At 35.6% G+C, this 136,586-nt stretch overlaps 8 protein-coding genes and 4 long non-coding RNA genes across 19 annotated transcripts; 8 read left to right on the top strand and 4 right to left on the bottom strand.

Moving 5' to 3' along the window:
* Positions 1-2,280: 2,280 nt before the first annotated feature.
* LOC140013860 (probable methyltransferase PMT18) lies at positions 2,281-5,833 on the top strand. Its single transcript, XM_072064059.1, has 6 exons — positions 2,281-2,533; positions 2,635-3,590; positions 3,837-4,047; positions 4,202-4,499; positions 4,601-5,068; positions 5,170-5,833. The coding sequence occupies exons 2-6, from the start codon at positions 2,856-2,858 to the stop codon at positions 5,387-5,389; spliced, it is 1,932 nt and encodes a 643-aa protein (XP_071920160.1). The 5' UTR covers positions 2,281-2,533; positions 2,635-2,855; the 3' UTR covers positions 5,390-5,833.
* Positions 5,834-22,572: 16,739 nt separating this feature from the next.
* LOC113705654 (RING-H2 finger protein ATL20-like) lies at positions 22,573-26,790 on the top strand. Its single transcript, XM_027227573.2, has 2 exons — positions 22,573-23,860; positions 26,029-26,790. Exons 1-2 carry the CDS (start codon positions 23,128-23,130, stop codon positions 26,499-26,501), a joined length of 1,206 nt encoding a protein of 401 aa, XP_027083374.1. The 5' UTR covers positions 22,573-23,127; the 3' UTR covers positions 26,502-26,790.
* A 1,691-nt stretch (positions 26,791-28,481) lies between these two features.
* LOC140013192 (uncharacterized) lies at positions 28,482-29,669 on the top strand. Its single transcript, XR_011820255.1, has 2 exons — positions 28,482-28,981; positions 29,172-29,669. It is a non-coding gene; the product is annotated as an uncharacterized lncRNA (long non-coding RNA).
* A 1,012-nt stretch (positions 29,670-30,681) lies between these two features.
* On the top strand, positions 30,682-34,651 carry LOC113705428 (uncharacterized). 3 transcript variants are annotated; one of them, XR_003451876.2, is made up of 4 exons: positions 30,683-31,274; positions 31,365-31,734; positions 31,834-31,885; positions 33,999-34,651. It is a non-coding gene; the product is annotated as an uncharacterized lncRNA (long non-coding RNA). The 3 variants fall into 3 exon arrangements; XR_011820765.1 differs by having other exon boundaries at positions 30,682-31,278; positions 31,834-34,651; XR_011820764.1 differs by having other exon boundaries at positions 31,834-34,651.
* Positions 34,652-35,295: 644 nt separating this feature from the next.
* LOC140013713 (mitochondrial inner membrane protein OXA1-like) lies at positions 35,296-42,958 on the top strand. Its single transcript, XM_072063663.1, has 9 exons — positions 35,296-36,150; positions 36,695-36,785; positions 37,701-37,748; positions 38,981-39,039; positions 39,554-39,629; positions 39,722-39,853; positions 40,157-40,264; positions 41,801-41,855; positions 42,356-42,958. Exons 1-9 carry the CDS (start codon positions 35,636-35,638, stop codon positions 42,673-42,675), a joined length of 1,404 nt encoding a protein of 467 aa, XP_071919764.1. The 5' UTR covers positions 35,296-35,635; the 3' UTR covers positions 42,676-42,958.
* An 8,960-nt stretch (positions 42,959-51,918) lies between these two features.
* On the bottom strand, positions 51,919-55,475 carry LOC140013165 (uncharacterized). 3 transcript variants are annotated; one of them, XR_011820228.1, is made up of 3 exons: positions 54,881-55,475; positions 54,421-54,790; positions 51,919-54,321 (listed from the first exon to the last, which is right to left on the bottom strand). It is a non-coding gene; the product is annotated as an uncharacterized lncRNA (long non-coding RNA). The 3 variants fall into 3 exon arrangements; XR_011820229.1 differs by having other exon boundaries at positions 51,919-52,156; positions 54,270-54,321; positions 54,421-55,475; XR_011820227.1 differs by having other exon boundaries at positions 54,421-55,475.
* A 1,010-nt stretch (positions 55,476-56,485) lies between these two features.
* Positions 56,486-57,673, bottom strand: LOC140013167 (uncharacterized). Its single transcript, XR_011820231.1, has 2 exons — positions 57,174-57,673; positions 56,486-56,983 (listed from the first exon to the last, which is right to left on the bottom strand). It is a non-coding gene; the product is annotated as an uncharacterized lncRNA (long non-coding RNA).
* A 1,691-nt stretch (positions 57,674-59,364) lies between these two features.
* Positions 59,365-63,187, bottom strand: LOC140013806 (RING-H2 finger protein ATL20-like). The gene is made up of 2 exons (XM_072063933.1): positions 62,295-63,187; positions 59,365-60,126 (listed from the first exon to the last, which is right to left on the bottom strand). Exons 1-2 carry the CDS (start codon positions 63,025-63,027, stop codon positions 59,654-59,656), a joined length of 1,206 nt encoding a protein of 401 aa, XP_071920034.1. The 5' UTR covers positions 63,028-63,187; the 3' UTR covers positions 59,365-59,653.
* Positions 63,188-69,809: 6,622 nt separating this feature from the next.
* On the bottom strand, positions 69,810-76,224 carry LOC113707343 (RNA polymerase sigma factor sigC-like). 4 transcript variants are annotated; one of them, XM_027229621.2, is made up of 7 exons: positions 75,835-76,224; positions 73,910-74,070; positions 73,214-73,786; positions 72,901-73,131; positions 71,294-71,434; positions 70,991-71,191; positions 69,810-70,277 (listed from the first exon to the last, which is right to left on the bottom strand). In XM_027229621.2, exons 1-7 carry the CDS (start codon positions 75,920-75,922, stop codon positions 69,996-69,998), a joined length of 1,677 nt encoding a protein of 558 aa, XP_027085422.2. In that variant the 5' UTR covers positions 75,923-76,224; the 3' UTR covers positions 69,810-69,995. The 4 variants fall into 4 exon arrangements, with proteins under 4 accessions (XP_027085422.2, XP_027085421.2, XP_027085423.2 ...); XM_027229620.2 differs by having other exon boundaries at positions 75,519-75,909; XM_027229622.2 differs by lacking the exon at positions 75,835-76,224 and adding an exon at positions 75,020-75,483.
* A 7,046-nt stretch (positions 76,225-83,270) lies between these two features.
* LOC140013667 (zinc finger CCCH domain-containing protein 23-like) lies at positions 83,271-85,252 on the top strand. Its single transcript, XM_072063314.1, has one exon. It carries the CDS (start codon positions 83,804-83,806, stop codon positions 84,938-84,940), a length of 1,137 nt encoding a protein of 378 aa, XP_071919415.1. The 5' UTR covers positions 83,271-83,803; the 3' UTR covers positions 84,941-85,252.
* Positions 85,253-108,813: 23,561 nt separating this feature from the next.
* Positions 108,814-110,795, top strand: LOC113707015 (zinc finger CCCH domain-containing protein 23). Its single transcript, XM_027229170.2, has one exon. It carries the CDS (start codon positions 109,347-109,349, stop codon positions 110,481-110,483), a length of 1,137 nt encoding a protein of 378 aa, XP_027084971.1. The 5' UTR covers positions 108,814-109,346; the 3' UTR covers positions 110,484-110,795.
* An 18,997-nt stretch (positions 110,796-129,792) lies between these two features.
* On the top strand, positions 129,793-131,516 carry LOC140013751 (uncharacterized). Its single transcript, XM_072063838.1, has 3 exons — positions 129,793-130,135; positions 130,509-130,638; positions 130,731-131,516. The coding sequence occupies exons 1-3, from the start codon at positions 130,000-130,002 to the stop codon at positions 131,284-131,286; spliced, it is 822 nt and encodes a 273-aa protein (XP_071919939.1). The 5' UTR covers positions 129,793-129,999; the 3' UTR covers positions 131,287-131,516.
* The last annotated feature ends 5,070 nt before the right edge of the window (positions 131,517-136,586 follow it).

Consider the following 136,586-nt stretch of genomic DNA (forward strand, 5'->3'; position numbering starts at 1 on the left):
CAAACGGCAGAGTTATTTGGAAAGGATCTTTCCCCCTAAGAGTTAAGGGATGGCAACCCAAGACTCCAGGGAGCCCAAGCCTTGTTTTCAGCAGAGACTGCGGGCATGTGGCCACTTTAGTGTTCCACTCACTGACAAGCCCATTTTGCCCGGCTTGAAGAGATCCTTCAAATAATCAGATTTGAGCTGAATTTTGGGAAAATGGTCAATTTCATTCCAAAATTTTTTTATTAGTGTCAATTTAGTATCTATTTTTTTTTATTTCTAGCCAATTTGATATGTGAATTTATTTTTTGCAGGTCCAATTAGAAACTTCCGTGATAGCTCCACCACCTAAAGATGATTTGGCTCTTAATTGGCCAACTAAATAGGGATATTTTTACAACGTCATTCATGACATTGTAATAAATCAAGTTTAGTTAATCAATTGGGAGTCATATTGGTCTTAGGCAGTGGTTCCACCTCGAATGTCCTTAATTAGAACTACAAAATATGTTCAAGTATCAAATTGGTTAGAAATAAAAGTTAGGAACTAAATTGACACTAATAAAAAAAATTTAGAGATGAAATTGGTCATTTTCCCCTGAATTTTTAAAATCCAAGCTTGAACTCTGACTTTTTCAAAAGTCACTTCCTCTAAATTTTTGTGTCCACTAAAGTCAAATATTTCAACAAATCAACACGAGTTGATCTTCGTAGCGATAAAACTCAAAAGAGGCTTCTGTTAATTTCATTGCCTCTTTTGAAGTTTTGAAAATATCACGTACTTTCCCAAACATCAATTTGAGGCCCAATGCTCACATCATTAGTGGCGAAATGGCTCTACTACCCTTACAACTTTAAGATATTTATTTGAGGCCCAATGCTCACATCATTAGTGGCGAAATGGCTCTACTACCCTTACAACTTTAAGATATTTTATACATATTTGTGGAGAGAAACAATGAAAACATTTACTAATTAAATTAACCATAATATGGAATTTAAAAAACAACAAATTTGCTTCATAAAAAGGGAACTGATACTAGGTGTACTTTTTCTATTAATGTGCTCGACAGATAAGAAGAGTTATACATGATGTACCTGATAAACAAAAAGATTCAAGCATGAAAAAATAATTGAAAAATACTCCAGTACTAGGCTAGCTTTTTTCATGTACTTGACAATTAAAAGAAGTTGGATGTGAGGAGACTTTGATTCCGTTGTTTCATCTTATTACTGTGGTGATAATAAGAATGTTAAGGTTAGAAAAAAAAAATTGTTTTGCTAAATTTTGAAAATTGTTACTTTTTGGTCGTAAATGATGAAAAATTTCTCTATTAATCATGTGTAATAATGACCGCATAAGTGAAATAATAGTAAGTTAGACCGAATAATTAAATTAACTATTGTTATAGGTGAGGGGCACTTTTGAAATCGAATGATCTTCTCGCACCTAAAATCAAAAATTTTTTTTGGTTGAATTGGGTTTAAGTGGTAGGTTTTAAAACCTCAGGGGATGACAGTGAAACTAGTAGAAAGCTGAGGGGAGGTTTATGAAATTATCCCATCATCCGATTCCCCTGAAGGATTCCAGTTTGCAGAGTTTAAAACCAGCTCTAGTTGTACAGTTTAAAGTTGACACCTAAACTTCATGTAAAGCAAGGAATATTGATTAGATTTGGACTAGAAAGCAACCAAAAGTGCCCCCGGGATCCCCCTAACTGCGACACTACGTTAATGGTTGTTTACGCATAAAATGAGCGTTGAACGAGAGAGAGGGAGAACGGTAAGAGGCAGGGAGGTAACAGAGGCTGGTCTGTCGGGGATGGGTTGTTGAGGGAAGGGGCGGGGGGGGGGGGTTGCTAAGCAAAAGTCTGTGGATGGAAACAGTCTCTCCTCCTCGATGGCTCAAAATTTTGAGGGCGCATTATGGCCAACTTCCTTTCCCAAATTTTCTCCTCCGTTTGCGGCTATTAGTGTCACAAAAGATTAAAGCAGCTACGACTTTTTTTATTTTTCTGAATTTCTGGGATAAAAAATTAAAGGTACTACCAGTATAGCGGGGCAGTTATTTCCTTTGCTTTTGAGTGGTTTTCAAGTGTTATGAAAGTCAAAACACAAAAGATAATAAGATAGAATAGTAGCAGTAGCGGTGGTGTATTACAGCGCACCATTTACTTGGTATTGAATGATGGCTAACATGTAAAAGCGGCTTTGTTCTGTTCCTGCTTAATTTGCTGTCGATGACTTTTTGTTACCCCTAACACAAGCACTGCTAGCACTAGCAGTAATATTTTATCCATCTATTTCTTCATTTTTTCGTTCTCTGGGGTACTGAGATATATAGTCCGAATCAGAAAGAAAAGAATCTTTTGTTAGCCTTTCCTTTTTCTGCTCTTTGGTTGGCTTTTCTCATCTTTTCCTTATCCCTTTTTTCCCATCTCAGCTGCCCGGCCCATTTGTTTATTTATTTCGAGCAATGGTGGGATTGGGATCTTCATCCACAGTAATTTCTTCAACGGAGCAAGACAGACGAAGGGAACGCCTTTAGGTATTACTGTTGTGTCGTCCTGTCTAATAAGCAATAATTACTCACTTCTGAATTACCTTTTCTAACTTTCCTCCCCTCATCTCATCTCCTCTCACGTGCAGTTTATACTACTACCTCGTATTGCCTCATTGGTGAAGCATTCAAAATCTTTAATGTGTCCAGTGCAACACTACCCTTCCTTGTTGGGAGTAATCTTGCGTACAAGCGTAGTGTAATTATATATACTACTACTACTACTACTAGTACTGTACATGATAGATAGATATATCCTCCCTCAGCCAGACAAGACACCAGAAGGAGGAGGAAAGTTTCTCAGGTTTAAATGGCTAAAGACTACAATGGATCCCCTAAACCTCACCATTTGGAAACGAAACGAAAACGTCTCATTTGGATCCTGGCTGTGAGTGGTCTCTGCATTTTGTTTTATGTTCTAGGTGCTTGGCAAAGTACAAATTCCGCCCCATCCACCCAATCGGGGGTCTGGGAAAGAGTTGGCTGTCAGGATGGATCTCCTGATCATGATCATCGGAAAGAGGAGGAAAATCCCGACCTCTCCGCATCCTCACCCTCATCAGCTACGTCTTCAGTAATGCCCAGTACCCCACTGGACTTTGAGAGCCATCACCAACTGGAGGTTAATAGTTCTGAGGAGTCGCAAACATTTCCGCCCTGCGATAAGTCCTACACCGAATACACTCCTTGCCAGGACCCCAGCAGGGGAAGGAAATTTGACCGCAAGTTTTTGAAGTACAGAGAGAGGCACTGCCCTGACAAGGAAGAGCTCCTTCGCTGCCTCATTCCTGCTCCCCCAAACTACAAGACACCTTTCAAATGGCCTCAAAGCAGAGATTATGCTTGGTATGCCAACATCCCCCACGAACATTTGAGTGTTGAGAAGGCAAATCAAAACTGGATCCAGCTTGAAGGTGATCGCTTTAAATTTCCCGGAGGGGGCACCATGTTTCCGAACGGCGCTGACGCTTATATAGACGACATCAATGAGCTCATCCCTCTCAGTAACGGCGACATCCGGACTGCACTTGATACCGGCTGTGGGGTAAGTAGAGTGGGCTCATCCTGAACTCATACCTCTTCCTTGCTTAATGCTTATAATTGGAACTGTATGTTAGTTCGATTAATCCTCTTTCTTAATGGCTGTTTGCACCTTCCTGCATTTCTTTTAGGTATGAATGGCCAGAAGAAAAAAAAAAAAAATACAACTTTTCACTTTTTTCCTAGCCCTCTTCGAGTGTGTGTGTGTCTATATATATATGGCTGACTTTAGTTGTGTCTTTAAAAAAAGGTTGCGAGTTGGGGTGCTTACCTATTGAAAAGGAACATCATTGCAATGTCTTTTGCTCCAAGAGATACACATGAAGCACAGGTATGGTTTGCACTGGAGCGTGGTGTTCCAGCTATGATCGGTGTCATGGGTTCACAACGACTACCCTATCCTGCAAGGGCATTTGATATGGCACACTGCTCGCGTTGTCTGATCCCTTGGTACGACTATGGTAAGGTCTCTGCACACGCTCCCAATATGTATTTGAGCATTGTAAGTATTGATTGTTTCTATTGAACGGGAGGCTTTTAGGTCTTGAACGCGAAATAATATGCCTTTTTTTGAGCAACATTTAACCCCCTGATCCTTTCTATAATTGTTTGTAGGCGGACTCTATCTAATTGAAGTTGACAGAGTTCTGAGGCCTGGCGGTTATTGGATACTCTCTGGCCCTCCTATTCGCTGGAAAAAGTACTGGAGGGGTTGGGAAAGATCCCAAGAGGATTTGAAGCAGGAGCAGGATTCCATCGAGGATGTTGCAAAGCACCTATGCTGGAAGAAAGTGATCGAGAAGGAAGATCTTGCTGTGTGGCAAAAGCCTATCAACCACGTTGAGTGCATCAAGAGCAGGGCGATTTACCATACACCCCCCATGTGCAAATCTGACAATGCTGAGGCTGCTTGGTATCTTCTCAATTTCTTATGAAAACTGTGGACTAAAATATCACTCAAAACACCCTAAGTAATTTGCATCTCTTTATGACCTTTATGTTCATCTGTTCAAGGTACAAAGACATGGAAGCTTGCATCAGCCCGTTACCAGAGGTAAGCAACAAAGACGAAGTCGCAGGTGGTGCCTTGGAAAAGTGGCCAGAGCGTGCGTTTGCTACTCCCCCTAGAATCAGTGTTGGCTCAGTTCCAGGAATCGCCTCGGAGAAATTCAGAGAAGATAATGAAGTGTGGAAGGTGCGGGTGGCAAACTACAGACAAGTTGTTGCTCCCTTGGGCCAAGGGCAATACCGAAACGTAATGGACATGAATGCTTTCCTGGGAGGTTTTGCAGCAGCATTGGCAAAGTATCCAGTATGGGTGATGAATGTTGTCCCTGCCAAATTAGATCCTGATACTCTGGGAATCGTATATGAACGAGGATTCATTGGCACATATCATGACTGGTGTGAAGCATTCTCAACCTATCCACGAACATATGACCTCATTCATGCTGACGGTGTTTTCAGCATATATCAGGACCGGTAACCTCGTAATCCTTTTGCAGTGTTTTCAGGGAAGTGATTTTGTTGATTTTTGAGCGTAGCTGATATAAGTGTGTATTTTTTTGGGAATGTCTTTATAGGTGTGACATTACCGACATTCTCCTTGAGATGGACAGAATCCTAAGGCCTGAAGGGACTGTCATATTCAGGGATGCTGTGGAAGTCCTGGTGAAAATCAAAAGTATAAGTGATGGAATGAGGTGGGAGAGTCGCATCTTGGATCACGAGAGTGGACCCTTTAACCCCCAGAAAATTCTTGTTGCTGTAAAAAACTATTGGACAGCTGAAGCTAAGGAGTGAAGGGGAAAGACTAACAGCTTTAGTGTCAGGTTGCTGAAGGTCGTTTGAGGTGATTTGGGGATTGATGCTCACATGAAATTTGGATCAAGCAACCTTATTTCGGTGACTGGAAGTCCAGTGCAAAACTTTCTTTAAACAAAGACACAAGCGCACAGAAGAGGGGAAAACAGGAAAGGAACTATGCTACTGCATACATTCCATGACTTCTCAATATCTGTGCGTCAGTGTTGCCTTTCGCTGGGTTGGGTAAGGTTGGTGCTTACTGTAGTCTGCAGGTAGGACTGTTGAGTTCGGTTTTTTTCCATACAAATTTAACTTGTACACATTTATTTGTAATACAGTACTCCAACTTATGGGCACAAACACTTGTTCCACTTTAACGATTGCAAGATTCTGGCTTCATTCTTGGCTGATTCTTTCTTAATGAAGTGGAATTGTTGTTTACGTTATGTTTGTTTTTTTTTTGTTGGGTCTTTACTTTTGTGAAAAGAGAAGAAATAACTTGCTTTGGGATTGAAATTAATTACTTTTGTGTTTTGTTTACCCTTATTTTTATTTTTAAAAATTTTTGTTCCTTCTCCCATGTGATTAATTATTTTTTTTCTCTTTGCTTTTATCACCCATATATTAATTTAAATCTTCTTAAACTTATTCCTTACTTCATTCTTTCTTTCAACTTTTTTTTTTTATTGAAAGTAATAATTATCATAAAGCTTATGCTATAACAAAGTATAATTTATCTATTCACACCTATTATTTCATATATTACTTATATCAATGCATCTAGAATTTAGAATATATTAATTTTTAATAACAACAGTAACAAATTCAAAACAAAATAACATAATGATTAATCAATTGTACATACGAAAAGTAAATAAAAATACTAGTTATTTTATTTTTTAGGATATACTTTTGTATATTAAGTATTTTAAAGTTCTAGTTTGTTAATATTTTTTTAAATAGTCAAATTACTAGTAATACATACTTCTGTCAATCTTGATACAATGATCAACCCACCGATGATTAACTACCACAGTTTCAGACTGTCCATCAATCTTGATACAATCTTCAATCTACCTATGATTAACTACCACAGTTTCAAACTATCTGTTTAGTCTGATATACTAGTCCATCAATCTTGTATCCTTCCTTGACACAATCCTCAACATTAACTACCACAGACTCAAAATGCTTATCAATATTCGTATGTCGTTTCGTCATATTTCCCACAATTGAAGAGAGATAGTGAATACATTGTATAATTGAATGATTTGAGCAACTTTGCACAATGTCAAGTCAATCAAGTTAATGATAGGAGATATTCTGAGTAAGATTTCAACATACTCACCGATGATTAGGTACCACAGTCTCAGACTATTTATTAATCTTGTATATTCTGCTATATTTCTAACTGCCGAAGGGTCGATACATGGTGTTATTGAATGATTTGAGCAACTTTGCACAACATAAAGTCAATCAAGTTAGTGATATGAGATAGTTTGAACAACATTTTTGATGAAACTAACAATATGGTAAAATTAACATTTCAATTACAACTAACATTACGTTGAAGGTATTCATTTCACGTAATATAACATTTCGATTAATATTATCAAGGAGAAAAAAATATTACAAAGAATGGCATCCAAAAAATAACTATAAGCTTCGTGTACGATGATATAAAGAAAAGATGTAATGAAATATCAAAATTATTGAGTTAGCAAAGAATAAGAGTTAAATTGTAAATTCATACAAGTTTATGGGTTAATTCAGAAATTCAAAAAATATTGGGGCAAATTAGAATTTTGTAAAAGAAAAGGGGTCAATTTATAAATTATAAAAATATTAGGATAAATGTATAATTTCAAAAATTTTTGGGGTTGATTAATAAATTTGTTAAAATATAAGGGTAAAAGTATAATTTTATGAAAATATGGGGGTTAAAATAAAATTTATAAAAATTTAGGGTTTAGGGTTTAGGGTTTAGGGTTTAGGGTTTAGGGTTTAGGGTTTAGGGTTTAGGGTTTAGGGTTTAGGGTTTAGGGTTTAGGGTTTAGGGTTTAGGGTTTAGGGTTTAGGGTTTAGGGTTTAGGGTTTAGGGTTTAGGGTTTAGGGTTTAGGGTTTAGGGTTTAGGGTTTAGGGTTTAGGGTTTAGGGTTTAGGGTTTAGGGTTTAGGGTTTAGGGTTTTAGGGTTTAGGGTTTAGGGTTTAGGGTTTAGGGTTTAGGGTTTAGGGTTTAGGGTTTAGGGTTTAGGGTTTAGGGTTTAGGGTTTAGGGTTTAGGGTTTAGGGTTTAGGGTTTAGGGTTTAGGGTTTAGGGTTTAGGGTTTAGGGTTTAGGGTTTAGGGTTTAGGGTTTAGGGTTTAGGGTTTAGGGTTTAGGGTTTAGGGTTTAGGGTTTAGGGTTTAGGGTTTAGGGTTTAGGGTTTAGGGTTTAGGGTTTAGGGTTTAGGGTTTAGGGTTTAGGGTTTAGGGTTTAGGGTTTAGGGTTTAGGGTTTAGGGTTTAGGGTTTAGGGTTTAGGGTTTAGGGTTTAGGGTTTAGGGTTTAGGGTTTAGGGTTTAGGGTTTAGGGTTTAGGGTTTAGGGTTTAGGGTTTAGGGTTTAGGGTTTAGGGTTTAGGGTTTAGGGTTTAGGGTTTAGGGTTTAGGGTTTAGGGTTTAGGGTTTAGGGTTTAGGGTTTAGGGTTTAGGGTTTAGGGTTTAGGGTTTAGGGTTTAGGGTTTAGGGTTTAGGGTTTAGGGTTTAGGGTTTAGGGTTTAGGGTTTAGGGTTTAGGGTTTAGGGTTTAGGGTTTAGGGTTTAGGGTTTAGGGTTTAGGGTTTAGGGTTTAGGGTTTAGGGTTTAGGGTTTAGGGTTTAGGGTTTAGGGTTTAGGGTTTAGGGTTTAGGGTTTAGGGTTTAGGGTTTAGGGTTTAGGGTTTAGGGTTTAGGGTTTAGGGTTTAGGGTTTAGGGTTTAGGGTTTAGGGTTTAGGGTTTAGGGTTTAGGGTTTAGGGTTTAGGGTTTAGGGTTTAGGGTTTAGGGTTTAGGGTTTAGGGTTTAGGGTTTAGGGTTTAGGGTTTAGGGTTTAGGGTTTAGGGTTTAGGGTTTAGGGTTTAGGGTTTAGGGTTTAGGGTTTAGGGTTTAGGGTTTAGGGTTTAGGGTTTAGGGTTTAGGGTTTAGGGTTTAGGGTTTAGGGTTTAGGGTTTAGGGTTTAGGGTTTAGGGTTTAGGGTTTAGGGTTTAGGGTTTAGGGTTTAGGGTTTAGGGTTTAGGGTTTAGGGTTTAGGGTTTAGGGTTTAGGGTTTAGGGTTTAGGGTTTAGGGTTTAGGGTTTAGGGTTTAGGGTTTAGGGTTTAGGGTTTAGGGTTTAGGGTTTAGGGTTTAGGGTTTAGGGTTTAGGGTTTAGGGTTTAGGGTTTAGGGTTTAGGGTTTAGGGTTTAGGGTTTAGGGTTTAGGGTTTAGGGTTTAGGGTTTAGGGTTTAGGGTTTAGGGTTTAGGGTTTAGGGTTTAGGGTTTAGGGTTTAGGGTTTAGGGTTTAGGGTTTAGGGTTTAGGGTTTAGGGTTTAGGGTTTAGGGTTTAGGGTTTAGGGTTTAGGGTTTAGGGTTTAGGGTTTAGGGTTTAGGGTTTAGGGTTTAGGGTTTAGGGTTTAGGGTTTAGGGTTTAGGGTTTAGGGTTTAGGGTTTAGGGTTTAGGGTTTAGGGTTTAGGGTTTAGGGTTTAGGGTTTAGGGTTTAGGGTTTAGGGTTTAGGGTTTAGGGTTTAGGGTTTAGGGTTTAGGGTTTAGGGTTTAGGGTTTAGGGTTTAGGGTTTAGGGTTTAGGGTTTAGGGTTTAGGGTTTAGGGTTTAGGGTTTAGGGTTTAGGGTTTAGGGTTTAGGGTTTAGGGTTTAGGGTTTAGGGTTTAGGGTTTAGGGTTTAGGGTTTAGGGTTTAGGGTTTAGGGTTTAGGGTTTAGGGTTTAGGGTTTAGGGTTTAGGGTTTAGGGTTTAGGGTTTAGGGTTTAGGGTTTAGGGTTTAGGGTTTAGGGTTTAGGGTTTAGGGTTTAGGGTTTAGGGTTTAGGGTTTAGGGTTTAGGGTTTAGGGTTTAGGGTTTAGGGTTTAGGGTTTAGGGTTTAGGGTTTAGGGTTTAGGGTTTAGGGTTTAGGGTTTAGGGTTTAGGGTTTAGGGTTTAGGGTTTAGGGTTTAGGGTTTAGGGTTTAGGGTTTAGGGTTTAGGGTTTAGGGTTTAGGGTTTAGGGTTTAGGGTTTAGGGTTTAGGGTTTAGGGTTTAGGGTTTAGGGTTTAGGGTTTAGGGTTTAGGGTTTAGGGTTTAGGGTTTAGGGTTTAGGGTTTAGGGTTTAGGGTTTAGGGTTTAGGGTTTAGGGTTTAGGGTTTAGGGTTTAGGGTTTAGGGTTTAGGGTTTAGGGTTTAGGGTTTAGGGTTTAGGGTTTAGGGTTTAGGGTTTAGGGTTTAGGGTTTAGGGTTTAGGGTTTAGGGTTTAGGGTTTAGGGTTTAGGGTTTAGGGTTTAGGGTTTAGGGTTTAGGGTTTAGGGTTTAGGGTTTAGGGTTTAGGGTTTAGGGTTTAGGGTTTAGGGTTTAGGGTTTAGGGTTTAGGGTTTAGGGTTTAGGGTTTAGGGTTTAGGGTTTAGGGTTTAGGGTTTAGGGTTTAGGGTTTAGGGTTTAGGGTTTAGGGTTTAGGGTTTAGGGTTTAGGGTTTAGGGTTTAGGGTTTAGGGTTTAGGGTTTAGGGTTTAGGGTTTAGGGTTTAGGGTTTAGGGTTTAGGGTTTAGGGTTTAGGGTTTAGGGTTTAGGGTTTAGGGTTTAGGGTTTAGGGTTTAGGGTTTAGGGTTTAGGGTTTAGGGTTTAGGGTTTAGGGTTTAGGGTTTAGGGTTTAGGGTTTAGGGTTTAGGGTTTAGGGTTTAGGGTTTAGGGTTTAGGGTTTAGGGTTTAGGGTTTAGGGTTTAGGGTTTAGGGTTTAGGGTTTAGGGTTTAGGGTTTAGGGTTTAGGGTTTAGGGTTTAGGGTTTAGGGTTTAGGGTTTAGGGTTTAGGGTTTAGGGTTTAGGGTTTAGGGTTTAGGGTTTAGGGTTTAGGGTTTAGGGTTTAGGGTTTAGGGTTTAGGGTTTAGGGTTTAGGGTTTAGGGTTTAGGGTTTAGGGTTTAGGGTTTAGGGTTTAGGGTTTAGGGTTTAGGGTTTAGGGTTTAGGGTTTAGGGTTTAGGGTTTAGGGTTTAGGGTTTAGGGTTTAGGGTTTAGGGTTTAGGGTTTAGGGTTTAGGGTTTAGGGTTTAGGGTTTAGGGTTTAGGGTTTAGGGTTTAGGGTTTAGGGTTTAGGGTTTAGGGTTTAGGGTTTAGGGTTTAGGGTTTAGGGTTTAGGGTTTAGGGTTTAGGGTTTAGGGTTTAGGGTTTAGGGTTTAGGGTTTAGGGTTTAGGGTTTAGGGTTTAGGGTTTAGGGTTTAGGGTTTAGGGTTTAGGGTTTAGGGTTTAGGGTTTAGGGTTTAGGGTTTAGGGTTTAGGGTTTAGGGTTTAGGGTTTAGGGTTTAGGGTTTAGGGTTTAGGGTTTAGGGTTTAGGGTTTAGGGTTTAGGGTTTAGGGTTTAGGGTTTAGGGTTTAGGGTTTAGGGTTTAGGGTTTAGGGTTTAGGGTTTAGGGTTTAGGGTTTAGGGTTTAGGGTTTAGGGTTTAGGGTTTAGGGTTTAGGGTTTAGGGTTTAGGGTTTAGGGTTTAGGGTTTAGGGTTTAGGGTTTAGGGTTTAGGGTTTAGGGTTTAGGGTTTAGGGTTTAGGGTTTAGGGTTTAGGGTTTAGGGTTTAGGGTTTAGGGTTTAGGGTTTAGGGTTTAGGGTTTAGGGTTTAGGGTTTAGGGTTTAGGGTTTAGGGTTTAGGGTTTAGGGTTTAGGGTTTAGGGTTTAGGGTTTAGGGTTTAGGGTTTAGGGTTTAGGGTTTAGGGTTTAGGGTTTAGGGTTTAGGGTTTAGGGTTTAGGGTTTAGGGTTTAGGGTTTAGGGTTTAGGGTTTAGGGTTTAGGGTTTAGGGTTTAGGGTTTAGGGTTTAGGGTTTAGGGTTTAGGGTTTAGGGTTTAGGGTTTAGGGTTTAGGGTTTAGGGTTTAGGGTTTAGGGTTTAGGGTTTAGGGTTTAGGGTTTAGGGTTTAGGGTTTAGGGTTTAGGGTTTAGGGTTTAGGGTTTAGGGTTTAGGGTTTAGGGTTTAGGGTTTAGGGTTTAGGGTTTAGGGTTTAGGGTTTAGGGTTTAGGGTTTAGGGTTTAGGGTTTAGGGTTTAGGGTTTAGGGTTTAGGGTTTAGGGTTTAGGGTTTAGGGTTTAGGGTTTAGGGTTTAGGGTTTAGGGTTTAGGGTTTAGGGTTTAGGGTTTAGGGTTTAGGGTTTAGGGTTTAGGGTTTAGGGTTTAGGGTTTAGGGTTTAGGGTTTAGGGTTTAGGGTTTAGGGTTTAGGGTTTAGGGTTTAGGGTTTAGGGTTTAGGGTTTAGGGTTTAGGGTTTAGGGTTTAGGGTTTAGGGTTTAGGGTTTAGGGTTTAGGGTTTTTTTCCTTTCAGTAAATGACCTTCTAACGCAGACATCAACTGAAGATAATACCAAGACGATAAAATGCTCCCTCATACTGAATTGCTTGCGCACGTATTTCACTTGCTAGCAAGCTTAGCATCTTGTTTCCTGATCTGAAAACTAGATGCCACTCCTCTCCCTTTCTCTCACGTCTAAAATGTGTGGGAAAAAAAGTTAAAAATATAAAAGCTTAATTTTGTATAGGGCAAGTTTTAACTTGACTTAACATCCCTTATAAAGAAAAAAGTTTGCCTCTAACCCAACCAGTTATACACTAGGATACTATTGGAATTAATTTTCTACTTCATCTAAGAATGAATTGATTTATCATGATCAATACTACAAGAACCCTAATTCATGGTACAAATTCGCGTTAACCCCATCCCTAACAAAGGAAATGCTTGACATGAAGCATAATCATTGGAAAATCAACAAGCTCTAAGCTCAAAAAAAAAAAAGAAAATAAAAAGAGAAAGTTCGTAACTTCTATTGAAAAAATGCCGAATTTAACAACTATAGTTAACAAACGAAAATAATGAATAAAAATTCAAAATTTTCGACGACGAAAGAAGCTTACTAGCTCCTGTTCCTCGACGCCCTCGAGGTACTCGCCGATTGAAATCGTTGGCTCAACTTCATCTTCGAACCCGTCAGCCATTATTCAGGAGCCTCGGGAAAAAAATTTGAAAAAGATTTTAAATAAAAAGAGCTGAAGAAACCCTAGATTATTCTCAAAAGCAAAAATTAAATCACATGGCTGAAATCGAAGGGGTAATCAATTTGACTGTCATTTACTGCCTTGAAGAAGATTTTAGAGAGTGAAGATTGGAAAGAGAGGAAGTTATGGGAGGTGCTGAGGAGAGTGAGTTAGGGTTGTATATATTGCTGAAGCATTGGGCTGTATGGACATTTTCCCGCCAATTTGAGGCCCCAAAGTTTTGATAGTCTTGGTTCCTTATTCACTTCTATATATTTTGTATTTGAATGGTGATTTCACATGGTCATATGCATTGTCCAAATTTTTTAGTAACTGAATGTATTACTTAAAATTCAGAATTTTTGCATTTGAAAAAAAAACAATTAATATCATATCATTTTCTTTGTTTTTTCTTACCCCCAAATCATCAAAATTGAGAAGATTGGCATTTGGGACTTGGAATGTCACGTGTTCCATAAAATTTTGACCTCTTTTTCAGGGATTACTGGTTGAAATTTCTTGTGATTAGTACTTTTTTCAATTGTTTCTGTGAAAATTATCTTAGATTACGTATTGCTCGAAAAATTCTCTTATAGTATATGTTTAATACACTCAAGTAGAATTGATAGATGTATTTGTTCTTGACAGCAGGCAAATTTCTAGGTACCAAAAAACTGTTTACTGCCTTTGTAACTTAATTGAAAGTGATTTTACATTTTTGTGACTCCTATTGGCTATCGTTTATCCACTACTGCTCAAATAACTACTGGCGCCAGCATTTCTACAAATTACTAGTACTAGCAACCAAAATAATAAGAGTAAATCTATATACTATCATTGTTGGATTCACGATACATATGCAAGAGTTGGAGTTTAAATTCAAATTTTATATAACTGCTATTCATTTAAATCCAACAATGTGTATACTGTCAGTGTATGAAAAATTAATCCAAATAATAATGGAAAACCATTTGAAATGTTATTCGAAATAATTATAATAGCATTTTTTGTGAATAAAAATAGTACTAGTAATAATTAGTTATTTGGTACATTTTGAAATTACTAGTAAATTCAATTTCATTTCTATAAGTACTAATAATCAGTTATTTGGCATTTTTTTTGAAATTTATTAAATCATATTATTGTTTAGTATTTTTTTTTTCAAAATACTACTACTTTAATTTGGTTGCTATGTCCAACTAGTAACTAACTACGGCTCCGTTTGATAAAATTGAATCTGAATTTTGAATTTTGAATTCTGAATTCTAAATAATGAAACAATTAATTTGCTGAATATTAAGCACTAAAAGAGATATATGAATATCTGAATCTTAATGCTGAACATATTTATACTGTTTGATAAATATTTATAACTTAATGCTTAATAAGCTAAATTGTACAATTTTGTCCTTCTATCTTTTAATCCAAAAAGGAAATAGAACCTATGATTTAATTAATTTAAAATTTTTAAGTATGAAAATGATAATATTTATTTTTAAATCAAAGTAATATAAAAGAAGAAATATATTATGGAAAAGTCCAAATATCGGTGCAAATATATTTTTAAATCAGAGTTTGATAAGAAAAGTTCAAATATAAGCAAAAGGAAGCTGCAATAAACAAGTTTTAAATTCACACCAAATTATATAGAAATTTAATTACTTCAATGGAAAAATGTTGACGCTACCTTTGAAATAATGAATTTGAGATCGGAGAGTACGGTAGCAATAAAAAATTTTGGGAGGAAAAAAATGACAAAATTATGAAAGAGTAGAAAGATGTAAAAAGATAAGGAGTAGACAGATGTGAGTAGCATGGAGAAATTGTAACAAAGTCATTCAATAGGGAGAAAATAGAAATAGAAAGCCATTAGACAGAGAATGTGAGGTTGTTTAATTAGATAAGGATTTTGGATAGAGAATATTAGGTTGTTTAATTAGATAAGGATTTTGAATGTAATTAACAAACAATGATAGATTTGGTTGATAAGATAAAATAGTTGAAGTAAATCTCTTGATTCTTATCAAATTAAGCATTCAGTTACGATTATTGTGCTGAAAAAAATACATACAAATTCAGCACCACTTAATAAGTTCAACAGAAAAATTTTTATTTATCAAACACCAAAAACATCTAAATGTTTGAATGAATTCAGTTTCAGCACTTTTTTATATTATCAAACAGACACTAACTATTACACAGGGCTCGGGTATGAGCAAGTTGATTTTGGTTAGAATGCCCAAATAAAGTGTAATTACATGTTGCATAGTTAACAAGTAACTTAAACTTGTTATAATGGATTAATCTTTCTTAAACTAATCAGTTTGAATACATATTGAATCATTTGAATTTGAACTCTTAATTTTCTCATACACGTGGCACGCAATTGTTAGTGTATGTAGTGTCAAAGTAAGAAACATTGAGCTTAACAAAATGAAATAAATTATGGTTCATGATCTTCTGCCATTGTTTATCTTTTAAGTTGATCAGTGAAAATGATTCACAACATGCGAAAATGCTTGAAACTGAAACTCCTTAAAGAAGCCGCTAACAAAATGAATAGTATAACGCTGTTCATTTGGCAATTAGATTTCTTTGCCAATTGCAATTAGATGACATTTAGTGGATCCCAAACAAGGCGAAGGCGTGACAATGCCGCGGCATGAGATGTGATGATCGGCAGCTATTCATAATTTGCGGAAAACGAAAGCAATTATGAACGACAAAAAATCTTCCGATGGCCTCAACTTTATGCGGGATGAGCCATTTCCAAATCAAGTCTCTCTCTGTTCAGTAATTTTAGCTGGAGCTTTGAGGGTCGGCCACGCGGCATATTTTCAGGCCACCACCATCGCTCTAGAACATTGCTATCCTTTCGAAAACTATGCGGCCAAATTCGCAAACAAGTCCGATTAAATATATCTCCCGTGTTAAGGCGAAGTGATTTTGCGGACCGTTTGCACTGGTGGTGGTTGATTGAATTCTTTTGGATTTCTTTTTCCCTAATCTATATTTATATAAATTTAAGAATGGATTTTTAGGAAGAAGCCTTCGCATATCTTTCCACTACTAATTCTAATTTTTTAGCATTTCATATTTAATTTAATTTATAAAATATATTCCTCTTAACTTCCCATATCTACTCTTCACATTTGAAATTGTTAGTTACTTTTTAAAATTATTTCATTTCAAATTATTAGTTAATGTGCATGTTATCCTATTTGAATTTCAACCCATCACATTTCCGATTGCTTTGCGTTATTTATGATTCTACAACAATTAAAACTTCTATAAGACCATAAGAAGAGATAACAAATATAACATCCTTTCATGCTTTCTTATTAATTTAAATAAGTAAGATTATTTACACTCCATTTTTGTTATTCATACTTCAATAATCATTTTGATCGTATAATTTTCATTAATTAGACTAAATGATAAAACAAATGGTGGAATTGCAAATAATAAAAAATGGAGTGCAAATAACATTTTCTTGAGTAATATGTGGCTTCCATGCCTTCCTAATTTAAAAGAGTAGGGTTCTGCTTATATAAGAATTTGGTTTGAAATTTATTAGTGGGAAGGTAAATAAAAAGAAAATATTGCCAACTTAGTAAAAGTAAAAAAGTAAATGATAATATTTTATCTTTTAACTTAGTAATCCTAAGTAAAAGGGCAAAATTAAATAGAAAGCAAAAAGGAAATAATGTCATGGATTTAAAAAATAAAAAATGGTACCATTCATGAAATCTAAATTATGAAATCACTAAATAAAAAACAAAATACTACTAGCTTTTAACATGAATTTTTTTTTTGAAATATTCATTTTGAAAAAAAAATAATGATAATAACAACACCAATCTATCAAAATTTTTTTTAAAAAAAGTAACATTATAGTTTAGAAGAAAAATATAGAACATTCAACCCTAAAATACTACTTAATTTGTATATATTTGACCCAAATTTGACATTAGATTTGAATAAGAGTGCAAAATCCAAACACTGAGAATAACTTTTGATATCATCAATTATTTTATGTATTCTTATTGCTGTCTTCATATGTAATATATGTATTTGCTATGTTATATATATATATATATATATATATTAATTGTAGTATTTGAGAATATTATAGATATTATCAATTTTTCATTCCCATTTTTAGATACTAAAAATTACAACCATTGTAATCAATTTTCATTATGATAGGTAAAGTTAAATATATTGGGTTGCAGGAATATGAATTTAGAGGTTAGGTACAGGGGGAGGAAGGAGGGAAGAAAATGGTAAGGAGTTGAAAAGTGGCAGGAAAGGTTGAAGAATAAATATAGGGCCTGTTTGGAACCTGAGGGTGTGTTTGGATCCCTTGTTTTTGGGCCTGTTTTTGAAAAACTGTTTTTCACATTCTAAATGCTACAGTAAATGTATATTTCCAAAACAACTCAAAAAACACCATATCCAAACATTATATCAAAAACAACTACATATGTATATTTCAATTATGTATATTATATATATTATATTAATATAAATTGAAATATACAAATTGAAAATTATATATATTATATATTATATAAATATTTATATACATTAATATTATACATAATATTGTATATTAACCATAATATAATATAATATACATAATATGTAATATTGTATACATAAATGTGCAAATATTTATACATAATACATTATGTACATTATATTATAATATATATACATTATTAATGTAGAATATTATTATGTACATTATTGTGTATAATAATGTATAATAATGTTATGTATAATATATAATATACATAATATGTAATAATGTATATTATGTATATTATATTATATATATACAATATTATGTATATTATACAAATTAAAAATTAAAAATTAAAAATTATATATTTATATATTATATATTATATGAATATTTATATAATGAAATATACAATAAATATTACAAATTGAAATATTATATAAACACCATATTTATAATATTATAATATTTATAATTAATATTAATGTATATTACATATATTAAATATTTATACATATTATAAATACTTTATATTATTTAAAAAATATTTTTATATATTTATAATATATTTATATGAATATTATATATTATATAATTTATATATAATATAATATATATTATATAATTTATATATAATATAATATATAATATATATTATATATATTATACATTTATATAAATATACATTTATACATAATATATATTAATGTATATTTATAATATACATAATATTGTATATTATACATAATATAATACATTTATACATTTATATTAACATACATAATATTAATTTTATATTTATACATAATATTAATACATTTGTACATTTATATTAATTATATTAACACATTTATACTTAATATTAACATATATTAATAAAATTATAAGTTATACATTTATATAATATTCATTTGTAATTTATCCATTTATAATAATATAGACTTATACGTTTATAAATATATTTATATTATGTATTATATATAATATAATACATTTATATATTTTTTATAAATGCAAAAATATATTTATTTATAAATATTTATAAATGTATTATAAATGCATAAATGTATATTTATATAAAAATATAAAATTGTAAATTTAAATTTATAATTTATACATTTATATAATATTCATTTATAATATATACATTTACAATAATATACACTTATACATTTATAAATATATTTATATTATGTATTATATATAATATAATAAATTTATAATAAATTTTTATATTTTTATATAAATATATAAATGTATTTATTTATAAATGTATTATAAATGCATAAATGCATATTTATATAAAAATATAAAAGTTATAAATTATAAATTGTAATTTATACATTTATATAACATTCCTTTATAATTTATACATTTATAATAATATACACTTATACATTTATAATACATTTATATATTTTTTAGCGAATATATAAATATATTTATTTATAAATATTTATAAATGTATTATAAATGCATAAATGTATAAAAAATAAAAAAAATAAAAATTATAAATTATAAAATTACCCAAAAATATGTTTTAAAAATAACTCTAAAACTAATCCGAAAAACATTTACAGTAAAAGTTTTTCATATAGTTTTTGAAAAACAACTAATCCAAACGGACTTGTATTTCAAAAACGAAATGTTACGGTGCTGTTTTTGAAAAACAACCCCAAAAACAGCTAATCCAAACGGAGCCTGAGTTTTTTGGGAGTTTGTCTAAAATTTTACTGTAGTGCACTGTAGAAGTTTTTGAAAAAATTTTGTAGAAGTTTTTGTAAGGTGAAAAATTTTTTTGTAGAAGTTTTTGAAATGTTACTGTAGACGTTTTTTGGATTATTTTTAGAGGTATTTTTAAAACATATTTTTGAGTATTTTGTAATTTATAATTTATATATTTTTAAACATTTATGCATTTATAATACATTTATAAATATTTAGAAATAAATATATTTATATATTTATATAAAAATATATAAATGTATTATATTATATATGATACGTAATATACATATATTTATAAATGTAAAAATGTATAATTAATATAAATATATAAATTATAAATGAATATTATATAAATGTATAAATTATAATTTATAAATGTATATGATGATTATGTATAAATGTACTAATATAATTAATATAAATGTATAAATGTATTAATATTATGTATAAATGTATAATTAATATTGTTTATAATTTATAATTTTTATTGTTTAAATATTTATATATATATTTATGCATTTATAATACATTTATAAATAAATATATTTATATAGTTATATAAAAATATATAAATGAATTATATTATATATAATACATAATATAAATATATTTACAAATGTAATAATTGTATATTATTATAAATGAATATTATATAAATATATAAATTAATATATTATAAATATATAAATATATAATATTATGTATAAATGTATTAATATAATTAATATAAATGTATAAATGTATTAGTATTATGTATAAATGTAATATGTTATACATAATACATAATATAATTGTATATAAATATACATAAATATATATACATAAATGTGTAATATATATAATATGTATTATATATATTAAATATATAATATGTAATATTTATATAAATTTATAATTACATATTTATATTAATATTAATTTATATGGCTTATAATATTTATATAAATATATAAAAATATATTTTAAATAAAATAAAATATTTATAATATGTTTAAATAAATATATAATATTATAAATATATAATATATATAATAAATTTTTGAGGGTGAGGGACTAAAAAATTCAAAAAAAAATTTTGAGGTTACCGGCGGCGCCGGAATCAGTGTTTTAAAAACCGGACCGGACCGGCCGGTTCGACCGGTTCAACCGCGAACCGGCCATGGCTCCGGTCCGGTTCACTGCCAGGTTTGACTTTGTCAAGAAACCGGTCAAAAACCGGTCGGACCGCAAAACCGCTGAACCGGTTATTTCCGGTTTTTGAGTTTCCCTTTTTTTTTTTTTTTTTGCAAAATATAGTTATTAAGATTCGAACTCAAGACCTTTGTAATAGAAGACCAATGTAGTAACCGTTGCACTATCACATCTTATTAGTTTTTTTTGATAACTTATTTATATAAAACAAACACTCATATTTCTTTTGTTCCATTTTTTTTACAAAATATTATCCTTTCATGACTCTTTCTTTTTAATCTTCAACACACACACACACACACACACACACTCTCTCTATCATCTTTTCTTTTGCCACTCATTTTTTAATCAAATCTCTTTATTTTTAATTTATTGATGTTTTCTTCCATATTTTAATTTTTTTTTGTCCATTAAATTTAAAAAAGTTAAAAAAGAATTATTTTTCTTTAACCCAATTTATTTAATACCACAACCACTCACTTTTATCTCATCTTTTGTTTCTTATCAAATTTGCATTTCCATTTTTAATTCTGTTGATTTTCTTCGAACTCCAAACTTCCTTTTTTAAATTATAAATTTAAATTCCAAAATGTAAATTAAAATTTAAATTCACAATGTCTAAATTCTCATAGACGTGAATTTTGTATAATTTCAAATATTGTGATATTTTAGGATTATATTTAAGATTTTTTTGGTAGATATAATTGAAATTGAGATGAAATTTATTTGTTTTAACTTATAATTTAAAAATTTTATTTTTAAAAATCCAAGTTATTCAAAAATAGTAAACTTTTCATCATATAAAGTATTAAATTATCCATTACATGTCTTATTTTGTGCACATATATATTTATATAAATTATTTTTTAAAAAATTCCTTGAACCGAGGTTGAACCGGTCCGACCGGTTGAATCTCGACCCTTTCACTTCACCGGTTCGATTAACGGTCCGGTTTTTAAAACATTGGCCGGAATAGGTGATTGGTGCCGGGAGAGGTGGTGGAGGCGGTGTCTGGTGTGGTGGGTTGGGTTGGGTGAGGGAGGAAGAAAAGTTTTTGAGAAATTTTTTGTGTATAGATTTTTGAAGTGTGTAAGTAAAAAACTTTAAAAAAATTTTTGGGGTTCCTGTAGCAAAAGTTGTTAAAAAACTAGTAGCTAAAAAACTTGGTAAAAAACTAGGGTGCCAAACAGGGCCATAGGTTACAAGGATGGGTGGAGAAGAGAGAGAAGAAGAAAGGAGATTGCAGGGATATGACAGAGATGACAAAAAAATAATAATAGAGAGAGTGGTACTATGATAGAAGATATGAAAGTCGTATGAGACATCTGATGACTAGCTGGCAGATAAGAGAAGAGGGAAATGATGGTGATTTTTAATAATTTTGAGAACTCTAAAAATACATATTACAGAGATTTTTTTTTAAATATACATCAAAGTTTATGAAAAATGCTAATCTAAATGCAATCAACAATTTTAGGGGCATAAGATAGAATAAAGATTTTTTTTTCTAAAAATGGAAGAAAATAAATTGGCTATAATTTATTTTTTATATTATAAATTTTGATAAATAGGTGTAACATAATATGTTTTGTCGGATATTGATAAATTGATTTAAAAAAAAAAAAAAACTCTTCTCACCTTACCACTCAACCTAAACCTCTCCTTAAATGCATTAACAATTCTTTTATCATGTAAATCATTTTAGATTATTTTTTTTTCAAAATATTAAGCATACACTTCTTTAAAATTTTTAGTGTATATATATATATTTATTATTTTGTACCAAAATATATAAATATATATAATATTATTTTGATTTGAAATATAACCCATGCATAGCACGGGTCAAAATACTAGCGTAAGAGTACATGTAGCATAAAATTTACCTCATTAATTAAAAAAAGGTAAAATAATAATTCACAGTGTATGATAAATCTCCAAAACACAACTTAGAGAGAGAGATTAGTGAATGAGGGTGATTCAAAGAGCCATTCTTGCTCATAAATGCAGCTGATTAGGCGAACTATTTAGTGGAGACTATTTTTATTTAAATTTTTTTAAATGTAAGTTAAAGGATTTAAACTTGAAATCTCATATTTACACTCCCTATTTCGAACCATTCAACTTATTTCTTCCCTTAGTATGAACTATGTATATTATTGGTCTGAATGAATCAATTTTGGCAACGGTGCTCCGTTGAGTTTCATGTCCCAACAAAAGATGTGCTCCGTTCCTGACCTACCACGTTTATGGAACCCCCTCGCCAAGAAAAGGCCCCAGCAACTCCTGGATTATTCTGATATTCTCTCAACGTGGAGGCGGCAGAGAGAGTATTATTCTCTCAAGTGCGAAGGCAACCAAACGAGCTTTCTTAAAGAATTGAAAGAGTCTCAATTGAGGCTGGGAAAGGATTTTATATTTCATGGCACAGAAATTGCCGCTCATTTTAAATCAACACGACATTACGATTTAGTTCCCTATACTATAGGCGACTCTGTCAAGCATTAGTTGGCCGATTGTTTAACTAAACGCCTTTCTATTTCAATTTGGGCACGAGAGTTTGGATTTCAACACATTTAAGTCCCCACTTTAACGTTACTTGCAATTTTGACAATTGGTTGGTCCCAGGTCTCAACTCTCAACCAGTATATCTTTATACACCAGCTTCCACAGCATGCAATGAAGCATGAGGAAGGCTACATAACATCTCCCTGCTATTACTAGCAATTTTTTTTTTTTCTTGGTTAGCTGCAGAAAGTCAAAAGTTGCAACATATGGCTGCGCAGGTAAACATTATACTTCCACCTTAATTCTTGTCCTGATCTCTGAGGCGTCGGCCATTAGACACTTGACACAAAGTCCTTTTGATAGAGCAGTCACCCGGTCAGCCTTTGCAATTGTATTATAGTATAGGACAATCCACTGAATAGACTTCTTTGTTTTCGTTGGTAAAATATTCAGATTTTAGAAGTGTCTTCATTTCGTTATTCCACAAAACTTTCATCGTTTTTAGGCCTGTTAAGATGGAAACCGAAGAGGTAGCATGAGTTTTACTAGAAGTATATTTCTTTTTTTCCTTTTTATGCAATTTTCCAAATGGGCTCCTCAGGCTCAGGAGTGGGTCTCTCCTCCTTCTCCTCCTCCTCCTCTTCCTTCTGCTTATTGATTTTCTTCTTCCTACCACATCTATCCCTGTCTGTTAGAATATGCAAGCCTGCTTCGTGCAGTGAAATGGGATTGGGACCTCAAGTCAGGTTCCCTTTTCGGCTAAAAGGGATACAGGACCAAAGCTGTGGCTACCCAGGTTTTGATCTTTCTTGCAATAATCATAGCCAAACAATCCTCAGCCTTCCCCGCTCCGGCGAATTCAGAGTCAACCGGATTAATTACTCTGAACAAACCATATATATCAATGATCCGGGCGACTGCCTTCCCAGAAGAGTTTCAAACTTCAGTGCTGTAGATTCTTCATTTAGAGCAGCTCCATACAGCTACACGTATTTCAACTGTTCCTTAGAATTGTCAGCATACAGGACGATGGATAATCTTATGCCGCTGTTTTGTTATGGTGATTATAATTCCACGATCATGGCTACTCCTAGTCGTTATTCGTCCGAAATCCCACCCTCGTGTCGCTTAATACGAAATGCTTCGATTGCCCTTCGCTTATCATACGCGGAGTTTTGGTCGGAGACAATTGTTGAAGAAGATCTTGAGTTGGTATGGGACCAGCCTGCAGGATGCCGAAGCTGCGAAAAACGGGGTCTGTATTGTGGGTTCAAGAGCAATTCCGGGTTGGAAATTGGTTGCGGCCGTCTTCCTAGAAAAGGTAATTATTTTTACGCCGTCGTTTGGTTCCCATGAGAATTACCATCGGATTAGAATTTAAATTGCTTCCTGTTGAGCTGCACTTTTATATGATATAATTTCAAATTTCAATCCAACTTCTGACAGCATCCAAAAACTGTCTTTTACTTCTCTGGAAAAATGCGAAGTACCGAATTAGATTGGTTTAATGAGTCGATCACTGGAAGGTTTAATGTTCCCGTAGTTTCACCTAATAAAAACCAAGTTGAGAGAAGCAAAACAAAAAGGGAAAGAAGTTGGATAGATGCAGAGCACCTAACAGAATTACTTCAATTATAAGGAAAAATGTTACCCTCATATGTGATAGCCTCACTGGAAGTTGAAAATTTGATTTGAGTTATTGTGCATAGACTCTGAAATTTGAGACAGAGAGCTAGATTCTTGATCAGAAGTTGTTGATTAAGTTTAGGATTCAAGATGACAAAGCTGTAGACAGACGGTCATGAGATACCTATTCCTATGAGACAGTACCAAGAGATGAAAACGGGCCTGGTAGAGGTGATCCGGCAGCACTCTGGGTTTCGCAGTGTGTGGATATTTTGGGACGTTCCATAGTCAATATCCACACACACACATATTCTTACAATGTGTATATTTTATTGAAAAAAGGGAAAATAATCGAGAATTAGGTGACACAGGTGGCGTCACTTAACAACCCTGAGTAGTACATTCAACTGCTGTGCTGTATAGAAAACAATGGTTGAATGGGACCTGCTGATTCATATGCACTGATTATGCAGGAGCGATCACCATCAACGTACAATGTGGTGAATGTAATTTTCTGTAAGTCTAGTTCTATGCGCCAGCATTTAATAGTAATGGTCTGCTCCAAGAAGAGATCAGGTAAATAGATGAATGATTGCAATTAGGATACGATTTTCTGTTGTTGGTAATTGTACTTCTTCACTAGCGTTTCTCGGAGAGGTACATAACAGGGATAAAGAAGACTGATAATCTGATGGTTTTACTTTTACAAATTTATACCGTGTAGCTTAATTCATGTATATATATATATATATATATATATATATATATATATATATATATATATATATATATATATCTAATAAAGAAAGGTGGATGCAAAAGACTAACGAAAGATGAGATTACCATAAATTTTAGTGATCAATTGGTGGTTACTCGTTCTTAACTTTTGTCTTTCTTTCTGTTTTCTCATTTTTGAGTCATTACTCCTCTTTACTTGGTACATGGTAGGATCTCTTTTGGTTCCAATCCAATTAGCCATGAGTTTTCAGGCTGTAGAATACCAGGCCTTTTTCCTCTGCCCCCTAAGCCATGATTCTTTGTATTTTTTTTCCCTTTTTTTTTTTTTGTTTTTTGTTTTGGGTGCTGAAGTGATGATTCTTTGTAGTTTGTACTACCAGAAGTCAGCCCTCATCTGGAGCCTCCAAAAAGCGTGAGGATCTCATAACTAGAACAAAACCTTATGAGCGTGCCCCATAGAAAGCGTGAACTCCGAAAAGCAGTTTAATTGAGAACCACGCCTTCAGCCTTTCTCTCGTGTCCCCTCCCCTGGAATTTCTTCACCTGATGATGAGGACGAACTTTGAGTATGCGACTCTCAAAACTTGATCATGATGATTGTCCTTAGTTGGTTGGTCTGAACTTTGAAGAGTAAGACCGACATTTTGACCTCGTCAAAACTGAGGGACTTGTAGTCGAAGTATCCCGCCAAAAATAAGAAGTTGCTGTCAATGGACAATGGATGACCATTTGCAGAAAATCTTAGAACTGGCCACTGGGACCCGAGTTTACGCTTTCAAACTGTTGCCAGTTGATTTAGCTGTCGTTTTTGTGATTCTATTATGGGATTAAAGGCAGCGTTCTTAATTGACTAACTGTTGATGTCCGTGAGAATGACTAATTTACGTTGTACTACTTGATTGCAGTTTCAAAATTTATCAAAATTAGGTGCTTATTTGCATAATTGAAGAATACAAAAATGGCCTATACAGCAACAAAAAGTTGTTTTCTGAGGATAATATATTACATCAAGAATTGTCTGGTGATACAGTTATATGTAAGCTTTTAGAGATTGCATCTGTAGAATTTTGTACCCCAAGTCTTGGCGTAAAATGTTAATATCTTGGAATTCTCCCTTGATTATAGGCCTTCGAAGAGGTGCCATGTATGGCATTATCATTGGTGTCGGCATACCGGTGCTTGTGTGCCTCGTGGGGCTCGCATGTTACACCTGCAACAAAGTCAGAGACTTCGGCCAACGTCGCAGTCTAAACACTGAGCTATCCACCGCTGGGACGAGTCTTCGGCCACCGGCGTCTGTGACGGTAACAGGCCTTGATGCACCGACAATTGAATCTTACCCGAAGACGGTGGTCGGAGAAAGTCGCCGGCTTCCTAATCCTAGCGATGGCACTTGTCCAATATGCTTGGCTGAGTACCAGCCTAAAGAAACCTTGAGGAGTATACCAGAATGCAACCATTACTTTCACGCCAGCTGCGTCGATGAATGGCTTAAGCTCAATGGGACGTGCCCTTTGTGCAGGAATTCACCAGAAAGCGCATCGACCACTCCCTGTTCATCCACGCCTTCAGCATTTTCAGCATCATCTTCAGCGTAGATATACATCATCAGGGTGGAGGGGGTAACCTTCCTGGCTTTTTTTTGATAAAGCAAATCAGACGTAGATTTTACTGTATATAATACTGAGTGCAATTTTTCCATATACTTTCCACTTTAAGAGATTGCATAAAGAGCAATTAAAGGGACATTTGCTAGCTAGATTTTGGGTGGCGCATTTAGGGGAAGCAAGCAAAATAAGATGGGAGAGCAGAAGGTTGCAAAATACTACTCTAATACAGCTCAAATTGGAGATGTACTGGGCACTTCAGTGGCCCTGTTTTGAGTTCTTCTTTTTTCGTACCTCATACGTTCTGTTTGCTGAGTAGCCACATTTTCCTCGATCGATGACCAATTTATCAATTAGTCTCAATCTAGTCAGGCATGAAAATCCCTAAAGGCACCGTGCCTTGAACCAAGTTCTTGCTTCTTGTACCTTCTTACGAGGCCACTTTAAAGCTCTGTTTTCAAACTCGGACCGGACCGGCCGGTCCGACCGGTCAAATTGGGAACCGGCCAATTGTCCGGTCCGAGCTAACTTTAAAAATTGGGAAATTAAAAGTTCGGTCAAACCAGGTCAAAATCCGGGTTTGATCCGGTTTGACCGGGAAAATTAAGAACCGGGTTCCACCATGCATCTCAAATCTCACGCAAGGAAAGGAAAGAGAGGGACCCGCATCTCCTTGGCTCCATGTGCCCAGCCCAAAATCCCAAAACGCAACCATTTTTGTAATGGGACATGCATGCACAGTTGATTACTACAGCAGTGCTGCTACATCCTGGCCACAACTCGCTCGCACGTGTTCATACAACATCCATATCTTCTTGTTGCCCTCTCTCCATGCATGTATGTAGATTCTTTTTTTTCTTGAAGGTCAAAATATTTTTAATATTATATTTTGATCCCTAGGTTATTAAAAATTATTAATATATCTCAAATATTTTATACTTTATAAATATTATCTTAAAATTTGGTATTATTTTTTAATTAAATCCATAATTTTAATTCTAAACTTGTTAATACTCATTAAATAATATAAATTGCTATTTGACTGTTCTAATTTCTTTGTATTTTCTTGTTAAATATATTTGAAACATCAAATATATATGAATATACCTTTATTAATATCAATATATTATTATATATTATATATATAATATTTTAATTTTTAAATAATTTTTATTTATGACGTCATCTGGTTCGACCCCTATCGACCCCAGGTCGAACCCATTGACCCTTGACCCCTGATATCGGCCGAGTCGCTATCCGGTCCGGTTCTGAAAATATAGCTTTAAAGTGTATGGTTGAGAACCGTCGTATTCTTCTGTTCCAAAGCCCAACCATGTTCGAAGTGGGTTTTCACTCACAGCAGCTTAAGCAATCAAAAGTTTTGGACATTGGGTTTACGGCTTTTAAGATGCATATGGATTGATGCAAACGGACAAGGGCAAATCGAATATATATATGTATCTACCAACTAGATAAGAGAACAACTCAAGTTTTCCATTGATGCCAAGTGTCAAGGTCTCATTTGAGGAAATAAATTTCATTTCTTTATTTTGGACATTAAAGAGAGGGAAATGTCTATTTGAGCCTTGGTATCCAAATTCAAAGGCTTAATAGTTCCTTACTATTTAGGGGCTAATTGGTAACAATGGTTTAATTATTTTCATTTGTTCCTTTTGTTTGGTTTTTAATTGGTCAGAAAGGTCAATTGAATCCTTTTATGAAAACTAGTTCTTTAAATAGTTGCTAACTATTTAGGGCTATTTTTGTACATTTCAAATTATTTCTTTTATAATTTCCTGGTCAAATGCAAATAGTTGTGGACTATTTATGGACTCCTTTGATCACATGGGTTATTTTTGAATTATTGATTGAAATTAAAATATTGTTGTGTCATGTCCGTTAGAACTGGTTGCTCTGTCATGTAAGTTAGTCAACACCACCTAATGGTCTTATTAGTCAGTGAAATGAAGTTCCTATCCCTTTCTTTCCGTCGAATAGGTAGCTAGAACTCGCTTCTCCTTTCTAATTATCCTTCCTGTAAAATCTTCATTTTTCTACCAATTCCTCAAACAACTAATTATTTTTCTTTTTTATTGCAGTCCAGAAAATCCTCGACATGCACGTGAAGTTTTCTTTTGCCCAAAAATTCAGCTCAGCTAAATTTCTTTTCCCCCAAAATCTATCATCCTGCAAAATCTTCAGTTTTCTACCAATCCTCCAACAACTAATTGTACTTTCTTTCGATTGCCACCGAAAAAATCCTCCACATGCATCTGAAGTTTTCTTTTGTCCTGGAAATCAGCTCACTGAAATTTCTTTTCCCCCAAAATCTGCTTACTTTAGGGATTTAGGGATGACTGTTGTACCGAATTATCATCTATGGTACAACTTCCAAAACCTACTATTGCCAGTCTTATATATACTTTTGTTTCCGAGTTTTGCCAGCATTCAGCCGAGCAAAGAAAACATAGGTACGCTTCTATATTCTCTCTTCCTATTTTGAACTGCAATTTTTTTTAATGTTCCTACCTTCTGTTTATATTGTTTTCCGTTAATTAAAGACTGTTATGTGTTTGATGTTATGCATAAAAGAATATAATTATGATGATAATTCTTCGGATTAACTTATCTTTACTTTTTCTTCTGTTTTTTAATTTCAAGGGTTGCCCGACTTTTAAGAGGTGCCCTACTGTGAAGGCTGAAACTGGGTGAAAGAGTCCAAATATCTGCGAATCCCCAAGAATGTAGTGGATGGAATACAAGCAGCATAACGCAACAGATGCATTAGCAAGGTTAGCTGTGTATTTCCTAGCAAAATGGGAGTTGATAAACATTGACCTGTTGGCTCTAGAAGTGAAGTGTGATTATTTAAAATTTAAAACATATGTGTAGATGATCAACATTTGACCAACCATATCGATATGTAGCGTCGTGTACTCGGTTATCAAAGAAGAAAGTTTTGAACTATAGTAGCCGTTTGTGTTCCACCACTGTTTTATTGCTATAGGAGTGTTTGAAAATTTTCCATCTACCTGAGTTAAACGCAACAAAAGAAGTGCTGGGAGCATTTGCAGTTTTTGTATTTGCCGAGAACTTGCTATCTTTTCATCTCATTTGCGGAAGAAAACTTAAGCCAAAGATGACATCTTACCGTCGCAAGTGCATTCATTTTACCACCGTTGTATTCATTTTTGAGTTCGGTTGGTGCTATTTTCTGCTACTTAAAAATAAATGTCGATCCACCTTGATGAGAGGTTGTATTGGTGACAACTGAGAGGTGCGAGAGAGAGCTCACTACTGTGTGTATGGCTTTGCATGGTAAAATGTGGGTGCGGGTGGGCGGGGCGCAACAACGTCCCAGTGGTAAAGTAGTGCCACTTGAGGGTCCGTCTGTTTGCTTGTAAAATAATTTCCCCAAGAAAATCTTTTCGCTGAAAATCATTTTCTTGAAAATTCGCTTTCTAATATAATTATCAGTTAGTATCTCTCTATTACTACTATAGACAATCCATGTTAAACACCACAATCAATTTGAGAGTCAAAAAATGGTAAAAAAAAAACTTTTTAAAGCATTCATAGAAGATTCTATGCACAATTGAATAAGATGATGTAACCAACAATACCGTTGATTTAGATTCACTGAAATCTTTTGCAGAAGTTTGGTTTCCATTGGATAGGGTAAAACTTTTTTTCTAGAAAAAAATTTTTTGGACACTTTTTCAACCAAACATCAGAAAAAAATGAAAACATTTTTTTGAAAAAATTTTCCATCGATACAAATAGACCCTAAGCAAGCATGTTTTGATAGAAAATTATTTAAAATAATTTTTTTAAAAATCATTATTTTTTTAATATGATGTATGTTAAATAAAAAAATAATTTTGAACTCGTGTCCTAGGATGGAGAAAAATAATTTTTAATATCATTATCTCTAATATTATTTACCTCTTGAACCTTAGCAAATTATTCTCATTGTTACAAATTTAGTTGATCATATCAGTGGGTGGGCCGCTACGTAGCACGGTCAGAACCATACTAGTATGTATATATCTACCTTGTATATAAGAAAAAAGGAAGGTTTAGTGTTTTTTTTTTCCTTTTGCCATGTGGCTTTTTAATTATTTGACAAGTATCCCAAGCCTTTTCTTTCTTTTGCCACTAAACTGTTTCTCTCAAGTTGCTGTTGAAGCTTTTTCTTGCTTTCTCTCTACTGAATGGCTATTCTTTTTTTTGCCACGTGGCTCTTAATTATTTGGCAAGTGTTCGAAACCTTTTCTTTCTTTTGCCATTGAACCATTTCTCTCAAGTTGTCGTTGAAGATTTTTCTTCCTCTCTCTACCGAATGGCTATTTTGAGCAAAATCCAAGTTCAAGCACCTATTGTACCAAACCCAATTCCAATTCCTTTCTCAGCAAATCCAATTGAACCGTTTCTTTCTCAAGTTGTCGCTGAAGCTTTTTCTTCCTTTCTCTCTACCGAATGGCTATTTTGAGCAAAAATTCAATTCCAAGCACCTATTCTACCAAACCCAGTTCCAATTACTTTCTAACCAAATCCAATTCCAAGTGCCTATTCTACCAAACCCAGTTCGAAACGTCTATTCTGACCAAAAAGTTTAAATTTTTACATGATTTGGGAGATGGATTTTTTATGAAGATTTGTGACCAGTAGGTCAACTGCTACTCCCGCAGACACTTCATTTCATGTTGTAGGGATTGCTGGTCACTCACATGGTGTTTGTACTTCAAAGGAGGAAAATTGCGTGTAGGTGAACTACTCTTGCTTACACTTGCTGTGTTTTCCTTTTCCTCTGATATCAAATTAACTATTTTTATATTGATTTCATGTTGCAAGAATTGTTGGGCACTCATGTGATAATTGTACTTCAAAGGAGGTAAATTCGAAACTTTTTGTTAAATTAGGTATGGCATTCTATTCTCATCAGCTTTGCCATTCAATTTTCCGCTCAAATCATGCTTTCTATTCAATTCTCATCAACCGTACGATAATGATGAGAAATATCTTTTTAGATATGATTTTTCCCTTACAGTTATGATGAGAAATAGGTTTCCTGTTCATTTAGGCTGCAGTTTTTCCAGTGAATTATGAAATCAAAAATGTGTAATAGAGGTATTTAATCAGTGCATTCCGTTGGCTCCTGTGCCTTATGAACTGCAAGAAGAAGCATTCTGGTCTTTACACCTTCTTCTTTGGAGTCTCTTTGGTGAGAAAAAAATCTTTCCCTTTTTTTTGTCAAATTTTTCACGTATGAATAATAGACAGATTAACAAATTTTAATATACACATATGCTACAATTGATAGGTTCCTTTTACTGCGGTTCATATCATCAGTTAAGGAATCCTTAAATTTGAAGGTCAGTTTGTTGTCTTTCTTGAATCTATGAGCAGCTTTTCTTTGTTTCTGTGACTATATTTTCATAACTAAAATTTCACATTTTCCTTTTCTTTTTAGTAGTTTTTCTTCAGTTTCTGCTTCATCTATTTTAAGTTTACTAGTGCTCTTTGTTTTGTGTGATCCTTTGTGAAACAAATGATTTTTTATTTGAGCAACGGATTGTGTTAATATTGACAGTCATACTGTTTTTGTAAATAAAGCACAATAAATAAAGGAGAAAATTGGTAAAACCTTGAAACTTGATGTAAACATTCTTGATCATCCACTCCAAATTCCAGTAGTTGATGACATTTTTAAGAGTCCAGTGATCTCGTCCAAATGTTGCTCACCCATACATTTGAAATTTTGCTGCTGCAGCCTTTTGGTAATCTTCTTTTATGTCTTATTGCAACCTATTCAGTTACTTATTCACCTAAAAAAACAAGTAAAAAGTGAAGATACCAATTCAGCTCCCAATATATTATGAGTGGCATACCTACAAAAAGGAGAGATCCATTTGCTGATGTGATTCTAGCCAACTGGTTTGTATATAATCAATATACTATCAAACAGTCAAATTGCTATATACACTAGAAAAAAAATTGTAGTAATGGACATCAATAACAGATTTTGTGAGCCAAAGTCATTAGCACAATATATTTTGTGAGACAAACTTTTACTTGTGCTGATTTTGGGGCTGTGGCTGCTATGCTCAAGTTATTATTACATGACAAGTTCCTTTTTAACTAATTTCAACCTCCTGCTACTGGTGTTTTTCTCTTTAATCACAATGGACAATTTGGTAACACATAAAAATAAGAAATTATATAGAACCTAAGATAGTTTTTCTTAGAATGAATTATAGTTATAATATCTCAGATGAGATATGTGACCTGTTGTTATTCTAAATGAGAAATAGGAATGATTAACTATTTTTCAGAGAACTTTAAGGTCAATGCAGAAAGGCTGTTATTGGCAAAACTTGTTTAGTCATCTAAGTGACTATTGATTAGGCAACTTAGTGTGTGCCTTGTTTGTTGTTTCATTTAGTCTAGACTTGTCTAGGGTATGAAAAGTTTTTAGAGAAAATACCATCTTTTTCTAACATTTATTGTACCTTCTCAATTTTAAACCATTGATCAACCTAGAGATCATTGATAGATTTGATGCTTCTTTTAAGCCTTTTTCACAAGTAATCGTGATCATTTATTTGGTTTAAGAAGGATAAGGAAAAAAATAATTGGTGTTTTACTCTTGTTGTTTCACTTTCCCCACATGGTATGACTTATTGTTTTGCTATCTTTTTTTTTTTTTTCATCTTTCACCCGGTAAAAAATAATAAATTATCCTTTCTCACTTGCTTATTTATATTGATTTATTAATATATTTTTTAAAAATTTGAACTTTTCCCCCTTTATCTACATTGAATTTTATTCTTCTTTTTTTTTTAATTGCAAAACTAAAGTTTTCTTTTAAATTGAAGTTGCCTCTGTTGTAGGCTATTTGTTCGTTGTTCTTGCAAGTCTACATACGTTGCTACGTGGTTTGTCTAAAAAACTCAAGATCAAATTTAAGCTTTATGCTTTTGATTTGCACTTTTTTTTGATGTATTTAGATTTTTGAAACTGTTATGTTACTGATTAAATTAGAGGCCGCATGTTTTCTGTTCGAGAGTTTTAGCTTTTATTAACATTAATAACTATCATGATACATAAAATATGGTCTTCTCCCTAAAGTCTGATGGTAAGTTTCGTTTATTGTATGTGCTTGAATTCTTGGTTATTATCTTGGTATCTATACATGATATGTTTGGCTCGGGTTAAAACTGATTGTGTATGCACTTTTAGTTGCTATTGTGTTAGTTAATCATTAGTCAGACCTCTGTGCTATGCTATGGAATGCAAAAAAGAAAGACAAGCCAACACTCAAATTCAATAGATGGTCTATTTGATGAAGTTAGTAGTAGTCAACTGTTATTAAAACAGACAAATAGCTCATATATATATATATATCGGCATATTGTATAGACCTATTCATATATATTAGCAGAGGAGCTAAGTAAGAATTTTTAACTTCTCAAGAATTTTTTTAAGGCAAGAAGGAAGGCAAGTATAATATTGTCAAGACATACACTACTGAGGAATCAGCTCACATTCCAATGGCGATCACAACTGCAGAAACGAATGAAAAAATTCCAGACCTTCATGCTACTGTGCTGCAATCTGCTAACAAAAATGAATTTTTCAGTCCATCAATCAAAAAACTGCTTGATAACATCGCTGAAACTTCTGCTACTGCAAACAAAGTGCCACCTCCAGTGACCACAGCAAAGAGAGCCTTGGTTTTTTGAACTGTACCTCCTGAAATTGGATCAAATTCTGCTGAAGCTATTACACCTGCCTTACTGCCCACCAATGCACTCTCAGCTTTCGCTCCAATTAATCTTGCGCCTGGAAGTCCCTTGAAGAAGCAACGTGATAATGAACTCTGAACTTGTTTGAAGCCTTTTTGAATTGCTAATCTTGCTAATCTTGAAGCACTTTACAACTGAATTGCTAATGTTGCATCTTTGGACACAATATTGACATCCATTAAGAAATTGTTCTTTTGTGCAACTTAATGGATCTCAATATTTGATATTTTGTAATTGTAGCTTATCATACTTTATATTAAGTATTCAACATGTTTTCTCCCGTTTCTGTAAGACTAACTTGTATTTGAATATATCAAACCATTTGTAAAACTATTTGCCAATCTTTTGTCATCTTCTCTTATCTTTTGCAATGTTGATGGTGTTCTAATTTTGTTTAGTCTTATATTATTAGCCACATGTTTGATCGGTAATTTATGATTTTAAGAATAATATTTCACAAACATTACTGTTAATCTTATCTTATACAAAAATATATGACAACAGATTATAGGGAGTCTAGGCTGTGCGTAGCATAGCCAAAAACCTCCTAGTATATATATATATATATATAATGATGCATGATCTGGATATTCTCCTTGCAATTTGGAATACAAACAGCAGCAAGCCAAAAGTTTTATTTCGTTATTTTGGGTGGAAAAAGAAAGTAACTAATTACAAACATGCAAAAAAGCAGTGAGCGGATAAGTAAAAAAGTCATGGGTTGAAATGCTGCTTCTGTGAATAATATGTTATTGAAAAATATTTTCCAATATTCCAAGCCGTTAGATTTATAAAAGCAAAAGACAGAAAACGAGAGCAGGTTTTAGTTTTAGGACTCCAAACTCCAAAGGGCCCAAAAAATTCCTGATGTTACACCCAAAATAATAAAATAAGATAAAATAAGATTGGGTTGCTTCTGTACTAAACAAAATCGTGGGACATCTTTCATGTTACTGCTGCGCTTTCTTACTAACTTGTTCATTTAGCGTCCCGCCCCGTGCGACATCCCGCTCCAATCAGCTCACTGAAACTGACGACTTTTCTTGTCACAAAAAAAAGAAAAGGAAAAAATCGTCCTCCATCCTTCCCAAACCCCAAAAACCCAAAACCCTTTCGCAGGTTTCAGCATCTGTACCATTGCTCGAAAGTACTAGTTTCATTTTCACTTCTGACGCTGTGAGTTGATAATTCAGTTTTTTCTTGCATTCCAAATTCGCAGGAATCTGAAATCTTCTCTTCTATGCATTTCAATCGTTCACTTTTCAAATCGTAGAAAGATTTTATTTTTTCTTTGCAATCCAAAGGAGGGGAAATAGAATGGCGTTTAGACGCAGTATTACAGCTCGAGCCAAGAATCTTTACCGAGAGCAACGCTACGCTCCTTCACTTTCCCACATCAATCACCGCCAAAACGACGACGATGATACCAAACCCAACTCTGCACCAATTTCTGAAATCCCAAAATCTCCATCTTTCCTCACGAGAAGATTTTCCATAACCCAATTCGCCAACTTTAATGGCTCCAACCCAAAGGGTCTGCTTCAAGACCGGAGATATTCATTTTCGTCGGGTGGCCAGTTTATGGGTGCGATGAATTATGGGTTGAATTTCAGTAGAAATATGTCGACTAGCATTGGGGAAGCGGCGGCTGAGAAGATTGATTATATTACTGATGTGGCGGATGTGTTGACTGATCATACTGTTGAGGCTGTGGTGACGCAGGCGGCTCCGGTGGTGAATGAGGTGGCTGTTGCCGCCGCGGATTCATTTCTTCCTGTAGCTGCTTTGCAGTATTTGATTGATTACGTTCATACGTTTACTGGATTTAATTGGTAAAGACTAAAATATTCTCGCCTTTGTGCAAAGTAGATTTTGTGGTTCGATTGCTGAAAATGCTTTATGATCTAAATTCTTGAGATGAGTTCTGCTGACTCGTTGTTCCTTCTAGCTGCTCTGCAGCATTTGATTGCTTATGTTCATAAGTTAACCATTTTCTTGTCTGGCAAAGACTGAACCTTTCCTGCTCTTACTCGTAAGAAATGTGGCTAGCTTTTGTCTATATTTTGAAAATTTTTTAAAGATGTTATATTTCTCTTAATTTGGTTCTATGAAGTGTAAGATCTTTGACATTAGTTATTTCTTTACACTTTTTGGGTTTTGTGTTTTTTTTTCTTTTTTAAATGAAAACTGAGAATCTTAATCACAGTAGTTAATTAGGATTGACAAATGCAGATTGTTTGGGATGCATAATATTGTAAATTCTGATCCTTCAGTGTATTTCTTGAGTTTTGCTGCCATTGCTACGAGAGGTGATTGCCTAAAATTTTATTGTGTATGAAGTTATTTGACTTGGTGATGCTTGCTGAAAATTTTCAGGTGGGCATCAATTGTTGTGACAACTATATTGATTCGATGGGTTACAGTTCCACTTATGATTAATCAGCTGAAAGCAACTTCAAAGTTTACTGTAAGTTGTTGGGCCTTTTTGTCTTGGTATTTATTTGCTAACCATTATGTTTTCTGAAATGCTTTTGGGTGTTCTGGCATATCTTCTATAAATGTGATATCTGGCGCAACTTTGGATATGACTTTGGAGATTAGGATATCATTATCTGATGCAAAGAATAGATCGACACAAATTGAATTTGAAATGTGCAGTTTAAAATCTACTGTGTTCAGATTAAAGGGGTGTCCAATATAGCAGACCTGGTATTTTGTTGTCCCTTGTTTCACCCAATTTGACCTTCTTAAATACAAAGTTGACTAAAGACACTTGAATCCATTTTGATGTATTTTTATGATTGTAAATGAGAAACATCTTAGACGTACCAATAACTAGTGTATGCGTGCATTCAATTCGCCTTGCCATTTTCTTGAAACCTGTTCTTGAATCTTCTGTAGATGGGTGGTTCAAGATCACTTCTTAAGTGAAACAGTCAACTGTTTAGAATTGGATTTGAACGAGCTAGGGCTTTGCATCAATGAAGCAAAACTTTCTAAAATTAACAGAAACCTCAGTTTGTCTAAAAGTGTAAATGCTAGTTCTGAAGAATATTCCTGCAAGTCACTTGATCACCTATCAACCGCTTTTGGATTTGTGAACCATGAACCAGAATATCTTTCAGTCTGTTTCCTAGAAGCTTCTGCATCACGCTTTCTCTGCATTATTATGTGCTCCTCAATTTTGTGTCTAGTACTGATGATTTTTTAAACTTCCAAAACTGCTATATCAACCATCTGTTGTGCTCATCTATGCATAAAACAAGTTAAGTAGTTTTGAGTAAATTTTTTTAATCCTTTGTAGCATGATTTCTTAATGTTGACGTTGTTTGCCTCTTTGTTGAGATTAGCTCCCTCTTAGTGATCTGCTTTTCTCCTGCAGCTTCTAAGGCCACGTCTGGAGGAGATTAAGGAAGAGATGGAAAGTCGGGTAAAGTGATTGAACTTTTTTTCTAATCTGCTATACTCAGCTCAAATACTAACTCTTGAGTTGCTGGAGTATCTATATTCTTAGGCTCCGTTTGATAACATTGAATTTGAATTCTGAATTCTGAATACTGAAATAATTAATTTGCTGAATTTTAAGCACTGAAAAGAGATATATGAATGTCTGAATCTTAATGCTGAATCTATTTATATTGTTTGATAAATATTCATAACTTAATGTTTAATAAGCTAAATTGTACAATTTTGACCTTCTATCTTTTAATCCAAAAAGGAAATAGAACCTATGATTTAATTAACTTAAAATTGTTAGGTATGAAAATGACAATGATTGTGAAGAGCAATGCATACAATGACAATGTTTCTTTTGGTGGGAAAAGGGTATGGTTTCATCGTTTTGAGAATGAGAAAACGAGCTTGTAATACTCCAAAAGCACGTTCAATTACATTTCTCAATCTTGCATGTGCTTGGTTAAAGCGTTCTTCTTTTGATCTTGGACGAGAAGCATTTCGAAAATCAGACAACCAATAACTAATATTTCGATATGGTGTCATAAAGCCACGTGTGTGTGGATAAGCTGCATCACATAAATAATATTTATCTGTACAAATAATATATATATATATCAAAATATAAATATTTGTGGATGAAAATTACTGCAAAAAAACACTATTGTTAAAAAAAATTTTGAATAGAAAATATTAGGTTGTTTTGTTTAATTAGATAAGGATTTTGAATAGGCAATATGAAATTGTTTAATTAGATAAGGATTTTGAATGTAATTAACAAACAGGGATATATTTGGTAGATAAGATAAAGTAGTTGAAGTAAATCTCTTGATTCTTATCAAATTAAGCATTCAGCTACGATTCTTGTGCTGAAAAAAATACATACAAATTCAGCACCACTTAATAAGTTCAGCAGGTTTTATTTATCAAACACCCACAACATCTGAATGTTTGAATGAATTCAGTTTCAGCACTTTTTATGTTATCAAACAGGCACTTAGTCTTGAACCTATGGCTGTGTCAAAGTACTTTGAACCCCCATAGTTTTATTTCCTTGCTTCACTTGATCTGTGTCGTAGATGAGATTGGGCCATAGAACCCCATATATTTCCTTTGCATGTGGTTGTACTTGAATTCAGATTACTTGAATAGAGGTAGTACAGAACCTTGTTGCCTCAAAGGCGATTTAATACTTGTTAATTTTTTCAGGGTATGAGTCCTACTGCCGTGTCTGAAGGTCAGCAGCGAATGAAGCAATTATTTAATGAGTAAGTTTCCTTTCCTTGTTGAAGTCATCTCATCTGCAATTTAGTTCCTAGTGTTTGAATTTCCTGTTTCCTGTCATATGAAACTGCTGTTTCAGAAGTCAAAGACAAGAAAGAAAAAAGAACCTAAACCTGTTTTTCTAATTTTTTATCTGCATTTTTAATCTTCAACTTGACTTCCAAAAGATGAAAATTTGATTCTATTTATGAATGATGGCCAATATGTATCGAACAATAATAGCATAAGGTTTGACAAGATCTTTGAAGCATAACTTGACTCCCTTGTCTGTTCTTATTAAATCTTAATGTGCCAGTCAGTCTTTTTTCATCGGCAAATATGTCTCTTCCCTAGCTCATTTAGTTTCTATTTCTGGTGCAAAGATGATTTAATTCTGCATCAATTTTGTCGGAATTTCTGATCCCTCATATTTTATCATGCTTATGTTTTATAAAGCAAATGATTTACTTTTTGGTATAGAGTCCTTTTGTTTACACAAACAATGTTTGGGTGTTACAGATATGGTGTTACACCATTTACGCCTATGAAGGGACTTCTATTTCAAGGGCCCATTTTTATCAGCTTCTTTCTTGCTGTAAGATATATTCCTTTCTACTCCAAACTTGACATTCCATAGTATGATCGTGCTCTTTCTTTGACCATTATGTTCTACCAATGCACATGCAGATTACAAACATGGTGGAAAAGGTTCCATCTTTTAAGGAGGGTGGAGCATTCTGGTTTGTTGATTTGACCACTCCAGATAGCATGTACATTTTTCCTGTTTTAACAGCATTGACGTTCTGGATTACAGTGGAGGTGAGCTATATTATCACTATTACCTTTTTCTGCTAAATTTCATTTAAAAGATCTGCCATATTTCAAACTTTCTGAAGCTTCTTAGCAAAGAACTCGATAACAACCTTAAACATAATCTTGTGTATGCTTGGAGAAGTTAAAGAGGGACCATTTGTTTACGTTTCATGTCATTGGCGTCTTAATTGGCATTCGTTCCGGTCACTGTCATCTATTCAGAAAATTGGATTATGTTCTTCCTAATATGCTTTGAACAAGTTTAACTAAATTACCAAAGTCGTATGGACGATTTTCATACTTCCTCAGTGCAATATGCAAGAAGGGATGGAAGGGAATCCTGCTGCTGGCACCATAAAAAATGTTTCAAGGGGCTTTGCAGCTCTGACAATTCCATTCACTGCAGGGTTTGCCAAGGTACATGTGGTCCATGTTAGTAATTCATATGCTTATTTTCTTTTTCCCTCTGATGTTATTGTTAGGAAAATGTGTATTAAGGGTGTGACCCCCTTATGTTTTCTTATGTTAAACGGGTTGCTTGGTTCTTGTTCAGAAATTGGAATTGTAATGCTAATCACATAAACTACCATAATAAGGCATGGGTCACTGGTAATATAATGATGACTAATGTTTGTTACACATGCTTAGAAATGGCTTATAGGATTAATTCTCTCTCTCTAAATAAAAACAAACCTTCTTTTCCCTTTTTTCTTCCCCACTATCATTTACTGGCACTACTTATCAATTCCTGATAACCATTTGTGACCGCCACAACCAATATGATAATCTACAGCAGGAAGTTTTGACAAGTGAAAACCTAACATTTAACCTGTTTGTTGACAAAATTTACCATTCTTTGCTGCAAATTGCTTGATTGGGCCTTAAAGGAAGAGCGGAGGAAGCATTGGGAGCTTGTAGTTGGGGACGACAGGGTAGAGCTGTTGTTGGCAGCCAGAGAGGATGGAGAGTGACATCTGGGAGATGAGGTAAAATGGGCAAAGATGATAGCAAGGCAATGGAAAGGAGTGAGAACAACAGGGCATCGGAGAGGGAGCCTGGGGCAGAGGATGCAGGAGGGTTGTTAGCAGACAAGGAGGTTGGGGAGGGGGAGGACTGAAGGAACAAAATGGAAGATGGGAAGACATAGAAAGAATGGGGGTTGTGAGTTGTCAGGATGAATGTAAGACTAGTAAAACCCCCTGATTTGGTCTGGGATAAAGGGTTTCCTGTTTGTTGGATTCTATTCGATGAGCTTAAATCTCACACCTATTCCTTAAGCAACTGCAATGGATATCATTTCGATGTTTGATGCATGTTCCCTTCAAGTGCCCTTAAATCCCCTTCTACTTCTAGTTATGTGCATTTTAATTTGTATGTGCTGCGGTTTGAATGAACTGCCTTTGTTCACCAGCGGATGGAATTTTTTCCTTTTGTTTCTTTTTCTTTGGCTTTCTTTTTTTATTTTATTTTATTTTTGTAGTTATATAAGCAAGAGTTCTTTACCAGTTGTCCCTTTCAAAGCGGTGATTTAAGAAGTTTAAAGTGGATTAGTGAAATGTAAAAGTTTTTTATGAGGATTAGATGGAGAAATTTGGTACTAGATTGTTTTAGCCTGATTCTGAATATTTTGTTTGTTGTCTAAATATTTAAGCAAGAGTTACACAGTCCTTAAAATTTCAGCTTCCAACCTTTTTTTTGCCCTCCCTCTTTTGGGGCGGGAAGGGAGGTTGCTTATTACAGCTTCGTAGGATGTATTATGGGGGCTAGGGTCTGAGGTCAGTTGAGAACCATATATATTACTTTAATATTTAGATGGTGTTATTGGTTGTATTTTTGAATATCAATTAGCACCTTTTCTGTATGCTGTTTCTTCTCTGTTGCACATTATTTTTCTGCACTGTTTTATTTTCTTATCCTATGGCAAATAACATTGTTTGTTGTGCATTTCTGCAGGGAATATTCTGTTACTGGATTACCTCAAATATTTTTTCTCTCATGTATGGACTTGGTGAGTTTATTTACTAAGGGTAAATAACATTTTGTTGCTGCAGTCTCGTTGTCTTCTGCCTTATCTGGAAAATGAAACCCAGGCTCACCTTAACTTAAGCTCATAAATGCATAGAGGTATAGAGACATACAGAAATACTGCATTCTGCAGAATCTGAAATATAAATCTGCTGCCGACAGACTAATAGATCATGAACTCATGCCAAAATTGTCGTATAGACAGACTTTTAAAGTTTTGAGGATCAAAGTGGTGCCGTTTAACCTTAAGTATGTTGTTAAAGGGGGAAATATTAGTGACAATTGGAGCATGGGTTAGAGCCCTTAACCACATGGCAGCTAAAGGAAATTTAATCTATATTATTTGTGCAAGGCTAGGCATTCATTTTGTAGAATGCTGCAAATATTCCATTTCTCAAAGTTTAGACTTTTCAGTATCTCCTTGTCTATTGTAACTTTGTAATATTTCCTTTACTTGTCTATTGGTTGCTCTTGCCTTTTCAGTAATCAAGAATCCTGCGGTGAAGAAGGCCTTAGGTATTCCTATAATACCTGTTACACCACCTTCTCCAGGTGAGCAAAAACCTGCCTTCTCATTCTTTGAGGCAGTAAAGAAATATGCAGCAGCACAAGCTGCAGCACAACATAAGCAAACGCTGTCAGCTCCTGCTGATGCAGTTCAACAAAGCCAAACACCATCATCACGTGCCGAAGCATCAAAACCTGCTAGTCAACAACGTGTACCCTCATCATCAATCATCAGCCAGAGGCTGAGGAGCTTGGAGAAAGAAGTTAAAGGGAGAAAAAAGGGCAAGAAGAGGTGATGTGTTGGTACAAAATTTCCCATGAAAGTTGACTAGTTGAGTGTCTTTGACATACCACTTCGTGGTTTTAGTACTTTATGCTAGTAATATTAGCAGAAATTATTCATATCTAGAGGGTATGGTCACAATAGATTTTGTGGGAATGCAAAGAGTTGACAGTTTTCTGTTCAATACACCCTGTAGGAATTTTGGCAATGGTTTATGGAATTGCTAGTTGGTAATTCTTAGAAATAACACTCTTGTGAGCTGGAGTAATAACAGCAATACAGCATTTTGACTTAAATTATTTGTTGACCCATATATCCTGGGCTTCTTTTTTTTTTGCCCTGGGGGCGGGGGAGTTTGGGAGTGGTGGTTGGTTGGGTGTTGGCGTTGTAATCTTTTTTTCCATATCTTCATGACATTTGAAGCTATTGAATTTGCTTTCGCCTCTGTTCTGCTATCGCATCTGGTTTTTTGGTTGCAGTGGATAGTCTGCTGGGTTCATGGTTCCAAGTTTCATATGAAGAACGATTTTGAACCATAATGGAACTGAAGAATGAGCTACCATATCTGTTAGCTGATAAGTTGTGAACGGGATTGATATCCATTTTTTTTCATATCATTCGTGACATTTAAAGCTGTTGAACTCTGCATATGCTCCTGCTGCCACTTGGGCATTGGTTTATGCTTTAGCTTAAGATGTGGCAATTCTGGTTTATTGGTTGCAGAGGATAGTTTGTTTACGATTTTCAACGATAATGGAACACGTAAGAATTCAAAGTAATTCCTTAATTAGTAGTGAAATCTCGTCTATGGCACAAGCATGATTAATTCATCAATATTTATGCAAATGATTCTAAAGCTTGTAAGAAAAAACTGCCGGTCGTATTTGAGGGGGGGAAAAAAATCCTTGAGATAAACAACCAAAAACATCAAAACTCTCATGCCAATACTTTTTTAAGTTCACCGAGTTCTAAAGAGTATACTACATATCCCTGAAAAGGAATATAAATAAGGAATTTGAAAACTGATTAAAACCCTGAAAAGGAATTTTGCAACATAGCCACCGCTCTACACATTATGTATTGTCAATATAGGGTTGAGATAAATGAAATCTCATGATATTACTAAAAAAAAAAAATTATAGAGTTTGACCAATCAAAAAAGTTGAAATATCCAAAGCCAGTTCAGCAAGCTGCTTTGCCCTAGCAAAGTTTACTGTGTAGCAGTGGCAGTTTTCACCACATTGAAATAAACATTCAAAAGTAAAAGAAATAAATATTTCCCTGAAAACATGGAAAGGAATGGTAGAATTTTTTCTAACAATTAGACTATGTGGCTAATGCAGTAATTATTTCATGACCTCAATTATATTGATGAACATCTTAACCTGGCAGGGGGAGAGGGGGAGAGAGAATTGCAAATTGCAATTAGACACTGGAAGAAGACCTCGGGTTCACTTTGCCGATATCGTACTTGTTATCCTGCACATTAACTTGAAAGCATGTGCCATTGCATGAATTTAGACAACAAAACACGTTTAAAATTTGTCATATCTCCAAAAGAGAAAGCAAAAAGCCATTAAAATCGTCAGCAACCCCGAAGGATTGGGCTAAGTGGAACTAGTCAACTAACTACTCATTAGTAACTTGGGAAGTAAAAAAAAAATGGACGACACAGATCCAGATTAGACCGGAAGAGACTAAGATGCCCAAAGTCAGCGGCCATAAAATCACCAAAATGAGTACGGAAAACCAAGTCAACAGAGATCTGGAAAACCAGAAATTTTGTGGGGCGGCTTTGATGGAGAGTTAGTTGTTTTAATACTTTGACCAATCAAAAGTCAAAACTGCTACTGCTACGTAGCAATGCCAGTCTTTTGTCATCGTCGTGCATTGCCTGTAGTATGCCAAAAATCTTTCTTCTGTAACTTGTCCTGCTGGTGGATATATTGTTGTGTCGCCATCAAGAATGCGGCATTTTCAAGCTTAGGGGCGTCCTTAAGATCCGCCTCCCGTTCTAAGCTCCGCTCAAGCGCGTCCCTCAGATTCTCCCGGCTGCAATTCCCAAGGGAGCAACAAAAACACAAGTCTGGGAGCACTGGCCCGAGAGCACAACTCGTAAATATTGATAAAATCATCGACTCCCTAAATCTATCCCCGACAGAGAGGGCACACGAGCTGACATCATCTAGCAGTATTTGTTGCTGAAGTTACAAACCGTTTGGTTGCAAGTTAGAAGAAGCAGAATGACCAAGGGGCTCATTTGATATTCTTGTTGCGGAATTGACTCATAGTTCAAAGTCGCGGTTGCTGTCACGGTCGCGGCCAGGAACACTCCACATCGGTTTCAGCATATCGATCGCGGTCTCGGTGAGACGCAATTTTTAAAGTATTTAATATTCTAAAAATTGTTAATAATATAAAAAAAAGTATGCTAAACAAAAATAATAAAAAATAGCAAAAGAAATGGTCAAGTCAATCCGCCACGGTGTAACTCGACCGATTTCTCGTCTTGACTCGGGATAACTCGGAGTGACTCGGCCGAGTCAATCCGTCGCGGTGACGTCTCGACCGATTTTTCGGCGAGTTAAGTATCTCGGTATCATTTCGTCACGGTATCGTATCGATAGGGGTCGAGATGTCGCGGTATCGTACCAGAAGATAATGAAGCGACTCTTGATGGCAAGTGTCTTCAAGCATCTCAAGTATGGAAAGCATGCTACTATGCGTCTATGCTCATAGATATTCAGCAGTTGCATTCTAACTTAGGGTTATTTCAAGGATTAGTTTAATCTCATTTACAAAAGTTAAAAGAATCCCAGTCAGCACGTTTTGTTGCTGTCTTCAAAAGTCTAGTGCTAATTCTCAATCGAGTTTAGTCCGCTTTTGTAGCAATTGCATTCAAGCTTGTGCGCTTGAGTGCTACTACATTGGCGACAGGTGGAACGAAGCTTTGTTGAGGCTGAGACAATCGAACTTTTCAACCATACTACATGATATTTATGGTTTGGAGAGGAAATTATTCATAGGTAGTATCGCTGCATTTGATGGCAGTGTCGAGTGTGCGACACTACATATTCATAGGGTAATGTGCGACACAACAAATGGTCGAGATGGTAGCGTCGCTGCATTTGATACGAAAGAAGACTTCAGCTTACCTCTTGAACCTGCAGCAAGCCCCTGGCGAGTCACTGCGCTCCTATGTGCAGAGGTTCAATGAGGAGAACGTGCAGATACCTGATCAGAATGAGCAGGTAACCATAGCTGCCTTCACCAATGGGCTGATCGCGGGAATCTTCAATACTGAGATACACCGGGATTACCCCCGCACACTTCGGGAACTCTGGGATCGAGTAGACCAGGGAATCCGAAGTGAAGACCTAAACCGTATGAAGCGAGAGGCTCAAGCCACTCGTACCGGGCAGGACTCCCGAAGGAAAAAAGACGCCGGCCGAGTCGAACAAGGCCCTAGTGGCTCGTCAACTCAGTTCCGAGACCGCCGGAGTGTCTTCGATCGAATCGTAAAAGACAGGTCGTCCACCTCGGACGCCGAGCTCACGCCCCTCAATTCCAGCCGGACCCATGTCCTGGCTGTGATGAGGCAGAATCACCTCGGCCGAAACTCTCCTGAAATTTCGGGGAGGAGAGATAAGAGAAACTCAAACCTCTATTGTGCCTACCACCGGGATGTTGGGCACGAGACTGAAGACTGTAATGATCTGAAGCGAGAGATCGAGAATTTGATCCGGTAAGGGTACCTGAAACAATTCGTCCGCAAGGATGGAGGCTTCAACCGAAGCGTCTCCCACCGGGAGAACCGGGGCCCCCGCCGAGAAGACAGGCGGGACACGAACATGCATTGCCGAGATCCCGAGGACCGAAGGGAGGACAAGCAGCATCCACGCGACGGATCACCGGGCTATGGCCCCAACATTGCCTGGGTGATCAACACAATCGCGGGAGGACCAACGGGAGGAGACAGCCAGAACTCCCGGAAGCGGACCTACCGCCAGGCCGGGATGGAGGTGGCCGAGCCGAGCTCTCGGTTGTCCGAGGTCATCACCTATGGTCCCAACGACCCCGTCCCTGCAGCCTCCAGCAATCATGAAGCACTCGTGATTGAAGCTCTCACCAACAACTACATAGTCAAAAAGGTTTACGTTGACCCCGGGAGCTCGGTAGACGTCTTGTACTACCGAACTTTCGAAAGTTTGAAACTAGCCATGGAGCAACTTACTCCTGTAAGAACTCCCCTTGTTGGTTTCGGGGGACACGTCGTCCACCCGGAGGGCATGGTGACCCTGATGGTAACTATCGGGCGTCATCCACGCTGCCGAACTGTGCCTGTCAGTTTTGCGGTGGTCAAAGCAGACTCCCCCTACAACATGCTGATAGGCCGGCCCACGCTCAACGCCTTGAGAGCCGTATACTCCACCTACCACCTGAGCTTTAAATTCCCGACACTTGCGGGGGTGGCCGAGGTGAGCAGCGACGTGGGCGCCGCCCGGGAATGCTACCTCGCCACCATTCAAGCAACAGTCACACCCCGGCCCTTGCCGAGGTCAGAAGAAAAGAGGCCAGCGGTCCTCTCCATAGACTGCATCGACCCTCAAAAAGCAGGAGAGCCCAACAGGCTTGAGCCCGGGGATGAGGTGGAACAAGTGGTCTTGGATGAAGCGAAACCTGACCAAGTGGTCCAAGTAGGGGCCGGACTCCCCTCACCCCTGAAAGAAGAAATGATCTCCCTGATCAAGGACCACCGAGACGTCTTCGCGTGGTCCGCAGATGAAGTGGTCGGAGTGCCACCCGAGCTCATGATTCACCAACTCAACGTTAACCCACAGGCCCGACCTGTGAAGCAGAAGCGTAGGCACTTCGGGCCCCGAACGCAGCAAGGCCGTATCTGACGAGGTGGATAAGCTCTTGCCTGCCAAGATGATCCATGAGGTCCAGTACCCCACCTGGCTGTCCAACCCTGTTATGGTCAAAAAGGATACCGGTGGATGAAGGATGTGCGTCGACTTCACCGACCTTAACAAGGCCTGCCCCAAAGATTGCTACCCCCTGCCGAGGATAGACGCCCTCGTCGACTCGGCAATGGGACATGGGATCCTCTGCTTCCTAGATGCCTTTAAAGGCTACCACCAAATAGGAATGAGTGAGGAGGACCAATAGAAGACAGCGTTCTACACCGACCAAGGTGTATACTGCTATACTACCATGCCCTTCGGCTTAAAAAACGCCGGGGAGACCTATCAAAGGTTGATCAACCGCCTCTTCAAAGATCAGATCGGTCGAAATGTGGAAGCCTATGTGGACGACATTCTCGTCAAAAGTTTAACCACTTCGGCCTTCTTATCAGATGTCAAGGAGGTCTTCGGCGTTCTGCGGGACTCAAGGATGAAGTTAAATCCCAAGAAGTGTGTCTTTGGTGTTACCTCAGGAAAATTTTTGGGGTATCTGGTTTCCCACCAGGGAATCGAAGCTAACCCCGACAAAATCAAGGCCATTCAGGATATGTCCTCACCTCGGAACCTCCGAGAAGTCCAGCGACTGAACGGACGCCTGGCTGCACTGAACCGTTTCCCATCCCAGTCTGCTGAGAAAGCCTTGCCCTTCTTTAAGGTGCTAAAGAAGGCTGATCAGTTTGCCTGGACTGAGGAGTGCCAGGCTGCCTTCGACAAGCTGAAGCAGTACCTGCACCACCTACCCACCCTCGCTTCACCTCGGCCCGAGGAGAAACTGTACCTCTACCTCTCCGCAGCGGACGAGGCTGTCAGCGCCGTGCTCATCCGGGATGAGCGCACTCAAGTGCCAGTCTACTATGTCAGCCGAGCCCTCCGTGGGCCGGAGACTCGATACACTCAAGTGGAGAAACTTGTGCTAGGACTAGTGCACGCCACCCGGCGGCTTAAACCCTATTTCCTAGCTCATCCCATCTCCGTCAGGACCGACCAGCCTCTCCGACAGATACTGGTGCGGCCCGAGACCTCCGGGCGCCTCACTAAGTGGGCCGTTGAGTTGGGGGAGTACGACATGTCGTATGAGCCGCGCACCGCCATAAAAGCTCAAGCCTTAGCCGACTTCTTGGCCGAGCTCACCTTCACGAAGGTCAAGAATCTACCTCCGCCATTGCCGAAGTGTTCACCTCACACTTGTGGACGTTGTCTGTGGACGGATCCTCTAATGGAGATGACAGTGGGGTGGGACTGCTCCTGGAGGGCCCCCAGGGAGAAGTGTGCTCGTATGCCCTCCGCTTTGACTTTCCAGCCACCAACAATGAAGCCGAATATGAGGCCTTGATCGCGGGACTCCAGCTAGTCCGCAGGCTTGGTGCACAGCGGATCCACGTCCGCAGCGACTCCCAACTCGTAGTCTGCCAAGTCCTTGGTGAGTATGAGGCTAAGGATGAAACCATGCAACGGTATCTATCCAAAGTCCACCAACTCATCGCATACTTCGAATCTTTCGAAATCCAAAGAATCCCCCGCTCCCAGAATAGGCGGGCCGACGCCTTATCCCGGTTGGCTTCCACCTCATTTTCTGACCTCAACAAGACCGTTTTGGTGGAAGTGTTGAGCGAGCCGGGATACATGGAAGAGGTGGCCTGCCCTGTGAACACGGGAGAAACATGGATGAGCCCGTTCATCCTTTTCTTAGGGCAGGGAGTCCTCCCCGAGGACCTAGTCGAGGCGAGAAGGATACAACTCAAATCTGCTCGGTTCGCGCTCCGAGATGGAGAATTGTATAAACGCTCATACCTTGGCCCATGGCTGAGGTGCGTTACACCCGAGGCAGGACGCCAGGTCCTCCATGAGATACACGAAGGCCTGTGTGGGGCCCACGTCGGCCACAGGATGTTAGCCAGGAAGACCTTATTTCTTGGGTACTTCTGGCCTTCCGTTCGACAGGATGCTCAAAATCTTGTTCTCAGCTGCCCATCCTGCCAAGTCCACGCCCCTGAGCTTCACCAACCCTCGAACTTCATGGTTCCAATCACCTCACCCTGGTCGTTCGAGCAATGGGGGACAGACATCATCGGTCTTTTCCCTAAAGCGGTCGGGGGTTATACCTTTCTGGTGACCGCTGTGGACTACTTCACTAAGTGGGTCGAGGCCGAGCCTCTGTGGACCATCTCAGGGCTGGCCATTCAAAAATTCTTTTGGAAATGCATTATCTGCCGCTTCGGCATACCTCAGATCATCATCTCGGACAATGGGAGACAGTTTGCCGAGAACCCATTTAAGACTTGGTGCGAGAACCTCGGCATCAAGCAACACTTCACTTCGGTAGGTCACCCTCAGGCCAATGGTCAGGCAGAAAATTTTAACCGAACTCTCTTGCATGGTCTCAAGACCCGATTACACCGAGTTGGGTCATCTTGGGTGGAGGAACTCCCCAGTGTTCTGTGGTCATATCGGATCACGCCGAGGTCATCCACGCAAGAGACCCCCTTCTCCTTGACCTATGGAGCCGAGGCTGTTATCCCTGCTGGGCTCCTCTCACCTAGTCCTCGGCTAACAGCCTATGTAGTCGAGATGAACGGAGAAGAGAGGCAGTTAGATCTCGACCTCATCGACGAGAAAAGAGATCTCGCCTCAGCTCGGATAGCTTCCTACAAGAACACCCTTGCCCACTACTACAATGCCCGCGTCAAGCATCGGCGATTCCTGCCAGGAGACTTGGTGCTTAGAAAAAACTCGGTCAGCCGAGCTGAACCGCAAAGAAAATTGGGCCTGAAATGGGAAGGCCCTTACCGAGTTGTGGAATCTAGTCTAAGTGGGTATTGCAAATTGAGCTACCGAGATGGCTCTCTAGTGCCGAGAACTTGGCACGCCGAGAACCTCCAGCTGTATTATGCTTGAAAATTTTACTAAGTTATCACTTCAGCTATTTTGTTATTTTTCAATACCAAGATGCATACATCTGTTATTAAAAAATAAGGGGGACAAATAGGGGACGAAACAAGAAACTAAAGGAGCCGAAGTGAGAAGAAATAGATCTTTCATTCAAATAAGAGAAGGCATTACAAGAAGTACAAAAGACCGAGGTCAGGAGTATTGCTAACCACCTCCCACCTCGGATTTACAAATAAAGCCCTATAAGTTAAGCCTCCGTCTCGGCTCCCTCTTGGCCAGCTAAGCCTCCGTCGCGGCTCCCTCTTGGCCAGTTGCCTCCGCGGCTTCTCCCCGCCGGGGTGAGTGTCTTCTCCACCTCCTCCTTGCTCTTCGGCAGCCTCCTCGCCGACGTCACCCCCAGTGTCCTCTCCTCCTTCCTTCTCGAACACCTCATCGAGTTCAGCTAACCATTTGTTGAACTCGTCCTGGACTTCGGCCAAGTTCCTTCCAGTTTGGATGCCCTCGGCCATCCGATCGCACAGCTCCTTGGAGTTCTCGTTATAGTTGGCACTGTTCCTTAAGGACTCCAAAGAATCAGAGGGTAGATGAGCTGCGGCCTCGTCTATGGCCGATGTGAAGCCTAGCATGAATGTCGGCGTTGTCAGCTGGCCGAGGTCCCCGATGAAGGTCTCGGACCTCCGGAAACCCTTTACAGCCGAGGTCCTCGCACTCTCGAGAGCCTGCTCATGGGTCTTCTTCGCCTCCTCCGACCTTTTCTGCTCTTCCTCCAGAGACGACCTCAGACTGTTGATAGTGGCCTCGGCCTCCTCCCCCTTAGCCTCGGCCTCTTGAAGCCGTCTCTGAAACTCCGATTTCTCGGACTCAGACACAACCAGCTTTTTCTTCAACTTGGCAATCTGATCTTGCAGTTTGCCAGTGTCCTGCTCCTCAAGCAACTCACAGTACCGATGTGCCATCTCGGCCACAAAGGCTGTGTTGGAGGCCGTGGTCACCATGACGCTTTGGAGCATCTCGGCCGGAGTCAGCTTTCTTGTGAACTCCAAGTCCTTCGGCAAGGTGGACTGCATCACCAGATCTTGTGCAACCCGAGGATGGCTGCATCGGTCGTTGACCTTGAGCGACCAGTCCGAACACCAATGCTCGCCGGGGTGAGATTTGTCTTTCCCAGAAAACACTGGGAGGCTTTGATAACGGTTCCATAGCGAAGACCCCGTCACCGCGTTGACTGGAGCCTTCAACTGTTTGCCTCGGCATCACGTTGCTTCTTCAAGGGACTTCCAGGCGCAAGATTAATTGGAGCGAAAGCTGAGAGTGCATTGGTGGGCAGTAAGGCAGGTGTAATAGCTTCAGCAGAATTTGATCCAATTTCAGGAGGTACAGTTCAAAAAACCAAGGCTCTCTTTGCTGTGGTCACTGGAGGTGGCACTTTGTTTGCAGTAGCAGAAGTTTCAGCGATGTTATCAAGCAGTTTTTTGATTGATGGACTGAAAAATTCATTTTTGTTAGCAGATTGCAGCACAGTAGCATGAAGGTCTGGAATTTTTTCATTCGTTTCTGCAGTTGTGATCGCCATTGGAATGTGAGCTGATTCCTCAGTAGTGTATGTCTTGACAATATTATACTTGCCTTCCTTCTTGCCTTAAAAAAATTCTTGAGAAGTTAAAAATTCTTACTTAGCTCCTCTGCTAATATATATGAATAGGTCTATACAATATGCCGATATATATATATATATGAGCTATTTGTCTGTTTTAATAACAGTTGACTACTACTAACTTCATCAAATAGACCATCTATTGAATTTGAGTGTTGGCTTGTCTTTCTTTTTTGCATTCCATAGCATAGCACAGAGGTCTGACTAATGATTAACTAACACAATAGCAACTAAAAGTGCATACACAATCAGTTTTAACCCGAGCCAAACATATCATGTATAGATACCAAGATAATAACCAAGAATTCAAGCACATACAATAAACGAAACTTACCATCAGACTTTAGGGAGAAGACCATATTTTATGTATCATGATAGTTATTAATGTTAATAAAAGCTAAAACTCTCGAACAGAAAACATGCGGCCTCTAATTTAATCAGTAACATAACAGTTTCAAAAATCTAAATACATCAAAAAAAAGTGCAAATCAAAAGCATAAAGCTTAAATTTGATCTTGAGTTTTTTAGACAAACCACGTAGCAACGTATGTAGACTTGCAAGAACAACGAACAAATAGCCTACAACAGAGGCAACTTCAATTTAAAAGAAAACTTTAGTTTTGCAATTAAAAAAAAAAGAAGAATAAAATTCAATGTAGATAAAGGGGGAAAAGTTCAAATTTTTAAAAAATATATTAATAAATCAATATAAATAAGCAAGTGAGAAAGGATAATTTATTATTTTTTACCGGGTGAAAGATGAAAAAAAAAAAAAAGATAGCAAAACAATAAGTCATACCATGTGGGGAAAGTGAAACAACAAGAGTAAAACACCAATTATTTTTTTCCTTATCCTTCTTAAACCAAATAAATGATCACGATTACTTGTGAAAAAGGCTTAAAAGAAGCATCAAATCTATCAATGATCTCTAGGTTGATCAATGGTTTAAAATTGAGAAGGTACAATAAATGTTAGAAAAAGATGGTATTTTCTCTAAAAACTTTTCATACCCTAGACAAGTCTAGACTAAATGAAACAACAAACAAGGCACACACTAAGTTGCCTAATCAATAGTCACTTAGATGACTAAACAAGTTTTGCCAATAACAGCCTTTCTGCATTGACCTTAAAGTTCTCTGAAAAATAGTTAATCATTCCTATTTCTCATTTAGAATAACAACAGGTCACATATCTCATCTGAGATATTATAACTATAATTCATTCTAAGAAAAACTATCTTAGGTTCTATATAATTTCTTATTTTTATGTGTTACCAAATTGTCCATTGTGATTAAAGAGAAAAACACCAGTAGCAGGAGGTTGAAATTAGTTAAAAAGGAACTTGTCATGTAATAATAACTTGAGCATAGCAGCCACAGCCCCAAAATCAGCACAAGTAAAAGTTTGTCTCACAAAATATATTGTGCTAATGACTTTGGCTCACAAAATCTGTTATTGATGTCCATTACTACAATTTTTTTTCTAGTGTATATAGCAATTTGACTGTTTGATAGTATATTGATTATATACAAACCAGTTGGCTAGAATCACATCAGCAAATGGATCTCTCCTTTTTGTAGGTATGCCACTCATAATATATTGGGAGCTGAATTGGTATCTTCACTTTTTACTTGTTTTTTTAGGTGAATAAGTAACTGAATAGGTTGCAATAAGACATAAAAGAAGATTACCAAAAGGCTGCAGCAGCAAAATTTCAAATGTATGGGTGAGCAACATTTGGACGAGATCACTGGACTCTTAAAAATGTCATCAACTACTGGAATTTGGAGTGGATGATCAAGAATGTTTACATCAAGTTTCAAGGTTTTACCAATTTTCTCCTTTATTTATTGTGCTTTATTTACAAAAACAGTATGACTGTCAATATTAACACAATCCGTTGCTCAAATAAAAAATCATTTGTTTCACAAAGGATCACACAAAACAAAGAGCACTAGTAAACTTAAAATAGATGAAGCAGAAACTGAAGAAAAACTACTAAAAAGAAAAGGAAAATGTGAAATTTTAGTTATGAAAATATAGTCACAGAAACAAAGAAAAGCTGCTCATAGATTCAAGAAAGACAACAAACTGACCTTCAAATTTAAGGATTCCTTAACTGATGATATGAACCGCAGTAAAAGGAACCTATCAATTGTAGCATATGTGTATATTAAAATTTGTTAATCTGTCTATTATTCATACGTGAAAAATTTGACAAAAAAAAGGGAAAGATTTTTTTCTCACCAAAGAGACTCCAAAGAAGAAGGTGTAAAGACCAGAATGCTTCTTCTTGCAGTTCATAAGGCACAGGAGCCAACGGAATGCACTGATTAAATACCTCTATTACACATTTTTGATTTCATAATTCACTGGAAAAACTGCAGCCTAAATGAACAGGAAACCTATTTCTCATCATAACTGTAAGGGAAAAATCATATCTAAAAAGATATTTCTCATCATTATCGTACGGTTGATGAGAATTGAATAGAAAGCATGATTTGAGCGGAAAATTGAATGGCAAAGCTGATGAGAATAGAATGCCATACCTAATTTAACAAAAAGTTTCGAATTTACCTCCTTTGAAGTACAATTATCACATGAGTGCCCAACAATTCTTGCAACATGAAATCAATATAAAAATAGTTAATTTGATATCAGAGGAAAAGGAAAACACAGCAAGTGTAAGCAAGAGTAGTTCACCTACACGCAATTTTCCTCCTTTGAAGTACAAACACCATGTGAGTGACCAGCAATCCCTACAACATGAAATGAAGTGTCTGCGGGAGTAGCAGTTGACCTACTGGTCACAAATCTTCATAAAAAATCCATCTCCCAAATCATGTAAAAATTTAAACTTTTTGGTCAGAATAGACGTTTCGAACTGGGTTTGGTAGAATAGGCACTTGGAATTGGATTTGGTTAGAAAGTAATTGGAACTGGGTTTGGTAGAATAGGTGCTTGGAATTGAATTTTTGCTCAAAATAGCCATTCGGTAGAGAGAAAGGAAGAAAAAGCTTCAGCGACAACTTGAGAAAGAAACGGTTCAATTGGATTTGCTGAGAAAGGAATTGGAATTGGGTTTGGTACAATAGGTGCTTGAACTTGGATTTTGCTCAAAATAGCCATTCGGTAGAGAGAGGAAGAAAAATCTTCAACGACAACTTGAGAGAAATGGTTCAATGGCAAAAGAAAGAAAAGGTTTCGAACACTTGCCAAATAATTAAGAGCCACGTGGCAAAAAAAAGAATAGCCATTCAGTAGAGAGAAAGCAAGAAAAAGCTTCAACAGCAACTTGAGAGAAACAGTTTAGTGGCAAAAGAAAGAAAAGGCTTGGGATACTTGTCAAATAATTAAAAAGCCACATGGCAAAAGGAAAAAAAAAACACTAAACCTTCCTTTTTTCTTATATACAAGGTAGATATATACATACTAGTATGGTTCTGACCGTGCTACGTAGCGGCCCACCCACTGATATGATCAACTAAATTTGTAACAATGAGAATAATTTGCTAAGGTTCAAGAGGTAAATAATATTAGAGATAATGATATTAAAAATTATTTTTCTCCATCCTAGGACACGAGTTCAAAATTATTTTTTTATTTAACATACATCATATTAAAAAAATAATGATTTTTAAAAAAATTATTTTAAATAATTTTCTATCAAAACATGCTTGCTTAGGGTCTATTTGTATCGATGGAAAATTTTTTCAAAAAAATGTTTTCATTTTTTTCTGATGTTTGGTTGAAAAAGTGTCCAAAAAATTTTTTTCTAGAAAAAAAGTTTTACCCTATCCAATGGAAACCAAACTTCTGCAAAAGATTTCAGTGAATCTAAATCAACGGTATTGTTGGTTACATCATCTTATTCAATTGTGCATAGAATCTTCTATGAATGCTTTAAAAAGTTTTTTTTTTACCATTTTTTGACTCTCAAATTGATTGTGGTGTTTAACATGGATTGTCTATAGTAGTAATAGAGAGATACTAACTGATAATTATATTAGAAAGCGAATTTTCAAGAAAATGATTTTCAGCGAAAAGATTTTCTTGGGGAAATTATTTTACAAGCAAACAGACGGACCCTCAAGTGGCACTACTTTACCACTGGGACGTTGTTGCGCCCCGCCCACCCGCACCCACATTTTACCATGCAAAGCCATACACACAGTAGTGAGCTCTCTCTCGCACCTCTCAGTTGTCACCAATACAACCTCTCATCAAGGTGGATCGACATTTATTTTTAAGTAGCAGAAAATAGCACCAACCGAACTCAAAAATGAATACAACGGTGGTAAAATGAATGCACTTGCGACGGTAAGATGTCATCTTTGGCTTAAGTTTTCTTCCGCAAATGAGATGAAAAGATAGCAAGTTCTCGGCAAATACAAAAACTGCAAATGCTCCCAGCACTTCTTTTGTTGCGTTTAACTCAGGTAGATGGAAAATTTTCAAACACTCCTATAGCAATAAAACAGTGGTGGAACACAAACGGCTACTATAGTTCAAAACTTTCTTCTTTGATAACCGAGTACACGACGCTACATATCGATATGGTTGGTCAAATGTTGATCATCTACACATATGTTTTAAATTTTAAATAATCACACTTCACTTCTAGAGCCAACAGGTCAATGTTTATCAACTCCCATTTTGCTAGGAAATACACAGCTAACCTTGCTAATGCATCTGTTGCGTTATGCTGCTTGTATTCCATCCACTACATTCTTGGGGATTCGCAGATATTTGGACTCTTTCACCCAGTTTCAGCCTTCACAGTAGGGCACCTCTTAAAAGTCGGGCAACCCTTGAAATTAAAAAACAGAAGAAAAAGTAAAGATAAGTTAATCCGAAGAATTATCATCATAATTATATTCTTTTATGCATAACATCAAACACATAACAGTCTTTAATTAACGGAAAACAATATAAACAGAAGGTAGGAACATTAAAAAAAATTGCAGTTCAAAATAGGAAGAGAGAATATAGAAGCGTACCTATGTTTTCTTTGCTCGGCTGAATGCTGGCAAAACTCGGAAACAAAAGTATATATAAGACTGGCAATAGTAGGTTTTGGAAGTTGTACCATAGATGATAATTCGGTACAACAGTCATCCCTAAATCCCTAAAGTAAGCAGATTTTGGGGGAAAAGAAATTTCAGTGAGCTGATTTCCAGGACAAAAGAAAACTTCAGATGCATGTGGAGGATTTTTTCGGTGGCAATCGAAAGAAAGTACAATTAGTTGTTGGAGGATTGGTAGAAAACTGAAGATTTTGCAGGATGATAGATTTTGGGGGAAAAGAAATTTAGCTGAGCTGAATTTTTGGGCAAAAGAAAACTTCACGTGCATGTCGAGGATTTTCTGGACTGCAATAAAAAAGAAAAATAATTAGTTGTTTGAGGAATTGGTAGAAAAATGAAGATTTTACAGGAAGGATAATTAGAAAGGAGAAGCGAGTTCTAGCTACCTATTCGACGGAAAGAAAGGGATAGGAACTTCATTTCACTGACTAATAAGACCATTAGGTGGTGTTGACTAACTTACATGACAGAGCAACCAGTTCTAACGGACATGACACAACAATATTTTAATTTCAATCAATAATTCAAAAATAACCCATGTGATCAAAGGAGTCCATAAATAGTCCACAACTATTTGCATTTGACCAGGAAATTATAAAAGAAATAATTTGAAATGTACAAAAATAGCCCTAAATAGTTAGCAACTATTTAAAGAACTAGTTTTCATAAAAGGATTCAATTGACCTTTCTGACCAATTAAAAACCAAACAAAAGGAACAAATGAAAATAATTAAACCATTGTTACCAATTAGCCCCTAAATAGTAAGGAACTATTAAGCCTTTGAATTTGGATACCAAGGCTCAAATAGACATTTCCCTCTCTTTAATGTCCAAAATAAAGAAATGAAATTTATTTCCTCAAATGAGACCTTGACACTTGGCATCAATGGAAAACTTGAGTTGTTCTCTTATCTAGTTGGTAGATACATATATATATTCGATTTGCCCTTGTCCGTTTGCATCAATCCATATGCATCTTAAAAGCCGTAAACCCAATGTCCAAAACTTTTGATTGCTTAAGCTGCTGTGAGTGAAAACCCACTTCGAACATGGTTGGGCTTTGGAACAGAAGAATACGACGGTTCTCAACCATACACTTTAAAGCTATATTTTCAGAACCGGACCGGATAGCGACTCGGCCGATATCAGGGGTCAAGGGTCAATGGGTTCGACCTGGGGTCGATAGGGGTCGAACCAGATGACGTCATAAATAAAAATTATTTAAAAATTAAAATATTATATATATAATATATAATAATATATTGATATTAATAAAGGTATATTCATATATATTTGATGTTTCAAATATATTTAACAAGAAAATACAAAGAAATTAGAACAGTCAAATAGCAATTTATATTATTTAATGAGTATTAACAAGTTTAGAATTAAAATTATGGATTTAATTAAAAAATAATACCAAATTTTAAGATAATATTTATAAAGTATAAAATATTTGAGATATATTAATAATTTTTAATAACCTAGGGATCAAAATATAATATTAAAAATATTTTGACCTTCAAGAAAAAAAAGAATCTACATACATGCATGGAGAGAGGGCAACAAGAAGATATGGATGTTGTATGAACACGTGCGAGCGAGTTGTGGCCAGGATGTAGCAGCACTGCTGTAGTAATCAACTGTGCATGCATGTCCCATTACAAAAATGGTTGCGTTTTGGGATTTTGGGCTGGGCACATGGAGCCAAGGAGATGCGGGTCCCTCTCTTTCCTTTCCTTGCGTGAGATTTGAGATGCATGGTGGAACCCGGTTCTTAATTTTCCCGGTCAAACCGGATCAAACCCGGATTTTGACCTGGTTTGACCGAACTTTTAATTTCCCAATTTTTAAAGTTAGCTCGGACCGGACAATTGGCCGGTTCCCAATTTGACCGGTCGGACCGGCCGGTCCGGTCCGAGTTTGAAAACAGAGCTTTAAAGTGGCCTCGTAAGAAGGTACAAGAAGCAAGAACTTGGTTCAAGGCACGGTGCCTTTAGGGATTTTCATGCCTGACTAGATTGAGACTAATTGATAAATTGGTCATCGATCGAGGAAAATGTGGCTACTCAGCAAACAGAACGTATGAGGTACGAAAAAAGAAGAACTCAAAACAGGGCCACTGAAGTGCCCAGTACATCTCCAATTTGAGCTGTATTAGAGTAGTATTTTGCAACCTTCTGCTCTCCCATCTTATTTTGCTTGCTTCCCCTAAATGCGCCACCCAAAATCTAGCTAGCAAATGTCCCTTTAATTGCTCTTTATGCAATCTCTTAAAGTGGAAAGTATATGGAAAAATTGCACTCAGTATTATATACAGTAAAATCTACGTCTGATTTGCTTTATCAAAAAAAAGCCAGGAAGGTTACCCCCTCCACCCTGATGATGTATATCTACGCTGAAGATGATGCTGAAAATGCTGAAGGCGTGGATGAACAGGGAGTGGTCGATGCGCTTTCTGGTGAATTCCTGCACAAAGGGCACGTCCCATTGAGCTTAAGCCATTCATCGACGCAGCTGGCGTGAAAGTAATGGTTGCATTCTGGTATACTCCTCAAGGTTTCTTTAGGCTGGTACTCAGCCAAGCATATTGGACAAGTGCCATCGCTAGGATTAGGAAGCCGGCGACTTTCTCCGACCACCGTCTTCGGGTAAGATTCAATTGTCGGTGCATCAAGGCCTGTTACCGTCACAGACGCCGGTGGCCGAAGACTCGTCCCAGCGGTGGATAGCTCAGTGTTTAGACTGCGACGTTGGCCGAAGTCTCTGACTTTGTTGCAGGTGTAACATGCGAGCCCCACGAGGCACACAAGCACCGGTATGCCGACACCAATGATAATGCCATACATGGCACCTCTTCGAAGGCCTATAATCAAGGGAGAATTCCAAGATATTAACATTTTACGCCAAGACTTGGGGTACAAAATTCTACAGATGCAATCTCTAAAAGCTTACATATAACTGTATCACCAGACAATTCTTGATGTAATATATTATCCTCAGAAAACAACTTTTTGTTGCTGTATAGGCCATTTTTGTATTCTTCAATTATGCAAATAAGCACCTAATTTTGATAAATTTTGAAACTGCAATCAAGTAGTACAACGTAAATTAGTCATTCTCACGGACATCAACAGTTAGTCAATTAAGAACGCTGCCTTTAATCCCATAATAGAATCACAAAAACGACAGCTAAATCAACTGGCAACAGTTTGAAAGCGTAAACTCGGGTCCCAGTGGCCAGTTCTAAGATTTTCTGCAAATGGTCATCCATTGTCCATTGACAGCAACTTCTTATTTTTGGCGGGATACTTCGACTACAAGTCCCTCAGTTTTGACGAGGTCAAAATGTCGGTCTTACTCTTCAAAGTTCAGACCAACCAACTAAGGACAATCATCATGATCAAGTTTTGAGAGTCGCATACTCAAAGTTCGTCCTCATCATCAGGTGAAGAAATTCCAGGGGAGGGGACACGAGAGAAAGGCTGAAGGCGTGGTTCTCAATTAAACTGCTTTTCGGAGTTCACGCTTTCTATGGGGCACGCTCATAAGGTTTTGTTCTAGTTATGAGATCCTCACGCTTTTTGGAGGCTCCAGATGAGGGCTGACTTCTGGTAGTACAAACTACAAAGAATCATCACTTCAGCACCCAAAACAAAAAACAAAAAAAAAAAAAGGGAAAAAAAATACAAAGAATCATGGCTTAGGGGGCAGAGGAAAAAGGCCTGGTATTCTACAGCCTGAAAACTCATGGCTAATTGGATTGGAACCAAAAGAGATCCTACCATGTACCAAGTAAAGAGGAGTAATGACTCAAAAATGAGAAAACAGAAAGAAAGACAAAAGTTAAGAACGAGTAACCACCAATTGATCACTAAAATTTATGGTAATCTCATCTTTCGTTAGTCTTTTGCATCCACCTTTCTTTATTAGATATATATATATATATATATATATATATATATATATATATATATATATATATATATATATACATGAATTAAGCTACACGGTATAAATTTGTAAAAGTAAAACCATCAGATTATCAGTCTTCTTTATCCCTGTTATGTACCTCTCCGAGAAACGCTAGTGAAGAAGTACAATTACCAACAACAGAAAATCGTATCCTAATTGCAATCATTCATCTATTTACCTGATCTCTTCTTGGAGCAGACCATTACTATTAAATGCTGGCGCATAGAACTAGACTTACAGAAAATTACATTCACCACATTGTACGTTGATGGTGATCGCTCCTGCATAATCAGTGCATATGAATCAGCAGGTCCCATTCAACCATTGTTTTCTATACAGCACAGCAGTTGAATGTACTACTCAGGGTTGTTAAGTGACGCCACCTGTGTCACCTAATTCTCGATTATTTTCCCTTTTTTCAATAAAATATACACATTGTAAGAATATGTGTGTGTGTGGATATTGACTATGGAACGTCCCAAAATATCCACACACTGCGAAACCCAGAGTGCTGCCGGATCACCTCTACCAGGCCCGTTTTCATCTCTTGGTACTGTCTCATAGGAATAGGTATCTCATGACCGTCTGTCTACAGCTTTGTCATCTTGAATCCTAAACTTAATCAACAACTTCTGATCAAGAATCTAGCTCTCTGTCTCAAATTTCAGAGTCTATGCACAATAACTCAAATCAAATTTTCAACTTCCAGTGAGGCTATCACATATGAGGGTAACATTTTTCCTTATAATTGAAGTAATTCTGTTAGGTGCTCTGCATCTATCCAACTTCTTTCCCTTTTTGTTTTGCTTCTCTCAACTTGGTTTTTATTAGGTGAAACTACGGGAACATTAAACCTTCCAGTGATCGACTCATTAAACCAATCTAATTCGGTACTTCGCATTTTTCCAGAGAAGTAAAAGACAGTTTTTGGATGCTGTCAGAAGTTGGATTGAAATTTGAAATTATATCATATAAAAGTGCAGCTCAACAGGAAGCAATTTAAATTCTAATCCGATGGTAATTCTCATGGGAACCAAACGACGGCGTAAAAATAATTACCTTTTCTAGGAAGACGGCCGCAACCAATTTCCAACCCGGAATTGCTCTTGAACCCACAATACAGACCCCGTTTTTCGCAGCTTCGGCATCCTGCAGGCTGGTCCCATACCAACTCAAGATCTTCTTCAACAATTGTCTCCGACCAAAACTCCGCGTATGATAAGCGAAGGGCAATCGAAGCATTTCGTATTAAGCGACACGAGGGTGGGATTTCGGACGAATAACGACTAGGAGTAGCCATGATCGTGGAATTATAATCACCATAACAAAACAGCGGCATAAGATTATCCATCGTCCTGTATGCTGACAATTCTAAGGAACAGTTGAAATACGTGTAGCTGTATGGAGCTGCTCTAAATGAAGAATCTACAGCACTGAAGTTTGAAACTCTTCTGGGAAGGCAGTCGCCCGGATCATTGATATATATGGTTTGTTCAGAGTAATTAATCCGGTTGACTCTGAATTCGCCGGAGCGGGGAAGGCTGAGGATTGTTTGGCTATGATTATTGCAAGAAAGATCAAAACCTGGGTAGCCACAGCTTTGGTCCTGTATCCCTTTTAGCCGAAAAGGGAACCTGACTTGAGGTCCCAATCCCATTTCACTGCACGAAGCAGGCTTGCATATTCTAACAGACAGGGATAGATGTGGTAGGAAGAAGAAAATCAATAAGCAGAAGGAAGAGGAGGAGGAGGAGAAGGAGGAGAGACCCACTCCTGAGCCTGAGGAGCCCATTTGGAAAATTGCATAAAAAGGAAAAAAAGAAATATACTTCTAGTAAAACTCATGCTACCTCTTCGGTTTCCATCTTAACAGGCCTAAAAACGATGAAAGTTTTGTGGAATAACGAAATGAAGACACTTCTAAAATCTGAATATTTTACCAACGAAAACAAAGAAGTCTATTGAATGAGAGGATTTTCAAGGGATATATGCATCCTTTTGTCTTTCTTTTTTGTCTACAAAGTATGATAAAGATAAATTACTTCTTTATTTATTGATGGGATGACTGATGAGATGTTTTAACTCTTTTTCTATTTTCTTGTTTTCTTTTCTTCTGATCATAAGAAATTTTCGGTATTTTGTTAGTTCTTAAGTTCCTAAAGTAAGGAAACGGTCAAAAATATAACGAACAAGGAACTCATTGATGCAAGCCTTTCTTATAATTATTAACTTAATTTTAAGTCACGATGTGGCCTTGTTTGGAATGCATTTTTCTGGATTTTTTTGTAGAAAAATTACAGTAACGATTTGATATATGTGAGGTGAAAAGGCGATTGGAAAATATGTTTACAAAAAATATAGCAATTTTGCTGTCCAAACAAGGTTGTCTAAAATATTAATTAACAACCATTTTTCAAAATTGAAATTCTATGTATAAATGCAGAATCCCTCAAGAGGAAAATGTTGAGAAAGTAAAATTATCAAAGGATATCACAAAATGATCTGGCTTGATCTTGTTGACAATGCCACCCACTATGTCAGATCGCGATATAAAGAAGATGATAGGCCTTCGCAAAAAGGGTTGATATGACTCAATTTACAGGTACTCGCCTCGACATATACCATATGTAGTTAATTTTCTAATATCATAGATATCTATACTTACGATATATAAAGCAGGAAACTTGACCTAAGGTTTGGATAGCAAATTTTTTCAAAAAAACTTTTCAGTTGCATTACAAACACATTTTTCAATTTATTTTTTTATCTCACATACATCATATCACAAAAAATGCTATAATAATTATTCCAAATAATTATTTGGAATAATGCTCTATCCAAACAAAGCCTCGAGTTTTGATGTAAATGTTTTTTTGTCACTTTTTGAACTTTCATTTTTGGCCTCGTACGATCTAAATTTTATCATGATCACAACTTATTTCATTATAAGTACCAAAGCATAGCTTTTCAAACAAACTTATTTTCATTATAACTACTCATAAACACACAACATAATTATACTCTTAAAAGAAAAAATCTTAAAAGAGCAAAATCATGTTCATTAATTAAAAAAATATATATATGTAAAATAAGTTCATACAAAAAATAATTTATTTCTAAATTGCACATACATTGGGTGTCTCCTGTATGCTAGTGATAAAAATTGCAAATGAATCGAAACAAATCAAGTTTTTGGTCTAATCGAGTTAAGCCTCGACTCAATTTTACCAAATTTGAGCTCATCGATCTCTCAATGTAAAACTCGAGTTCGAATTTGACAGTAAATTTGAGCCAAGCCAAGTTGGAACTCGAGCCCACTCATGTTTTAAAAAAATAATAATTATTATTATTTTATTTTATTTTTAAAATAATAAATAAAATAGTATTTTTTTTCTTAACAAATAATAAAACATTAGATATATATATGTAATTTTATTATTATTAATATATATATCTTAATATAATCGAGCGACTCGCGAACTAATGAACTAAGTTTTTCTGTGCTCGAACTCGACTCCAGTTTGATGTTGACCAAACTCAAATTGGATTTTGATCAAGCTAACTCACAAGAGGCTCGCAAGTAATTTGACTCGTTTGCAACCCTACTAATGACTATAATTGTTTTGAAAGACTGTTGGAAGAAATTTGGGTTAGGTTATAAAGTGGAAGGGAGTGTAAATGAAATATACTATATTCAAAACCACTCATTTAATAAAAAAAAAAAAAAAGTATCATACTATTAGTTGCATATAAACGGTTAAAAACATTAAACTAAGTGTAGAATTATGTGAAAGTAACTATACCTTAGTTTTGGACCGTCGAATTTCCTTAAAATATTTGTTACGGATAAGGCCCCGTTTATATCTTATCTTTGAAGTGAAGGATAAGAGTACATCAAGAAGTCCTAGTTTATATGCTTGGCCCCTACAGTTGGCTTTGCGGGTTTAGTTTTCAAAAACATGTGTGTTGACTAACCTAAATCACTTGTTAGCATTGAATAGGAGTTCAAAAATTCAAAAGCAGAAATGAATAACAATATAGACTAGTGCACCTAAAGCTTATTTGGTCCAAAACAAACTCTCTTTCATGTATGTGGTCCAAATTTGAAGAGCAAATCTCTTAGGCTTTTACACTAACACCAAATGGCATTTAGCTCTAACGAGTAAAAACCAAATCTTCCAGCAAATAAAGTGCCCATATCCCATTGGCAACCATTATTGACTTTGGCATCCTACATTTCATAGGGTAACAAAACGGACAAAAGGTATGTGACTTTGTACATAAAAATTTATTCCAGTGTAAGGTTGCCATCACTTTCGACATTTTTATGCGTATGAAAACAAAATTATCAACAACATTGAAACCTTCCAAAACAAAACCAGTGACTAGATAATTTGATTATTTGCCAAATGATTCTTTCTATTTTGTGACTTTGACAAAGTCACAAAACCAATTGGCTATGAGTGAAATGGCCCAACATCTTTTATATATATATATATATATGGTTGGAAATCCTTAGAATATCAATGTAGGATATACAACTAACACGTAAAGCTATAAACAAGTCGAATCGAATCGAGTATCTCATGTTTGAACTCTGTTCGTTAAGCCATTCGATCAACGTTCGTGTTCGTACGTTAATTTTCGAACTCCAAACATGTGTTTGTGTTCGGCTCGTTAAGCAAAGTTTGTATTCGTGTTCAGCTCGTTTAACATAAACGAGCCGTTCGCAAACATGCTTGAAATGCTCGAATCCAAATTATTTTAAGCCTTAAATATGTCATGCAAATCATTCATCATTCTCAAAAACAATTAAAGCACTAAGTGACTAAATTCTATTATTTATTAACTATATAACTAACATTAACATAAAAACAACAAATAAAACAAAGCAATTTGCCCTCCAAATATAAAAGTTCAGCCATAAAATTAATCTTCAAATTTGTCAAATGATAATTATGCCCATGTTCGCGAACATTCGTTAAAACTCACGAACATGCTCGTGTTCACGAACGTTCATTAAAACTCGCGACTATACTCATGTTCGCTCAATTATTAATCGAACAAAAAAATTCGTTCGAACTTGGTTCGTTTAAAATTTCGAACGAGTCTTTCACGAACACGAACGAGTCGAAATGAATCGAGCTACCGAACAGCTCGGTTTGTTGAACAGCCCTCGCAAATGTGACTTGACAAATGGGTTTAAGCCAACACAAGAAATCCCAAGTCACGGGTGAAATAAATGGGTAACAAACAAACCCAAGGCCCTGCTCCAATACCATGTTAAATGACTTGGACTCTCATCTCAAAATCAATTAGGTATGAGTTGAGTGGCCTAATATCTTTCATAGAAATATATATATTTATATATATGGCTAGAAATTCTTGGAATATCAATGTGGGATATACAACTAACAAGGATTATCTAAAGAAAAGAAAAAAAAAAAGCAGAAAAAACATATCTAAAGAGGATGGCCCGCATGAAACTTGTACAAATTGGACAAGGTAATAGGTTACTTCAAAGATTTTGATGGCACCTGCAGATATATTATCCTAATGTATCTTTATTTTTCCCAACTCTTCTCCCTAAAATTCTATTTCTCTAAAAGGAATGTAGTATTTTCTTCTCAGTTGGATCTACACCAAGTAATGCAGTGAAATGTGTCCAGCAGAGAAGGACTTTTGATCTAGTTTCTGAGTTTTTGGAGAAAGTGAAGAAAAGCTGCTCTTTCTTCACATAATTAATTAATGCTTTAACTGTTTGAGGCCGTATGGAGTGGGCCGGCCTGAATTTTAGCACGAACTTACCTGGAAATGGTTTATTGTGGGATTCACAAAGGTGTACACGTACTAATGAAAACAAAAATGTGTACTTTGTTTTGGACCACTGATCCTCCCGATTGTGACCATTAAACCCCTCCAATCAATTATTTGTCATGCAATTATCCAAGAAGAAAATAGACAATTATTCATACTCTACGAGACGGGATAAGTTGATTGTGATGTTCTACAGAAAAATTTTTACGTTTTTCGTAAATACGTTTCTCAGTTACTTTTTTACCTCACATACATTAAATCATTATAGTATACATATATATTTTTTTACAAAAAGTCCTAAAAATAGCAATCCAAACGGGTCAGGATTTCTCATTTCATTTAAAATAATTATTTTAAATTTGATTAGTATAGGACTATTCATCAAATACTACGAGGGTAATTCTTACATGAATTTGTTGGCAACAGATGGGGATGCATGCTAATAAATTCGTAAATTACAGCCCCATCCCCTAAATCCCAGACAGTACGCGCCAAAAGATCTCACATCAATGGCCATTTGTTGGAGACAATCGCCAAATCTGCATGGTCCTCCTTTTCTTCATTTCCTACGTACTTTAATACTAAAAATTTAAAACCCAAGTCCAACTTTATTTTTTAGAGGATAAGGTTCTATCCAACCACGAAACTTTTAGGCCCTTAAAACATCTCCACTACTATAAATAGTTGCCATGAAAAGTTGCATGTCTTAGCATATTTATAGTGGTACATAATAAACTTATAGTTACTTAAAAGATAATCTACATATTGACACGGATATTCGTTAAAATAGGGTTCAGGTATTAATATCTCGACCAAGCAAAATTAAATAGGAAAAGTGTATAAAAAGTAAGACGATAGTTGTTACGAGTACGTACCTTTACATAATATATTGATTGAGAACGATTTAGGTGTACAAATAAATGCCCATTTAACGCCTGTGTCGGGAAAATACTAATTTGAAATTTAGACAACACAAAATCTTTTTTCTAGCTGCTTCTAGTGCTGCATGGAATGCTTGAGATTCAATAGCCATTGCTTCTTCTTGCAGCTGATAGGAGCGTGGTGGTGTTACTTGTCAGATACTAGGAGGTTGAATCTTGGCACATTTACAGCCAATACTGCAAACTTCACCTGTCACCCCAAATAATTGTACTGGTGTCACTAATTGCTTTGTCTACCTTGTTTCCATGTCTTAATTGTTCCTCCACGTACTGCCTTTACATTCACTGATTAAATGCACCTACTTCCGTTTGCAATTGACTTTGCAATTTGTGATTCTTTTTTCTCACGTAACTGATCAATTGGAGTTGAATTGATGTATCACTGCTATTAATGGAAGGCAAAATGAATAAAACTAATCATGCAAGTATATTAAAGAGAATGATGTTACTCAAGTTCAATAACTTGAGCAATCAAGACTAGAAAGAAATTTAAGATTTCTTAATTTCATTCTTGTTAGTAACAATTACCAACTTTTTTAATTTCGTCTGCTTCGTGCATTAATTTGCACGTACCTGCATGCATGCTTAATTTGTCGACAAATGCTTAACAACACCCAGTTAATGACGGTTTAGAATATATATATATATATGTATGTATAATAGTAATTTATAAATTTTTTAGGCAGTACAATATTGGCAACCTTTCTAACTTCCTGGGATTCTCTGCATCTTTTTGGAAAGAATGTACCGAGAAATTCAAGGGATTAAAGAAACACTTCTTGATTGCATATAAGGTCTCAATGATGATTGTTGTTACTTGTTAGGTCCTCCAAACATATATAGATAAGTACATGTGAAGTTGACGTCTACTTTCCTCCTCGAGGCCTCCACTTTTTACGACTAAAATCCTGCAGGACTACTGCTCAAGGAACTGAAGGCCATGGGAACAAACAAGTTCCAAGGGCATGTCATGGAAGTTAGGGAATCAACAACACCCAAATGAACAATCATTTCTAGGGTACCCCAGAAAGTAGGGAAGGTCATTCTTTCCTTTCCTTTTTCAGGGGAACATTGATCAAAGCTAAGAACCAAAGATCATGTGATGTACTCAGTATAAACTCACCTTGGATCAAGATTTTGTTATATTCAATGTCTTAATATGTATATATAAATGTCATATGAAGACTCAGTATTACTTTACACTAATGTTTAGATTATCAAGACGAAGAATTGAATAAATAGGTGTATGTCAAGATGCATTGCACAACGAAAATTCAGCATTCAAGTGGAGAAAGGAAAATGAGCAGTAATATCAGTTTCTGTCTGGTTTTTAAGGGGCAATGACATTAAATTACACTACGTTAACACAGAATGTTCCAAGGTGGGGCTAAGCCAATTTTGGAGCCTGCTAAATTTTACTAATGCATATTTCCTGGCCAACAGCTTCACGCCCCATTTCACAAACCAAGGTTCAAACCTGGTTGCTAGGATTGAGGCAAGGAGGGATTATGGAGGAAGGGGGGGGGGAGGGGTGTGGGGGTGGGAGAGGAAAAAAGAAAAAGCCTAAATCTTGTTGATTCCTGAAGAATTGTACGTATTAGTTATAGCAGGAAGCATACTGTCGATTTAACAAATGCTGAAGGAAATACCAAGGCAAGCTTATTGATACACAAGATAGAGAATAAACAAGTTAGAATGGGGGAGAAAACTCGCAGTTTCGGGCTAAGAGAGATGAAAAACAATAGTAGAAACAAAAAGCAGGGGAAGTGTATCTGTAATATTCATGTACAAGACAAACTACACAGAAATTGCTCAATTTTGGCAACTGCTCTTGGAAGTTGGAATACACCAACCAAAGATCACTTGATGAGGAAGAAACATCCTCTTAATCTTTTCAGTGCAGTTCTAATGGCTGACCAGCTTGACAAAGTTGACAGGAATCAAGTGACTAAATGCCAAACTTGTTGGCTCATAAAATGGCGTACTTCAGACATAACTGCAGCTACATATTCATATATTGACTTAAATCTTGAAAGACATCGTTTTTTCTTAGTTTTGTCAGCGCTCTTCTTTCTATTTTTCTTACCCACTCTTTGCTTACAGAATACAGCCTCCCAATCTCCTCAAGTGACTTCCTTTGATGAGATCTAAGCCCAAACCTTAGGACTAATACTTGCCTTTCCCGTGGCTCTAAGTCTTTCATAAGGCCATACATGCCTTGTAGCATGTGCTGTCTCACCACTGTTTCTCCTGGGCTTCTCATTGATGTATCAGATATGAGTTCCTGCACCAAGAGTTCCAAGGCCATTAACCTCATAAACCTGTGTAGGGGAACTGTGGGGGAAAAAAAAAACTCTTGTGGACTATAAAAGACAAACAGGCGCATCACTCTCTAGTTAATTCCAGCCTATGGATAAAATACTTATAATAACCAAAACATCTAAGATGCTATTCATTTATGAAAATTTCAAGAAGCATGCTGAAGAAAGTTGTCTAAATTAATCAGATCATCCTTGCTTTCCTCTGTAAGAAATCTACATAATATATCAACACACACACAATATATATATATATATATATTATAATTTTAGTTCGATGTTTACAACAGAAAAACCACAAAAAGCTATTTTATGTTTTTATACATAGTTTGAGACCAGGAAATTCACCCAAGATATGGTGCCCTAAAAAAAAGTTGCTTTGTTTCTTCTCCTCAGGGGTACCCAAAAAGCATAGGGGCTTCCTTGTCTGTCTGATGACAGTACTAAACATGATTTTTAGAGATACCCCCAACCCCCCCCCCCCCCCCCCCCCCCAAACAAAAAAAAATCCCCAATAGGATCCCTCGGACAACCATTTTCTGACAGCCAAGCCAAGTGGCACTGTTTCTGATGAGACTAAGCAAACAGCTACTAAATTAAAAACCTGTCATAAATGTAATCTAAACAAATATAATCATCAAGAAGGAAGATTCTATAAAATAGAGAATGCCATACGTACTAAACGTTTTGCACTGCTAGAGTCTCCCACTTTCTGATCGATCGAACCAACAATCCTGAGGCATTTGCTCACTGACATAATTTTAGCAGTAGAGAGACCAGTGAACTTTGCAATTTCATTAACATCCGGATATTTTCCGTGGCTGCTCTTCAGGGCCTTTCGAGCTTTCTGTATTTGACTTATTGCCTTGCTCAATGATGACTGCATGAAGATCAGAATAAAAGAAGTGGAAACTCAGGTTTCTTTCTCCTTGTATGGACTTTTAAAAAAAGAGACGATCTCACGAAAATTAAAATCACATACAGGAATTCTAATTCCTCTTGCATGTTGTGCTACCACCATTGAGATTGATTTCCTTATCCAATACTGGACGTAGGTTGAGAACTTGTATCCCCGTGTGTGATCAAATCTTTGAGCTCCTTGCAGGACACCAAGATTTCCAGCCTGACAAACATGGTTAAAACCTAGAAAATCAATCTTCATAAACAGAATAAGATATAAATGAGAATAAAATTTAATAGGACCAGACTCAGTTTCTCTCCAAACTATTGACAACTTTTCTCCTCATTCCTGACTACTGTGTCTAGAATTAAACTGTTGGAAACAAATACCTGCCGGAAGAAATGCTTGACTAAATATCATTAAGGGGAAGCAACTACTTCCTTTTTGGTGTCCTGTCAATCTAATTATTCTTCCTATTTTCACACCAAATGCAAGACAAACATTTTTCATCGCTGAAAGACAATTGCAATTTAATTCAATCGACCACATGAGTAGACAATTAAACTAACAGGCAGGCTTGCTTGGGTTCTTTTGGGACATGGAATGAGGTTTTGATAGGATTGTGATCTGGCAATATCACATGTTTAATTCACTTTTGTACATGGATCACTTATCCTATTTTATTTCCTCAACCATGCATGAATTGAGTCATGCTCCATTGAAAGGGGATTATTATCTCTTCTCTTGGCCGGAGCTACCTATTTATAATCCTATAGAACCAAACATGAGACTCATTCAAAAAGAAGAGACAACCGGCATAACCCTCGGACAACTGAGCCTTAAGATGTCTTAATTCCCTCAATCCACTCCACAAGTCAATTCAACCCTAAAAGCATTTTTACTCTGAACAAAATCAACCTTGACAGGCACATCTCAGAGCAATGTTGGACTCGGTTGAGTTGTTACCTAACTATTTATAAAAACTGAGCTCGAAAATTGAGCAGAGTGCCAAGGAGAAAAACTTGGTTCAGATTGGAAGCACCGAAAACCAAGCATATAGCAATTCAATCATATTTTCTTATGTCTTGAGTAGGGCATTTTCTGTATTTTCAATAGCTTGCCATATTCTAATTTGAAACTTTATATCACAATGGCAACAATTAAGTTTAAATGAGAACATATGGGACACCAAATGTTTAACTATATTGACTTTTCAGAATAAAAGACATAAAATTGTGATCTCAAATGCATGTCAATTCATCACCAACAGAACTTTTAATTTGGACAGGCTTGGCAACCTAGTTGGTCCATCTACACATAAGAGATCCCGAAACTCAGTCACGGTTGTGTCATTAGAAACTTGTAAGATTTATTGGCTAATTAAGCAGTTATTAATGTATAGTGCTGAACTGAATTTACCAATTAGATTAATACCAAACATAAATTGAATCAGATTCTCATTTGCTCATGATAACTAAAATAGAGCCAGTTTCTGCCAGATGGTTAAACACATTTCACACTTTTGAAAATTAAGTGGAGTTTGAAGAACCTACTTTGGCCAGGCTGGATTAATTTTTTGTCACAAGCTATCTCATGATGATCATCAGACTAACACTTTAACGAAAGGAATAAAGAAGAGCGGGAACGACCAAAACATAGCTGAACACAGTAAACTCCATATTACCAACCTGAACTAAATCTTCAAAGGCAACTCCCAGTCCCCTGTAATTTCTAGCAATGTATAAAACTAAAGAACGTGTGCTTCTTAGAAGCTCATCCCTACAATACCAACCAAACTGCAGATGTTGCTGCAACACCTGTATATTAACTTGAGCAGCTTCTGCCCAGTTACTCATGCCAACTACCTGTCCAGTGTTCTCTTCAACTATTGTCCTGATTCTTTCAAGCTCAGAAACTAACTGCATGTAAAAAATATTGTCCTCAGCCTGTGTGAAATATGAGAAGCAGAAATTAGTTATCAGTGAAAGACAACAAAACCACCTTAACACCTTGAGACATTTCTGCCTCAGTTCGAGCAATTTTCAGGCTTCTACTTCTAGAATCGGATGATTTCCTCCCAGGAGAAAATTCAACCTGTTGAGCATCCTCTAGCGTACTTGAGTACTTTTCCTGCATAAATTTACCATTTCCTTTATCCAATGGCCTCTTTCTTCTTGATTTTCTTTTTTCTTTCTTTACAGAGTGAACAACCTTCTTACCCACAACATCTTCCACTGGGCAATTTATTTGAGATGCTTCAACAGGCTTAGTTGCTTTGTCAGACAGATCATATAAGGTTGAGGGCTTAAGCATCCTACATAGACAGGTCTGGAATAACTCCAGAGCCCCAAGTCTTTCCAATTGCACCAGAATATCTTCTTCCAACCTTAGGACCCCTGAATCTGCAATTGTCTCCTCCAACACATCAAGATTTTTCATCAGTAAACCAAAATGTAATGCTTTAGTATTCCGTAAACTTGCAAGATATATTGAATTGTTATTCTCTCTCGAGCTTGAGATATCATTGTGAGCCATATTGCATGAACCATGGTAGGACCATCTGCTAACTGCATCCTGGATGAACAGTTACACATAAGCATCACAAGTTAAAGTCGGGAGACAGGGAAAAGAATGGAGAATATGAAACTTGAGTATGTTACGCTGAGAACTCAGCAATTATTGAAAAGGGAAAGAAACCTCCATGTCTTCTGTTTCTGAGTTATCATTCTCACGGGCTTGCGTGGCTGACGAACACATCTTGACTCTCATTGGATCACTTAACCAGGTTGTAGTATCGCCGTAGGCAACAGAAAAGGAAGACATTTTTGCTGACTCATAAACGGCCTCCCAGCCTTTAACTGCACCATTTTAAGAGTAGGTGAACTATTTAACAACTTCTGCAGTGGGACAGAGTTATAAAAGAAAACAAGAACAAGTAAAATTTCATGCAAGCTAAACACAACTAGGCTAGAAATCCACCTGAAAGAATAACAAACATAGATGATAAAACAACACATGCAAATACTTCAAACCAGAAATTGCACATGATTTCCTGTCAAGATGAACATTTATATGATTATATGTCTATAGCAACTACTACAAATTCAATTTCCCAAGAGCTTGTGAAAAGACTAAAAATTCATTAGTAAAACGGTGCAAAACTCCAAAGGTACTTATAAAATGACTAACAAGATACTATTTCCCAACAAATTATGCGTAGCCTTAGAAGCACAAGATTGACCAATATCAATCACCAGATACGTTCGGTTCCCTTCAAAATATTGTCCACCTATGAAACTATGAGTCTTGACTGTGGACATCCAGAAATTATGATGATAGGAAAAGTGAGAAAATAATTGCTATTAAAAGACATGAAAATGAAATGGAATCCTTCTTATTTTTCAAAGAACTAATAGGAAAACATTACAGAGAAACAAATTGCAGTTAACTTGATACAACTGGGCCCCAATTTTTTTCCCCCTTTTAAATGTTGCTTTTCGCTCCTCGAATACTTAAGACAAAAACGTTGCTGATATTGTAATTCAAAAGGGGTACTGGTTTGATAGTTAAGTTAGTAAGGTGACATTGGAACTATTACTTGCTGTTGCAAGGCTGCTGCCCGCTTCGCTCATGAAAGATTTTTTTCCCACAAAAAGCAAGATACTTGTCCAGAGGTAATGTTAATTGCACAGCAACTGATAAGAAGGGAAACAGTTTTAACAACTAATAGGAAGCAAACAATGATCAAAATGTTATACAATAAAATATCCAATGCCTCAAAAAACTGTAGTAATGGAAGTATGCTACCTTAAAGAATTTCAGTGCACACAAATGGCATGAAGGTCCTATAGGAAACTATTTACGAATAAAGAGCATGACCCCGCCATATTAATCTTCTAGGGCCTGAACTGCTCAAATTTCTCCCCTGAACTATTTGTGTCTACGCTACAACCAGAATAGTCCTAAGAATGATCAAAGGCGCTTACTTGAAACCTACACCCTCTTCCAGGCCCATCACACTTACAAGGAACACAAAAAACAAGAACTGGACCTTCAAGCAAATTATCTAGCTGCCTCCCATTCTGTTCTTGGATCCTTCTTATTTGCAGGTCATTTGCAACAAATTATCTCTGTGATATACGTCAAACCACATCAAATGCCTGACTAATCTTGCAGCACCCGACCTTCTCTAACAATTGTATTTTGTCGAAACCACTCCCCAGTCCCCGAGCACCCAAGCGACACTAAAATTGTTTTGAGATTACTTTATCAGCAATAAGAATTTTGGTGGAAATTGCAAGCTTACCTACTCTAAATCTGCAATAAGGACCCAATAAACCCGCTGAATAATAGACGTTTTCTCCTTTACTATCTTGCACCAAGGACAATAGATTACTAAAAATGGCAAACTTTGTGTGCATAGGAAAAACTCTTATTCCCAGTTTTTCACAGGAGCAATCCAGAATACTAGTCGACGTGATACTCAGCTCCATGAATAACCAGTTTCAGAATAGACCCTTTATCACTAAGAGCAGGTAAGTGCTACTACAAGAAGCAAATGGAAAAACAGGAAATAAAAAAATACTCGTGTTTTCTCTGCAGCCAAAGTTAAAAGAACCCACGTGAATTTGAGGAGGGCCAAGATGATGTCTTGGTGGAAAAGGAAAGCTGGATTGAGAAACCCCATTTCGGAGTCAGCCTAAAACCCATACCACGAGTGTACTCGAATCCCAGAAAGAAGGAGAATGGTGCCCATTAAATCTCATGGCGGTTGGAAGTTAAGGTGAGAGTCGGTGGATGCACATTGCACAAGTCGTGTCAGCTCTCAGCCACTGGTTCCCCATCTCAAGCCAGAGGTCAAGAGGTTCGAGTCCGAACTTTGAATATCTCCCGAGCCGTAAGTAGAAACTAGAATTCTAACCTTTTTCACCAATGTATGCTGCAATACTTCCCAACCAAAGCTTAAAATGGTTAGTGAGAAACTTTGCAAATCTTACCTTTGACATCAAATGGACCATCCAATGGGCTTTAGAAAAATCAATAGCTGCCTTAACTGATTCTTATTTCCTAATTGGAAGATAGATCAGCGTCAATTGTGATGCCTTTGATTTTTGTCCCTGCACTGCAGGTAAACATACATTTTTCTTGTTACTACTTGTAAATAATTGGACTGTTGGCTGAGTACTTCCTTTCCCAACAAAACCAAGGAAGCTAAGGGTGCAGCCAGCAGAAATCTCGCATTATTGAACTTTTCACCAAATGGAGCCAAACTTGCTGAAAAGAATTTAGCCCAAAGTAGAGATCTTGCATTCAAGGATAAGTATTACTGCATCCTAGCCCAACTTTAACAGCGCCATGCAGCCTTGGACTAATACCTTTCAAACCTACGAGTCTTCTCCACACTTTTTTGTTGGACTTGTATCGGTTGTGGGCGCCAATCCTAACAAGTCTATGGGCTGTTTACATGCAAGCCCTTGACAAACTTTCATGTCTCCCTTGCTAAAACTGAAAGAATAAATTTTATGTACACTGAGTGAGTGAGTGAATGAGAGTGTGCATACAATATTTCAATTGGATCCACAATACATACGTAAAATTTAAATTTAGATTATATATCATGCATCCAATAATAAAAGTGCATATATAGTTAGTGTATAAAAAATTAATTCAAAATAAAAATATAAAAATTTAAAGATTTTAGATTCCTTTAAATCTTCGGATTTTAAGAAATCTATATATATATATATATATATATATATATATCCCCTCCCTTCTCTCCCCTCTGTATATATTTCCTGACAGTGAATATATACTATTATCGTTAGATTCATGGCGCATTCGTAAAAGTTAAAATTTTAAATTTTGTATAATTATTATTCATCTAAAAAAAATAGTGTATATGCTCTCAATGTAGTAAAGATTAATTCTATATATGTTGTAGTAATTTAATTTATATGAGATAAAAAAATAATTTAAAAATATAAATAAAAAATTTTTTGGAAGAAAAATGAAATCCAAACAAGGCCCAAGCCGCCGGTCCGGTTGTGGTTTGTGGTTGTGGATAAGCATAAACGTGAGATGGGTAAAGTGAAAGCAAAAGCAAAGCTAGGAAGAAGAACAAAAGAAGAGTCAAAATCATGAGGATCTCAGGACCCCCCGTGGGCCCCCACTCAAACCCAAGCCATATCCGAAAACTCCACTCCACGCGTTGACACGTCGCCCTCACGCTCATTAAACAGGGCAGCTGACTATGCCACCAACCACGTGTACCCACCCATTGACTATGGTGCTCCCCTTGCACGTGACCGGATGCCACGTCGGATCCGTACGGATATTTTTTTGTGGTCGCCCAAAACCAAAGGATCATCATGTGGCTTTTCATATTTTGTTTGTTATGTCGTAACAACTTTTTTTTTTTTTTTTCCCGGAAGCCATAGATGAATTTTACAAATGATCGAGACTTTATAATATTTGAGCACCGGCCCAATTAGTTATATAAAATGTACCATGACGGAGTAACAAAAATTCTCTCCTTATCTATAATTATACTTAGAGCATAAAGTCTAATTCGATTACATAGTTATGTCGTAATAACAACTTTGGTCCTTTTTGTTCTTCAAGATTTGTTGTCAGTGGGTGCTTCATAAGCATTAGTGGTTCTTATTGTATTGCAGATTTGTTTGTCTTGGTTTTTATGATTTTTTAGATTCAGATAGTAATTTTGGTTGTTTGATCTTTCTCACCAAATGGTATGGTGAAATTAATCTTTGTCAATTGTTTCGTTAATTTACTTTTTTATGTTTTTTTTTTTTACTTTCTTCTGTTTCAAATAAATCAAATTAAAAATATTCAGGTACTATACCTTTTTATGGAATGGTTTTGTGCTTTGACCAACAAAATTACAACCTTGTTTGGTAGATAAGTTTTTTGTCAAGTTTATCTGCTATAAGTTTTTTAAAAACTTTAACTACGGTAATCTCAAAAAACTTATCAAAATTTTTAAAATATACACTTCAAAATATTCAGAAAAAACACACTTCAAAAATTTTTTAAAAAACTTCTGCAATAAGTTACAGTAAAATTTTAGACAGACACAAAAAAAACTCACTTGCCAAATAGGACCTACAAGAAACCTTGTACGATAGCATGGTTCAAACTTGTGTTTGTGAACACATACACACCTTTAATTATTATTGCATGAACTACTTTAATCTTTATCTACGATTATAGGAATTAATTGTCTGTATATTGTAAGTGTATATGTTATCACTATTATATATGTTCATAAGCATACGTGTGTATATCTTAAAATTTAAATTTTATGTATTTATCAAGCATCTAATTACGATAATATATTCACTCAAAGTGTATATAAAATTAAATGAAACATTCACTCTTCCAAAAAAGTTGCCCATTTTAATTAATAAGAATTTATTGTTTAATATACTGTCAGTATATATAAAAAATTTACTTATAAGAATATAATTGATCTTTTTATGAACCAACAGTATATAAATTATCAAGCTTGAAAAAATGCATCATTTTTCACGTTGGGGCTTGCAAAATTGCTATTATACGCTTTAAACTTTCACGTTCAAATCGGATCACTCGTCACCTCAACCATAGCATGAGATGGTAACATGTTTGAGTAGGGTGAGGAAAAGTGTACGACAATTAAATCAACTTTTAGTCAAGCAGTACAAAGGAAACAGGAAGTACTTTTTGCAACTTGGCATTTTGCTTAAGAGTGTGATAATAAATTGGGTGTCAAGATTTAGTGGTCGTGTTTAAGGTTGTTGTTTATTAATTGGCTATCAAGATTTAGTGGTTGTGTCGAATCGCTTTAGAGGTATTTCTTTTGACTTTAAGTTTTAAGGATAATGCAATTCATTTTTTTAACTTCGTGAATAAAAATTTGAATTAATTTTTTATGCATTAACAATCTACAAATTATTATTGCTGGATACATGATAATTAATTTAAATTAAAATTTAAAATCTAAAGTTTAGATATTTGTTATACATATAACTGGAATAATGTATGCTTTATAAGTATATATAAAATTAACTCATAAAGTTAACTAAAATGTGGCCTCTATCATTTCTCGTGTTGCATTGTAGTCTCACTCTAAGTTGGTCAAGTAAAATTTTTTGTTGACAAGTAACATATTAATAGCCGATGCGCCACTTTCTTGTTTATCAACCAGACAAAAAAAGAGAAAAAAAAAGGTTGATGCCCAAATTTCTACTTTCTCAATTAGACAGAAAATCCAATAGGTAAGAAGAGCCTTCTTTAAAATTCTTCCGTGTACTAGGTCAGAGTTCAATCCTCACACAATACATCACAAGAGTTGTTCTTAAAAATTTCACAAAGTGCAGTAGTACACTTGTCTGATCCCGTGCTTCACTCTCAACCTGGACAGTGATATTGCCAGATCCAAAATTGCTTGAAATATCCAAATTCACCCTTTCCACCAAAGTTTGAAGGGCATAATTGTTCTTCAATATAGATTTGTTGTGGAACTAAAATAAGGGCTGTGGATATATAATTTGCCCCCGACCCTCGTACAAACTTTTTTGAGCTCCCCTCCCGCATAGTGTTGATTAGTATAAAAGTAGAATAGATTGTTGTTGTTGCGGGAAAATAAAAAATGACAAAATTTTTTTTGTAAAAAAGTTGCATTTCGTTCATATCTTTCACTCTGCAATACACCAAATTACGCATGTACAACTTGGCAGCATTGTAATATCTACCTTGTATATAAGAAAGGTGGAAAATTTAGTGCTTTTCTTTGCTTTTGCCAAGTGACTTCTCAATTATTTGACAAGCGGCAAGGCATTGCCTAAAAGTTTCACCACACAAGTAGTTATCTCATTTGATAAGAGGAGAAAACTTCCATGTCAACTGTTAACAGTAGAAACGGGACAAAACAGTGCACAAGCAGGAACGTGATGAAGCTAAACGATTTCTGACGATGCGCCACTTCACCGGAGGGGAAAGTTGGAACCTATGACTATGACGTGGTTGGTAATTTTTGGGTTAATTACAGTTTACACCCCTCAATTATATAAAGATCTTTACATTCTAAACTTTTAATTTTTGCAATTAACTACCTCCAACTTTGTGTGTGTGTTTTTTTTAAACAATTTATAAGTCAAGCTAAAGCTGATAAAGAAAAGAATGCCGTGACTGGTCTACCCTCACATTTGTACTAAACTTCCAAAAATATCCCTCAAAATCTATAAATATCCATTTAAACAAAACTCCTTTAGTTTAATGTCTACCAACTCATCAAACCTATATATATATATATGTAACGCTCCATGGCTCAATTTAGCAAGTGAATTTTTTTTGTATTTATCTAAAAATTTATTATAATTTACTGTAAAAGTTATAAATTTTTTTTTGAAATATGTAAATTTTTGAATATTTTAAAATGTATAATTTAAAATTTTTAAATTTTTTTATAAATTATCACAGTTAAAAATTATTAAAAAATTTATAATAGATAAACTTGATCAAAAATTTATTTGCCAAGCGTGGCAATATTCATATCTCACACCTTAAATAGTGGGACTACCATCATCATAACTTGTTCCACACCGCCACTACCATAGCCTCTTCAATACCACAAATTAATATTAAAAACTCAACAAACAATGCAGATAACAAATAAAGAAAATTAAAAAGTACATTGTCTAAAACAATCACTATTACCACACGTACCCACCACTACCATAATATCTTAATCCAACTAATAATACAACATCAAACTATAATATCTTAATCCAACTAATAATACAACATCAAACTGACATATTGATACCAAACAATTATCGAGAAAAAGATAAATAACCCATTAACGCGGCAACACTACCAACACCATTAACGCCGCCATAACCTCTTAATTTTTACTACCATCAAAATTTATTCAAATTTATCAGCTAACCAACACAATAACTTGTTCGAGGTCATGAGACAAAAAAGAAAATCAATCAAAAAAAATCTAGTGTCCTATTCCCGTGACAATAGCACCGCCACCGCAATAACCCCTTAACCTTTAGAGTAATTTTTATATACATTGTCAATATATACACTATCATCATTGGATACATGATACACGAGTAAAATTTAAATTTTACATATGTGTCATATATTTAATGGTGATAGTATATATATATTGACACTATATATAAGATTAATCTTAACCTTTATGTCGTAATAGTACCACTAGTAGTCTAAGTATGAAAATCTTCCTATAAAGCAAATCCGAATTTCTGTTTGTTTGGATTGCGGTTTATTTGCCAAAATATATTTGCTTACATCATCATTACAATTTCTAACACATCTTTTTATTTTCTCAATTACCTTTTTATCTCACATACATCACATCATAAAAAGTGCTACAGTAAAAATATCTCTAATAATTCACAATCCAAACAAACTGTTTGTTTCTCTGCTCCATTTTTTGGATTTCAATTCCCCACCGAGAGATCTCAATTGCAACTCATATTAACACTATTTTCTTCCCTTTTTTTTGTCAAACAAAAAAAAAAAAGAAAAACCAGATCTTTATTTAGGGTGAAAGCTAAATATTAGGATCTAAAGTCCGATCCCAATGTAGTTTTTTTTTTGTCACGATGATAATATATTTTAGGGAAATGAAAACCCAATCAACAGGAAGCATCATGGAAGAATCAATTGGAAGTGATTAGTCACGCATAATGATAATTTTTTTTTGACGGGAGATAAAGTCTGAATTCTGGACCTCCCACCCCTATCATGACCAACGGTCCAAATCGGTGTTCCGATCCCAACACAGTTGAGAGGTGCTAACTGCAAATAACCCATTTTTGTCTGCTAAATTCACCTGGAGAGGTAGTTCCGGCACATCATCAAGTCCTATCCGTGGAATGATATGCTAAATTCACCCATAGCCATATGATAGGGGTAGTTGCGGCACATCCCGAAGTCCCATTGCTTGGCACCTGCAACCTACTCCTGGATTCAGTCCACGGTCGTGATGCCACGGCGGTTGGACCCATCTTGGAAAACCTGGTTACAGGTATGTGTTTGGAGAGAGAGAGCTTGTGGACAAGTTTTCTTTTCTTTTTGTTTCTTTTTTGGGTTTATTCTTATTGTGGCATTATTAAAACCTCCACAAAAAATTACAATTGAAATATTTTACACCAACTCAAGTTTTTTCTTTCCATCTCGACCTTTTAAAGAGTTATAGAAAACAAATCTATAGTAAAATTGAATTATGTGACCGAACAAATCAATTCACTTTTAAATTTTTACTAGGTGCGATGTAGAACATAGAGCCGAATGTTTATAGTTGTCATTTTGCCAATATATTTGAATAATCCAAATTATGTTGACTATATTAAATGTCTCACAGTCCGGTAAGAAACTATTGGTTTGTTTGGATTGTGAATTATTAGAGATATTTTTACTGTAGCATTTTTTGTGATGTGATGTATGTGAGATAAAAAGGTAATTGAGAAGATAAAAAGGTGTGTTGGAAATTGTAATGATGATGTAAGCAAATATATTTTGATAAATAAACTCTTATCCAAACAAACCCTATGAATCGAGTAATCCTATAAGATAAACTGTTATGAGTTATATTTTATTTTCAATGCCCGAAACCACACTACTAATATATATATATTTTTTACTGTAAGGTATTCTGATTTGGCCAGAATCACCTGAATGGACCAGACTACTCCTTCCAAGCTGTGAGAGTCCTGCCCGAAGAATCACAACAGGATAACTCACGAGAGTTAAACCTGAGATCTACTTTTAAAGAGGAGACTATGGAAACCGTCAGAATTACCCAGGAGCACCGCACTACTTATACATCCATGTCTTTTTGTGTATAAATTTAGTTTAAACTACCAGTTAGGTAATTACACAAATATCTATTGGTATAAAGTCTATTTTCTTAAACAATTTAGTCACATAACTAAATTTGTTCTATGAACAAATTGGCCAGTCCCCAATCCATCTGATCGGACGATATAACTAAGTTATATTGCTCAAAGAAAGGGAAAAACAAGTAACGCTACTGTTATAATATAGTGTAGCCAAAGGAAAAAAAAAACATAGAGAATCAAAGTTACATATTTTCCTATACGAGAAAAGATTATGCAGCCTCTCCTAAGTAATTATACTCTTTCAGGTTAGATTTATCCTCGGATGTTATGGTGGGCTATTTGAGTCGTTCAAAAGCATTAGACACTCCTCCAGCCTCTGGGTCTGGGCTCTAGCTCCTCACATTAGAGAAGCCTCAAACATTGTCCAAACGTGTCCTTGTCTAGTAGGACCCACGTGAATCCACTTCCTAGCAGAAAGTCCGGGCTGTGACAAAATTGTAGTGACTGCTACGTGAAGTTAGTTTTGTGCTTTAATTTAACCGGCAAACAGTAGATAGTGGAGGCGGAAGCCAACAGATATTTTAACCCAACCGTGGTTAAGTCCACATTTTAACCACAGTTAACAAAGTAGTTTATATTCAAACCCTGCCCTCAACCCCATCAAGCGTAAACCCACAGAGAGAGAGAGAACTTCCAACATAGTTCCATCAGGATGATGATCGGAGATCATTCTCCCCGTTCAAATCCAACCGTCCAAGTACCTCCCTGGGATTTCTTAGATGACCATCGCACGGCTAATATTCACTCACCATATTCCATTTCCCTTAACGGCAGTAATGCTAGCAGTTTCGAACTTGCCTTGGATAACTTGACGGCGCTACAGCGATATCTGCCGTCGAACACAGGCTCCGACGACGTCGTCTCGGATACCGATGACTTGGATATACCTGTGGACGCGTTCTCATGCGATCAGTTCCGCATGTTCGAGTTTAAGGTTCGCAGGTGCGCACGTGCCAGGTCACATGACTGGACTGAGTGTCCGTATGCTCATCCGGGCGAGAAGGCTCGCCGGAGGGACCCACGCAAGTATCATTATTCCGGTAGCGCTTGTCCGGACTTCAGGAAAGGCGCGTGTAAGAAGGGCGACTCCTGCGAGTTCGCTCACGGCGTATTCGAGTGCTGGCTCCACCCTGCTCGCTATCGTACGCAGCCCTGTAAAGATGGGACCCAGTGTCGCCGGAGGGTCTGTTTCTTTGCTCATACTCCTGATCAGCTGCGCGTCCTTCCTCAGACCGAGTGCTATGACGGATCTCCTAGTCGGCTCGGATGCAACTCGCCGGGTCGACATGCTTATGATTCTGGTGTCTCGCCCCTGAGCGCGAAAAATGGCGCGTTTGGGTCGTCTCCCACTTCAGTTCTGTCCTCCCCGCCTTCTTCCCCGGCTTCCGAGTCCCCTCCCATGTCGCCTAGCGGAGCGGTGAGTTTGAACTCAGTGAGTGGACTCGCTCAGTCAATGCGTAACCTGCAGATTGGTAACACGAGGATGACTGCTGGGTCTCCTCCATGGGGGATTCAAGTGGGTGGTGGGTTTTGTTCGCCTCGGAGCCCCTCCACTTTAAGGCCCGGGTTCACGAGCCTGCCCGCTACTCCGACCCCGGCCCGAACTCGGTCCGGACTCGGTGCGTTTGATCTGTGGGACAAGGCATGCCAAGAGGAGCCGGCGATGGAGCGGGTTGAATCCGGCCGGGACCTTCGCGCAAAGATCTATGCAAAACTGAGCAAGGAGAACTCCCTCGAGTCGGCCACCCCGGTTCCTGATTTCGGGTGGATTTCCGAACTCGTGAAATGATCCGGCGGGTCGTGTTTTGATTGAATTCTTTTTTGATGTGTCAGATGCCGGGGGTTAATCGGGTCGGCGGCCTTGTGAGTACGTGGATGCAAGTTGAAAGTTGTGTAAATAAAGCTTTAAATTTTTGATGAATGGAGGAGGGATGGATTTAAGTGTTTAAATCGCCATTTTGTGGGAGATTAAATTTTGGAGAAAAAAAAAATGTAGTTTGTATATTTTGTATATTCGATTTTAGTACGATTTTAGGGCTGCCGATGTATATTTCATATTCATGTTCTTAACCATATGTTTGACTCTGTATTGCCTTTCGAATTTCAAGGTTAATCTCTCTTAGAAAATGTCACCTACCTGGTATTTTGGTGGCTCTTATATTTGGCAGGTTCTTAATTGTCAAAGATTTATTCTGATTATTTCTTCAAGTAAGAGAGGGGTTGGATTTAAGGATATTGATTAAAAGGCAAAGCCAGTGCATTAAAGTTCAATCGATAATTAATTAGTAAAACGCTTTATTAATGACTAAAAATGCACGATGGAAAAAAATTATTATTATTTGTTGTAATCTTTTTGTAATGTACTGTCATTGAGGTCAAAATGTGGTTCAAAAATAAAATTTGTTTTAAAAAAAGTGGAGAGGGTTGAATTTGATGGTAAAATGGAAGGGAGGATTGCAAGTAGAATTTTTGGGTGTAAATCTTCTCAGTTGAAAAAAAAGAAAGAAAGAAAGATTTTTCTAAAGAATCTGATCTCCAAGTGCATCTAATACCCTTTTAGAGATAATTTTTTTAGTACTTTCAATGTAACCATTCCTTTGACACGAGAATTAGTGATGCATGTCATATCATACGTGCAATTGAAAAAAAGGGAAAAGGCAGATGTTAGTATGTGTTATGCATTTAGATTTTATACGGTGCATGAAATTCAATTCCATTTTTATTAGCATTAATCATAGAAAAGAGTCATTGAAGATGTGAATTAAAGCATTGTTTAGATTACCATTTTTCTTTAAAAAATTTTTAAGTTTTTCATGAACATATTTCTAAATCGCTTTTTTAACACATCTATATTAAATCATTACAGTATATATTTTGTCAATCGGGCCATCTGAAGTTCTACTCATGTAGTTAGTACGACTTTCTGATTTTGGCTTATAAGTTTCGGATTGGTAAATATAAACTCAAACTTGACTTATAAAATATTTAGGTTATGAGTTTAATTTGGTTTTAGTTCAAATTCCCCTATTGCTCATTAATTTTCTTAATATAATTACTATAACTATCAAGTTCTAAAGCTAATTTGACATCCACAAGATCACGACATTAAAACTATACACGAATTAGTAAGAGTTAATTAAAAAGCATATAAATCAAGAATTTTTTAACAATAATATATCCAATTAGTTCAATGTACGTGAAAAATAAATAATAAAATATGATGATCAATTGTCAATACATTTTTAAACTATTAAGATTCAAACTCGACTCATATTTAATTTAAATATAATATTTAGCTCCAAACTCAACTCAATTCAACGGGAATTATTATTCACCGAACTTTTATTGGACCGAATGGGGAGGAGATGGGGCTGGTTGCATTGACGGTCCTAGTCGAAAGTACAAACAGAGCCAACAAACTGTAGTTGGTTCTTCCGGAAATTCTGTAGTGTGGAAAGGTTCACTACCGTCAATGGAGATAAGATCTCGTCTTGTCCCCATGGAAGAATAATTAGAGCGACCCCAGGTTGAAGTTTTGGTACTATTTAATCAAAGATTGAGTTTGTTTGGATAGAGAGAATTTGGATGATTTATTTGAGATATTTACTGTAGCATTTTTTGTGATGTGATGTGTGTGAGATAAAAAGGTGGTTGGGAAGATAAAAAGGTGATTGGGATTTGTGAGACAAAATTTTTTTTTCCAAATTCTCTCTATCCAAACAAACTCATTGGGATTTAATCATTTAAAAAACGAGTGCAAAAGAAAACGAGCATAGGGATAGCGGCATAGGATGGTAGGAAAAGATTTTCGGGACCTACTGCTGTATTATATATAAAAAAAAAAAGGATGGGCTGGGGTCTAAGTTTTTTTTTTTTTTTTTTTTTCAGTAACGATACATTTATATAACCTACTCTATCCTAATTTAGGAAGAGGGGAGTCTAAAAAGACTGTGATAGGAGATTAGTAAGTATACAGATCCAACTAAATTAAGAAAGTGTTTTGACACAATTCTTAAATTTTTTTCGTTACAGATAAAATTTAAACCCTTACTTTACAGTTCAAGGAGGGACTTAAGCCCCTCTCTGATGTCGACTGAGCCATTGGCCCAGTGGTTGGCTGGGGTCTAAGTCGCTAGAGGAGGAGGAGGAGGAGATAGGTGTGGTACAAAATCTTCTTGTCTTCTTCACGAGCTTAGTGCAGCTGATAATAATAATGACTGCATTCCATCTGTGACAAACAGGACCAGTTTATTGAGTACACAAGAAAAAGGGGAGAACCAATTAAGTCGCAGAAAGCAAGAGAAGACTTATCTCCTTAGGATTAGATTTGTGGCGTGGACGCTCGGACTAATAAAACAACGTCCTTATCTTTAAGCAAAACTGTGACCTTTTTGTTTTTTTTTGGTCCGTACTTAATGTCCATAATCTCTACGTGTGTATATATGTATATTTGCAGATGGTTCACGGAATTTTTTAACTAATTGATGTAGTTAAGCCCATTTTTAATTTTTTTTTTCTGTTGGTGAAATTCATCTCTGCTACATTGCTTACCCAAAATACAAGAAATTGAGGGGAAAAAAAAAAGAATTTTCGAGAAGCATCATGTGAAAATTACATAACACCGCAAATTAGACTTTTTGCTAAAAAAAAAAAAAAACCCAATGAGAAAATATTACGTAGTGACTAAGGTTGTTGAAATCCAATAATTAAATGATTTTGTTGTAAAGTTAATGAAATGATAAGTATGGATGTACATTAATTGCTCCAAGGGATGCATTGAAACATTCAATCCCTACAAGAAGATTCATGGTACAATCATGTATGTTCTTATAGTTTATTAGTAGTTGATTATGAAATTATTGAATTCATGCATCTATATTAATGTTAGTAAATGTACTTTTGATCCTGTATCACTTATAAACAGAGGGACAAATAAATCTCATTTGTAACCTTTTAAACCTTTGATTTACTATTTTCTTGTCTCTACTCTACTCTCTTTATATTTAACTTTTCTTAGTTTAATTTATTAGTTTCACCGCTGATTTGGATTTGAATCCCTCTCCTCCCTGCTTATTAAATTCTATCTCTCTCTGACTAAGGTTGTGTTTGGATTGCATTTTCCGTCATTTTTTATGGAAAAATTACTGTAACGATTTGATATATGTGAGGGAAAAAGGTGATAGGAAAATGTGATCACGGAAAATGATAATATTTTCCGACGAAAACAAGCAATCCAAACATGGCCTAAATTTTTCTAAAAAAAGAAAGAAAAGAAAAGAAAAGCTGAGTGAAACATAATAATAGAGCGAGTATTAATTTACTCATTTACTGCAGACAAACGGACGCCTAATACTTGCCCACTTGGATACTTGCCAACTTGGATCAGCGTTAGGTGAAAGAAGTGGAGTGCTGCTTTTGGATAATCATTAATTAATTAAATCCTCAGTTTGGACAATATAATATCTGGTTAATAACAACAAAATCTCTAATATTTCTTTACTCTTGGGAGAAGCCTTCAATGAAGCGACAGGGACCGGTTTGACAAGGCGCCACTTGCTGATATTTGTGGGTCCCACGACAAATATCTGCGACTCTAATCTCTTCTTCTCTAAAATTCTGGTGTCTTCAAGCTCACAGGTTCATGTATTTTCTGTAATATTCAAATGCGTTGCTGGGACTATAGATCAGAGGTTCGGATCACGCTTGCGGCGAAAAAAATTCAAAAAAAGTGTCTGGTCATCCATTTGATCTAGTCAAGTCTGTATATCTGATAATCTCTTACACAATTTTTTTAGACTCTCCTCCCCTCCTCCCTCCTTCCCTGTGTAATAGGATTGCGCTACTGCCTAATATGGTACTTTTCGGTCACATAAAATTTATCATATTTATCACTGTTTTTTTTAAATTAATTATCACTTTAAAAAAATTAATTCATGTTTTTCAATACAAATTTATCTTTATTTTTATGTATATTTCTCGTAATTATTAATACATCGTATAAAAGAGGATCCACTGTTAATTTTACAGGATCGAGAGGACAGTATATTTTATTATTGATGGTCAAGTAGATAAGGACGTAGATAAGGTGGGCCCTGGGGATTGGAGGGTAGATTGGTCATTATGGAGGGGACAAGGGTGGATTTAAATACTGTGAAACAGGCCGACAAAAGAAACTATCATGGGATGGTCCAAAGTGTACCTGGTTGAGTTTTCAGTAGTTCTCGTTGAACTACGCAAAGGCAAAAGGGGGAAAGCAGCAGCATATCAATCTATCCAGCCATATTTCCTCAAAAGCCGCAAGTGATTTGCTTGTGTCCTATGATGCACTAATGTAACAGTGGGATGTCCCGGAATCCTGTGCTTCCCCACCCCAGAAAATAGTGGATTTCGATCTTCTTTTATTTTATGGAGCCGTCACAAAACTGAACTCTGGTTCACTACTTATTACTATTATATGGCTGAAATTAGGTGGTTTTTGGTCAAACGTAATTGCTAAAGAGGAAGTTTTGCACTGCCATAAATTGACAGGAAATGTGGGCTAAGATTGTGCTACAGGTGACAGTTATTACACTCATTTCTAGCAAAACTCACTTAATTAAGGCGGCGCGAGGGAAGGATTGGATTGGATGATACGAATGAATGAATTGTATAGAAAATCTTGAATTCCAAATTTTTTACTTATAAAAACAAAAAACATAATTAAGCTCCTACAGTAGCATTCTATCGTATTGAATATGCCATCAAATGATCAATTACGCAAAAAAATTTTACTGTAAAACTTGTAATCTAAACACACTCTCAATTAGCTCCATCATCTATTAAGCATAACTAACCATCAAAATTAAAAAGGAAAAAAAAAATAACGACTCTGTTTGAATTCCAGTGTTTCTCAAGTATTTTTTTTTTTTTTTTAGGTTTGGAGTCTACATTAACTTCAAAAATAAATCCAAAAATAATTTCAAATATACTAAAATAAAATAAATCCTCATCCTCTCTTTTCTTTCACATACCACCACCAGCCATTAGCCATCATTGGCCACCACCACGGATAATCACTACTACTAGCCGTCACAATTTTTTTTTTTCTCTCTGTCTCTTCATCTCTCTCCACCCTTATCTTCTCGTTCCCCCATTCCCCACTATTCCTTCCTCTCCCATTTTTGGTCACATTGATAGCGATCAAATTTGGTTGGGCACAGAGATAGTAGGGTGTGAGGGATAAAGAAGAGGAAAGAGGAAGGGAAAGGAGGAGGTAAGAAAGAAGAGGGGAAGAGAGAGGATAGGGGGAAGCAAAAGAGGGAGGAGTAGGATGAGGGAGAAGAGATGTGGAGGTGGTATTAGGCATAGAGGAGGGGAGGGTGGATAGTGGTGTAGTTTTTTAAAAAAATTTTATTAAATTTTAAATTCTAAAAATATATTTAAAAAATACCCTAAAAACATTTTAAAAAATCTATCTATTTATAGTAAAAGTTTTTTCTATAAACATTGATAAAGTAAAGTTTTAAAAAAAGCATTTTCAAAAATATCATTTACAGTAAAAATTTTTCATATATATCGTTACAGTAAAATTTTTAAAGATACGCTTTTTTAAAACATATACTCCATACCGAGCCGTAACATCTATTCATACGGAGCTAACAACAATACTTAAAGCCACCATCATCTCTAACGTAGGAGTTGTCTGAAAACACGACAGACTTCTTGAAGACCCCCAACCACCCCAGCCCTTGTTGCGGTGGTGGGAGTAAAGACATGAATCACAAAAACTTTGCGTTGTCTTTACTTTATGTCAAGGCAAAATGAGGTCCAAAATCGGGAAACATCATCATACAATTAAGTAGAGAGTCCACCGTATTTTGTGTGTCTTTTGTTAGTTAATACAGTAGTTATATAGATGTTTTTGCAGAAAATATGTAAGCTTGGCCCGAAATTGTTAATCATCATATAATTTGTTTTACTTTTTGGTCAGTAGTAGAATGTTTTTGTCTTGGAGCTCAAAGTCCTTAGCCAGTAAATTCCTGTCTGCCATTGCTCCCAACTTTTTAAGACGTGGGGTTGCAGTCAAGGGGCCTTCCGAACTGCTTAGTTGGAGATGGGATGAGAAGATGGACATAGACATTCAGACAGAGACATGCCCGTTGATTTGACGAGCTTCAACAGTGGATGCAATGCCTGGGGATCTTCATCCATATCCTCTCAACTCTCAAATTTAGTCAGTCACGTGTTCATGCACACTCTCATACATCTAATCCAACTTTTCACCTCTCATGCTCCATTTCAATTTTTTTTTTTTGATTCAAAATTCTATATTAGTTTAAAATTTAAACTCTAGTTCAGTTTGATATTATATTTTATAAGTTCGAGCTCGAAAAGCTGTTATCATTTTTCTTTTGAAAAAAGAAAAAGTTCGAGCTCGAAAGCTCGAATTTTTTTAATATTTTTTTAATTAGTGCTAGCATATAACTCTTATATAATAAAATATTATAGTATTTTACATAAAGTAAAAGTTAATATTTATTAAGATGTATAAAAAATTGAACTAATTATTTGGGCCGTGATGAATCAGGTATTTGCAAACTCGCACTTGATTCGATTCTTCAATCAAATCATAATAATAATAATTCGAATTCAAGTTTAAATTTATCAAAAATTGAACTAAAATTAATTTGTTAAAGAATCAAAATCGAATCATTCGTTTTTTATTTTTTTATTATAACGATAATATTTATATAATTTATTTTAATCTAATCTAGAAGAAAGGAGAATCTAATCAAAAGGAATTCCAGCGAGAGTAGCCGCAGATATATAGTAAAAGGTGAAGATTGAATCCTTAATAATCTCCTGCTCCAATCGAGACTTTAAAGCCTTGGTGGTTATCAATAGCCTCTTTGAGACCGAATCATTCGTTGAGAGGTAAGCTTCGTTTACAACGCTAACGCTGCTTCTACTTTAAAATGTCAATCTCACCGCCTTTGAAATATTCTTTGATGCATGTTTCTGATTCACTCTAGACATTTATTTGGACATGGAGTGTCAATTACATAGCCCACTAGTCCCATCCCATCCAAATCTTTTCCCCACTTTATCGTTTTGTCAATGGTTTATTTCAAATTTACTAGTGGTAAAGTAAGAAATAGTAGTTTATACTAAACGAAAGGAAATTCTCATGGAGGACCATCCAGGTACATATTTTCAACATTGCAATGGTTGTAGATAGAAATTTGAGGGGACTAGTTATAAAAAGAAAACAGTGGCCGCCAATTCTTTTTTTTTTTTTTGTCGATACGATAGAATTTCTATAACCTAAACTAGTTTATTTTAGGAAAGAGGGGGAGGGGACTCGATGTGAGTAAAAATTCCATCGAAACTGATCAATAAATTTTGTGACAAATTTTGTGAGAGGCAAGATTCGAACCCTTGACCTCCCGCACCAATTCACGGTGCCATATCTTAAAGTACAAATTTTGAGACACAAAAATATTGCATGTGGTACATTTTGCTGTTGACAAACAAAAGTCTTTATTTGCATTTCATGACTTTTTTGAGAATGCTTCGTGATCTTATCCACATAACCAGGTTGAGAGTGCAGGGTTCAGTTTGTAACTAAGCTTTAGCGGATTGAGTTGGTACCAAACCAGACACTGTTTTGTCAGAAAAGCTATCGAATCACGAATCATTCTCATGGTTTCAACTGACAGATTTGGTACAATTTATCCATTGAAAATGTCATCAAAGTAATCAGTAGTGTGTTTGTTAGGGCAAATGGTTTTGTCATTTGATTGTCCTCTCGTAGTTAAAGCGTTTAATAGTAGTAGCATTTGTTTAGGGCGAAACATTGGGCGACCCTCGATTAATTGAAATAAAATATGAAAGTTAAACTGGGGGCGGATCTACTTTGGTTAGTGCCTCCACTGACCAAAGAAAATTTGCATTAATATTAGAAATTATGTCCATGAGTGATTGTTAATAAATTTTTGATAGGAAAAGTCCAGTAATAGGTATAAATGATCCATTCCTTTAATGATGGCTAAATGTACAACTAGGCTGTCGCTTTGGGGACATTCGATAAGATTTCGATGCAGAGATTGATGGAACCAAATAAACAAACACGCATAAATTCACAGGAAGAATCAAGACAAATGACACTGAGACAAGGGAATTTCTTTCACTATTCATCGAACGAGGCTGCGGCTTTTTTAGTTTTATATGAAAAGAAAACGACACAAAGCTTTAGCAATATATAAGCCCTATTGACTTTTTAACTAATACAAGACACTACTACTACCTCTTGGTACTAGTAATAAAGGGAATAAATCCCATACAACTCCAACTCCACTAACCAATACATGGCTACCCCAATAAAATAATGTTTGGTTTAATTTTTTGTTTTTTTACAATATCTCTCTTAAATCAGGCTCTTCAAATTTGAATATACCCAACATATTCTTCAACTTCACAAAAATCTCCGTTTACAATACTTCGATGAAAATATCAATCACTTGCTTTTTAGTTCTGCAATAATTAATTTTAATTTTTCTCTCTCGAACCAACTTACGTATGAATTGATATTTAATGTCAATATACTTGCTATGCCCACGGAATATTGGATTCCTAGATAACTCAATCGCTGATTTACTGTCACAATAAATTTCGTAAGATCAACAGATTTGTGTTGTGACGCAATCACAAAACTTGAGTAGCGCTGTTAGCTACTGCAATATACTCCGTCTTCACTGTACACAATACAATGTCCTGCTGCTTTTTTTGAACTCCAGGAAAATATGTCAGAATCAATAAAAAATGTGTACTATGAAGTGCTCTTTCTCTCTACCGCATCACCTGTCCAATAACTAGTTGTGTAGCCAAACAATTCAACTGGATCATTTTCTTCAACTAGTGTCATAATCGGTTTCACTGTATTCATTTTGAACTTCTTTAAAATATTACCTGCATATTTCTTTTGAGATATAAAAATTTCACGATCAGACTGAAATATTTCAATTTTTAGAAAATATGAAATGAGTCTCATATATGTTATATCAAATTGCTTAATCATAAACTCCCTAAACTCTACAATTATCTATAAATTATTTCTTGTAAAAATTAAATCATCTACGTACAAACACATAATAAGAATATCACCACGAAAAAAAATTAATATATAAAGTGTGCTCATTTGGACACTTCTAAAAATCACGAGTCAAAAAATAAGAATCAATTTTTGTATACCATACTCTTGGGGTTTGTTTCAATCCATATAAGACTCTCTTCAATTTATACACCTTATTTTCCTGACCTCTTTTCACAAATTTTGCTGAGTATTCTATATACAAATTTTCATTAAAAATTTCATTCAAAAAAGTTGACTTGACATCCATTTAATAAATTCTCCAGTTATTTTAGACAGTTAAAAAAATTATCATAAGGACTGTGTCAAACCTGACAACGGGTGCAAATACTTCAAAATAGTCAATCTCGAGATTCTGCTTGTATCCCTTCACAACTAATCTCGCCTTGTATCTATCAATTACTTCACTAAATTTAAATTTTGTCTGGTATACCAATTTCACTCCAATGATTTTTTTTTTTACCAGTTGGAAGAGAAATAACCTATTAGGTGTCATTCTTCTCTACTGTATGAATGTTTTCCTCCATTATTTTTACCTAACGATCATCATTGGTTGCCTTCTTATACACAATTGGGTCACAATCTATATATAAAGTAAAATTAATAATATTTTCGTCAGAAGGAACATTATCTGGTATAATAATATAATCCTGTAGATGAGCTAATATCTGTCACTAACGCTATGTACATCCAGTTAACACAGTTTGTATACCCTAAGCAACCGATAATGGCTGAACATCATCATTAGGATCCTCTTGCTAGTAATTTAAAGTCACATTTGTTGTTTTAGAATCTCCAGTATATCAGTCTCAAATATCTCTTTCGTCAAAAGTCACATTTTTATTCACTATCACTTTTTTGTCACAAAATTATACAATCTGTAAGTCCGAAAGATTTTGTGACAGCCCCACCTTCCCCTAAGGCGAACCAAAGGAGTTAGCGGACTGCCTGCCCAACTCTCGCCAGGACTAATGAGACAGTTTAATGCAGTTTAAAATGATTCGGAATATATAAGCACGCTTGATTAAGTCAAAAAAAAATGAAAATCGGAGCCGAACATGAATAGTGCCTAACACGTCAGAATCTGGCCGGATACTGGCCAGAGAGCAAAGTCGGATTTCCAAAAATTTCAGGGCAATCCGGCCGCCAATCCGGCCAATTTCTAGTCGGATTCGACCCGGTTCTTTCCCCCCAAAATTTTTCCTTTCGCCGTTTGAAATCCGAATCTGTCCGCAATCCACCCAAACATCAATCAAATATATACACCTTGAAATTAAGCATTTACAAGCCAAAATAGCATATACAAGCTATCCAACAAGTTTATACATGTACGGTTTGCAAATTACAACTCAACGAATTGGTTGGATCAAAATGCACTTAGCATTTTGCCCAAAATGAGCTATTCAAAAATACATTCACATAAGCTCAACTCGGCAACCAACATTTATAGCCTTTCCAAAAGTATTCAAATTCCTGTAAGGAAAACAAAAGGAATAGAGTGAGCTTACGCCCAGTGACATATACCACTCAAGCAACGAAGATCATATAAGCATATAGCATGTCATTCCAATTCATCTAGTAGGAAGTAAGCCAAGAGCACACATCAATAGAATTGGTAAAAGGATATGGACGGCTCTCAAGAGCCCCTTTCCTCGCTTGTATTCTTGATCGGATTTCATTGATCCTCCGTCAATGTTTACAAGTAACCAACCATAGGCTCCACTTTACTTCCATTTCTTCCACCCAACATACCCCTACCGGGCCCGAACTCCATACAGTATAAATTTGGTAATACTCGAGTATACCGGAATTAGGAGTCTCATACTATAAGATTCCATATAACAGTTCTCATGGCTCGTCAATTTTCACGACCAAACTCTCGCTGACTCGATTCAATCGACTACCAATGGGGTTGAGCTCAGTAGTGACAGTAATGGCCGTTGGATACTCGTCCAAAAGACACCAAATCCAGTATTTCATGTACCATTCAAGTACCACAGTAGACAGTCATATATAATACAAAAGGGGTGAGGTCGATCAAGTACACCTTCACTTTAATCAGTTTCAATAGTGCAAATAAACATTCAAGATATCAAGTTCAAATGTAACAAAACTACATAGTAACAAGCAAGTGAGTAGTACACTCACCAAGCAAGCAAGTGAAATTTCATACACTTCCGCCCAAAGAGCGTCTTGAATCACCGTCACGCCCTAAAATGTTCAAACAAGCACAATAAGACTCGATTACAAGTCATAAACCAATTCCACATACTACCAAAACTAAGACTCCATTAGAACGTATAAGTACTAAAGTAAGTTAGGGAAAGTCCGGAAATGAAAGTTAAACTCTAAGACCTAAAAACAGTTTTGATGTCATTAAGCGTATTGGACACAACCGACACTACGATTATCGGATGGATGTACAATATACACTGTTTCAAATCTAACAGAAAGGGCTACAATGTTGAAGAAGGCCACTCAGTCCAGTTTGTAGTGCAACTAAGTCAAAAGTTCAATGTACCAAACCAGAACCGTATAAACAGGTTAACGAACCGCATTCTGGTTAAATAACCATAATTCAGGCTACCAAAGTCCAATTCAAGTGATTCCAAAGCCATCCGAAAGCTAATATACCAGGATATATTTCTTAAGAAAACATCAACAACCAAATCAGTAGTATTTCCAATCAAATTAACCAATTACTAAAGCTGATCACCAGGTTCGGACAGAAACAGGGCAGCAGGGGTATTTCAGTCTTATCACATGCTACGTTGCTCTGATTGGCCTGAAATTTTACAGGCAACTATAAAATATCATTTCCTACAACTTTCATGTTTTAACCCAAGGCTAATTCGGCTTCTAACTGGGAAAAATAGTACCGGACAGAATGGGTTTAATTGAAACCCTAATTTCCGAAATTTCCTTTCAAAGCGGAAATTTTCCGCAAATAGCCACAGTTTACGCCCTAAGGCTTCATTCTAAACCATTCCCAACCATCATCCATGGCCACACCATATTACATATATAAAACAGAAAAATTCATGGAATAAAATAAAAATTTCACCAATCTCTACCAAAGTCAAGAAATCTTTCACCAAATCACACATTTAACCAACATAAGTCATTAATTTGACATTATCAAACCCAAAGAAAGCATTCCCTAGCTACTCACGTTGAAATGCAAGAAAGGAAGCAACTAAACACCCCTGTTTCTCAAACCACTTCACCAACAACTTCACTACCACTCAACTAGGGGTTTTTATGGAGAAAATTCAAGATTAAACGGTTGAAATTGAAGATTGAACAAGATTGGAGCTAAGAAAGTGGAGAGTTTTCTTTTCTTTTTCCCTTAGAGAGGGCCGGCCATGAAACTACAAATAAGGATGATTTTTGGTTAATTTTTGCTTAAATTGGTAAAGTAGTGAATAGTGTGGTCAAAGTTCAAGAACTAGTCACCAAGTGACACTTGTCATTTCAATTAATACATGGTTATCCTTTGTTCATCTCACACTAATTTATTTAGTAACCTCTAGTTATCTCTTAACACCTGCTAAAATAAATCCGGTATCCAAAATTTAACCTAACTGGCCGAATTTTTCCGAACTTTCCGCGTTAGCGGGTCCCACGTCCGGTATACGCTCTTAATTTCTCAAAAACTAACCGATACTAGAAAAATCATTTAAAAACTATATGTATCCATAAAAATTATCTAGAAAATTTTCCTACTAAAGAAAATGCGGAGAAGTCGTGCAAATAAATAAAATAGGGCCTAGAAATTTAGAAATTTACAAGTTCTTATAGATTTCATTATAATCAATAAATACATATTTCTCCCTCTTCTTATTAAGTTTTTTTTAATTGATCAAGAATATGAGAGTAAACAATATACCCAAAAATTCTGAAATGACCAACAAATGATTTTCTATCACTCCAAACTTCTTTAAAAGTTTTTCAAAGAACACTTCTAATAGAACACCTATTTAACAGATAAATTGTACAAGAAATTGCCATTGCTCAAAATATTGGCATATTTTTCAATTTCAACATATACCTCACCATATCAATAACTGGTGTATTCTTTCTTTTTATCATTCTATTTTGTTGGGAAGCATACTTGGTACTCAACTGATGCTGCATCTTATTTTTTTTCAAGAAAATCACCACACACCAAATATTCCTGACTCCTATCTGTTCTCAAAATTTTAATTTGACAACCATTTTACCTCTTAACAAAAGTCTTAAAAATTTTAAAGGTGTCACCGACATCAGATTTTTTTTTTCAAAACATACACCAAAACTTTTCTACAAAAATCATCAATAAAGATAATAAAATACCTGCAAACACCATTAGTAGGAACCTCCATACGGCACAAGTCTGAATGAATAATTTCTAATGGTATTTTGATCCTCTATGATTTTTCAGTCTAAAAAGCATCATTGTGTTGTTTTTTTTAAAACACACATATCACAGGCTTTACCATAATTTTTAATATTATGCAACCCACCAACCATTCTTCTACCGACCAAAAATCTCAAATTGTCAAAATTTAAATGACCAAATCGCATATGTCACGACCAATTACTATCATCTATCATTGTATTCAAATAGAAAAAATTGACAGTACTCAAATTTAGTGAAAATAAACTATTTGAAGTCATTGGTATGCTAGCAATCATTCTAATATTTTTATAAAAAAATGGTACAAGTACCATTTCTGATATAAGTATCATATTTTTTTTCAGACAACGAACCCATACTCAACAAATTATGATGCAACTCAAGAACATAGAAAACATCATAAATAAAATTAATAGACCCATTTTTCAAACTAATAGAAATCTTTTTCTTGCCAAACACTGATAAAACAGTGTTATTCTCAAATTTAATTTCACTACGGACAAATTCATCAAGTTCAACAAATAAATTTTTTTGCCTGACATATGGTTACTGCAACATATATTCAAGTACCATTTATTTTTATCAACCATATCAACAGCATTACATGCTAATAATAAAAGCTTTAAATTTTTTTTTATTATCTTGCACCTGCTTGTCAGTAATATTAGTCTGAAAATTTCTATCTATATTTTCTCCAAATTTATATTCAAATTGTCTATAGCCCAATTCTCTATAATTATAACATTGAATTCTCTGTCCAAAATTATTTTAAAATTTATTCTGATTAAAATTATTTTCTCTGCCGAAATTATCACCTGCCCCTATCAGAACCACCTCTAAAAATAAAATTATTATCACTACCATGTCCAGTATTTGATATACCTTCTCTGTCTCTATTATTATTGCCATGACTACCTCTATTGTTGTAACCACATACATTTTTCTGACTGAAGTCACCTTACTCACTGACATTATTATTACCTCTCAAATTCAACTGCGACTGCAACACTTTTTCAACTATATCTTTCTCCGCGGTATCTTCCAATTTTCTATTAATTCTTTGTTCATGCAGAATTAATGACCCATGCAAATTTTCAATACTTAAATCTTTTAAGTCTTTCGTTTCCTGGATCACAGCTATTACATGATTAAATTTCATGGGTTGGGCATTAAGAACTTTCTCAATAAATGTTCAGTCAGTAAGATCATACTGATTGAATTTCATCTCGTTTTAATATCTGACAAACGAAAAAAATGACTCAATAGATTCAGATTTTTCTATCATCACAAATTCAAATTATTTTGTTGGACCATGTCGATCCCTTTATATGTTTTCTCCAATATATCCCAATCCTCCTTTGTCGTATTAGCCGTAACCATTTTTTCAAAAATTGACATATTATTTGCCTGATGAATTTGTGATAAAGCCAAACTATCTTTCTCCTTATCATTCTCACTAGCATCTTGAACAAGTGCAGATTCAATATATTGATGTAATTTACATGCCTTGAGATGAATTATCATTTGTTTCTATCAAAAATTGAATTCCACTTTTATTTTGGGCTTTTAGACAGAACAACCAATATTGGAGTTAGGTTTGCCACATTTTAATCTACCGTCGTTCTGGTACTATTCTAATGAACCTAAACAAATAAACATACATAAACCCATAAGAAGAAAAAAAAAATAATATAGAGGCAAAGGAATTTCTTCAACTATTCATCAAACGAGGCAGCGGCCTTTTTGGTTTCATATGAAAAGAAAATGACACGAAGCTTCGTCATTATAAGCCCTAATGGCATTTTAACTAGTACACTACTACTGACTCCTAATACTAGTAATAAAGGGAATAATCCCATACAACTCCAACTCCATTAACTAATTAATTAATGACACATGACTACACTATAAAATAATGTTTGGTTTAATTTTTTTCTACAGAGATGACTAAATGTACAACTAGAGTTGCAAGTTCAAAAACCTTAATATAGAGATTATGACCATGAGTGATTTGTGTCTACGCTACAACCAGAATAGTCCTAAGAATGATCAAAGGCGCTTACTTGAAACCTACACCCTCTTCCAGGCCCATCACACTTACAAGGAACACAAAAAACAAGAACTGGACCTTCAAGCAAATTATCTAGCTGCCTCCCATTCTGTTCTTGGATCCTTCTTATTTGCAGGTCATTTGCAACAAATTATCTCTGTGATATACGTCAAACCACATCAAATGCCTGACTAATCTTGCAGCACCCGACCTTCTCTAACAATTGTATTTTGTCGAAACCACTCCCCAGTCCCCGAGCACCCAAGCGACACTAAAATTGTTTTGAGATTACTTTATCAGCAATAAGAATTTTGGTGGAAATTGCAAGCTTACCTACTCTAAATCTGCAATAAGGACCCAATAAACCCGCTGAATAATAGACGTTTTCTCCTTTACTATCTTGCACCAAGGACAATAGATTACTAAAAATGGCAAACTTTGTGTGCATAGGAAAAACTCTTATTCCCAGTTTTTCACAGGAGCAATCCAGAATACTAGTCGACGTGATACTCAGCTCCATGAATAACCAGTTTCAGAATAGACCCTTTATCACTAAGAGCAGGTAAGTGCTACTACAAGAAGCAAATGGAAAAACAGGAAATAAAAAAATACTCGTGTTTTCTCTGCAGCCAAAGTTAAAAGAACCCACGTGAATTTGAGGAGGGCCAAGATGATGTCTTGGTGGAAAAGGAAAGCTGGATTGAGAAACCCCATTTCGGAGTCAGCCTAAAACCCATACCACGAGTGTACTCGAATCCCAGAAAGAAGGAGAATGGTGCCCATTAAATCTCATGGCGGTTGGAAGTTAAGGTGAGAGTCGGTGGATGCACATTGCACAAGTCGTGTCAGCTCTCAGCCACTGGTTCCCCATCTCAAGCCAGAGGTCAAGAGGTTCGAGTCCGAACTTTGAATATCTCCCGAGCCGTAAGTAGAAACTAGAATTCTAACCTTTTTCACCAATGTATGCTGCAATACTTCCCAACCAAAGCTTAAAATGGTTAGTGAGAAACTTTGCAAATCTTACCTTTGACATCAAATGGACCATCCAATGGGCTTTAGAAAAATCAATAGCTGCCTTAACTGATTCTTATTTCCTAATTGGAAGATAGATCAGCGTCAATTGTGATGCCTTTGATTTTTGTCCCTGCACTGCAGGTAAACATACATTTTTCTTGTTACTACTTGTAAATAATTGGACTGTTGGCTGAGTACTTCCTTTCCCAACAAAACCAAGGAAGCTAAGGGTGCAGCCAGCAGAAATCTCGCATTATTGAACTTTTCACCAAATGGAGCCAAACTTGCTGAAAAGAATTTAGCCCAAAGTAGAGATCTTGCATTCAAGGATAAGTATTACTGCATCCTAGCCCAACTTTAACAGCGCCATGCAGCCTTGGACTAATACCTTTCAAACCTACGAGTCTTCTCCACACTTTTTTGTTGGACTTGTATCGGTTGTGGGCGCCAATCCTAACAAGTCTATGGGCTGTTTACATGCAAGCCCTTGACAAACTTTCATGTCTCCCTTGCTAAAACTGAAAGAATAAATTTTATGTACACTGAGTGAGTGAGTGAATGAGAGTGTGCATACAATATTTCAATTGGATCCACAATACATACGTAAAATTTAAATTTAGATTATATATCATGCATCCAATAATAAAAGTGCATATATAGTTAGTGTATAAAAAATTAATTCAAAATAAAAATATAAAAATTTAAAGATTTTAGATTCCTTTAAATCTTCGGATTTTAAGAAATCTATATATATATATATATATATATATATATATCCCCTCCCTTCTCTCCCCTCTGTATATATTTCCTGACAGTGAATATATACTATTATCGTTAGATTCATGGCGCATTCGTAAAAGTTAAAATTTTAAATTTTGTATAATTATTATTCATCTAAAAAAAATAGTGTATATGCTCTCAATGTAGTAAAGATTAATTCTATATATGTTGTAGTAATTTAATTTATATGAGATAAAAAAATAATTTAAAAATATAAATAAAAAATTTTTTGGAAGAAAAATGAAATCCAAACAAGGCCCAAGCCGCCGGTCCGGTTGTGGTTTGTGGTTGTGGATAAGCATAAACGTGAGATGGGTAAAGTGAAAGCAAAAGCAAAGCTAGGAAGAAGAACAAAAGAAGAGTCAAAATCATGAGGATCTCAGGACCCCCCGTGGGCCCCCACTCAAACCCAAGCCATATCCGAAAACTCCACTCCACGCGTTGACACGTCGCCCTCACGCTCATTAAACAGGGCAGCTGACTATGCCACCAACCACGTGTACCCACCCATTGACTATGGTGCTCCCCTTGCACGTGACCGGATGCCACGTCGGATCCGTACGGATATTTTTTTGTGGTCGCCCAAAACCAAAGGATCATCATGTGGCTTTTCATATTTTGTTTGTTATGTCGTAACAACTTTTTTTTTTTTTTTTCCCGGAAGCCATAGATGAATTTTACAAATGATCGAGACTTTATAATATTTGAGCACCGGCCCAATTAGTTATATAAAATGTACCATGACGGAGTAACAAAAATTCTCTCCTTATCTATAATTATACTTAGAGCATAAAGTCTAATTCGATTACATAGTTATGTCGTAATAACAACTTTGGTCCTTTTTGTTCTTCAAGATTTGTTGTCAGTGGGTGCTTCATAAGCATTAGTGGTTCTTATTGTATTGCAGATTTGTTTGTCTTGGTTTTTATGATTTTTTAGATTCAGATAGTAATTTTGGTTGTTTGATCTTTCTCACCAAATGGTATGGTGAAATTAATCTTTGTCAATTGTTTCGTTAATTTACTTTTTTATGTTTTTTTTTTTTACTTTCTTCTGTTTCAAATAAATCAAATTAAAAATATTCAGGTACTATACCTTTTTATGGAATGGTTTTGTGCTTTGACCAACAAAATTACAACCTTGTTTGGTAGATAAGTTTTTTGTCAAGTTTATCTGCTATAAGTTTTTTAAAAACTTTAACTACGGTAATCTCAAAAAACTTATCAAAATTTTTAAAATATACACTTCAAAATATTCAGAAAAAACACACTTCAAAAATTTTTTAAAAAACTTCTGCAATAAGTTACAGTAAAATTTTAGACAGACACAAAAAAAACTCACTTGCCAAATAGGACCTACAAGAAACCTTGTACGATAGCATGGTTCAAACTTGTGTTTGTGAACACATACACACCTTTAATTATTATTGCATGAACTACTTTAATCTTTATCTACGATTATAGGAATTAATTGTCTGTATATTGTAAGTGTATATGTTATCACTATTATATATGTTCATAAGCATACGTGTGTATATCTTAAAATTTAAATTTTATGTATTTATCAAGCATCTAATTACGATAATATATTCACTCAAAGTGTATATAAAATTAAATGAAACATTCACTCTTCCAAAAAAGTTGCCCATTTTAATTAATAAGAATTTATTGTTTAATATACTGTCAGTATATATAAAAAATTTACTTATAAGAATATAATTGATCTTTTTATGAACCAACAGTATATAAATTATCAAGCTTGAAAAAATGCATCATTTTTCACGTTGGGGCTTGCAAAATTGCTATTATACGCTTTAAACTTTCACGTTCAAATCGGATCACTCGTCACCTCAACCATAGCATGAGATGGTAACATGTTTGAGTAGGGTGAGGAAAAGTGTACGACAATTAAATCAACTTTTAGTCAAGCAGTACAAAGGAAACAGGAAGTACTTTTTGCAACTTGGCATTTTGCTTAAGAGTGTGATAATAAATTGGGTGTCAAGATTTAGTGGTCGTGTTTAAGGTTGTTGTTTATTAATTGGCTATCAAGATTTAGTGGTTGTGTCGAATCGCTTTAGAGGTATTTCTTTTGACTTTAAGTTTTAAGGATAATGCAATTCATTTTTTTAACTTCGTGAATAAAAATTTGAATTAATTTTTTATGCATTAACAATCTACAAATTATTATTGCTGGATACATGATAATTAATTTAAATTAAAATTTAAAATCTAAAGTTTAGATATTTGTTATACATATAACTGGAATAATGTATGCTTTATAAGTATATATAAAATTAACTCATAAAGTTAACTAAAATGTGGCCTCTATCATTTCTCGTGTTGCATTGTAGTCTCACTCTAAGTTGGTCAAGTAAAATTTTTTGTTGACAAGTAACATATTAATAGCCGATGCGCCACTTTCTTGTTTATCAACCAGACAAAAAAAGAGAAAAAAAAAGGTTGATGCCCAAATTTCTACTTTCTCAATTAGACAGAAAATCCAATAGGTAAGAAGAGCCTTCTTTAAAATTCTTCCGTGTACTAGGTCAGAGTTCAATCCTCACACAATACATCACAAGAGTTGTTCTTAAAAATTTCACAAAGTGCAGTAGTACACTTGTCTGATCCCGTGCTTCACTCTCAACCTGGACAGTGATATTGCCAGATCCAAAATTGCTTGAAATATCCAAATTCACCCTTTCCACCAAAGTTTGAAGGGCATAATTGTTCTTCAATATAGATTTGTTGTGGAACTAAAATAAGGGCTGTGGATATATAATTTGCCCCCGACCCTCGTACAAACTTTTTTGAGCTCCCCTCCCGCATAGTGTTGATTAGTATAAAAGTAGAATAGATTGTTGTTGTTGCGGGAAAATAAAAAATGACAAAATTTTTTTTGTAAAAAAGTTGCATTTCGTTCATATCTTTCACTCTGCAATACACCAAATTACGCATGTACAACTTGGCAGCATTGTAATATCTACCTTGTATATAAGAAAGGTGGAAAATTTAGTGCTTTTCTTTGCTTTTGCCAAGTGACTTCTCAATTATTTGACAAGCGGCAAGGCATTGCCTAAAAGTTTCACCACACAAGTAGTTATCTCATTTGATAAGAGGAGAAAACTTCCATGTCAACTGTTAACAGTAGAAACGGGACAAAACAGTGCACAAGCAGGAACGTGATGAAGCTAAACGATTTCTGACGATGCGCCACTTCACCGGAGGGGAAAGTTGGAACCTATGACTATGACGTGGTTGGTAATTTTTGGGTTAATTACAGTTTACACCCCTCAATTATATAAAGATCTTTACATTCTAAACTTTTAATTTTTGCAATTAACTACCTCCAACTTTGTGTGTGTGTTTTTTTTAAACAATTTATAAGTCAAGCTAAAGCTGATAAAGAAAAGAATGCCGTGACTGGTCTACCCTCACATTTGTACTAAACTTCCAAAAATATCCCTCAAAATCTATAAATATCCATTTAAACAAAACTCCTTTAGTTTAATGTCTACCAACTCATCAAACCTATATATATATATATGTAACGCTCCATGGCTCAATTTAGCAAGTGAATTTTTTTTGTATTTATCTAAAAATTTATTATAATTTACTGTAAAAGTTATAAATTTTTTTTTGAAATATGTAAATTTTTGAATATTTTAAAATGTATAATTTAAAATTTTTAAATTTTTTTATAAATTATCACAGTTAAAAATTATTAAAAAATTTATAATAGATAAACTTGATCAAAAATTTATTTGCCAAGCGTGGCAATATTCATATCTCACACCTTAAATAGTGGGACTACCATCATCATAACTTGTTCCACACCGCCACTACCATAGCCTCTTCAATACCACAAATTAATATTAAAAACTCAACAAACAATGCAGATAACAAATAAAGAAAATTAAAAAGTACATTGTCTAAAACAATCACTATTACCACACGTACCCACCACTACCATAATATCTTAATCCAACTAATAATACAACATCAAACTATAATATCTTAATCCAACTAATAATACAACATCAAACTGACATATTGATACCAAACAATTATCGAGAAAAAGATAAATAACCCATTAACGCGGCAACACTACCAACACCATTAACGCCGCCATAACCTCTTAATTTTTACTACCATCAAAATTTATTCAAATTTATCAGCTAACCAACACAATAACTTGTTCGAGGTCATGAGACAAAAAAGAAAATCAATCAAAAAAAATCTAGTGTCCTATTCCCGTGACAATAGCACCGCCACCGCAATAACCCCTTAACCTTTAGAGTAATTTTTATATACATTGTCAATATATACACTATCATCATTGGATACATGATACACGAGTAAAATTTAAATTTTACATATGTGTCATATATTTAATGGTGATAGTATATATATATTGACACTATATATAAGATTAATCTTAACCTTTATGTCGTAATAGTACCACTAGTAGTCTAAGTATGAAAATCTTCCTATAAAGCAAATCCGAATTTCTGTTTGTTTGGATTGCGGTTTATTTGCCAAAATATATTTGCTTACATCATCATTACAATTTCTAACACATCTTTTTATTTTCTCAATTACCTTTTTATCTCACATACATCACATCATAAAAAGTGCTACAGTAAAAATATCTCTAATAATTCACAATCCAAACAAACTGTTTGTTTCTCTGCTCCATTTTTTGGATTTCAATTCCCCACCGAGAGATCTCAATTGCAACTCATATTAACACTATTTTCTTCCCTTTTTTTTGTCAAACAAAAAAAAAAAAGAAAAACCAGATCTTTATTTAGGGTGAAAGCTAAATATTAGGATCTAAAGTCCGATCCCAATGTAGTTTTTTTTTTGTCACGATGATAATATATTTTAGGGAAATGAAAACCCAATCAACAGGAAGCATCATGGAAGAATCAATTGGAAGTGATTAGTCACGCATAATGATAATTTTTTTTTGACGGGAGATAAAGTCTGAATTCTGGACCTCCCACCCCTATCATGACCAACGGTCCAAATCGGTGTTCCGATCCCAACACAGTTGAGAGGTGCTAACTGCAAATAACCCATTTTTGTCTGCTAAATTCACCTGGAGAGGTAGTTCCGGCACATCATCAAGTCCTATCCGTGGAATGATATGCTAAATTCACCCATAGCCATATGATAGGGGTAGTTGCGGCACATCCCGAAGTCCCATTGCTTGGCACCTGCAACCTACTCCTGGATTCAGTCCACGGTCGTGATGCCACGGCGGTTGGACCCATCTTGGAAAACCTGGTTACAGGTATGTGTTTGGAGAGAGAGAGCTTGTGGACAAGTTTTCTTTTCTTTTTGTTTCTTTTTTGGGTTTATTCTTATTGTGGCATTATTAAAACCTCCACAAAAAATTACAATTGAAATATTTTACACCAACTCAAGTTTTTTCTTTCCATCTCGACCTTTTAAAGAGTTATAGAAAACAAATCTATAGTAAAATTGAATTATGTGACCGAACAAATCAATTCACTTTTAAATTTTTACTAGGTGCGATGTAGAACATAGAGCCGAATGTTTATAGTTGTCATTTTGCCAATATATTTGAATAATCCAAATTATGTTGACTATATTAAATGTCTCACAGTCCGGTAAGAAACTATTGGTTTGTTTGGATTGTGAATTATTAGAGATATTTTTACTGTAGCATTTTTTGTGATGTGATGTATGTGAGATAAAAAGGTAATTGAGAAGATAAAAAGGTGTGTTGGAAATTGTAATGATGATGTAAGCAAATATATTTTGATAAATAAACTCTTATCCAAACAAACCCTATGAATCGAGTAATCCTATAAGATAAACTGTTATGAGTTATATTTTATTTTCAATGCCCGAAACCACACTACTAATATATATATATTTTTTACTGTAAGGTATTCTGATTTGGCCAGAATCACCTGAATGGACCAGACTACTCCTTCCAAGCTGTGAGAGTCCTGCCCGAAGAATCACAACAGGATAACTCACGAGAGTTAAACCTGAGATCTACTTTTAAAGAGGAGACTATGGAAACCGTCAGAATTACCCAGGAGCACCGCACTACTTATACATCCATGTCTTTTTGTGTATAAATTTAGTTTAAACTACCAGTTAGGTAATTACACAAATATCTATTGGTATAAAGTCTATTTTCTTAAACAATTTAGTCACATAACTAAATTTGTTCTATGAACAAATTGGCCAGTCCCCAATCCATCTGATCGGACGATATAACTAAGTTATATTGCTCAAAGAAAGGGAAAAACAAGTAACGCTACTGTTATAATATAGTGTAGCCAAAGGAAAAAAAAAACATAGAGAATCAAAGTTACATATTTTCCTATACGAGAAAAGATTATGCAGCCTCTCCTAAGTAATTATACTCTTTCAGGTTAGATTTATCCTCGGATGTTATGGTGGGCTATTTGAGTCGTTCAAAAGCATTAGACACTCCTCCAGCCTCTGGGTCTGGGCTCTAGCTCCTCACATTAGAGAAGCCTCAAACATTGTCCAAACGTGTCCTTGTCTAGTAGGACCCACGTGAATCCACTTCCTAGCAGAAAGTCCGGGCTGTGACAAAATTGTAGTGACTGCTACGTGAAGTTAGTTTTGTGCTTTAATTTAACCGGCAAACAGTAGATAGTGGAGGCGGAAGCCAACAGATATTTTAACCCAACCGTGGTTAAGTCCACATTTTAACCACAGTTAACAAAGTAGTTTATATTCAAACCCTGCCCTCAACCCCATCAAGCGTAAACCCACAGAGAGAGAGAGAACTTCCAACATAGTTCCATCAGGATGATGATCGGAGATCATTCTCCCCGTTCAAATCCAACCGTCCAAGTACCTCCCTGGGATTTCTTAGATGACCATCGCACGGCTAATATTCACTCACCATATTCCATTTCCCTTAACGGCAGTAATGCTAGCAGTTTCGAACTTGCCTTGGATAACTTGACGGCGCTACAGCGATATCTGCCGTCGAACACAGGCTCCGACGACGTCGTCTCGGATACCGATGACTTGGATATACCTGTGGACGCGTTCTCATGCGATCAGTTCCGCATGTTCGAGTTTAAGGTTCGCAGGTGCGCACGTGCCAGGTCACATGACTGGACTGAGTGTCCGTATGCTCATCCGGGCGAGAAGGCTCGCCGGAGGGACCCACGCAAGTATCATTATTCCGGTAGCGCTTGTCCGGACTTCAGGAAAGGCGCGTGTAAGAAGGGCGACTCCTGCGAGTTCGCTCACGGCGTATTCGAGTGCTGGCTCCACCCTGCTCGCTATCGTACGCAGCCCTGTAAAGATGGGACCCAGTGTCGCCGGAGGGTCTGTTTCTTTGCTCATACTCCTGATCAGCTGCGCGTCCTTCCTCAGACCGAGTGCTATGACGGATCTCCTAGTCGGCTCGGATGCAACTCGCCGGGTCGACATGCTTATGATTCTGGTGTCTCGCCCCTGAGCGCGAAAAATGGCGCGTTTGGGTCGTCTCCCACTTCAGTTCTGTCCTCCCCGCCTTCTTCCCCGGCTTCCGAGTCCCCTCCCATGTCGCCTAGCGGAGCGGTGAGTTTGAACTCAGTGAGTGGACTCGCTCAGTCAATGCGTAACCTGCAGATTGGTAACACGAGGATGACTGCTGGGTCTCCTCCATGGGGGATTCAAGTGGGTGGTGGGTTTTGTTCGCCTCGGAGCCCCTCCACTTTAAGGCCCGGGTTCACGAGCCTGCCCGCTACTCCGACCCCGGCCCGAACTCGGTCCGGACTCGGTGCGTTTGATCTGTGGGACAAGGCATGCCAAGAGGAGCCGGCGATGGAGCGGGTTGAATCCGGCCGGGACCTTCGCGCAAAGATCTATGCAAAACTGAGCAAGGAGAACTCCCTCGAGTCGGCCACCCCGGTTCCTGATTTCGGGTGGATTTCCGAACTCGTGAAATGATCCGGCGGGTCGTGTTTTGATTGAATTCTTTTTTGATGTGTCAGATGCCGGGGGTTAATCGGGTCGGCGGCCTTGTGAGTACGTGGATGCAAGTTGAAAGTTGTGTAAATAAAGCTTTAAATTTTTGATGAATGGAGGAGGGATGGATTTAAGTGTTTAAATCGCCATTTTGTGGGAGATTAAATTTTGGAGAAAAAAAAAATGTAGTTTGTATATTTTGTATATTCGATTTTAGTACGATTTTAGGGCTGCCGATGTATATTTCATATTCATGTTCTTAACCATATGTTTGACTCTGTATTGCCTTTCGAATTTCAAGGTTAATCTCTCTTAGAAAATGTCACCTACCTGGTATTTTGGTGGCTCTTATATTTGGCAGGTTCTTAATTGTCAAAGATTTATTCTGATTATTTCTTCAAGTAAGAGAGGGGTTGGATTTAAGGATATTGATTAAAAGGCAAAGCCAGTGCATTAAAGTTCAATCGATAATTAATTAGTAAAACGCTTTATTAATGACTAAAAATGCACGATGGAAAAAAATTATTATTATTTGTTGTAATCTTTTTGTAATGTACTGTCATTGAGGTCAAAATGTGGTTCAAAAATAAAATTTGTTTTAAAAAAAGTGGAGAGGGTTGAATTTGATGGTAAAATGGAAGGGAGGATTGCAAGTAGAATTTTTGGGTGTAAATCTTCTCAGTTGAAAAAAAAGAAAGAAAGAAAGATTTTTCTAAAGAATCTGATCTCCAAGTGCATCTAATACCCTTTTAGAGATAATTTTTTTAGTACTTTCAATGTAACCATTCCTTTGACACGAGAATTAGTGATGCATGTCATATCATACGTGCAATTGAAAAAAAGGGAAAAGGCAGATGTTAGTATGTGTTATGCATTTAGATTTTATACGGTGCATGAAATTCAATTCCATTTTTATTAGCATTAATCATAGAAAAGAGTCATTGAAGATGTGAATTAAAGCATTGTTTAGATTACCATTTTTCTTTAAAAAATTTTTAAGTTTTTCATGAACATATTTCTAAATCGCTTTTTTAACACATCTATATTAAATCATTACAGTATATATTTTGTCAATCGGGCCATCTGAAGTTCTACTCATGTAGTTAGTACGACTTTCTGATTTTGGCTTATAAGTTTCGGATTGGTAAATATAAACTCAAACTTGACTTATAAAATATTTAGGTTATGAGTTTAATTTGGTTTTAGTTCAAATTCCCCTATTGCTCATTAATTTTCTTAATATAATTACTATAACTATCAAGTTCTAAAGCTAATTTGACATCCACAAGATCACGACATTAAAACTATACACGAATTAGTAAGAGTTAATTAAAAAGCATATAAATCAAGAATTTTTTAACAATAATATATCCAATTAGTTCAATGTACGTGAAAAATAAATAATAAAATATGATGATCAATTGTCAATACATTTTTAAACTATTAAGATTCAAACTCGACTCATATTTAATTTAAATATAATATTTAGCTCCAAACTCAACTCAATTCAACGGGAATTATTATTCACCGAACTTTTATTGGACCGAATGGGGAGGAGATGGGGCTGGTTGCATTGACGGTCCTAGTCGAAAGTACAAACAGAGCCAACAAACTGTAGTTGGTTCTTCCGGAAATTCTGTAGTGTGGAAAGGTTCACTACCGTCAATGGAGATAAGATCTCGTCTTGTCCCCATGGAAGAATAATTAGAGCGACCCCAGGTTGAAGTTTTGGTACTATTTAATCAAAGATTGAGTTTGTTTGGATAGAGAGAATTTGGATGATTTATTTGAGATATTTACTGTAGCATTTTTTGTGATGTGATGTGTGTGAGATAAAAAGGTGGTTGGGAAGATAAAAAGGTGATTGGGATTTGTGAGACAAAATTTTTTTTTCCAAATTCTCTCTATCCAAACAAACTCATTGGGATTTAATCATTTAAAAAACGAGTGCAAAAGAAAACGAGCATAGGGATAGCGGCATAGGATGGTAGGAAAAGATTTTCGGGACCTACTGCTGTATTATATATAAAAAAAAAAAGGATGGGCTGGGGTCTAAGTTTTTTTTTTTTTTTTTTTTTCAGTAACGATACATTTATATAACCTACTCTATCCTAATTTAGGAAGAGGGGAGTCTAAAAAGACTGTGATAGGAGATTAGTAAGTATACAGATCCAACTAAATTAAGAAAGTGTTTTGACACAATTCTTAAATTTTTTTCGTTACAGATAAAATTTAAACCCTTACTTTACAGTTCAAGGAGGGACTTAAGCCCCTCTCTGATGTCGACTGAGCCATTGGCCCAGTGGTTGGCTGGGGTCTAAGTCGCTAGAGGAGGAGGAGGAGGAGATAGGTGTGGTACAAAATCTTCTTGTCTTCTTCACGAGCTTAGTGCAGCTGATAATAATAATGACTGCATTCCATCTGTGACAAACAGGACCAGTTTATTGAGTACACAAGAAAAAGGGGAGAACCAATTAAGTCGCAGAAAGCAAGAGAAGACTTATCTCCTTAGGATTAGATTTGTGGCGTGGACGCTCGGACTAATAAAACAACGTCCTTATCTTTAAGCAAAACTGTGACCTTTTTGTTTTTTTTTGGTCCGTACTTAATGTCCATAATCTCTACGTGTGTATATATGTATATTTGCAGATGGTTCACGGAATTTTTTAACTAATTGATGTAGTTAAGCCCATTTTTAATTTTTTTTTTCTGTTGGTGAAATTCATCTCTGCTACATTGCTTACCCAAAATACAAGAAATTGAGGGGAAAAAAAAAAGAATTTTCGAGAAGCATCATGTGAAAATTACATAACACCGCAAATTAGACTTTTTGCTAAAAAAAAAAAAAAACCCAATGAGAAAATATTACGTAGTGACTAAGGTTGTTGAAATCCAATAATTAAATGATTTTGTTGTAAAGTTAATGAAATGATAAGTATGGATGTACATTAATTGCTCCAAGGGATGCATTGAAACATTCAATCCCTACAAGAAGATTCATGGTACAATCATGTATGTTCTTATAGTTTATTAGTAGTTGATTATGAAATTATTGAATTCATGCATCTATATTAATGTTAGTAAATGTACTTTTGATCCTGTATCACTTATAAACAGAGGGACAAATAAATCTCATTTGTAACCTTTTAAACCTTTGATTTACTATTTTCTTGTCTCTACTCTACTCTCTTTATATTTAACTTTTCTTAGTTTAATTTATTAGTTTCACCGCTGATTTGGATTTGAATCCCTCTCCTCCCTGCTTATTAAATTCTATCTCTCTCTGACTAAGGTTGTGTTTGGATTGCATTTTCCGTCATTTTTTATGGAAAAATTACTGTAACGATTTGATATATGTGAGGGAAAAAGGTGATAGGAAAATGTGATCACGGAAAATGATAATATTTTCCGACGAAAACAAGCAATCCAAACATGGCCTAAATTTTTCTAAAAAAAGAAAGAAAAGAAAAGAAAAGCTGAGTGAAACATAATAATAGAGCGAGTATTAATTTACTCATTTACTGCAGACAAACGGACGCCTAATACTTGCCCACTTGGATACTTGCCAACTTGGATCAGCGTTAGGTGAAAGAAGTGGAGTGCTGCTTTTGGATAATCATTAATTAATTAAATCCTCAGTTTGGACAATATAATATCTGGTTAATAACAACAAAATCTCTAATATTTCTTTACTCTTGGGAGAAGCCTTCAATGAAGCGACAGGGACCGGTTTGACAAGGCGCCACTTGCTGATATTTGTGGGTCCCACGACAAATATCTGCGACTCTAATCTCTTCTTCTCTAAAATTCTGGTGTCTTCAAGCTCACAGGTTCATGTATTTTCTGTAATATTCAAATGCGTTGCTGGGACTATAGATCAGAGGTTCGGATCACGCTTGCGGCGAAAAAAATTCAAAAAAAGTGTCTGGTCATCCATTTGATCTAGTCAAGTCTGTATATCTGATAATCTCTTACACAATTTTTTTAGACTCTCCTCCCCTCCTCCCTCCTTCCCTGTGTAATAGGATTGCGCTACTGCCTAATATGGTACTTTTCGGTCACATAAAATTTATCATATTTATCACTGTTTTTTTTAAATTAATTATCACTTTAAAAAAATTAATTCATGTTTTTCAATACAAATTTATCTTTATTTTTATGTATATTTCTCGTAATTATTAATACATCGTATAAAAGAGGATCCACTGTTAATTTTACAGGATCGAGAGGACAGTATATTTTATTATTGATGGTCAAGTAGATAAGGACGTAGATAAGGTGGGCCCTGGGGATTGGAGGGTAGATTGGTCATTATGGAGGGGACAAGGGTGGATTTAAATACTGTGAAACAGGCCGACAAAAGAAACTATCATGGGATGGTCCAAAGTGTACCTGGTTGAGTTTTCAGTAGTTCTCGTTGAACTACGCAAAGGCAAAAGGGGGAAAGCAGCAGCATATCAATCTATCCAGCCATATTTCCTCAAAAGCCGCAAGTGATTTGCTTGTGTCCTATGATGCACTAATGTAACAGTGGGATGTCCCGGAATCCTGTGCTTCCCCACCCCAGAAAATAGTGGATTTCGATCTTCTTTTATTTTATGGAGCCGTCACAAAACTGAACTCTGGTTCACTACTTATTACTATTATATGGCTGAAATTAGGTGGTTTTTGGTCAAACGTAATTGCTAAAGAGGAAGTTTTGCACTGCCATAAATTGACAGGAAATGTGGGCTAAGATTGTGCTACAGGTGACAGTTATTACACTCATTTCTAGCAAAACTCACTTAATTAAGGCGGCGCGAGGGAAGGATTGGATTGGATGATACGAATGAATGAATTGTATAGAAAATCTTGAATTCCAAATTTTTTACTTATAAAAACAAAAAACATAATTAAGCTCCTACAGTAGCATTCTATCGTATTGAATATGCCATCAAATGATCAATTACGCAAAAAAATTTTACTGTAAAACTTGTAATCTAAACACACTCTCAATTAGCTCCATCATCTATTAAGCATAACTAACCATCAAAATTAAAAAGGAAAAAAAAAATAACGACTCTGTTTGAATTCCAGTGTTTCTCAAGTATTTTTTTTTTTTTTTTAGGTTTGGAGTCTACATTAACTTCAAAAATAAATCCAAAAATAATTTCAAATATACTAAAATAAAATAAATCCTCATCCTCTCTTTTCTTTCACATACCACCACCAGCCATTAGCCATCATTGGCCACCACCACGGATAATCACTACTACTAGCCGTCACAATTTTTTTTTTTCTCTCTGTCTCTTCATCTCTCTCCACCCTTATCTTCTCGTTCCCCCATTCCCCACTATTCCTTCCTCTCCCATTTTTGGTCACATTGATAGCGATCAAATTTGGTTGGGCACAGAGATAGTAGGGTGTGAGGGATAAAGAAGAGGAAAGAGGAAGGGAAAGGAGGAGGTAAGAAAGAAGAGGGGAAGAGAGAGGATAGGGGGAAGCAAAAGAGGGAGGAGTAGGATGAGGGAGAAGAGATGTGGAGGTGGTATTAGGCATAGAGGAGGGGAGGGTGGATAGTGGTGTAGTTTTTTAAAAAAATTTTATTAAATTTTAAATTCTAAAAATATATTTAAAAAATACCCTAAAAACATTTTAAAAAATCTATCTATTTATAGTAAAAGTTTTTTCTATAAACATTGATAAAGTAAAGTTTTAAAAAAAGCATTTTCAAAAATATCATTTACAGTAAAAATTTTTCATATATATCGTTACAGTAAAATTTTTAAAGATACGCTTTTTTAAAACATATACTCCATACCGAGCCGTAACATCTATTCATACGGAGCTAACAACAATACTTAAAGCCACCATCATCTCTAACGTAGGAGTTGTCTGAAAACACGACAGACTTCTTGAAGACCCCCAACCACCCCAGCCCTTGTTGCGGTGGTGGGAGTAAAGACATGAATCACAAAAACTTTGCGTTGTCTTTACTTTATGTCAAGGCAAAATGAGGTCCAAAATCGGGAAACATCATCATACAATTAAGTAGAGAGTCCACCGTATTTTGTGTGTCTTTTGTTAGTTAATACAGTAGTTATATAGATGTTTTTGCAGAAAATATGTAAGCTTGGCCCGAAATTGTTAATCATCATATAATTTGTTTTACTTTTTGGTCAGTAGTAGAATGTTTTTGTCTTGGAGCTCAAAGTCCTTAGCCAGTAAATTCCTGTCTGCCATTGCTCCCAACTTTTTAAGACGTGGGGTTGCAGTCAAGGGGCCTTCCGAACTGCTTAGTTGGAGATGGGATGAGAAGATGGACATAGACATTCAGACAGAGACATGCCCGTTGATTTGACGAGCTTCAACAGTGGATGCAATGCCTGGGGATCTTCATCCATATCCTCTCAACTCTCAAATTTAGTCAGTCACGTGTTCATGCACACTCTCATACATCTAATCCAACTTTTCACCTCTCATGCTCCATTTCAATTTTTTTTTTTTGATTCAAAATTCTATATTAGTTTAAAATTTAAACTCTAGTTCAGTTTGATATTATATTTTATAAGTTCGAGCTCGAAAAGCTGTTATCATTTTTCTTTTGAAAAAAGAAAAAGTTCGAGCTCGAAAGCTCGAATTTTTTTAATATTTTTTTAATTAGTGCTAGCATATAACTCTTATATAATAAAATATTATAGTATTTTACATAAAGTAAAAGTTAATATTTATTAAGATGTATAAAAAATTGAACTAATTATTTGGGCCGTGATGAATCAGGTATTTGCAAACTCGCACTTGATTCGATTCTTCAATCAAATCATAATAATAATAATTCGAATTCAAGTTTAAATTTATCAAAAATTGAACTAAAATTAATTTGTTAAAGAATCAAAATCGAATCATTCGTTTTTTATTTTTTTATTATAACGATAATATTTATATAATTTATTTTAATCTAATCTAGAAGAAAGGAGAATCTAATCAAAAGGAATTCCAGCGAGAGTAGCCGCAGATATATAGTAAAAGGTGAAGATTGAATCCTTAATAATCTCCTGCTCCAATCGAGACTTTAAAGCCTTGGTGGTTATCAATAGCCTCTTTGAGACCGAATCATTCGTTGAGAGGTAAGCTTCGTTTACAACGCTAACGCTGCTTCTACTTTAAAATGTCAATCTCACCGCCTTTGAAATATTCTTTGATGCATGTTTCTGATTCACTCTAGACATTTATTTGGACATGGAGTGTCAATTACATAGCCCACTAGTCCCATCCCATCCAAATCTTTTCCCCACTTTATCGTTTTGTCAATGGTTTATTTCAAATTTACTAGTGGTAAAGTAAGAAATAGTAGTTTATACTAAACGAAAGGAAATTCTCATGGAGGACCATCCAGGTACATATTTTCAACATTGCAATGGTTGTAGATAGAAATTTGAGGGGACTAGTTATAAAAAGAAAACAGTGGCCGCCAATTCTTTTTTTTTTTTTTGTCGATACGATAGAATTTCTATAACCTAAACTAGTTTATTTTAGGAAAGAGGGGGAGGGGACTCGATGTGAGTAAAAATTCCATCGAAACTGATCAATAAATTTTGTGACAAATTTTGTGAGAGGCAAGATTCGAACCCTTGACCTCCCGCACCAATTCACGGTGCCATATCTTAAAGTACAAATTTTGAGACACAAAAATATTGCATGTGGTACATTTTGCTGTTGACAAACAAAAGTCTTTATTTGCATTTCATGACTTTTTTGAGAATGCTTCGTGATCTTATCCACATAACCAGGTTGAGAGTGCAGGGTTCAGTTTGTAACTAAGCTTTAGCGGATTGAGTTGGTACCAAACCAGACACTGTTTTGTCAGAAAAGCTATCGAATCACGAATCATTCTCATGGTTTCAACTGACAGATTTGGTACAATTTATCCATTGAAAATGTCATCAAAGTAATCAGTAGTGTGTTTGTTAGGGCAAATGGTTTTGTCATTTGATTGTCCTCTCGTAGTTAAAGCGTTTAATAGTAGTAGCATTTGTTTAGGGCGAAACATTGGGCGACCCTCGATTAATTGAAATAAAATATGAAAGTTAAACTGGGGGCGGATCTACTTTGGTTAGTGCCTCCACTGACCAAAGAAAATTTGCATTAATATTAGAAATTATGTCCATGAGTGATTGTTAATAAATTTTTGATAGGAAAAGTCCAGTAATAGGTATAAATGATCCATTCCTTTAATGATGGCTAAATGTACAACTAGGCTGTCGCTTTGGGGACATTCGATAAGATTTCGATGCAGAGATTGATGGAACCAAATAAACAAACACGCATAAATTCACAGGAAGAATCAAGACAAATGACACTGAGACAAGGGAATTTCTTTCACTATTCATCGAACGAGGCTGCGGCTTTTTTAGTTTTATATGAAAAGAAAACGACACAAAGCTTTAGCAATATATAAGCCCTATTGACTTTTTAACTAATACAAGACACTACTACTACCTCTTGGTACTAGTAATAAAGGGAATAAATCCCATACAACTCCAACTCCACTAACCAATACATGGCTACCCCAATAAAATAATGTTTGGTTTAATTTTTTGTTTTTTTACAATATCTCTCTTAAATCAGGCTCTTCAAATTTGAATATACCCAACATATTCTTCAACTTCACAAAAATCTCCGTTTACAATACTTCGATGAAAATATCAATCACTTGCTTTTTAGTTCTGCAATAATTAATTTTAATTTTTCTCTCTCGAACCAACTTACGTATGAATTGATATTTAATGTCAATATACTTGCTATGCCCACGGAATATTGGATTCCTAGATAACTCAATCGCTGATTTACTGTCACAATAAATTTCGTAAGATCAACAGATTTGTGTTGTGACGCAATCACAAAACTTGAGTAGCGCTGTTAGCTACTGCAATATACTCCGTCTTCACTGTACACAATACAATGTCCTGCTGCTTTTTTTGAACTCCAGGAAAATATGTCAGAATCAATAAAAAATGTGTACTATGAAGTGCTCTTTCTCTCTACCGCATCACCTGTCCAATAACTAGTTGTGTAGCCAAACAATTCAACTGGATCATTTTCTTCAACTAGTGTCATAATCGGTTTCACTGTATTCATTTTGAACTTCTTTAAAATATTACCTGCATATTTCTTTTGAGATATAAAAATTTCACGATCAGACTGAAATATTTCAATTTTTAGAAAATATGAAATGAGTCTCATATATGTTATATCAAATTGCTTAATCATAAACTCCCTAAACTCTACAATTATCTATAAATTATTTCTTGTAAAAATTAAATCATCTACGTACAAACACATAATAAGAATATCACCACGAAAAAAAATTAATATATAAAGTGTGCTCATTTGGACACTTCTAAAAATCACGAGTCAAAAAATAAGAATCAATTTTTGTATACCATACTCTTGGGGTTTGTTTCAATCCATATAAGACTCTCTTCAATTTATACACCTTATTTTCCTGACCTCTTTTCACAAATTTTGCTGAGTATTCTATATACAAATTTTCATTAAAAATTTCATTCAAAAAAGTTGACTTGACATCCATTTAATAAATTCTCCAGTTATTTTAGACAGTTAAAAAAATTATCATAAGGACTGTGTCAAACCTGACAACGGGTGCAAATACTTCAAAATAGTCAATCTCGAGATTCTGCTTGTATCCCTTCACAACTAATCTCGCCTTGTATCTATCAATTACTTCACTAAATTTAAATTTTGTCTGGTATACCAATTTCACTCCAATGATTTTTTTTTTTACCAGTTGGAAGAGAAATAACCTATTAGGTGTCATTCTTCTCTACTGTATGAATGTTTTCCTCCATTATTTTTACCTAACGATCATCATTGGTTGCCTTCTTATACACAATTGGGTCACAATCTATATATAAAGTAAAATTAATAATATTTTCGTCAGAAGGAACATTATCTGGTATAATAATATAATCCTGTAGATGAGCTAATATCTGTCACTAACGCTATGTACATCCAGTTAACACAGTTTGTATACCCTAAGCAACCGATAATGGCTGAACATCATCATTAGGATCCTCTTGCTAGTAATTTAAAGTCACATTTGTTGTTTTAGAATCTCCAGTATATCAGTCTCAAATATCTCTTTCGTCAAAAGTCACATTTTTATTCACTATCACTTTTTTGTCACAAAATTATACAATCTGTAAGTCCGAAAGATTTTGTGACAGCCCCACCTTCCCCTAAGGCGAACCAAAGGAGTTAGCGGACTGCCTGCCCAACTCTCGCCAGGACTAATGAGACAGTTTAATGCAGTTTAAAATGATTCGGAATATATAAGCACGCTTGATTAAGTCAAAAAAAAATGAAAATCGGAGCCGAACATGAATAGTGCCTAACACGTCAGAATCTGGCCGGATACTGGCCAGAGAGCAAAGTCGGATTTCCAAAAATTTCAGGGCAATCCGGCCGCCAATCCGGCCAATTTCTAGTCGGATTCGACCCGGTTCTTTCCCCCCAAAATTTTTCCTTTCGCCGTTTGAAATCCGAATCTGTCCGCAATCCACCCAAACATCAATCAAATATATACACCTTGAAATTAAGCATTTACAAGCCAAAATAGCATATACAAGCTATCCAACAAGTTTATACATGTACGGTTTGCAAATTACAACTCAACGAATTGGTTGGATCAAAATGCACTTAGCATTTTGCCCAAAATGAGCTATTCAAAAATACATTCACATAAGCTCAACTCGGCAACCAACATTTATAGCCTTTCCAAAAGTATTCAAATTCCTGTAAGGAAAACAAAAGGAATAGAGTGAGCTTACGCCCAGTGACATATACCACTCAAGCAACGAAGATCATATAAGCATATAGCATGTCATTCCAATTCATCTAGTAGGAAGTAAGCCAAGAGCACACATCAATAGAATTGGTAAAAGGATATGGACGGCTCTCAAGAGCCCCTTTCCTCGCTTGTATTCTTGATCGGATTTCATTGATCCTCCGTCAATGTTTACAAGTAACCAACCATAGGCTCCACTTTACTTCCATTTCTTCCACCCAACATACCCCTACCGGGCCCGAACTCCATACAGTATAAATTTGGTAATACTCGAGTATACCGGAATTAGGAGTCTCATACTATAAGATTCCATATAACAGTTCTCATGGCTCGTCAATTTTCACGACCAAACTCTCGCTGACTCGATTCAATCGACTACCAATGGGGTTGAGCTCAGTAGTGACAGTAATGGCCGTTGGATACTCGTCCAAAAGACACCAAATCCAGTATTTCATGTACCATTCAAGTACCACAGTAGACAGTCATATATAATACAAAAGGGGTGAGGTCGATCAAGTACACCTTCACTTTAATCAGTTTCAATAGTGCAAATAAACATTCAAGATATCAAGTTCAAATGTAACAAAACTACATAGTAACAAGCAAGTGAGTAGTACACTCACCAAGCAAGCAAGTGAAATTTCATACACTTCCGCCCAAAGAGCGTCTTGAATCACCGTCACGCCCTAAAATGTTCAAACAAGCACAATAAGACTCGATTACAAGTCATAAACCAATTCCACATACTACCAAAACTAAGACTCCATTAGAACGTATAAGTACTAAAGTAAGTTAGGGAAAGTCCGGAAATGAAAGTTAAACTCTAAGACCTAAAAACAGTTTTGATGTCATTAAGCGTATTGGACACAACCGACACTACGATTATCGGATGGATGTACAATATACACTGTTTCAAATCTAACAGAAAGGGCTACAATGTTGAAGAAGGCCACTCAGTCCAGTTTGTAGTGCAACTAAGTCAAAAGTTCAATGTACCAAACCAGAACCGTATAAACAGGTTAACGAACCGCATTCTGGTTAAATAACCATAATTCAGGCTACCAAAGTCCAATTCAAGTGATTCCAAAGCCATCCGAAAGCTAATATACCAGGATATATTTCTTAAGAAAACATCAACAACCAAATCAGTAGTATTTCCAATCAAATTAACCAATTACTAAAGCTGATCACCAGGTTCGGACAGAAACAGGGCAGCAGGGGTATTTCAGTCTTATCACATGCTACGTTGCTCTGATTGGCCTGAAATTTTACAGGCAACTATAAAATATCATTTCCTACAACTTTCATGTTTTAACCCAAGGCTAATTCGGCTTCTAACTGGGAAAAATAGTACCGGACAGAATGGGTTTAATTGAAACCCTAATTTCCGAAATTTCCTTTCAAAGCGGAAATTTTCCGCAAATAGCCACAGTTTACGCCCTAAGGCTTCATTCTAAACCATTCCCAACCATCATCCATGGCCACACCATATTACATATATAAAACAGAAAAATTCATGGAATAAAATAAAAATTTCACCAATCTCTACCAAAGTCAAGAAATCTTTCACCAAATCACACATTTAACCAACATAAGTCATTAATTTGACATTATCAAACCCAAAGAAAGCATTCCCTAGCTACTCACGTTGAAATGCAAGAAAGGAAGCAACTAAACACCCCTGTTTCTCAAACCACTTCACCAACAACTTCACTACCACTCAACTAGGGGTTTTTATGGAGAAAATTCAAGATTAAACGGTTGAAATTGAAGATTGAACAAGATTGGAGCTAAGAAAGTGGAGAGTTTTCTTTTCTTTTTCCCTTAGAGAGGGCCGGCCATGAAACTACAAATAAGGATGATTTTTGGTTAATTTTTGCTTAAATTGGTAAAGTAGTGAATAGTGTGGTCAAAGTTCAAGAACTAGTCACCAAGTGACACTTGTCATTTCAATTAATACATGGTTATCCTTTGTTCATCTCACACTAATTTATTTAGTAACCTCTAGTTATCTCTTAACACCTGCTAAAATAAATCCGGTATCCAAAATTTAACCTAACTGGCCGAATTTTTCCGAACTTTCCGCGTTAGCGGGTCCCACGTCCGGTATACGCTCTTAATTTCTCAAAAACTAACCGATACTAGAAAAATCATTTAAAAACTATATGTATCCATAAAAATTATCTAGAAAATTTTCCTACTAAAGAAAATGCGGAGAAGTCGTGCAAATAAATAAAATAGGGCCTAGAAATTTAGAAATTTACAAGTTCTTATAGATTTCATTATAATCAATAAATACATATTTCTCCCTCTTCTTATTAAGTTTTTTTTAATTGATCAAGAATATGAGAGTAAACAATATACCCAAAAATTCTGAAATGACCAACAAATGATTTTCTATCACTCCAAACTTCTTTAAAAGTTTTTCAAAGAACACTTCTAATAGAACACCTATTTAACAGATAAATTGTACAAGAAATTGCCATTGCTCAAAATATTGGCATATTTTTCAATTTCAACATATACCTCACCATATCAATAACTGGTGTATTCTTTCTTTTTATCATTCTATTTTGTTGGGAAGCATACTTGGTACTCAACTGATGCTGCATCTTATTTTTTTTCAAGAAAATCACCACACACCAAATATTCCTGACTCCTATCTGTTCTCAAAATTTTAATTTGACAACCATTTTACCTCTTAACAAAAGTCTTAAAAATTTTAAAGGTGTCACCGACATCAGATTTTTTTTTTCAAAACATACACCAAAACTTTTCTACAAAAATCATCAATAAAGATAATAAAATACCTGCAAACACCATTAGTAGGAACCTCCATACGGCACAAGTCTGAATGAATAATTTCTAATGGTATTTTGATCCTCTATGATTTTTCAGTCTAAAAAGCATCATTGTGTTGTTTTTTTTAAAACACACATATCACAGGCTTTACCATAATTTTTAATATTATGCAACCCACCAACCATTCTTCTACCGACCAAAAATCTCAAATTGTCAAAATTTAAATGACCAAATCGCATATGTCACGACCAATTACTATCATCTATCATTGTATTCAAATAGAAAAAATTGACAGTACTCAAATTTAGTGAAAATAAACTATTTGAAGTCATTGGTATGCTAGCAATCATTCTAATATTTTTATAAAAAAATGGTACAAGTACCATTTCTGATATAAGTATCATATTTTTTTTCAGACAACGAACCCATACTCAACAAATTATGATGCAACTCAAGAACATAGAAAACATCATAAATAAAATTAATAGACCCATTTTTCAAACTAATAGAAATCTTTTTCTTGCCAAACACTGATAAAACAGTGTTATTCTCAAATTTAATTTCACTACGGACAAATTCATCAAGTTCAACAAATAAATTTTTTTGCCTGACATATGGTTACTGCAACATATATTCAAGTACCATTTATTTTTATCAACCATATCAACAGCATTACATGCTAATAATAAAAGCTTTAAATTTTTTTTTATTATCTTGCACCTGCTTGTCAGTAATATTAGTCTGAAAATTTCTATCTATATTTTCTCCAAATTTATATTCAAATTGTCTATAGCCCAATTCTCTATAATTATAACATTGAATTCTCTGTCCAAAATTATTTTAAAATTTATTCTGATTAAAATTATTTTCTCTGCCGAAATTATCACCTGCCCCTATCAGAACCACCTCTAAAAATAAAATTATTATCACTACCATGTCCAGTATTTGATATACCTTCTCTGTCTCTATTATTATTGCCATGACTACCTCTATTGTTGTAACCACATACATTTTTCTGACTGAAGTCACCTTACTCACTGACATTATTATTACCTCTCAAATTCAACTGCGACTGCAACACTTTTTCAACTATATCTTTCTCCGCGGTATCTTCCAATTTTCTATTAATTCTTTGTTCATGCAGAATTAATGACCCATGCAAATTTTCAATACTTAAATCTTTTAAGTCTTTCGTTTCCTGGATCACAGCTATTACATGATTAAATTTCATGGGTTGGGCATTAAGAACTTTCTCAATAAATGTTCAGTCAGTAAGATCATACTGATTGAATTTCATCTCGTTTTAATATCTGACAAACGAAAAAAATGACTCAATAGATTCAGATTTTTCTATCATCACAAATTCAAATTATTTTGTTGGACCATGTCGATCCCTTTATATGTTTTCTCCAATATATCCCAATCCTCCTTTGTCGTATTAGCCGTAACCATTTTTTCAAAAATTGACATATTATTTGCCTGATGAATTTGTGATAAAGCCAAACTATCTTTCTCCTTATCATTCTCACTAGCATCTTGAACAAGTGCAGATTCAATATATTGATGTAATTTACATGCCTTGAGATGAATTATCATTTGTTTCTATCAAAAATTGAATTCCACTTTTATTTTGGGCTTTTAGACAGAACAACCAATATTGGAGTTAGGTTTGCCACATTTTAATCTACCGTCGTTCTGGTACTATTCTAATGAACCTAAACAAATAAACATACATAAACCCATAAGAAGAAAAAAAAAATAATATAGAGGCAAAGGAATTTCTTCAACTATTCATCAAACGAGGCAGCGGCCTTTTTGGTTTCATATGAAAAGAAAATGACACGAAGCTTCGTCATTATAAGCCCTAATGGCATTTTAACTAGTACACTACTACTGACTCCTAATACTAGTAATAAAGGGAATAATCCCATACAACTCCAACTCCATTAACTAATTAATTAATGACACATGACTACACTATAAAATAATGTTTGGTTTAATTTTTTTCTACAGAGATGACTAAATGTACAACTAGAGTTGCAAGTTCAAAAACCTTAATATAGAGATTATGACCATGAGTGATGGTTAATACATTTTTAATAGAAAAAGTCAAGTAATAGATATAATACATTACTTTAATGATGACTAAATGTGCAATTAGGGTTGTCGCTTCAGGAACCGTCAACAAAATTGAAGGTATGTAGAGAGACTAAATGTATAACTAGAGTTGCAAGTTGACCAATTTATTTGGTTCAAACTTACGAGTATTTCGATCAACTACTCGACTCGAGTTCGACATCGATCGAATTTGACAGCGTGTCCACAAATTGAGTTATAGTATTAAACTTCTATGCTCACTGGCTTGACGAGTTTAATGGAACGTCCATTATGTATGTTTGTGTAGTTATTAATGTAAAATGTCAATTATATCTCTTGTTTAAAATATTAATTTATATTAGATGAGCTTAATTAGGCTCAATTAACCTCCAATTCGAATAAGATAAATTGAAGTCAAACTCGAATTTCACATTTAAAAATTTGATGAACCCAAGTTCAATTATTTTAACTCGAGCAGTGTGCTGTCAATTCGAGTTCGACTTGAGTCGAACATACCCATATGTACAACCTCAATAATGGTCCAAGGAGTTATAGTTTACTGATGATTTTCTCCACACACACAAAAAACTTGTGCTCTATGGAGTTCTATTCACAATGTATGTTACCACTTCATGCTACTTACTATGCATATATTGCTATTACACAAAACTTTGTTTTAATTTCGTTCCCATTGGAAAATATTTTTTTCCTTGGCTCTGCGACTGAGTTAAACTCAATTCTCTTGCTCATTCACCGGATTCAGTAAAGTCGCCAGTGAAGTTTGATTATCGAACCGTCTTACGTCAAAATTCAGTGCCCGTATGAGTGCTATGTAATCTAATGCTAATTATTGCTACTATTTCGATTCTTGCTGACTAGTCCATTCAATTCCATATACCAAGAAAAATAAAAGTGATACGACTGATTTTTCAGAGTATCTTTTTCATTCTAATTTTTGTCAAAAACTTTCAAAAATAATAGCAATGAAAAGATATGTCACAACAACGTCGTGTCCCCGTCTTAAAGAATCCTGTCCATGAACATTGTATCGCATTTTGGACCAGTGTCTTCATTGCAAAGCCAATTTTTAGTGGCCCATACACACTAGATTCATGATTTTCACGTTCCCACCTTTCAATCCATTTGGAATTTATCTACACAAGAGTTTTAGCTGTTTTAGTTGGTTTTTTTTTTTTGTTAAAAAAAAGAGAAAAAATTTTCCCTCAAAAATTATCTAGTCTGTTAGATACAAAAAAAAAAAAAAAAGAGAAGATTATGAGCAAAATACAAACAGAATACTTAATAGTGCATGCTTTCGTTTCTGTCTGATTTGCGGTCTGCTTTTATCTCCTCTCCGTCGTAACCTTACTCTCTAGTCTTTATCAAACCAGGCCCTGATTGCTTCTGCCATGTCTTCATCTCAGTTCTCCCCCCACGCGTGCCGTATCAGTGAGCCCCAAATTAGTTCTTTTTCACCTCTCCAATTCCTTGCAATTATGCCAATCCCCCCTTTTTTTTTTTTTCCTTTCTTTTTGGTTGAGGCATTGAAGGAAATTCCAATGTTAGCTTGATGCTGGCTTTTATTTATTACTTGATTTGTATGTTATAACGTCAAATTTTTCCTATTTAGATAGTACTCTTTTTAAATTCTCATTCTTATCCATGTCATTTTTGTTTGATGTGAAATGGTTTACTTGTTTTGCAAGGTCATAAGTTTGGATCTTTCATTGGGCAGTTAAATTTAATATGCATAAATATCTTGTGAATTAATCTTGTTTATTATGATAGTACATATACCATCAGCGTTGGACGTTGGACGAATGATAACTGTGCAAAATTTAAATTTAAAATTCAATTTTTGCACACATATCATAAATCCAATGGTGATAATATATATATTATCAATGTATATAAGATTTACTCATATCTTATTCTATCGACTAAATTTAATATGCATAAATATCTTATGAATTAATTTTGTTTATTATGACAATGCATGCGCTATCAGCGTTGAATGAATGACAACTGTGCACAATTTGAATTTGACGATAATAGTATATACATTGTCAATATATGCAAGATTTACTCATATCTTATTGTATCGACTAAGTTAGCATTTGAGGAATTTTTTGATTTACCAGCACATAGAACTTTGCTGATTTTTGTTTTCTTCTTTCCTTTCTCTATTTGTATCTCTTTATTTTCTTTTCCGTGTATAAAAGATGGGAGTATTTTTTCCCTATATTACGATCGGAAGTCATCAGCTGGGCCTCAATTAGCATTAAATGCTCTCCATTAAGTGTTCTTTGGACTTGAGTGGCAAATAAAGAAAAATGGCCAGACAATCAGGTCAGTAAACTGGAGATTGTCCTCAGGCCCAGACTCTACGCATACTGGCCTCCGGACCCATGTCGATTGCGGCCTAGCCTGGGCCGGTAAAACGCCAATAGAGTCAAATTTGTTCCACGAGCCTTGAGCAAATTTTATATCTGCTCTAATCAATGGATGACTTGAAGTCCGATTTTCTTTTTCTCCCAAAAAAAAAAAAAACAGAGTACGATTTTTCTTTTCTTTTTCCTTCTATTCTCTAAGAGGAAGGAAATACTAAGAAGTGGTACATTTCCTTTTTCTTTTTTTTTTTTTTAAATTTTTGGAAACCTATAAAGTTCCTTTTAAAAGTGGTAGAAAAGGAAAGATGAGGGAAGAAGAAATAGGAGACGTATGAAAATTGAACTCCTACTATCGTATTTTAAAAGCGTGTGAAAATTTTTTTAATGCAGTATTCTTTCGTGAATCTGTAAAAACCACTGTGTTTTTCAGGTTTTAGAAAATAATTTATGTTTTAAACTTTCATAAATTGATTAATAGTGTCTTTTCTTTTTCAATTTCTTTCATACACACTAAATTTTCACTGACGTGAAGCTCAATTATGTCTAACTTAATTCTTGGATCAAGTGGACCACTATAGTGAAGAGAAACATGAAAGAAGATATTAACAAGAAGGCCATCCATGTCAAAATTAATTAACTCTTTAGGAATGATATCATTAGATTCTTTATCACTCAACTCCAAGGTGTGCAACTTCTCTCTCTCTCTCTCTCTCTTATCCTTTCTTATTGTTGTTTTGTTCTCTCTCTCATCCTTTTTTATTGTTGTTTTGGCGAACGCTGTAGTAGAAGATTATTTGAAATAATTTTTTTTAAAAGAATACTGTAGTCGTCTTCGATATGATGTATGTAAAATAAAAAGTGGTTAAAAATATATTTATGACACAAACAAATAAATTTGTGTAAATAATTTGCCATCCAAACATTTGCTTTGCGAATTGGCAATAGACATTCAATAATAAACTTAATTGAGATTATATACACGCACACGCGCGCACAGGATGATCAATTAGGCCATTTTCCCACCTTGGCATTCTTAAATGTTTCAAGGACGATCAAAATGATTTAATTAGAGTAACCCAAATAATTCAAAGTCAAATCAAGGTACAAACCTTAAAATACACAATGCATCCTAATTGTTCTAATTGGGTAGCGGTGGATCATGCCTATAGTTTTCTTAAGCCGTACCTATAATGTTCTGATTTGGCTCTTTGGGTGTCTGAATTATCTTTCTTCCTTAGCCCTTTACTCGAGTCCTCCCCTATATATTTCAACTCTTTTCTCAAAATAATCTCCTCTACTACCAATACTCGATCTTCCCTTTTCTCTATCCTGTGTAGAGAACCCTGTATTCATTCAGGCAAGCATGGGAAGAACTCCTTGCTGTGACAAGACCAAGGTGAAAAGGGGACCATGGTCTCCGGAAGAAGATCAAATTCTCAAGAAACACCTCCTTGACTATGGCACTGGTGGCAATTGGATCACCTTGCCTCAGAAAGCTGGTTTTCCCTCTCTCCTTTACTTTTTCTTCTGCTTCTCGGGATTTATTAGCAGTAAAAATTCATCTATCAGTTTGCATGACATGACCACACATTATTCGAGGTTGATGCATGCCTGTATTTTTTAATTGTTCCTAGGCCATTTTTCTGAAAGTTTTGTTGTTGTTCCTAGGCCATCTTTCTGACACCTGACCAGATTCAATCCTCTGTAGCAAAATCATGTCAACTTTCAGGGCTTTTTTCTAAAAAAAATAATTGTTGTTTTTCTCATTTCTTACAGTATGCCCTTATTGTGTTAGCCCCACCTTACTCATGTTTCAGTGCTGTTATCTATGCTGATACATTGTCAATTTCTTGATTGTGATCATGCCTGCAGGCCTCAAGCGTTGTGGCAAAAGTTGCCGCTTGAGATGGCTTAATTACCTAAGACCAGACATAAAACACGGTCCTTTCACTCCTGAGGAAGACAACTTAATTTGCACTCTCTACAGTAAAATGGGAAGCAGGCAAGTTGCTTTTTGCGACTCATTCTTTGTAACGTAGCAAGTAGTAACTATCCTTCCTTTTTTGTGACGTCCAATATTGTATTGAATCGCAGATGGTCTATCATTGCTTCTCAACTCCGTGGAAGAACAGACAATGATGTTAAAAATCACTGGAATTCCAAGTTGAAGAAGAAGCAAATGGCAGCATCATTCAGGAAACCTGCAAGCAATACTACCAACGATAATTCTAGCAGGCCTGCTTCTTTTACCTCAACAACCAGTACAACTACCCCATATTCTTTGGAGACTCAAGCTGGAGCATTTCATCCCAATTTTTCTGCCCATCTATCAAATTTGAGTACTGAAGATTATACTGACATTAGCGTCGGTACTGAAGGGTCAAAAGTCTGCTCATCAAGCTCAAAGACCATAGAGTACATGAGTTCATCATCACAAGCCCAAGAAGATTCAATCATTTCTGAATCAACGTCCTTTGGCACAATTACGAATACAATCAACAACAGCATGCCATGGTTGGATGATTATGGAGCAATTGATCGGGGACTTCCAATGGAGATGACCGGCACTGCAGCATACTCCTATGAGATTCTGAGTGGAATTTGGCCTCAAGAAACAGTTCTTGAAGCCCTTCATGATCCTTATTTCTAGTGCCAACTTATTATTAATTAGCTCTCATTTTATGATGTTGCTGATATATTAGCAGCACTAAATTTAGTTTTAAGTGTATAGTACTACTACTGCAGGTAGTAGTCTGTCAGTCAATTCTAGCACTAATCTACACTGAAATTCAAAGGGATACCCTTTGATATTTTTAGCAATACAGGGTGTGCTCCAATTTGTCGGTGTAGTTAAATCAATTATTTTGGTTTTAGTTGAAAGCTAAGACTGCAGAAACATACTCGCCATGAGCAAAAATTAAAAGAAAAACTGGAAATGTCTGTTTTTTTAAAATGGCCTGCATGGACTGCATCTTTTCTGGACGCGGGTTGGTGTCGGTTTTCTAAACTATATGCTATAGCTTTTCACAGAACTTGTCGGAGAGGGGACCTAAAGACTTAAAAGTCTTAAACATGTGCTTTAATTTGACTAGTGTGGATTTTTGTGTCTTAGATGACGACATCATGCCTGTCTACTTGTTGATAGTCAAGTTCACGAGAAGTGCATGGAGCAATGGCTTATTCCTAACCTTCCATAACCAACAAAAACTCATCTCTCAGTATTGACATCATGGCATCTCTCCCCTCGTAGATACGCTCAAAAGCTCACGCACATTATGTAATGCATGAGTGGACGGAATTGTCAGGTCTCTCATGAGAAATCCAATGAAATATTCATTAAGGTAGAAAAACATACACATAGAATCTACAGGGACATAACCACCGGTAGGGATTTAAAGTCCCTTTAGACCATAGGTACTCTTCCTTTTTTTTTTTTTTTTTACACGATAGATTCTATTTTGCGCCTGCTCCTACTCTATGCTAAGGAGGGGAACCTAAAGAGGTCAAAGGAGAGTTCACTGAACCACTTCAGGCTCAAACGGATGCGTAGGCATCCGCTGGTGAAATTTTCTCTACACCCAAATAGGGTTTTAAAGTTCTTTTGGTGGCCAATTACTTTAGGAGTAGTTGGTTTTAGACCATAGGTGCTCAAAGGTTCAAAAATCTTGTTCTTGCAATTTTTTTTTTTAAAAAAAGAAGAAAGATCTATATGGGCCTTCCTTCTAACTCCTTAGCAAAGTAATTGTGGTGGACCATTATCTTTTAATGTAGGATAGTATAGGTGTTGCTGATTGTTTAAAAAAGAAAAAAAAAAATAGAATCTACTTGGTGCATATTGGCCTTGTAATTCTTTGTTACGGAGTTCTAGAATTCTTTTTCTACCACATATGAATAGTGAGAATTTGAGAGATGCTCGTAAAAATGGAGATCCAGACTCATGTACATAATATTTTTCCTCAGAATTGAGGTATGTTCACCAAGGTAATTGTCCTTGTGTACATAATAGTTTTCCTCAGAATTGAAGTATATTCACCAAGGTTATTGTCCTTCTTCAAGGGGATACCAAAATTTAGAGAGTTCTAATAACTTCTAACATAGGTTCGTTTCTTTTGAGTTATGCATGCATGAATCATTATAAGTATGCTTTGCAAGAACTCATTTGCGTCACTCCCCTGTTGTAATCCTGAGCAACATGAAGTTAACCAGCATATTTCTTGCGAATTTCTACTTATAAACTCTCTCTCTCTCTCTGTTTTTTTTTATAAAGAAAAATCATTTATTTAACCAAATTAAGAAACAAATTAGTCCACATTCATAGAGTTTCCATCTTTGTGCTTGTTTTTTTTTTTTTTTTTTTTATGAAAAAGAACAAGGAAAAAGAAAAATCCAAAGGTTGAATACTGAAAAGAAAAAATCAAGATGCCAATATATTCGAGCAAAATAAAAGAACCCCACTACATATAAAATTGAAATGGATTGGAAAACATTAATATAAAAAATTGCAAGATGAGCTCGCCGGTTATAGACTCCAACTCATATGAGGCAAAACTTGGGCAAGTCCAAAAAGCTTCTTCCCCCCCCCAAAAAAAAAAAAACAGAGTGAAGAGTGATATAAAATACACTTTGGATTGGGACGTACGTCTAAGAAACTCCTTTTCATCACCAAAAAAAACAAAAAAAAAAAAACTTGACAGATTAAGAATTGGTGCATGGCCATATTATTGCTTTGACTGCTTTGGCACATGACCAATAAATTTCATTTTCCAAACCTAACAAAAGTTTGTCCCATGCATCGTTTTGGTTCTCTCCAACGTTGAGTCCATCCATTGGTTTGCCTTAAAAAAATATGTAGTCCGTGTGCTTCCAAAACCAATGCTTGGTGTAAATTAGCATTTGTTCAGTCAAAAAAGAAAATTTTGCAGGTGTAACTGGAGTAGAATGTGGACTATTCTACTTGGTATCTTTGGAGTTGGACGACCCTGTCTATACCATCTCATGCTATACATATAATTCTTTGTGCTTGTGGAGTGGGATTTATTAGAAGAGAAAAAGGCCTTCAAACTTTGGTAACCATCAATCACGTCTAGACTAAGGCCCCGTCTGATTAGTCAATTCATTACTTAAATTTAATGTGTTCATGTTCTAATATATTCAAACGCTTTTGATAACTAAAATTAGAACATCTAAATTCATTAAGTGACAATGAATTTTCTACTGAAAATTTGCTCCAGAAACAAGTGATAATCTATTCACTTGTCACTTAATATAATATATGCTCAAATATATCAAATTCAGTACTTAACAATTCACTGATTTAATGGGTTCAGATTTCAATTTTGTCAAAACGTGCCCTAAGAAAACAAAATCGAACTGGCGGTAACATTTCTGTCTTTCAAGTGCAGATGCATAGTCAAAGGAGTATATTTGTTTTTTGTTAGGTGACGGAGAAAATCTTTCCGCATAAACGTGTATTTCTACTCGTTACCTCACCCGCTGATGGAATCCTTTACTGACTCATTCATTGCCAATTACCAAATCCCAGGTCGAAAACGGAAGGATAACTGCCCGAAGCCGTGGCAGATCATCCTTGGGAACGTATATTCAATCAACTGGAGTAGTTGAAAATGCCATAGAGGAAACATTTAGAGAAGTCTGTTTGAGAGAATGCGGTGCCTAGGCTAAAAAAGCTTTTTTTTTTTGGGTGATAAAAGGATGTTATGAGGTGTTTGGTGGACACAATTCCTTAAATTTAGGAGAAAGTAGTGTGAAAAACACTTTTAGTGAAGTTCAAAATTGGTGGGGTACCTTGCCTCCCATCGAAATGCCACATTTAAGTAGTTTGCTTCAAAAAAATCTAGGCGGCTGTGTTGTGCACTCGTTTGGTCCAGTGGTGGTTCAGTCCTCTCCGAGTTATCCCTAGGCCTCCTTAGGTCCGCCCCTCCCCCTTAGTGTAGAATAGAATAGGTTATACAACTGTTGTTGTCTCCGAAAAAAAAAAAGGGTTCAAAATTGGTGTTTTTAGAATAACTTTTGTATTTTACAAATAAAAACCTGCATTTTGATCATTTTATCATCCGAGTAAAAAGATAAATATATTCTAAAAACTTAAAATCATACATTATTCAACACAATAAGCATTTGTCCAAGTATACATCCAAACATGTACTTAATAATTATTTTAATTGAAATCTCTACTAGTAAAATGTTTTTTTGATGTGTCAAATTAGAGATTGATTTTGTTTTTTTTTTTTTAGGGATAGAAAACAATTTGGGTGGGATTCAATTCCAGGTTAGTACCACAGATCAGGAACGCCTCCCTAATCCATGATAGTAAGCGAATTCAAACCCACTCAAACTATTTTCTACCAAAAAAAAAAACTAGAGATTGATCTTTTTTTTTTTTTTTTTTGCCTGACACAACCATCATCGATCCAAACAAGTGCCTATGCACCTGCTGACAACATTTTCAAAAAACTTGAATTTTAGAATGTAAGAAAGAAGATTTGATCCCTTAACCTACACCTAAATAGAATTTTAAATCTCTCTTTGATGGCCAACTGCTACATTGATCACTCACTTGTAGCTCTATACTTCTATATTGCTGTAAACTGTGCTTGTCGTTACGAGGGGCTACCGGATTGGGCTACCAGATTAGTGGGTCTCCCTTTGTCAATTCCCTCAATTGAACTGCATGGGCCTATGGGGCCTTTTAGTTAGGCCGTCCAAAGAACCTCAGAAACACTGGATCGCCCTTTAGTTAGTTCCAAGATTTCTGCGCCAGTTTTTTGGATTGCATGTTCGATGGTGGACTTTGATTCTTAACCAGGCCCATTTATTCGCCAGTGGGGACTTTATGAATGCCATTTTACATGCTGAAGGTTAATAGCTCTGCAGCTTTAGTCCATTAAATATGGATTTAATGTGCTTAAAAAACTAAATTGAAAAAGGATTTGTCTCGCACAATAATTGGTGAAATTTTGAATTTTAAAAAATAATTTAGCCTACCAAAAACATTTGGGATTTCTAATTCTTTCATTTTGCTCAATAATAGTCCCTAAAGTTCACGTGAAATTTTCAAGATTCCTTTTTTGTCGATTTAATATGAGATTTACATAGGTTACAAAAACGCAAATATGATGTAGTTTTTCCAAAAAGGAATTAAATGTGAACAAGCAAGTGACAAAATTTTCCGCTAACATGAGCTTGGGGTCTGATTTTTAATTTCGGTTTAGTCATGAAGATACTTTTTTTTTTTTTTTTGGGGGAAATAGTCATGAAGACTCCTAAATCGTGCACTATTGATAATTATAATTAGTGGGAAAATCACACTTTATAGGCACGCAAATTAAGTAGAAAGGGCTTGTTTGGATTGTATTTTTTTGGATTTTTTGTAAAAAAATTACTGTAACGATTTGATATATGTAAGATAAAAAAGTGATTAAAAATGTGTTCATGAAAAACGTATCATTTTTTTTATTTAAAAATTGCAATCCAAACGGAGTTGATTTCATTAAAATCAGGAGGTATACATGTCAATGCACAAGGTACATTCGTCTAACACGGGACCATTGGACTGGTTTTTGTCTACATTATCTGAGTAATCTCTTTTTCCTGCCTTTGGTTTGTTTAAATTAAGAAAAATGGTCTTTTTCTTTTACCTCTGACCTCTCCTTTTATTTGCTCAAAGAAAAAAAAAATAGAAAAAAAGAAAGGCACCCCACAAGAAACATTACAAAACGATTATTATCTCTCTCCAGAGTCTCTATCTCATCGTCCCCGGGTTACATTCTCGGAGAAATTTAAATCTAACAATACATAGCTAATTATTACTTTAAAAATATTACTTTATATAAAACCGAATTGTTTTTCTGGCATTCGTTTTACAGACTCAAAGGTGCTTTTATTCATCGTAATAATAATTACCTATATATGTCAATTTCAATTCAATCA

The sequence above is a fragment of the Coffea arabica genome, chromosome 8c (assembly GCF_036785885.1).
Source record: "Coffea arabica cultivar ET-39 chromosome 8c, Coffea Arabica ET-39 HiFi, whole genome shotgun sequence".
Taxonomy (NCBI): Eukaryota; Viridiplantae; Streptophyta; class Magnoliopsida; order Gentianales; family Rubiaceae; genus Coffea; species Coffea arabica.

Bases quoted from the DNA above. Each gene is read 5' to 3' on its own strand.
- LOC140013860 (XM_072064059.1), top strand. From the start codon at position 2,856: ATGGCTAAAGACTACAATGGATCCCCTAAACCTCACCATTTGGAAACG. The intron at 3,591-3,836 runs GTAAGTAGAGTG...CTTTAAAAAAAG, and splicing joins CACTTGATACCGGCTGTGGG to GTTGCGAGTTGGGGTGCTTA. The intron at 4,048-4,201 runs GTAAGGTCTCTG...AATTGTTTGTAG, and splicing joins GATCCCTTGGTACGACTATG to GCGGACTCTATCTAATTGAA.
- LOC113705654 (XM_027227573.2), top strand. From the start codon at position 23,128: ATGGGCTCCTCAGGCTCAGGAGTGGGTCTCTCCTCCTTCTCCTCCTCC. The intron at 23,861-26,028 runs GTAATTATTTTT...CCTTGATTATAG, and splicing joins CGGCCGTCTTCCTAGAAAAG to GCCTTCGAAGAGGTGCCATG.
- LOC140013713 (XM_072063663.1), top strand. From the start codon at position 35,636: ATGGCGTTTAGACGCAGTATTACAGCTCGAGCCAAGAATCTTTACCGA. The intron at 36,151-36,694 runs GTAAAGACTAAA...GAAAATTTTCAG, and splicing joins ACGTTTACTGGATTTAATTG to GTGGGCATCAATTGTTGTGA. The intron at 39,040-39,553 runs GTAAGTTTCCTT...TGGGTGTTACAG, and splicing joins ATGAAGCAATTATTTAATGA to ATATGGTGTTACACCATTTA.
- LOC140013806 (XM_072063933.1), bottom strand. From the start codon at position 63,027: ATGGGCTCCTCAGGCTCAGGAGTGGGTCTCTCCTCCTTCTCCTCCTCC. The intron at 60,127-62,294 runs GTAATTATTTTT...CCTTGATTATAG, and splicing joins CGGCCGTCTTCCTAGAAAAG to GCCTTCGAAGAGGTGCCATG.
- LOC113707343 (XM_027229620.2), bottom strand. From the start codon at position 75,705: ATGGAGCTGAGTATCACGTCGACTAGTATTCTGGATTGCTCCTGTGAA. The intron at 73,132-73,213 runs GTGGTTTTGTTG...TTTTACATGCAG, and splicing joins AAATGTCTCAAGGTGTTAAG to TTAGTTTCTGAGCTTGAAAG. The intron at 70,278-70,990 runs GTACGTATGGCA...CTCTTGGTGCAG, and splicing joins CTAGCAGTGCAAAACGTTTA to GAACTCATATCTGATACATC.
- LOC140013667 (XM_072063314.1), top strand. From the start codon at position 83,804: ATGATGATCGGAGATCATTCTCCCCGTTCAAATCCAACCGTCCAAGTA.
- LOC113707015 (XM_027229170.2), top strand. From the start codon at position 109,347: ATGATGATCGGAGATCATTCTCCCCGTTCAAATCCAACCGTCCAAGTA.
- LOC140013751 (XM_072063838.1), top strand. From the start codon at position 130,000: ATGGGAAGAACTCCTTGCTGTGACAAGACCAAGGTGAAAAGGGGACCA. The intron at 130,136-130,508 runs GTTTTCCCTCTC...TCATGCCTGCAG, and splicing joins CACCTTGCCTCAGAAAGCTG to GCCTCAAGCGTTGTGGCAAA. The intron at 130,639-130,730 runs GCAAGTTGCTTT...ATTGAATCGCAG, and splicing joins TACAGTAAAATGGGAAGCAG to ATGGTCTATCATTGCTTCTC.